The sequence below is a fragment of the Dendrobates tinctorius genome, unplaced genomic scaffold, assembly GCF_039654945.1.
Source record: "Dendrobates tinctorius isolate UK_male_01 unplaced genomic scaffold, ASM3965494v1 ptg000319l, whole genome shotgun sequence".
NCBI classification, from domain to species: domain Eukaryota; kingdom Metazoa; phylum Chordata; class Amphibia; order Anura; family Dendrobatidae; genus Dendrobates; species Dendrobates tinctorius.
The window spans coordinates 3,042,312-3,186,490 of record NW_027361986.1 but is presented as its reverse complement, the minus strand read 5'-3'; the positions used below and the strand labels follow the sequence as shown (position 1 = coordinate 3,186,490).

The window sequence follows — 144,179 nt, the reverse complement described above, 5'->3', positions numbered from 1 at the left end:
AGTCGACTTCTCTACACAGTCATTTGCCTAATCAAGACTCATCCACCACTGGAACTGGGAAGGGAAGGTCAATCCTAGCGGTGTGTACAGTTAGGGCTTGTGCAGATGATTGTATTTTCGGTCCAAGTGCAAGCCGAGAAAAATATTGGATCGCACTCGGACCAATATTATTCTATGGGGCTGTGCACAAGTCCAATCTTTTCCCCTAGTAAGAACGTCCTGGAGCACACCCTTTTACTTTTTCGTCTGGAGTGCATCCTTAGTATTAATGTCCCCACTTAGAATTGGGTTCACATCATTTTTAGCTTTTGGTCAGTGGCTCTATTGCGGCTTACATCTGTAGCCCTATAATACGGGATTCAGTCCTATTCCCTGAGAAGGACATTGAAATCTTTTTAAGCCATTAAATTGCCTATTTTAGGTGGGTTGCAAGATGCAATTGACTACATCTTGGAGAACACCTCAAACTGGTGTGTGGCCAAAAATGATGTTCGACAGAGCACATACTGACTCCGTCTGCATCATTACATATGCCTGAATCCTGTTTTCCAGGCTAAAACATGTTGTGATTTCAGCCAAATGGTGCCCCCCTCAGGATTAATGACCACCCAGTATTAATGCCCACAGACTACGTACGTCAGTAATAATAGCCCTTCAGAATGCCGACCACTCTGCAAAAAATAAGTTTAAACTCGCTTAATTTGATAACTCAATGAACTGAATCCTCTTCTGCCTTGAACTTAAGAAGAGGCCAATTACACGTTTTGCTATACACATTTATTTCCTTTGTGTGTATTGGAAAAAGACAAAAAAAAAACAGAAAATAAGGCAAGATGGACAAAATTTCACACAAAACCCCAAAAAATGCGCTGGCACCTTTCCAAAATTGTGGGTAAATAACTTTGTTTCTAGCATGTAATGGCCGTTCAAACTCCCCTGTGGCAAGTAACAGGTGTGGGCAGTATGAAAATCACACCTGAAACCAGACAAAAATGGGAGAAGTTGACTTATTTGCATTCTGTGTCTGTCACACTAAGCATGAAGAACAAACAAAAAGAGGCGAAGATAACTGTCTGAGGACTTGAGAATGAAAATTGTTAAAAAAATACCAACAATCTCAAGGTTACAAGCCAATCTCCAGAGATGTTGATGCTCCTCTGTTCACGGTGCACAACATAATCAAGAAGTTCACAATCCTTGGCTCAGTAGCTAATCTCCCTGGATGTTGATGGTAGAGAAAAATTGTTGAAAAATTGCAATGCATGACAGCCCAAATGGTGGATAAGCAGCCCCAATCAAGTTCCAAAGAAATGTAAACTGTTCTGCAAGCTCAGGTGCATCAGTATCAGCAAGAACTATCTGTTGATAAATAAATGAAGTGAAACGCTATGGCAGGAGACCCACGAGGACCCCACTGCTGACACACAGACATATCAAAAAGCTAAACTGCAGTTTGCCAAAATGTACGTGAATAAACAAAATCATTCTATTGTTTATCAAAAACGGAATGAGGCATACAAAGAAAAGAACATCGTACCTAACATCAAATATGGTGGAGGTTCAAAGATGTTTTAGGATTGTTTTGCTCCTTCTGACACTGGGTTCCTTGACTGTGTGCAAAGCATCATGAAATTTGAAGATTACCAAAAGATTTTGGTTCGCAATGTAGTGCTCAGTGTAAGAAAGCTGGGTTTGTGTGCAAGGTCATGGGTTTTACAACAGGACAATGACCCCAAATATACTTCAAGAAGCACCCAGAAATGGATGGAAAAAAAGCACTGAAGAGTTCTGAAGTGGCCAACATTGAGTGCTGATCTAAATCCTATTGAACCCCTGTGGAGAGATCTTAAAATTGCTGTTGAATTAAGGCACCTTCAAACATTAGAAACCTGGAGCAGTTTTCAAAAGAGTGGTCCAAAATTCCAGTTGAGGTGTAAGAAGCTTGTTGATGGTTAAAGGAAGCTATTGATTGCAGTTATTTATTCCAAAGGGTGTGCAACCAAATATTAAGTTGAAGGTGGCAGCAATTTTATCTGGCCCATTTTGGAGGGTTTGTGTGAAATTACATCCAATTTGCCTTTTTTTCTCTGTTTTATTGTGTTGTTCCAATACACACAAAAGAAATAAACATTTTTTTTATAACAAAACATGCGTAATTGCAATAATTTTCTGGGAGAAATACTTCATTTTCTGGAACAATTTCAAGGGTGCCAACACTTTTGGTTATTACTGTACATCCCATAGAAGACTGAGATTGCTGTATATCGATCACAATAGAGACTGTTGTATACACATTCCATAGGATACACTATGACTGCTGTATTTACAATTTGCAGGAGACCGCATCTGCTGCATACATAGAGCCTTTTTTTTTTTATCTAGGGGCTCACCCAGATCCTAGAGATGGGGGAGATGTACCGATTCAATTTCAACACTGGGAACAGGAGGACAGAGCATGAACTTCCGAAAAAATGTAGTACTAGTACTGGCCAGCGTCCGAGTTAGAAACAGCCCTGTGTGCAGCATGGCTGCGTTGTGTGTGTGCATGCACACAGCGCTAGTATGCAGTAGATTTAAAATGGGAACGGTAACTGAAAAATGGGGCTGGTGACCCATTTTGTTGTTCAGTGTTGCTGCCCACCGGGTATCTGCCGGGTTCGGTATATGGCCATTTCAGGCCTGATACCAGTCATAGTTAATTGTGAAATATCTTCATTTTTAAATATCATACGAACTGCCTTCTTACAATGGTGACATCTAAATAGTGCTACACTAGTATCAACAAACTCTTTAGAATGAGTCAGTATTTCACAAATGTTTGTAGAAGCAGACTGCACAGCTAGGGGTTGGATTTTATACATCTGTGGCAGCAGGACTGAATGAAAAACCTCCTGAATTTAGTGATTACCAGGTGTATCCCAATGTTCCTGTCTAAACTGTATAAAGAGTTGGGAAGTCCCCCATATACAGTGTATTACATGGTGGTTGGTCCTTCCATAATCAGTTGATTTAGTAGACAAACCTCTAGGAGGACTCTCATGTATGGTCATCTCAAAGGTTATTATTCCCCTTTCCCAGCCATGGCACCTCTGCACCTCTGATGTCACATACTTATAGGTAGAGTTGAGCGACTTTTGGTTTTTTAGGGTCTCGTTTCGTTTCGTGAAACCCGACTTTTCCAAAAGTCGGGTCGCGCAAGATCGTCCGATTATAGGGAAAAGTCGGGGTCGTCACGAAACCCAATGTAAGTCAATGGGGAATAAAAGTCGGCAGTGAGAGGAGGACAGGAAACACACCTACAGTGCCCATTTGAATGCCAAAAGCATCAATTCTTCTTTCTTAAGCTTGTCAACCTTAATTAACTTCATAATACAAGTTACGCACTGAAAAATGGGGGTTATTTGGCTACAAACTGTGGGGGGGAGGGCTGGCTCCAGGTTTTCATGTGCCCTGGGCGAAAGAGCGCCCCTTTAACACATACCACAACTCATCATGCTCCGATACGGCAGAGAAATAGCGGTATAGTACAATGAAAAATACCTCACTTTTTACATCTCATGACGAGGCCCATCTATTTCTCCATACAGAATCATTGGTCCCATATAATGTTTGAAACAGTATATGATGAGCTCCACATAATGCTACAGTATATGTTGGTCCCCATGGATGAAGCTCCACTGTCTTATGGGCCCAAATAATGCTCCAAACATAATGGGCCCCATTTCTAATGCTCTAGTGTATAATGGGCCCTGTAAATGCTGCTCCAGTGTCTGATGTCCACCTTTGGAATGTTCCAGTGTATGGTGGGCCCCATCTATCATTCTCCAGAGTATAGTGCTCCCCAAAAATTGCTGTCCCAACATTGAAAACAATCAAATAAGTCTCCTCGCTAGGGAATCCCTGTACTTGTCTGGACAGGTGCTGTAGCTTGCTTAACAGCTCGCCAGCCGTTCTCACGCCCAGTATGGATTACACGTGATTGCACAAAGGTGAGAAAGGGTACCGTATCCCCAGATAACATGTATGGATAGCGTACACATTCAAAATATATGTCTCAGGAGGCAGGCTCAGACGGTGTTAGGCCCAGTATGGATTGAACGTGATTGCACAAAGGTTAGAAAGGGTACCGTATCCCTGGATAACATGTATGGATTGCGTACACATTCAAAATATATGTCTATACAGCATGAGGCAGGCTCAGACGGTGTTAGGCCCAGTATGGATTGCACGTGATTGCACAAAGGTTAGAAAGGGTACCGTATCCCCGGATAACATGTATGGATAGCGTACACATTCAAAATATATGTCTATACAGCATGAGGCAGGCTCAGACGGTGTTAGGCCCAGTATGGATTGCACGTGATTGCACAAAGGTTAGAAAGGGTACCGTATCCCTGGATAACATGTATGGATAGCGTACACATTCAAAATATATGTCTATACAGCATGAGGCAGGCTCAGACGGTGTTAGGCCCAGTATGGATTGCACGTGATTGCACAAAGGTTAGAAAGGGTACCGTATCCCTGGATAACGTGTATGGATAGCGTACACATTCAAAATATATGTCTATACAGCATGAGGCAGGCTCAGACGGTGTTAGGCCCAGTATGGATTGCACGTGATTGCACAAAGGTTAGAAAGGGTACCGTATCCCCGGATAACATGTATGGATAGCGTACACATTCAAAATATATGTCTATACATCAGGAGGCAGGCTCAGACGGTGTCAGGCACAGTATGGATTTGACGGCCCAGATTACACAGCGGAGGAGCAGGGAGAGGTAAAGATTGCAAATGCTGGGGCCCTGCCCAAGCAAGGGGGGCCCACTCGTGGGAGTCGGTACTGGCACTCGGCCCCTCATAGTACAGCGGTGTGTCTGACGGCGGGTGTGCACCACCACCGTCAGAGACACTTGATTGCACTATGAGGGACCCTGTGCCAGTGCCCGCGCCCAAGAGTCGGCCTACCCACCTGTCCAGGGCAACGGCACTCGCACGGTGTCTTGCGCTAGGTGGTGACCCGGCCATTGGGGGGGAGGCAGCACAGTTAGGGAGTTTTAGAAAGTGGCATATGTTGATGTTGGACATTCAGCTGATGCAAAAGGCGAAATAGGTGGAGTCCCAGGAAGAGGTGGACCAAAGCAAGCCATTTTTCTGTCACCCTATGTGTCATCAGGGGAAGGTGGGACAAAATCCTTGGAAACCCATGCATGGTTCATTTTAATGAAGGTTAGATCATCCACATTTTGGGTTGACAGACGGGTCCTTTTTTCTGTCAGGATTGATCCAGCTGCACTGAAGACTCTTTCCGATAGCACACTTGCAGCTGGGCAAGCGAGCTCCTGTAAGGCATATTGGGCCAATTCAGGCCAGGTGTCCAGTTTAGCGGCCCAATAGTCAAAGGGGAATGACCTGTGTGGGAGAACATCGATATGGGAGGAAAAGTAGTTTGTAACCATAGTTGACAACTGCTGTCTCCTGTCACTTTCCATCGTGTGAGATCCATCACCGCTGCTGTGTGCTGGGAATGCCTCAAGCAACCGATTTACCAGAGTTGCTTGTTTATTAGCCAATATTAGGTCAAGGTTCTCCTGTGGCATGATGTTTTGTAATTTGCCTTTATAGCGTGGATCCAGGATGCTGGCCAACCAGTAGTCATCATCGTTCATCATTTTGGCAATGCGGGGGTCCCTTTTTGGGATCCGCAAGGCATAATCTGACATGTGGGCCAATGTTCCCGGTGTCAATGATGTACTGCGAGTGCTGGTTGGTGGAGCACTTTCTGGCAAATCCACATCCCTCCAGTCACGCACAAACCCTGTACCAGACCTTGCCACGCCAACATTTTCACTTGCCCCACGAGATGCATCCTCCTCCCCTAAGTAATCATCCCCATCATCATCCTCCTCCTCCTCTTCTTCCTCCAACTCGTGCAGGAGAGGTCCCTGAGCAGACAATGGCTGAATGTCATCAAGGATTCCCTCCACCTCTTCCTCCTCATCAACATTGGCTGCATACGCCTGCTCCTTAAGGTGCGTCAAAGTTTGCATGAGCAGACGCATAAGTGGGATGCTCATGCTTAGGATGGCGTCGTCTGCGCTTACCAGCCGTGTGCATTCCTCAAAACACTGAAGGACTTTACAGAGGTCTTTCAGCTTCGACCACTGCACACCTGTCAACTCCATGTCTGCTCTCAAAGTGCCTGGCCGTGTATCCTCCCACAAATGCATTATGGCCTGCCTCTGCTCACACAGCCGCTCCACCATGTGCAGGGTGGAGTTCTACCTTGTTGCAATGTCGATAATGAGGCGGTGGTTGGGAAGGTGGAGCAATCGCTGCAGCTTCTGCATACGAACGGAGTGTACAGGCGACCGGCGGATGTGCGCGCACAGTCTTCGCACCTTCTGGAGCAGGGCTGTTAACTCTGGATAATTTTTGAGGAAGCACTGCACCACCAGGTTCAAGGTGTGAGCCAAGCAAGGTATGTGGCTGAGTTTTGAAAGGGCTATGGCTGCCACAAAATTACAGCCGTTATCACTAACTACCTTGCCTGCCTCAAGATGTACACTGCCCAGCCATGACTCAGTTTGTCGCTTCAAGTACTCGGCCAGCACCTCGGCGGTGTGTCTGTTGCCCAAACACATAATCTGCAACACAGCCTGCTGACGCTTTCCACTAGCTGCTCGATAGGGGGACACATCGTGTGCAACAGTGGCAGCTGCAGATGGAGTGCTCGTATGACTGCGCTCTGTGGACGAGCTTTCGCTTCTGGAGGAGGAGGGTCGAACGCCTACAGCCAACTGTTTACTATACCGTGGGCTAGGCAGCACTGTCCCACCACCGCTGTCCCCTGTGGACCCTGCATCCACCACATTAACCCAGTGCGCAGTGATGGACACGTAACGGCCCTGGCCATGCCGACTGGACCATGCATCAGTTGTGAGGTGCACCTTTCCGCTCACTGACTGCTTGAGTGCATGGACAATGCGGTCTTTCACATGATGGTGGAGGGCTGGGATGGCTTTGTGAGAGAAGAAGTGGCGACTGGGTAGGTCATAGCGTGGTACTGCATAGACCATGAGTTCGCGGAAAGCTGTGCTTTCCACCAACCGAAAGGGCATCATCTCAAATGAGATTAGTTTGGCAATGTGGGCGTTCAAACCCAGTGTACGCGGATGAGAGACTGAGTACTTTCTTGACCTACTCATAGTGTCTGGGAGGGTGAGCTGGACTTGAGAGCTGCATATGGTGGAAGTAGCGGTGGACAGGGCGGACTGAGAGAGGGTTGATGATGGTGATGGAGTTGATGTTCTTTCTGATGGCCTAGAATCAGTCTTTCGTTGATATAACAGTGGGATTCCCTGACTGCTGTGGCCTTGCAACGACACCTCAACATTTGCTGCTGTGCTAACCGGTGGGCTTACAGTGGGGGAAACAATGTAGCGTTGCTGACTACCTTCTTTGTGATCAGTTGCACATGTGGCACTTGAGGTTTGGTGTTGTGTCCACGCTTGCAAGTGCATGCTGGTTAAATGTCTAAGCATGCAACTGGTATTCAAATTTTTCAGATTTTTCCCTCGGCTAAAGGTCTTTGCGCACTTCTTACAGATAACCTTGGCCTGATCATGAGGATTTTGTTCAAAAAAGTGCCACACTGCACTCTTCCTACTTTGGCAGACATTTTGCGGCCTAGCACGCTGTGATCTTTTGACCCTCTAGACAAGCTGTCCAGCAACTCTTTTGATGTTTGGAACCTGTCTTTGGAGTGCTCCGGGCCTGCCAGATAACAGCTGTTGTGATGTCGATGTCTGCTGTGGATGCTCCTCATCTGAGCTATTGGAAGCAGCACCCTCTGCCCCCAATGGATGCCAATCTGGGTCAACAACTGGGTCATCCATCACCTCCTCTTCTATGTCATGTGCACTTTCCTCTGTGTCACCGTGTATGGTGGTATAGTGTGCGGGAAGGGGCACCTGAGTCTCATCAGGGTCAGAATCTGGCTCTGTACACTGCGAGGACAATGTAGTGCTCTGAGTGAATGTACCAGCAGAATCATCCATCAGCGGCTGTGCATCAGTGCACTCCATGTCAGATTCATCTTGGCCTGGGTAATTCACCATTTGACTTGATAATCCAGGCATGGTATGTGAAAACAGCTCCATGGAGTAATCAGTAGTATGGCCTGCGTCATCCTTCAATCTTGGTTGGGGTGAAGGACACAAGGAAAGGTGTGGTTCATGAACATGAGCCTCCAATGACGACTCAGTGCTTTTACTTTTTAGAAACTGAAGAAGAGGAGGCGATAGAGCTGGAGGCTGAGTCAGCAATGTAAGACAAAACTTTTTCCTGATGCTCTGGCTTTAAAAGCGGTTTGCCAACTCCTAGAAAACTAAGCGTTCGAGGCCTTATGTAGCCAGACGATGACGCAGGCTCAACACCTCCTGCATTCGGTCCTATTTTGCTCTTGCCACTACCATCAGATCCACCACCAACACCATCATTACCAGCTGCCAACCCCCGCCCAATTCCACGGCCTCTTCCACCAGCCTTCCTCATTTTTGGTAGAAATGTAGACAAAATCCAACAAACTATATAGTAATGTAAAACAAGGTACAAGGTGTCTATAGGACAGGGGAGATTTTGAATTTCTGCACACACTTTTAGACACTGGACACTTTTGGATTGTGTGAGGCCCAATGAATATCTGAGCGCTATGTGACAGGCTCGATGGCACAGCTGTGACCAAAGTGACTAGAGGATAAGCGAGATTTTGAATCTCTGCACACACTTTTGGACACTGGACACTTTTGGATTGTGTGAGGCCCACTGATATCTGAGCGCTATGTGACAGGCTCGATGGCACAGCTGTGACCAAAGTGACTAGAGGATAAGGGAGATTTTGAATCTCTGCACACACTTTTGGACACTGGACACTTTTGGATTGTGTGAGGCCCAATGAATATCTGAGCGCTATGTGACAGGCTCGATGGCACAGCTGTGACCAAAGTGACTAGAGGATAAGGGAGATTTTGAATCTCTGCACACACTTTTGGACACTGGACACTTTTGGATTGTGTGAGGCCCACTGATATCTGAGCGCTATGTGACAGGCTCGATGGCACAGCTGTGACCAAAGTGACTAGAGGATAAGGGAGATTTTGAATCTCTGCACACACTTTTGGACACTGGACACTTTTGGATTGTGTGAGGCCCACTGATATCTGAGCGCTATGTGACAGGCTCGATGGCACAGCTGTGACCAAAGTGACTAGAGGATAAGGGAGATTTTGAATCTCTGCACACACTTTTGGACACTGGACACTTTTGGATTGTGTGAGGCCCAATGAATATCTGAGCGCTATGTGACAGGCTCGATGGCACAGCTGTGACCAAAGTGACTAGAGGATAAGGGAGATTTTGAATCTCTGCACACACTTTTGGACACTGGACACTTTTGGATTGTGTGAGGCCCACTGATATCTGAGCGCTATGTCACAGGCTCGATGGCACAGCTGTGACCAAAGTGACTAGAGGATAAGGGAGATTGGATTGCTTTTAAAAAAGCAGTTTGCGGAGCAGTGGGTAAACAGCAATGCAGGAATGTCAGGAAGCCTTAGAAGGCAGCCCAACAACCAACACCACTGATACACCACTATATACCCTCCCCTTGCACTGCACACACAGTGACTGGTGTGTTGTGCAGGCCAAATCGCTAGCAGCAGAAGCAGTTTTTTTGTCTTCTTCCCTGCCTAACGCTCTCCCTACAGAATCAGCAACCTCTCCCTATACTGAGATCGGCAGAAGTAAGATGGCAGTCGGCGTGCACGCCCTTTTATACCCCCTGTGACGCCCACCAAAGCAAGCCAATCACTTGCATGCCCTTCTGAAAGATGGTGGTGACCCCTGCCTATGTCATCACGTTGCCCACAGTGTCCGTGGATCCTGATTGGCTGAAAAAGAGCGCAAAACAAACTTTTGAAACGCGACTTTGGCGCGTAAGTCGCCGAAATCGTGGCCGACCTCATCCTAGGGTCGGGTTTCGTTTCATGAAACCTGACTTTGCCAAAAGTCGGCGACTTTTGAATTTTTTCGACCCGTTTCGCTCAACTCTAGAGGGGATGATCATTTGCCAAACGAAACTCAGTTCAGATTGTAGGTACACTTTCCTGTACAAGATGCCATCCTGTAACTGTAGTCGCTCCCACTGGCGCAACATTTATAACATCTCAGGGGACACGGCTGCCCTCTCACTCTGGCCGGGCACCTGTTCGGTTACAAGCCACCGTCTCAGCTGAGCTATCTCTCGATCTTCCTGTTGTATTCGAACCCACTCGTCTCGGGGTTGTTCCAACAAATTCTCGGGTGTACTTTCTTGAACCGTCTCCCACGTCGCTGCCACCGTCCTGGCAGTCCCTCCAAACTCTGGAACCTCTATAGCTTCCAACTCTTCATCCCGACTGGGCGCTGGCGGGCGGTAATCTACTCTGGAAAGGGCATCAGCATGAGTATTCTCCACTTCTCTCCTGTAGGAGATCCTGTACCGGAATTTTGCCATTCGTGCTACCCAGCGTTGTTCTAAGGCCCCCAGCTTAGCTGTTTCGAGGTGAGCCAGCGGATTGTTATCCGTACGCATGTGGACTTCCGAGCTGGCCAAATACTCTGCAAACTTCTGTCATTGCCCACACCAGTGCCAACAACTCCAGCTTGAATGAGCTGTAATTATCCGGAGTCATGTAAGGAGCGACTGGCGTATGCAATGACACCCTCCTTTCCATCCTGCATCTGTGAGAGTACTGCCCCGAGTCCTTGTAGACTTCGGTCAGTGTGCAAGATGAACGGCTGCGTGAAGTCAGCGTAGGCCAATACCGGGGCCTTCTTCAGGGCCTGGAATGCTTTCTCCTGTTGCTCTCCCCAGTGTATGTTCCTGTTCTTCACACATGAGGGTACTCCTTTCAGCAATTCCAGGTGAGGGTTTGCGATGCGGGTGAAATCCTTCACAAAGCGCCGGAAGTATCCTGTTAGTCCCAGGAATGCTCGTACATCCTTCACGGTTTTTTGGGTCGGCCATTCCTGCACCACAGCGATCTTCTCCAGCGAGGGCTTCACTCCCTCGGCAGAGACCACATGCCCCAGATAGTCAATTTGTGTTCGGAAGAGGTGGCACTTCTGGGGTTTCACCTTCAAGCCATATTTTTTTTATTTTTTTTAATTTTATTAAATTTTCAAAATTTTACAGGAAAGGAAGGGTTAATTAAGGAAAGAAAAGTAAAAATAGAGAACTCTGCTCTACAGTGTTGATTCACACATAAAGAAAAATACAGGTAAAGAAAATTAACATCATTCACTATTATACATTAGGTATTAAGGCAGTAATAAGTTTCAGTATTATCCTTGTAATATCCCTTTATGTTAAACACTATTTAGTTACCACTAAGTCTAACGGTAAAGACATAGCAATACAATACAGTCATTTTGATTGGAATTTTAAGTTCCATAAGTCCCACTTGGTATGGTAGGAAGCTAAGGTATTATTAATGAAGGCAAATCTTTTTTCCATAGAGCTATGTGCTCGGACTTTATCTAAGATGTCAGAGAAGGAAGGTAGGTCAGATTTTAACCACCAGAATGCAATTTGTATTTTTGGTAGTCGAGAAGATGTGTAACATAGCATACCTTATTGAAGGGTTAATTTCCTCGGAGTTCAAAGAAAGCAATGCTAATTGTGGTGTAACTTTAACTTTTTTATCGGATAGGATAACCAATGTGATCTGTGACCTCTTTCCAAAGGTTTCTTTAATTTCGGGCAACCCCAAAAGATGTGGTATAAATTACCTGGGAGGCCGCAGTTTCTCCAGCATAGGGAAGAATATTTAGTACTTATGTGAGACAATCTTATTGGGGTGTAATGCCACCTTATCAGTGTTTTATAGTCATAAATAAATATTATTATAAAATAATCCATATAAATAAAGATTATTATTATTATTATTATTATTATTATTATTATTATTATTATTATAGAAAGATTCCTGCAAAATCGTATCAAGCCATATTTTTGTAGCCGACTCAGAATTTGCTCCAGTCTCCAGAGATGTTTTCAAAGGTGGGAGCAAAGATGATTATGTCGTCAAGGTACATCAGGGTGGCTTCGAAGTTTAGGTCTCCCAGGCACAGCTCCATAAGCCGCTAAAATGTTCCCGGAGCGTTGGCTAGCCCGAAGGGCATGCGGTCGAACTTAAATAGTCCCATTGGAAGAATGAAGGCTGTCTTGGCTCGGTCTTGTTCAGACATGGGTACTTGCCAGTAGCCGCTGGCCAGATCCAGTGTGGAAAAATACCGGGCATTTCTCAGTGCTAACAGGGACTCTTCTATCTGTGGTAGTGGATACGAATCTCGCACTGTGGAAGCGTTGAGCCGGCGGTAATCCACACAAACGTAGAGTTCCATCTTTTTTCCACACCAAAACGATGGGAGCAGCCCACGGGCTCTGCCTCTCACGGATCACTCCCTTCTTCAGCATCTGTGACAGCATCCCCTTGACCTCCTGATACATTTGTGGGGGTATCTGGCGATATCTTACCCACTGGGGACGCGGCACTGATACGGGAATCTCATGGGTGATGGCCGTCGTGCGCCCAAAATCATCTTCATCCTTTGCGAACACCTCCTGGTACTTTCCCAGCAAGGTCTCCACCTGGGGAACCTGATGAGGGGGCATTTCTGAGAGTTCAGCCCGCATTTGCTCAAGTATCCGTCGGCCTTCTTGTAACAGCCTGGGATCCGGGGTGACCTTTGCTTTTACCGTCACCAACCATGGATCTTCTGCTTTGGCAGTCAGCTGCACTGTTCCAGAGGGCACCAGCTCATCCGGTACACCTAGAATGTGGGCCAATTCTGCTCTGGGAGCCAGGGTCACGTCAGTCTCTCCCAAGTTCACACAGCGCACAAGGATGGTGCAGTTTCGCACAGTGGCTAGGGTCCGTGCGACTAGTATCCCTGACGGCAAATGATCAGCTGGGCTAGGCTCCACCTGTATCTCTACTCCTTCTAGTGGGACTGCTGCTCGCACCGGCAGGGGAAGCACGGTCTGTCCATGGGGTAAAACTCGGTTCAAAGAAGCAGGGACGATGACTTTGCCTAGTTCTTTTCCATTGCTGCATATTTTCCGCACCCGTGCTGCCCGAATCAGTTGTTGAAAGACCTTCTTCTGTGGAGTCTGGTCACTCCACTGTCGTAAAAATTGATCTGGGGTCTCGTTGAGCAGCAGGCTTCTGAGGTCTTTAAGCACGTTCATGCCCAGGGTTACAGTATGATCCTGAGCAGCTTCTCCATCTATCAATACTACTCCTTTTCTCCCCACATCTTTTCCACAGACTTCTATGTTCAGCCACACCACCCCTGCGACCGGGATGGGTAGGTGATTGGCTGCCGTAAGTCTAATGACTGGACTCCACTCAGGCCGCAGCGCATCTGTCTATGAAAAAATTTTTCGGGCATGGTGGTCACTTGCGAACTGGTGTCTACCAGGCATCGCACAGCTCTCCTGTTGATTTCGGCCCTGACCAAGGGGCACATGGAAACAAGGCTGGTGAGACTGTTTTCACTCCTCATCTGCTCTTCATGCTCCGGGCAGTGTCCCTTGTGCTCGGAGCCACCTAGTTTAACAGGAGCCGCGGGGATGGTCAGTTCCGCTGGGGACACCACCGGGCGATATGACCTGGCTCTCCACAAGTGTAGCATGTGAGGGGACGTCTTCTCGGGGTAGCTGCAGCTTCTCTTTAGGGAACAGCTCCTCTACCCCGCACACGTGGCCCGGGCCCCTCTGCCTGGGTTCTCCTGGAAGTCGCCATTTCTTCTCGGAACCGACTGATTTTCATCCTCAGGTCTTCCACCCATCGGGGGGCTTTGTCTTCAGTGGTAGTTGCCTCCCCACTCCGCACCTTTCCCACCGAGCCTGTCACATCCTGCTCCTGCTTGCGCGCCTGCCACTCAATTGTTTGGTGGGGCCAGAGGGCTCTGGTGGTTGCCAATGCTGGCATGACACAGCTCTGCGCTTTTACTTTCCACTGTGCATGGTATTGTAGCTCATTCTCATTTATTTGAATGGGATGAAGCTGTAGTAAACTAGAGAACTGAGCACAGCCATTGCTAAAAGTACAGGACTGTGCCTGGTAAACCATATAGGAGACTCAATGCTTGCCCGAGTACAGTGTCTGCTTTAGGGCAGGTGTAAGCGACCGTAGATTCCCTCATCCAAGAGAATTATGCAAATGACATTCTGATCAGAGTGTCAGCATAGTGCGATCTGATTCTCTCAGATGAGTAGAAGATGGAGAAAAAAAAGTCTCTATCTTCTCCATCCTGTCCCCATAGCAAAACATTGGTACGGGAGCGATCCAATGATCTGGCAGATCAAATGCCAAATGGAAATATGTGTGTCTGCACCTGCCCTTAAAAAGCTGATTGGCAGGGAGAGTCAGACCTCTACTATCCTGAAGAAAGGTGATAAAAATTAAAAGAACTGGTTGTGCCCATTGACCTCTTAACAATGGCCACCATACATAAAGCTGAGCCCCCTTACTAAAGACCATAAAAATGAGACCGTAAATAAAAAAGGCCCATATCTCTAGAATAGTATAGAGCAGGGGTGGGCAATTAATTTTCCCTAGGGGCCACATGAGAGACCATGACTGTTGTGGAGGGCCGAACCAATAGCTTGAAATTCTACTCAATATTTATTAATGTTAATTGTATCACTTAGTATTGAGCAGAATTAAGTATGCTGACACCCCCTATAAATATTTAACCCCCCCCACAGCTCCTTATATACAGCATGAGCCTCATACAGCCTACTACATTTGCGGCATGAGCCCCACACAGCCTCCTCCATATGTGGCATGAGCCTCACACAACATCCCCCATATGCGGCATGAGCCCCACACAGCCTCCTATATACGGCATGAGCCCCACACAGCCTCCCCATGTACGGCATGAGCCCCACACAGCCTCCCCATGTACAGCATGAGCCCCACACAGCCTCCCCATGTACAGCATGAGCCCCACACAGCCTCCCCATGTACAGCATGAGCCCCACACAGCCTCCCCATGTACAGCATGAGCCCCACACAGCCTCCCCATGTACAGCATGAGCCCCACACAGCCTCCCCATGTACAGCATGAGCCCCACACAGCCTCCCCATGTACAGCATGAGCCCCACACAGCCTCCCCATGTACAGCATGAGCCCCACACAGCCTCCCCATGTACAGCATGAGCCCCACACAGCCTCCCCATGTACAGCATGAGCCCCACACAGCCTCCCCATGTACAGCATGAGCCCCACACAGCCTCCCCATGTACAGCATGAGCCCCACGCAGCCTCCCCATATACAGCATGAGCCCCACGCAGCCTCCCCATGTACAGCATGAGCCCCACGCAGCCTCTCCATGTACAGCATGAGCCCCACACAGCCTCCCCATGTACAGCATGAGCCCCACACAGCCTCCCCATGTACAGCATGAGCCCCACACAGCCTCCCCATGTACAGCATGAGCCCCACACAGCCTCCCCATGTACAGCATGAGCCCCACACAGCCTCCCCATGTACAGCATGAGCCCCACACAGCCTCCCCATGTACAGCATGAGCCCCACACAGCCTCCCCATGTACAGCATGAGCCCCACACAGCCTCCCCATGTACTGCATGAGCCCCACACAGCCTTCCCATGTACAGCATGAGCCCCACACAGCCTCCCCATGTACTGCATGAGCCCCAGTTTCCCCATATACTGAATGAGGCCCCACACAGCCTTCTTATATACAGCATGAGCCCTACAGTCTCTCCACATAATGCATGAGACCCCACACAGACTCCCATATACTGCATGAGGCCCCCCACAGCCTCCCCATATACTGATTGAGCCCCACAAAGCCTCCCTATATAATGCATGAGCCCCACACAGCCTTCCCATATACTCCAGACAGTATACAGCCTTCCCATAGCCTAACCATGAGCTGCATGTCACCCCCCATAGCCTCCCCATGAGCTGCATGTCACCCCCATAGCCTCCCCATGAGCTGTACGTCACCCAACATAGAATCCCCTTGTGCTGTACATCACCCCCATAGAATCCCCATGTGCTGTACGTCACCCCCATAGAATCCCCATGTGCTGTACGTCACCCCCATAGAATCCCCATGTGCTGTACGTCACCCCCATAGAATCCCCATGTGCTGTACGTCACCCCCATAGAATCCCCATGTGCTGTACGTCACCCCCATAGAATCCCCATGTCCGCCCCCACAGAATCCCCATGTTCACCCCCATAGAATCCCCATGTCCACCCCCATGAAAAAAAACACCACATACTTACCTCGGTCCCGTTCCCAGGCGCTCTGCTTCTGCTGGTGTCTCCAATGCCCTGACTCTCCAGTGGAACACAGCTGACGCGGTGAAATGACGTCTTCGCATCAGCTGTTTCACACGCTGATTGGTGGAGGAAGTGGCCAGAGGCCCCTCCACCATCAATGCTTTCTGCGCCTAGGGAGACAGCGAGCGGGCGGGCCCGGTGCGGCATGTGGACCTCAGTTTTCCGGCCCTCTGGCTGTCTCAGTCCGGCCCGCGGGCCGCACTTTGCCTAGGCCTGGTATAGAGGATTAAAAAAAACAAACAAACCCCAAAACAGAAAACTCAGAGGAGCAGCGGGAATAAAAGAAGAGAAAAGATGGTCACTTTTGACCTGGTGACAAGTCCTCCTTAAATTAAAAAAAACCTATGCGAATTTGGTATGGCTGTAATCATACTGACCTGGAAAATCCTACTGCTTTGCCATGCTATTTTTACAGCACACTGAACACTGTAAAAAAAATCCAGAAGATAATTGTGGAATTGCATTTTTTTAATTATTTGACAGCACTTGAAATCCCGTTCTTTGGTACATTACATAGTAAAATGTATGTTGTCATTAAAAACTGCAACTTATGCCAGAAAAAAAAATCTTTGCATGGCTTGAACCATCAAACCAAAAGAACACTTAAGTGGTTAAAATCTGATGGCCAGCCGTATGCTACATGTGTGGAAACTAGGTAGCTTTATAGACAAACTAGATGTAGAAAATAAGAGGTTAAAACAAAAGCGAAGAAATAAAAAAGGGATTATATAACTGAATTCAAATTCTCCAAAATGGCACCTGTGGCTCATGAAATTTGAGCAACATCACACAAATTTTAGCAAAAATGCTACTTTTTGAGGTAAAACGGCACATGTTCAGCTAAAACTTCACTGAATCTCGGACGTACATAAAATCCCTACAAGGAAGGACGGTGGTACGTTTTGACAAAAATTTTCACAATTGATGAATCGTCCGAAAATATCTGGAAATCAGAAACCTGCTCCCCAATGACGATCAAACAAAAACAAAACGGACTTTCGCCCCTTGGCGCACCCTGCCGTACTCATATGTCCCAGTCTAGGTGCATGTGGGTGGAGTGAGTCAGGAGCTGGGCCCTCTCCATACAGGGCAGAAGCTGGGTCTAATACTTGCCCAATGTAGTCCCATAACAGCTGTGATTGGCCCTGGCAACCCGGGACTAATGTTCTACAATGGCAACTGGAGGCCTGTGGAAAGGCCCGACTTGACACCATCCTGGCACTCCTGTAGGCTAAGCCGAAACCCCCTCACTATTTATGCTATATACTTCTATACTGAATTATTGTAAGTATATAGTAAAGCAGTAAAAAAAAATAAGGTAAACTAAAAAAAAAATTTATGGATAAAAATTCCGGAGGTGCTTCCGTTTGAAGGTTTAATCCCAGTGTTTGGTCCAATCTGGTCTCCGACTGAATAACCAAACTGGTGGGAACACTTTGCTATTCCTAAAGGTTTGATGTATACACAAAGGGTACAAGTAAGAACAAAAACCTACATGTCCGTTAAAAAGGATTGCTAAAAATCCTTTTTAATGTACACCCAATTAAGGCTTTTTGTGAGCAGAAACGCGTTGTGTACCCACACTACATGTTCCTACTTTCTATGGCACTTGCCATTTTTTAGCAATCTTTTTTTAATGGAAACATTTTAAAATCCCATTTTTTAAAGTAAAGAATTAAAAATAAAAAAATTTTCAATCACCACATCCATAAAAATCTGGCGGCTCAAAAAACTACTTTAAAATGCATGTTAAACAACGGGAAAAAATAATCAAAACGTCAGCTTTGCACTTTTTCAGTCACTTCAGTTTTTATTCCAAAAATTGCAATGTCATATGGATTACAAAATGGTATAAATGAAAAGCAAAAAAAAAAAAAACAAGGGTTAAAAACAACCCCATTATTGTAAAAATAAAAAGTTACAGGTATCGGAAAAAGTCAAACAAATGTATTTATTTATTTTTTTTTTTTACACATTTCAGAATTTTCTTTCATTAGTAAAAATATATATTAAAAAAACAACTATACAAATTTGGCACTGCCGCAGCTGTACTGACATGGAGAATTATGTTGCAAAGCCATTGATGAAAATGATGAAAAACAAAACCAGAACGAAAAAAACATGGTAGAATTGCATTTTTTTTTTTTTTTAACAATTACACCCCATTTGTAATTTTTTTTTCCTGTTTTCAGTACATGATACAGTAAAATAAATGGTGTCATAAATAAATAAATTTTGTCCGGTAAAAGCAAGCACCCTATACAGCACTATTGCCAGAAAAATAAGAAAGAAAGAAGCAAAAACAGAAAATGGGATGGTCGCGAATGGATAAAGGTGCAAATGAAAAGAATAAGGTTCAAATGAAAAACTAATACAAAACACCTAAAACTAGACCAAGAAAAGGTGCAATGTATTGTGCCCCAAATGTCTTATTCTTATAAGCAATGCATCAGGACAACGGTAAAATTGGGCACATTTATGCTACAGTCACACATTCGTGTGAAATGTCCGTGTGCTGTCCCATTTTATTTATCAAATGGCACAGGCGCGGAATCTTGGATCCAAGTGCGAGACTGAGATTCAGAGCATGTTGCGTTCTGATCCAATTTTGAGGATGAGGATATGGAATACTCAATGGGTCTGTGTGCTGTCCGAGGGGACAAAAAAAATTTCGCCACACGGATCCTTCACACAGATGTGGGAATGAAGCATTACTGTCAGCAACCTTTGTCAATGAATATTTACTTGCTGTGTGTAATGCTGCCCTCTACAGGCCATCTACAATATAAGATAAGAGAACTACAAGTGAAATCCTGCAGTGTAAGATAATTGGCATCATTCGCAGAAAATGTAAGATCGTGTCTAAGAGACCATCGAGCGGTGGCGTGCAGCCTGCATTTCCCAGCTGTAGGCCCCAGCATGCCCTCATAGCCGTAGCTGTAGTTTTATAACAGTAGCAGGTTTCATAAATCGGACAGAGGACCTAAATGAAAGCCAAATGTAACGGTATGGCCATGTTCACACATAGCGTAAACGCAGCATTTTTCCACATTGTTTTTTTAGTGAGCATGAAATCTGCTGCATATAACATTTCAAACAAAGTGGATGCAATTTCATCAAAACTCATGACCTCTTCACCACCTTGCGACTTGACGTTTTTGGTCCCCTTCTTCTCGGAGCCATAACTTTTTTTTTTTTTTTTTTGGCAATATGGCCATGTGAGGCCTAGTTTATTGTAGGAAGAATAGTACTTTTGTAAGAAACCACAATTTCACCATATAGTGCACTGGAAAATGGGGAAAAAATACAAGTGCGGTAAAATTGCAAACAAAAAAAGTGCAGTTCCACAATAACTTTTTGGATATTTAATTTACTATGTCTACTAAATGCTAAAACTGACCTGACATTATAATTCTCCAAGGCAGTACGAGTATGCAGATACCAAATGTGTATAGGTTCTTTTTTTATTTAAGTGGTGAAATTTTTTTCATCATTTTCTGAGACCCATAGTGTCTCCATTTTTCGGGATCTGAGGCTGGGTGAGGGCTTATTTTTAGCCTTCCGAGCTGAATTTTTTATTGATTCCATTTTGGGTTAGATTTGCTTTCATCGCCTGTTTTTGCACTTTATTGCAATGTTCCAGCTTTGATTTTTTTCGTTACGCCGTTTACCGATCAGATTAATTTATTTTATATTTTGATCGGGCATTTCTGAACACAGCGAGACCAGATTTGTGTATGTTTTATTTTGTTTATTTTGAATGGGACAAAAGGGGGGCGACTTTTATCATTGCTTTTTATTTTTTTAAATATTAAAACTTTTTTTACTTTTCACTTGCTTTAATAGTCTGCTTAGGAGACTTGAAGTAGCGATCTTCAGCCCTGCTATGTGTAGCATAAATCAAGATCTCCTATGAACGCCGGCCTGGGGCTGGTGTTCATAGTTTTACAATGACATGCACTGGGATCTTCTGCAGACTCCCGGTTTCTGAAGATCCCGGTATACCCCTGGTTGTCATGACAACCCATCGCTGCCCCTGTCATGCAATCGTGGGGTACCGATGGATTGTCTTGACAGTCGAAGGTCTTCAGAAGTCCCCATTGCATGTCATTGTAAATCTATGTACGCCGGATCGAGGCTGGTGTTCATAGGAGATCATGATTTATGCCACACATAGCAGTACTGAAGCCCTGCTATGTGTAGCACAAACGATCAGAAGATCACAGCTTCAAGTCTCCTGAGGAGACTATTGAAGCAAGTAAACAGTTAAAAAAAAAGTTTTAAAAATTACCCTATTTTGCCCCATTCAGAATAAAAAAATACAAATATTTGATATCGAGTTCAGAAACGTCCGATCTATCAAAATATAAAGTAAATTAATCTGATCAGTAAATGGCTTAATGAGGAAAAAAATCACTCCGGAATTAAGTTTTATTTTTGTTGGTCGCTCCAACATTGCAATAAAGTGAAATAAAAGGTGATTAAAACATCGTATCTACCCCAAAATGGTAACAATAAAAATGTCAGCTCTGTGCGCAAAAAAATAAGCCCTCACCTAGCCCCAAATCACATGTATAGGTTCACGTGGCAGGAGCGCTGATGGGAGTGTCTTGTGACATGCTTCTACTCGAAGAGCGTTAAATGCTGCAGTCTGAGATTAACAGCGGCATTTAACATGTTAACAGCCGTGGGTGGATTGTGGATCCACCCACGGCTGTTAGAGGCACATGACTGCTGTCATGTGCAAGGAAAGATATGGGTTCAACGCTGGAGCCCGCATCAAAGGCAGGAAGACGACCTTGGATGCACATGTGCCAGCATGATGACGTCATCAGGTGGTGCCGGCCATAACGCTAGCATGTATGTGCTAGCCAGTAAAAGTGGAGCCTCATGGACTGCATCAGAGCGCCAGGGGAATGGGAATGAGGTGAATGTGTCTGTATGTGTATGTCTTTTTTTTTTTTTGTTATTAATGTGTATTAGACGTGAGAACTCGTACTGCTATATAGGGGATCACACTGTATATAGAAGGCTATATGGGGACTCGCACTGTATATAGGAGGCTATATGGGGACTCGCATTGTATATAGGAGGCTACATGGGGACTCACACTGTATGTAGGAGGCTATATAGGGGCTCATGCTCTATACAAGAGGCTATATAGGGGCTCACACTGTATATAGGAGGCTATACGGGGACTCACACTGTATATAGGAGGCTATATAGGGGCTCATGCTCTATACAAAAGGCTATATAGGGGCTCACACTGTATATAGGAGGCTATATGGGGACTCACACTGTATATAGGAGGCTATATAGGGGCTCATGCTCTATACAAGAGGCTATATAGGGGCTCACATTGTATATAGGAGGCTACATGGGGACTCACACTGTATGTAGGAGGCTATATAGGGGCTCATGCTCTATACAAGAGGCTATATAGGGGCTCACACTGTATATAGGAGGCTATATGGGGACTCACACTGTATATAGGAGGCTATATGGGGACTCACATTGTGTATAGGAGGCTATATGGGGACTCACACTGTATATAGGAGGCTATATAGGGGCTCACACTGTATATAGGAGGCTATATAGGGTGCACACTGTATATAGGAGGCTATATAGGGTGCACACTGTATATAGGAGGCTATATAGGGGCTCATGCTCTATACAAGAGGCTATATAGCGGCTCACACTGTATACAGCTCTGGAAAAAATTAAAAAAACACTTTCAAATTTTGTTTGATTTTTCTCTTTATGGGTATATTTTTGAGTAAAATGTAAATAGTTATTTTAGTCTACAAACGTCTGACAACATGTCTCTGAATTTCCAAGCAATAAATTGTTTTTTTTCTAAAAATGAGAAATGGTCAAAATTAAATTAAAGAACCAGTGCTTTTAGTCCTCTAATAATGCTAAGAAAACAAGTTCATAATCATTTAGAAACAACAATACTAATGTTTTACCTCAGGAAGAGTTCAGAAATCAATATTTGTGGAATAACCATGATTTTTAATCACAGCTTTCATGCGTCTTGGCATGCTTGCCACCAGTCTTTCACACTGCTTCTGGCGCAAAAATGTAAGCAGTTCTTCTTTGTTTGATGGCTTGTGACTATCCATCATCCTCTTGATTACATTCCTGAGGTTTTCAGTGGAGTTCAGGTCTGGAGAATGGGCTGCCCATGACAGGGTTTTGATGTGGTGGTCTCTTAATTTTTGCCAGAGCTGTATAGGAGGCTATAGTATATAGGAGCTTATACTGTATATAGGAGCCTATATAGGGACTCACAATATATATAGTAGGCTATATGGGGTTCTCACACTGTATACAGGAAGTTATATTGGGACTCACTGTATATAGGAGGCTATGTGGGGGCACTTACTGTACGTAGGAGGCTATGTAGGGGTTCATACTGTATACAGGATGCTATATATGGGCTCACACTGTATGTACGCGGAGGCTTTGTGGAGGGTCATACTGTATATAGGGAGCTATGTAGGGCTTATACTGTATTTAGATAGTTATGTAAGTGCTCATGCTGTATCTAAATAGTTATATCGTGTCTCATACTATATAGGAAGCTATGCGGGGCTTATAATGTACAGTGGGGAAAAAAGTATTTAGTCAGCCACCAATTGTGTAAGTTCTCGCCATTAAAAAGATGAGAGGCCTGTAATTCACATCATAGGTAGACCACAACTATGAGAGTCATAATGAGAAAACAAATCCAGAAAATCACCTTGTCTGATTTGGCAAGATTTACAGTATTTTGCAAATTATGCTGCAAAATAAATATTTGGTCACCTAAACCATGCAAGATTTCTGGCTCTCACAGACCTGTAACTTCTTCTTTAAGAGGCTCCTCTGTCTTCCACTCATTACCTGTAGTAATGGCACCTGTTTGAACTTGTCATCAGTATAAAAGACACCTGTCCACAACCTCAGTCACACTCCAAACTCCACTATGGTGAAGACCAAAGAGCTGTCAAAGGACACGAGAAACAAAATTGTAGCCCTGCACCAGATTGGGAAGACTGAATCTGCAATAGGCAAGCAGCTTGGTGTGATGAAATAAACTGTGGGAGCAATAATAAGAAAATGGAAGACATACAAGAACACTGATAATCTCCCTCGATCTGGGGCTCCACGCAAGATCTCACCCCATGGGGTCAAAATGATCACAAGAACGGTGAACAAAAATTCCAGAACCACATGGGGGGACCTAGTGAATGACCTGCATAGAGATGGGACCACCGTAACAAAGGCTACCATCAGTAAGACACTACATTGCCAGGGGCTCAGATCCTGCAGTGCCAGATGTGTCCCCCTGCTTAAGCCAGTACATGTCCGGGCCCATCTGAAGTTGGATAGAGAACATTTGGATTATCCAGAAGAGTATTGGGAGAATGTCATATGATCTGATGAAACCAAGGTAGAACTGTTTGGTAGAAACAAAACTTGTCATGTTTGGAGAAGACAGAATGCTGAGTTGCATCCAAAGAGCACCATACCTACTGTGAAACATGGGGGTGGCAACATCATGCTTTGGGGCTGTTTCTCTGCAAAGGGACCAGGACAACTTATCCGTGTCTGTGGCGCCCCAGAGGGTCCAGGGTGTTAGAAGGTGGGTGGAGTTGGGGTTCAGAGCGAGAGTTAGAAAGGAATTTAGGACACAGTCTTCACGTACGGGAAGAAGGGGAAAGACGTGCATATGCAGCCTTCCCATAGGGGGAAGGTGGGAAGAGATATGATTGTGCAGCAGACCCCTGGTCTGAGAGGCTGCTGGAATGGACTGAAGGAAGCTCCCTGAATGGGAAAGGGATTTCCCAGAGGCACAGGTGGGGCTCGTTCCATGCTGACTGACATCAGGTGGGGGAAAATCCAGGTCGCAGAAGGGTCTCGGCCCCTAGTCTAGCGGAGTGGACAACAGGACTTAACTAGCAAGATGATAGCTGTGGCAACTTTAGGGGCCATAGCAGCCAACAACCATAGTTATCTTCTCTGGAAAGGCAGCCAGAAAGGATCAAGGAAAGGTAGTGGGTGAAGTTATCCAACAGGATTCACGGCAACTGGCCTGTGACACTGACTATGAGGTGCTGGAAGGGAAGAAAATTGGAAATCAACACTGTGGAGATGGCCAGGGAAGGCACATACTGACAGGGCGTTCTGGAAAATGTGTTCCCTATCTGCCTGGATCCCTCACCTGGAGGATGTGGCACTAAGTGGGCATTTGTACTGCAGACAGAACTGTGAGTAAAGCCTTGGAACCGCACCTCATTGTGTTCTTTGAATTCTTCCTGCGTCACCTTCTCAGCACTGCTACATCCCTTGCCTCCACACTCACTCAGCACTGCTGCATCTGCCATCAGCAAACATTGCATCTTTAACCAAACACCACTGCCCTGGGACTCGGCTCTGCCTGTGGAGAGCTATTCCACCACTGCTGCATCACACCATCAGTCCCAGAGGATCTGCACTGCATTGCTGGTCACTATTGATCAGATACCACAGGTGGCGTCATGAACACTTAACACAAAAACTCTTTATTTTTCATACCCTGTAAATATACCCCTTTTATTGGACGCCCAGGGCTACGGACAGGGTCACCACCGCTGTGACACGGCCCTTTTAAGAAAGCGGCCCGGTACCGAGTATTCCCCACTGCCCTGGCGGGCGCTCCATGTACATGAAAGAATGAATGGGGCCATGTATCCTGAGATTTTGAGTTCAAACATTCCATCAGCAAGGGCATTGAAGATGAAATGCGAATGGGTCTTTCAGCATGATGATGATTCCAAGCACACCGCCAGTGCAACAAAGGAGTGGCTTCGTAAGAAGCATATGAAGGTCCTGGAGTGGCCTAGCCAGTCTCCAGATCTCAACCCCATAGAAAACCTTTGGAGGGATTTGAAAGTCTGTGTTGTCCAGCGACAGGCCCAAAACATCACTGCTTTAGACGAGATCTGCATGGAAGAATGGGCCAACATACCACCAACAGTGAGTGCCAACATTGTGAATACTGACAGAAAACGTTTGACCTCTGTCATTGCCAACAAAGGATATATCACAAAGTATTGAGATGAACTTTTGTTAATGATCAAATCCTTATTTTTTACCATAATTTGCAAAATAAATCTTGCCAAATCAGACAAGGTGATTTTCTGGATTTGTTTTCTCATTCTGACTCTCACAGTAGTGGTCTACCTATAATGTCAATTACAGGCCTCTCTCATCTTTTTAAGTGGGAGAACTTGCACAATTGGTGGCTGACTAAATACCTTTCCCACCCCCCACTGTATATAGGGGGCTATGTGCGGGCTCATAGTGTATATAGGAGGCTTTTTATTGTTTATACTTATATAGGGCGTTATGTCGGTGCTCATACTGTATCTAGGTAGCTACAGTATATGGGGACCCATACTATGTATAGGGAGCTATGTGGGGCTTATACTGTATACTAGCTGCTGGCCCGATTCTAAAGCCTCGGGTACTCTAGAATATGGCCAGCGGCAGATTAAAATAAAAAATGTGATATACTTACCATCCAACGGCCCCCGGAATCTGTCCCTCCTCTCCACGCTGCCGGCATCTTCCGTTCCCAGTACTGCTTTGCGCCAAAGACCGCTGCTGACGTCCTCTCGCGAGAGGGCAACGTCATCAGCGGTATTTCGCGCAAAGCAGTACTGGGAACGGAAGATGCCGGCAGCGTGTAAAGGAGGGACAGATTCCGGAGGCCGTCGGAAGGTGAGTAGATCACTATTTTTTATTTTAATTCTATTTTTTTCACGCTTATGGTACCGAGGGTCCGAAGGAGTCTCTTCTCCTCCGGACCCTGGGTACCGGCTAGCGTCGGGGATCTCCGACTGCGTTGCTGCTGACGCCTGTGCGCCCGGAGATGACCCGCACCAACCGTTGGGAGATCAGCGGCTAGTGCCGCTGATCTCCCGACGGCACGGTAGCGGTGGCTTGCGTCCTGCTAATTGAGGACTGCGCCCACGCTCTGCGCCTATTGCTGATTGGTTGCGGCCTGGCGGGGGCCTGGAGGCCGCGACCAATCAGCGCAGCGGGATTTCGGTTACAGACATAAGGCATTTATATATAGATACATATAGATAGATAGAGATATATATGTATATGTAGCTATGTGGGTGCTCACACTGTGTGTAGGCAGCTGTGTGTGGATTTATACTGTGTAGGGGGCTGTGTGGGGGGCATACTGCATGGGTCAGTATGGCTTATGGTCTCCTTTTCTTGTCCTTAATGAAGAAAATCCCTGATAAAACCCTGAATGATCAAAAGAGGGGGAAGCGCATTGGAAAAAGATGCTGTGCCATGTTGCGGATGTGTTATTTATAGTGTTGTACATAACAGTAGTATTTCTGATGTTTTTTGTGCATGGATGTGCCCTAGAGCTCGTGTGTCACTGACATGACCTATCACATGATCTATTGGGGATCATATGACATGATACATCATGTACCTGGGGGGTTGGCCCACACCTTCCAAGCTTTCCGGAGCCATGGCTACTCTTAATCCACCCCTGCTCACATGATTATAGATTCTCTCATGCAAGAGATTTGGCTTGATTTTGCTAATAACACTTGGCTTAAACTCTGATCAGAGTTTATTCTGAGTGACATCTTGGTGTGACTCGATTCTCTCACATGCAAGAAACAGATGTGGAGAAGTTGGAGAACTTAATTTCTCCATTGTCTACAGATATCCGAATGCACTCCAATGACATTCGAGTGCAGTCCGATGTTTCACGCTCACCCATAGACTTTTAATGGATGTGCGTGATCCGAATTGCAGAGTCAGTTGCAGCACGCTGCAATTTTTGCTACAGGCCGAAAAAAATCGGAGATCTGAACTCGGACCCCGCCTCTGTACTACTTTACCTTTAAGTAGCACATAGTTTAAGGCCTCATTCACACATCAGTATGTTAGGCTAGTTTCACACTTGCTTTTTTTTGCAGCGCGTTTTTCCCGCAAAAAAACGCATTGAAAAAACGCATACAAAAGCATACAACTGCTGCGTTTTTTTCAAGCATTTTTATGAGCATGCATGAAAAAAACGCAGCGTTTTTATGCGTTTGTATGCGTTTTTAGTGCGTTTTTACCGCGTTTGCGTTTTTTTCCAACATTAGGTGGCCCCTCACACTAACCCAAACCATGACTTTACTAACCCTAACCCTAACCCTAACCCTAACCCTGACCCTAACCCTTAACCAAATCATACTTAACCCTAACCCAAACCCTAAACCCTAACTAACCCTAACCCTGACCCTAACCCTTAACCAAACCATACTTAACCCTAATCCTGACCCTAACCCTGACCCTAACCCTTAACAAAACCATCCCTAACCCTAACCCTGACCCTAACCCTGACCCTAACCCTTAACCAAACCATACTTAACCCTAATCCTGACCCTAAACCTGACCCTAACCCTTAACAAAACCATACTTGACCCTAACCCTAACCCTAACCCTGACCCTAACCCTAACCCTAACCCTGACCCTAACCCTTAACCAAACCATACTTAACCCTAATCCTGACCCTAACCCTGACCCTAACCCTTAACAAAACCATACTTAACCCTAACCCTGACCCAAACCCCAACCCTAACCCTGACCCTAACCCTAACCCTAAACCCCCTTAACTAACCCTAACTCTAACCCAAACCCCTAAATTCCATGGTTAAAAAAAAAAAACGCATATGCAAAAAAACGCATACATGAGCATGCCAGTGCGCACATATGCGCATCCATAGGCTATAATGGCCATTTTTAGCGCAAAACGTGCGCATATGTGCGCATGCGCTTTTTTGCAGGGCCAAAAAATGCAACATGCTGCGTCTGGAAAATACAAACGCACACCCCAAAAAAACGCAGCGCATGAAAATCGCATACATGCGCTTACAAGCGCGCAGGTATGCGCACCCATGTTAAATATAGGGGAAAAAACGCATGCGCACATATGCGTTTTTTTCCAGCGCTAAAAAACGCAAATGTGAAACCAGCCTTAGATCAGTATTTCTATGCCAAAACCAGGAGTGTCTCCAAACACAGAACAGCTGTTGATGTTTCAGTTATAGTTTTTCTCTGTCCGCTCCCCATAATTCAGAGAGATATTCCATTCCTGTGGTTGCCAGCTACCAACACTTTTGCTATTTTACTCACAGATGCCGATATGTTCCCCGATCATGGATATATCCACAGATGGTGTCAATCTCATATTACTGGAAGGATGACCTGAACCTATTGCTTCCCTTCTGCTGCGGCAGAGCCATCCTGGCTGGGACTGTTCAGGCTCTTCTCTCACCTTTGGTTTGGCACCTAGGTGTTCACAAGGGAGCAGGAGAGACACATCCAATGTTTGGTTATCTAGAATGATCGGCTGCTCGCTAATTACTCTATATACACATGTAACACCTGCACAGGGAACTGTCAGAGCATCTACCGGCATGCTGGAGCTTACACACTCTAAGAGTTTTGCAGTGGTTGTTAAACAGGACCTACAGACACTAATCGTTTTTCTCCTGAGTGGCAGAAGACTATAACTCCCAGGAATCATTGTTCCAGTTGTCATGATCTCAGTGCGGGTTTGACTCGCACACGTGGGGTTAATGTCTGGAACCAGTGCTGATGACTGGCATTTCTGGGGTTAAAGGTTGTGATCCCGATGCAGGCTTACCTGCACACCTGGGGCTATGATTGTGGCCTCTCCCTGGTTCTGGGGGAGGCTTCTTATAGCCTCAGAACACTCCCATCCCTGTCAGTTATACTCTTGCCCTTGGCATTGTGTGGTGACCCCTGAGTGTGTTTGTGCTGTGTTCTGGTTGCTTGATTCTCTGTGTATGACTCGGTCTGTTCCCTGGATATCGCTTTGGATTCTGCCTGGTACCTCCTATGTCTGTTTGGTTTTGATCTCTGCTTGGCCCTGATTATCCGCTCTGTCTCATCCCTGGTACTGTACTGTGATCCTGTGTATGACCTTTGGCTTTGTCTGACCTCTGTTTGTCCCTCCTGTGCCTCGTTTGCCCGTACTGTTGTGACCTCCGTTTTGCCTGACTCTGAGTTGTTGTATGGTGTCCTGTCATATCTGAAAGCAGGACGCTAAGCCACGCCCCCTTGCAGTCACATGACCATAGGTCCCGTGCAAGCGTGCTCATTTTCAGTGTCCGCAGGTCCCGTGCCTCTTTACTTTCCAGCGCTGACTGGACCCTGACACTAATAGTTGGAGCATGCATTGTCACCTCTGCTGCCCTGCTCCCCAGGTAACTCTTAGCACTGCTTCTGTACTCAGGACACGCGCACTGGCTCTAAGGCTAAGTGCACACGTTGCAGAAAATTTCTGCACAAAAACCTGAATCCCTTCCCAGAAACCGCACCTATTTTTCCGCAGCGGTTTTTGCGCGTTTTTTGCGCGGTTTTGATGCGTTTTTTACCGAAGCGGTTTCTAAAAGCATGGGAGAAGCCTAAACCGCGGAAAAAAACGCAAAATTAATGTGCATGCTGCGGTTTTTACCGCGATGCGTTTTTTTCGCGGTAAAAAACGCATCAATGTGCACAAAAAGTGCAAAATGCATAGAAATGACTGTGCACCTTATTTTTAGCGGTTTTATAGCGGTTTTATAGTGAAAACCGCGGTAAAAACCGTAAAAAAAACGCTGTGTGTGAACACAGCCTATGAGCAAGTGTAGTGCGGTGTCTCTGACATTATAACTGACCGTTTCAGTTTTGTTTTTTTTTTCTCTGAAGGAAAAAAAAAAAAAAAAGTGTGTGTTATCCTCATGGATCCCATACAAGCCTTGGCTGATCAGGTCAAGCACCTGACCCAAATGTTCCATAAGCTCAATGTGGAACAACGCACGATGGCCCAGACCCAGCAACAGTTGGTGGTTACTGTGCAGGGGGCTGTCGATGCAGGGGCTTCTGGTTCTGGGGGTAGGGATGTGTCATTAGCGTCCCCCGAATCTCCGGTCAAATTACCAGACCTTTTCTCAGGGGATAAAAAGGAGTTCAGGTCTTTCAGAGAAGGATGCAAGCTTTTTTTTTCTCTAAGGCCCCGCTCCTCCGGGGATGAGTTCCAGAGGGTGGGGGTCATTATTTCCCTACTTCGGGGGGCTCCGCAAGCATGGGCTTTCTCTCTGTCTTCCTCTGCTCCTGAACGTATGTCAGTGAATGCATTTTTTGAGGCCCTCGGGCACATTTATGATGAACCATCCTGAGAGCAATGGCAGACGGAGCACACTAACCAGTCCCTGGAACAGATCCGCAGGTGTCTAACCTCTGCTAGACAGAATGACTGGTGCGATGCACTGCCGTTGGCTGAATTTGCCTTCAATAGTCGGGTGAGTCAATCCACTGGTAGGTCCCCTTTCTTGATTAACTATGGGTTCAGTCCTCATTTTGGTGAGTTTTCTCGTCTGGATTCGGGGTGCCCCGGGGCTGAGGACTCTGTTCAGCGGTTAAAAGATACATGGGCAGAAGTCCAGCGGCGTATATCCAGGTCTCAAGGCAGGTATAAGTTTTTTGCGGACAGGAAACGAACACCTGGTCCCACGTTTCAGGTTGGAGAGAAAGTTTGGCTCTCCACGCGAAACATTAAGTTGAAGATTCCGTCAGCCAAGTTAGGACCCAAATTCATTGGCCCGTACAAGATTGTGGAAAAAATCAATCCAGTAGCGTATAGGCTGTGCCTTCCACCCTCTTTCAAGATCCCTAACGTCTTCCACAAATCTCTACTGAAACCTTTTGAAGCAGTCCGGGGAGACTCAGAGTCTGCTGCTTCTCCTGTTTTGGTCGAGGGGCAGGTGGAGTACGAGGTTGGTCATATCGTAGATTCCAGGTTGGTACGGCGGTCGGTACAGTACCTGGTTCATTGGATGGGGTATGGACCGGAGGACAGGTCCTGGGTACCGGCCCGGTTGATGCATGCTGATCGCCTGGTATGGGCTTTCCATGCTAAGTACCCGGGCAAGCCTGGGGCTCCAGAGGCCCCCCGTTGAGAGGGGGGTACTGTCATGATCTCAGTGCGGGTTTGACTCGCACACGTGGGGTTAATGTCTGGAACCAGTGCTGATGACTGGCTTTTCTGGGGTTAAAGGTTGTGATCCCGATGCAGGCTTACCTGCACACCTGGGGCTATGATTGTGGCCTCTCCCTGGTTCTGGGGGAGGCTTCTTATAGCCTCAGAACGCTCCCATCCCTGTCAGTTATACTCTTGCCCTTGGCATTGTGTGGTGACCCCTGAGTGTGTTTGTGCTGTGTTCTGGTTACTTGATTCTCTGTGTATGACTCGGTCTGTTCTCTGGATATCGCTTTGGATTCTGCCTGGTACCTTATATGTCTGTTTGGTTTTGATTTCTGCTTGGCCCTGATTATCCGCTCTGTCTCATCCCTGGTACTGTACTGTGATCCTGTGTATGACCTTTGGCTTTGTCTGACCTCCCGTCTGTTTATCCCTCCTGTGCCTCGTTTGCCCGTACTGTTGTGACCTCCATTTTGCCTGACTCTGAGTTGTTGTATGGTGTCCTGTCATATCTGAAAGCAGGACGCTAAGCCACGCCCCCTTGCAGTCACATGACCATAGGTCCCGTGCAAGCGTGCTCATTTTCAGTGTCCGCAGGTCCCGTGCCTCTTTACTTTCCAGCGCTGACTGGACCCTGACACTAATAGTTGGAGCATGCATTGTCACCTCTGCTGCCCTGCTCCCCAGGTAACTCTTAGCACTGCTTCTGTGCTCTGGACACGCGCACTGGCTCTATGAGCAAGTGTAGTGCGGTGTCTCTGACACCAGTGAGATGATAGAAGAAGGGAGGAGGAGGGACTTGGGGGAGGATGCTGTGGAGAAAGTGAAAGGAAATGTGCAGAGGAGAGATAACGTGGCTGCTGCTGGTCATGAGAGACAGAGCTGTGTGGATCTTGATTCCCCTAAGTTGCAGAGTGTGGGGGACCCCGCAGAGATACCTGTGTTGCTGGAGAGAGCAAAGATCCAGAGAGTCCGGCCGGCACTCCCATCGGATAAAGGTCTAAATTCTGCAGCCCCGAGCTAGAGTCCAAAGAATCCTCCGGTCATTAGAGGCACAGTGAGTGCCCTTATGAGACTTGTGGTTCTATCAGCACTATTTACAGTGAGTACACGGCAACATAAACTATTGACATCAATGTTCATCTAAGTGCACCCACGATTGTTACTTTGCGCGCCAACATCCGTGGCAACTGGGCCCCAACGTTTGGACTGAGTAAATACAGAAGAGGGGGATTTTGCCACGTTATATTTGTAGGGTTGTAGTTTAATTAGACGGTGATGTGTATATGACTTTTATAGAGCACAGTTAATTGCATTGTATGTTTATTCCTTTAAACCCACCTCAATTCTGCTTTATAGCAATAAATCTGTTAAACTGTTTTACTCCTGCTTCCTGAGTGTGTACCAAGCTGTGGCAGGGGTTTCCCGAATCAGCCCCTGGCAGAAGATAACTGTCCTCCTGCAACCCAGAGACAGAGCTCCAGTCAAGATTCGGGTGGAGGCACTGCGTGCAAAAGAGGTGAGACCCTCCATAACACCCAGGGTACAGTGGTAGCCCTAAAGGGGTGTTACAGTGGAGGCACCGCTGAGATTTCAGAACTAACACAGGAGTATTTACTATGGAGACTTTAACAGAGCAAGAAGCATATTTGTGGTGCGAAGAGATGGAGGTTGCAGCTGAACAAAGCTTTGCAGTGAGTGGTGAGCTCCGTGATGCGTCTGATGAGGAGATACTGAAAATAGTTAGCCGACTCACTGAACTTGCACACCCTAAAGTGGTCGACCGCAGGAAGGAAAAAGGGGGACAATTACCCACAGCCCTGATCTCAACAGGGCAGATTTTAAGGAAAGAATATTTCCCATCCATGATAACTGTGTCCCCAGAGCATAGTAGACAATGGAAGATCACTTGGCCTATTGAGTTCGAAGTGGAGACCCGGCAACAGGGATCAACCACTCAGCCTAGAAAGACTAGTGTAAGTCCGCCCTCTACCCCATTTAGGGCCAGTCAGGAAGAGACAGCTGCCCCTGCTGATGCGCTTATGACAGCGATGGAAAAGTTAGTCAGTCAGTTCGTAAAGATGCAGTCAGAGGGGAACTACCGTTGCCTAAGAACTTTTTCGGGTGCCCTCCCCACCCCTGCTGAAGAAGAAGGCTATGATGCTTGGAGGGATGTCACTTTGCTGTGCTTAGAAGAGTGGCAGTGCACCGATGCTGTGAAGAAGCAGAGAATAGTAGAAAGTTTAAAGGGTACTGCTATGGAAGTGGTGCAGGCTGCTTGGCGGAGCAAGCCACAAGCAACTTATCAAGATTATGAGTGCTTTAGAAGATGCTTTTGGATCCCCTGAAGATGCTACTGATCTTCTCTATAAACTCTGTACCACCTACCAACTGCCAGATGAGAAGATGTCAGACTATCTCTTCCGGCTAGACAAGCTGGTTCATAGAATAGAATCTAAAGGTGGAGTCAGCCCTAAAGAAGTTGATCAGTATCGTCTGGAACAAGTACTCAGAGGAGCTCTCACGCATGATCCAATTGCCCAGCGGAGGAGGTCTTATGATAGAGAGAAGATTCCTGGTTCTTTTCATGAGCTGCTTAAGAAAGTTTGCAAGGAGGAGGCTATTTTGGCAGAAAGAGAGAAGACATCCCCTCGGGTGACTACTGTTGCCCTGAAGCCAGCAGCCGAGAGATGGAACTGCTGACAGTCATTGAGAAACAGGGGGAGCAGATTACACAATTGTTAAGTGCCCAGGCCAAGACAATACAGCGGCTACAAAATGCTGCGGAGGTAGCCGAGAAGAAAACCCTAGTTTCAGGAAGCGAGAATGATGACCTCTCTAGAGTAAAGAGTAGGAAACCAGAAGGGTGCTTTGTTTGTGGGAGTCCAGACCTTATGGCTCGTCAGTGTCCGAAGAAGTGGAAGCTCTAAGAACTCTTCACGTCTTCCCCATCACACTCAGAGGCAGCCGGGAAACGAGAAAGGGGGTCAGTAGAACCCCATACTGCACCCCCATCATCAGCTAAGACCTACTCTATCGCCCCATCCAATAGTGCCTCATCAAACACACTGCCTGAAGGTTTAGTGGGACCAGCCCCACATGTCTCCGCATATATCAATGGTCAACCCTGTACAGTGTTGCTGGATACTGGATCTCAAGTGTCCATCTTCGAAGGATGGTGTAAGAGATATTTGTCCAACGTACCTCTGAAACCGTTGTCTGGACTCGCGGTGTGGGGACTGAGTGAGCACAGCTATCCCTACAGAGGGTACGTGTCCGTGACACTACGATTCCCAAAGACTGTTGGAGTGGACAAAGAGATACCCATCATAGCGTTAATCTGCCCAGAGGCAGATGAGAGACCAACACCTGTCATAGTGGGAGAAAATGCTAACATTTCCGTACATTAGCTCAGTGGTGTCGGGAAGTTGGGGGAGAAAATTACTCGCAGACCCTATCCATCCACCCAGTCTGTTTGGAAGCCTATGTGAAAAAGGAGGAAGAGAAGACTACAGCCTGAAAGCTTTGACCCCTGTTTTGAAGGAAGTGAGCTGGAAAGTGAAGACAGGAGGCTGGTCATCGATGGCATGATGATGCGGGGGGCAGTGTTCTCTCTGGACGAATGGGACGTGGGCCTTGCTCAAGGAGTAGAGCATCGCATTCGGTTGAAGGATCAAAAGCCTTTCCGAGAGAGATCCCGAAGATTGGCTCCGGCGGATATCGAAGATGTCAGGCGGCATTTACGTGGTATGCTGGACACAGGAGTCATCATAGAGTCTAGTAGCCCCTATGCTTCCCCTATCGTGATAGCGCGGAAAAAAAATGGAGATATTCGGATGTGTGTGGATTATCGCACCTTGAATAAACGTACGGTCCCTGACCAGTACACTGTGCCCCGAATCGATGAAGCTTTGGATTGTCTGCAAGGAAGCCAATGGTTTTCTGTGTTAGATCTTCGGAGTGGTTACTATCAGATACCCATGTCAAAAGAAGATCAAGAGAAGACCGCTTTTATCTGCCCCATTCCCTATTGGGTTCTTCAAGTTCAAGAGACTGCCTCAAGGACTGACAGGTGATCCGGCCACTTTTCAGAGATATATGGACAAAGTGGTGGGGGACATGCACTTACGTGAGGTCCTGGTTTATCTGGATGATCTTATTGTTTTTGGGAAGACTCTGGAAGAACACAACCAGCGGTTGTTCAAGGTGCTGGATCGGTTGAAAGAGGCTGGGTTGAAGTTGTCCCTTGACAAGTGCCGAATTTGCCAGACGACTGTGAAGTATGTGGGGCACATAGTCGGCCGAGAAGGAATTTCCACCGATCCCGCCAAAGTGGAGGCTGTTGTAAACTGGCCTAAGCCCACCAAACTGAAGGAGCTTAGGTCCTTTTTAGGATTTTGTGGCTATTACCGAAGATTTGTACCCCAGTACTCTCGGATTGCGAAGCCATTAGCTGCCCTTACCCAAGGGTATCCCCCTTCCGGGAGGACAGCCCACTCCTCAAAGTCGAGAAAAAGGGTCTACTTCAGAGGTTAATGAACTCTTTGGGGAAAGATGGGCACCTGTATGCAATGAGGCATTTGAGAAACTGAACTCATGTTTGACCCAAACTCCAGTGTTGGCCTATGCTGACCCCAGTAAACCATATGTGTTACATGTGGATGCTTCTCTTTATGGACTAGGAGGAGTTCTCTACCAGGACCATGTTGGCTATCTGCGTCCCGTTTAATACATTAGTCGAGGATTGACTCCTAGTGAACGCAACTACCCAGCTCACAAACTGGAGTTTCTGGCTCTGAAATGGGCTGTAGTGGACACGCTGCATGACTACCTCTATGGGGTACATTTTGTGGTTATACTGACAACAATCTATTAACCTACGTGAGAACCACAGCAAAATTGGATGCCACGGGGCACCGATGGCTTGCCGCACTCTTTATACGATTTCAGCTTAAAATATCGATAAGGGATCAGTAACATTGATGCAGACACCCTTTCTCGCCTGCCTAGGGAACCCTTAATTGAGAAAGTAGAGGGAGGATGGATAGAGGTCCCTGCCTTGGAGGTGAAGACTCTGTGCCATAGACATCAAACTAATGCCCACCCTATGCAGTGCTGTGCTGAATTCTTGGGAGCATCCAGTGAAGCGCTCCCGTTGTTGTACTGCAAAGTGACAAATGTGACCCCAGATTCTCTTCCTCAACTGACTCGTAATCAAGGTAGAACGGCGCAGCAGGAGGATCGGTCGGTGGGGGTAGTCCGATGGTGGGTTAAGAGGGGCTTGAGGCCTGAGAAGAATGCATTGAGAACAGAGGAGTCTGTCCTGCTGACTCGGCAGCTAGAGTCGCTAGTAGTAAGAAATGGGCTACTATACCGGGAGGCAAAGTGCCAGAAGGGAGGAGTTCGTAGACAGCTGGTGTTACCCACCCGATTTCGGAGGATGGTCATGAAGTCCCAGCATGATGATCATGGACATCTTGGCATCGAGAAGACCACGGGTCTTGTGGCCGACCGATTTTATTGGCCTCGGATGGAAGCGGATATAGAAGAATACTGCAAATCATGCTCCAGGTGTGTGTTGAGAAAAACTTTGCCTTTGAGAACCGCCCCCCCGTTGTGAACATTACCAGTGATGGCCCACTTGAGCTAGTGTGCATTGATTTCCTCTCCATTGAGCCTGATGAAAGTAATGTCAGTAATGCGTTAGTGGCCACTGATCATTTCACCCGATATGCCCAAGCTTACCCCACTAAAGATCAAAGGGCAACTACTGTGGCAAAATCTCTATGGGAGAAGTTCTTTGTGCATTATGGGCTGCCAGCCCGCATCCATACCGATCAAGGAAGAGATTTTGAAAGTAGATTAATCAAGGAGCAATGCGCCATCTGTGCGATCAAGAAATCCAGAACCACCCCCTATCACCCCCTAGGGGACCCTCAACCTGAGAGGTTCAATTGTACCCTTTTGATCATGTTGGGCACATTAGATCCCACGAAGAAAGGACACTGGAGCAGGCATGTGAGTCAGTTGGTTCATGCCTGCAATTGCACCACAAATGAGTCAACTGGATACTCGCCTTACTTCCTCATGTTTGGAAGACAAGCTCGGCTACCAGTGTGTTATGATTGAGTCACCGTAGGAGGCAAAAACAGAAATGCTAGCTAAGTCCAGAAAACCAGAGAAGTTGGCAACTATCAGATTGCAGACCCCTGAACCTATCAACACAACTAGCAGTAGCCGTGGGGGGTTCCTACGATGACCTAGACCCCTCGTTCACAGCCGGAGAGATACATAGGCCTAAAGAAGGAAAGGGGAAATCTAACTGCCCCAGAGCAGACCCCAAAGCAATAGGCAGCCCCCCACATATAATGACGGTGAAGCAAGATGAAAACACTTACACAGACAGAAAGACAGGCTGAGCAAAGACGGGGCCCAAAAACTACCTAGATAGGAACGGATAGGAAAGCTGCTGTCTGCAATCTGCCAAAACCCTATCAGAGACAAAAGCCAACAAGCTGATAAAAAAATGGCCCTGAAGCAACTAAGCTTCAAAAACTAAATCAGCACTCAGGTACTTTCAGAAGACAGAACTAACGGAACACTGCACACTCCAGCAGGGAGTGGCAGAATCCAAAAAGCAAGAAAAACAAATCTTAAATGCAAAAAGGCAAAACAGAAAACTTAGCTTTAGGAGAGCAGGAATCAGACTGGTGTCCAAGAGTCCACAGAGAAATCACCCGCAGGGCAGAAAGGGCGTAGGCTGCCTTAAATCCAGTCAGTGACTCCACTCAGCCAATCGTCTTCATTAGTACCAGGTGCCTGATAATCAGGCTCACTACCTTCCTTCACTAGAATAGGGAGTTCACCAGGCCTCAGTGACGGAGGGGAGAATGAACTCACAACACCAGTGGATATCAGTTTTGGGACATCCTTTGACAACTTCAATGGGACTACCTACTTAAAATGTGTCCCAGCTACAAGAAGATTTGAAAAAATCTTACAGATTGGCAGAACAGGCCTCTGGGTCTTCAGTGAGGCGCAATAAGATGCGCTATGACTGTAGAGTTCGAGAACAAGTTTTACTGCCTGGAGATAGTCCTTATCCAACTTTTTGGCCTTCCTGGGAAGCACAAGCTTGCTTATTGGTGGTGTCCTGATCCTTATGTGGTGATGGAGAAGCTGCCTGGTGTCCCAGCCTACAGAGTAAAGCCTGAGAGAGGTTTTGACAGCTCTGCCCCCTATCATCGACACCATCTGTTGCCTGTGGGAAAGAACATCCCTTTACCACCATTACCAATTCAAGGAGGTCGTTCCACCCCTTTGTGCAATAGGAGAAGTCGTAGGGGTGAACAACCACCCCAGCTTGGGGTTTCCTCAGGAGGAAGTGACAGCGAATCTGGGGATGAATGGGAAACTGACGGTCAATGGAGCCACAGATGGACCGAGGACCCATGCCCCACAGGCTCGGGCTTTGAAAATCAGACTCCTCAAGTGGAAACACCAACAAAGGACATTTGTCAGGAGGCTAATGCGCTCTGTCCACAATTGGGGGGAGAGTCCAGAAGAAGGACATTTGTTGAATGAAGATGTCCATCTGGAGGAGCCCGTTTTGGAGAGACAAGAGTTGGGGGTTGAGGAGGGGGCCCCCTCGGTACACACTCGTCCCAAACGGGACGTTAGGCCCCCCATGATGTTGACCTATGATAGAATGGTACTTATCACTGAGGCCCCTAGGCTGATACCCTCCTAATTCCAATTCTGTTTGGCCTTATTTCCCGGTATCTCCCATGTGCTCAGGAAATTCAAATTCTGTTTGGCCCTATTTTTCGGTATCTCCCATGTGTCTAGGTGGTGGTTTGTGTGCATGGAAATTTGATGTTAGTCAGGATGCTCTAACCCCCCTTCATGTTTCAGGTGGTGAGTCCTCATATCGTGATGGGACACTTTCAATGACTCACCATGGGGAGAATGTAACACCTGCACAGGGAACTGTCAGAGCATCTACCGGCATGCTGGAGCTTACACACTCTAAGAAGAGTTTTGCAGTGGCTGTTAAACAGGACCTACAGACACTAATCGTTTTTCTCCTGAGTGGCAGAAGACTATAACTCCCAGGAATCCTTGTTCCAGTGAGATGATAGAAGAAAGGAGGAGGAGGGACTTGGAGGAGGACGCTGTGGAGAAAGTGAAAGGAAATGTGCAGAAGAGAGAGAACGTGGCTGCTGCTGGTCATGAGAGACAGAGCGATGTGGATCTTGATTCCCCTAAGTTGCAGAGTGTGGGGGACCCCGCAGAGATACCTGTGTTGCTGGAGAGAGCAAAAATCCAGAGAGTCCGGCCGGCACTCCCATCAGATAAAGGTCTAAATCCTGCAGCCCCCAGCTGGAGTCCAAAGAATCCTCTGGTCATTAGAGACAGTGAGTGCTCTTATGAGACTTGTGGTTCTATCAGCACTATTTATAGTGAGTACAAGGCAATATAAACTATTGACATCAATGTTCATCTAATTGCACCCACGATTGTTACTTTGCGCGCCAAAATCCGCGGCAACTGGGCCCCAACGTTTGGACTGAGTAAATACAGAAGAGGGGGACTTTGCCACGTTATGTTTGCAGGGTTGTAGTTTAATTAGACGGTGATGTGTATATGACTTTTATAGAGCACAGTTAATTGCATTGTATGTTTATTCCTTTAAACCCACCTCAATTCTGCTTTATAGCAATAAATCTGTTAAACTGTTTTAAACCTGCTTCCTGAGTGTGTACCGAGCTGAGCTGTGGCAGGGGTTTCCCGAGATAACTGTCCTTCTGCAGCCCAGAGACAGAGCTCCAGTCAAGATTCGGGTGGAGGCACTGCGTACAAAAGAGGTGAGACCCTCCATAACACCCAGGGTACAGTGGTAGCCCTAAAGGGGTGTTACACACACAATGGTGGATCTATCTGGGGTGGCTAGTTTGCTACCTGCCCAGATTGGGGGCGCTGCCAGCGCTCCGATGACCTAAGCCTTAGATTGGCGTCACCCATCACTCCATTCCTAACACCTTCCCTTTTTAAAGATGGCATGGGAGACCAATTTGTATTTTAGCTTTAGTCCTAAGACTTGGGGTGTACTCATTTTTGCAACACTCCAGTGAATGACGTTGTTAGGAAATTAGCTTTTTTGGGTGCGCAAAATAACAAACCTTGTTTGCCATCAGTGACCACATTTGTGGGAGTATTTTGTGGCGCCCCTGAGGGTTCAGTCGCCACAGAGGTACTGCACCTCCTCCTGAGGTGTGGTACCCCACCATTCAGGTAAGGTGGAGACACCTGACCACGCTCCAACACCTGCATCCCACACAACATAGTAGTGTAGCAAAGCACCCTTTGGTGGCTCCCTGCTTGAAACACGAAGCGTGCTGGGAGGCGGGTGGAGTTAGTCTGCACCAAAAGAGCGGGAAGAGTTTAGGATTTAGGCCGGGGTCACACTAACCGACGCAAAATACGGTCAGTATTTTACAGGCGTAATACGGATGAATGACCTCTAAATAGTGCTCCGTATGTCATCCGTAATCAAGGTGTGGTCGCGTATTTTGCGCATGTAAGCATCCGTATGTAATCCGTATGGCATCCGTATGGCGAGATTTTCTCGCAGGCTTGCAAAATGGACATATAATGGAGCCCTATGACAGGGTTTCTAACAGAAACCAAAGATTAGATATAGACACATAGAATGCATATATATATATATATATGTATTCTATGTGTCTATATCTATTCTTTCGTTTCTTTATTAAACCTGTCAGTGTGAGTTTACTGTATAGGCACTGAATTGCCGGCTTTGCTAAAAGACACCGGGTGCGTATTTCTCGCACGTCACATGTGTGGTCCATGTGTAATCTGGATTTTTTGCGCACCTATTGACTTGCATTGGCGTACTTCGGGCGTAGTACGCTGACAATCGCAGCATGCTGCGATTGGCACGGACCGTAGAATATGGATGAGAAATATACGGCTGGTGCGAGGGACCCCATAGAGAATCATTGGTCCGTGTCTAATGCGTGCTTTTAGCGCCTCTCACTCGGCCGTATTCCTCGCCAGTGTGACCCTGGCCTCAGTCAGTCTGACAGAGTCAGAGGAAGCGTGACGATCCCCTGAGTGGGATGGATGAAGGAAGTGCTGCAGCCGACCTCAGTGATCTGGGTCTTCTGGCACAGGAAAGAGACAGAGATGGAAAGCCTGACTCTCTCCATAAGAAGGAAGGATTAGTATGGAACGTGAGGAGAGGAGGACTAAGGATTAGGGTGAGAGCAGAACCCTTCCCAAGTTCACAGCGCAAGGCTGGGGTCCGGTCCCCGAGGTTGTATGGATACTAATAGTCCTGCAGCAGACACCGAAGGAATAGAAGTTGTCACTTTATTCCCACACAAGACTTGGGGGCACAACAGCAACGATAGTGAGCCGGGACTAGGTAGGAGTCCCCGAAGTAGGCTACAGCTGTCTGCCATACAAGTAGAGTTCATAGGAACATCTGACAGGAGGAACTCCAGTGTAACTCAGTACTGAGAGTACTTCATTATAGGCAGAAAAGGCACATATGTTGGCGGAGTGTTGGAAGGGAGTACTTCATCTTGCCTGGAGGTTGACTGAGCTTCTGACCTGGAGGACACGACACGGATGCGGGCACCTGTATGCACAACAGACTGTGAGTAAAGCTTTGGAACTACATGCCCTGGTGTCCTCTGCTTATTCCTGCGCCAACACACTCATCACCACTACATCTGGGTGCCGGACACTACACTCTCTCCCTTAATACCTACCTTCTTCATCTACTCTGCCCTGGGACTACAGCCCTGCCTGTGGAGGGCTACACCATCATTGCTGCACCACACCATCTGTCCCAGAGGATCTGTCTGCAGCGTCGGCTTAACATCTTCATTGCCGAGCTCCACAGGTGGCGTCACGAATCATTCACTCATAAACTTTATTCCATCACTTATCCCTTTTACATGGGCAGCCAGGGCCACGGACCGGGTCACCGCTACTGTGACAATCCCCTCTGAGAGACCGGCCCGGTACCGAGTACCCCACAGCCCTGGGAGGGCGACCCAATTTCTTAGTTTATCCCAAGGAAATGTTGATTCTGAAAGGTTTTCTGACAAATCTTTAGGGGTGTACTCATTTATGCATCACACTGTACATGACCGTTTAAGGACACATTGTATACTCTTAAAGGGGCTGTCCACTATCGGCTCAGCTTCATGAGGGGACGTCATATGAGAGAGCTGCAGCCGATCACTGACAGGCCAGGAAGTATCAGTCTCTATTCCTTTCACCTCCCTGGAGTCATTATTAGAGGGGTCTCCAACTGTGGACAATCCGTTTAGGGAGTTACAGTGCCTTTTGCATTTCATGGCTCCAGTTTCACATACACAGGTGAATGGTGAGCCTTCTGGCTTTTGCACGTCTCCATTTTGTTCCGAAACCCCGCTGTGCCCGTATCTCCATGCTAACGTGAGCAGCACTCAGCACCCCGGCGCGTCACCGATGATGTAAGCCGGAGCACTGCGTGACGTCACTAGCGCGGCTCCCCATCACACCAGCTTAGTACAATTGTAATACCGGCCAAGTACAAATTCTGCCTAGTAACAGCAGATCAGAGCGCTCATCCTATTGGCTAACAGGCTTGCTTTTATTCATTGGTCCTGGCTTTGTAATTTCTCCCATTTTCCGCGCAGCAATTGGTTCCCAGCTGTTTCGCTCACAGCTGCGCGAGCCAATCCGTGCTGAGACTGAAAGGGGCGCTCTTGTTTGCGCACCCGTGCTCCGGAGCGAGGCTTCTGCCCGTGTTGTCGGAGCGCAGCCCCTGTCTTCATGGCGGTCACCAAGCAGCTCTGGATCCGGATCGTTTACGCCACCATGGGCACCCTCATTGGTGTGTCGGCTTTCCTGGCTTGGAATGTGGCCTTTGGGCAACCCTGGACTGCGGCCATGGGGGGCCTGTCAGGTAGGGGCAATCCTGTGCTGAGCCGCAGGTGCTGGGTGTCATCTGGAGCTTTCCCAGGTTGGGAGAAGAGACGAATGTGATGTCATTTGTTGTGTGCAGAGGGTGGGATGCGGGGCGTCATGGGCGCTGTGCGGAGGGGCGCTTGTGGGTCATGGGCGCTGTGCGGAGGGGCGCTTGTGGGTCATGGGCGCTGTGCGGAGGGGCGCTTGTGGGTCATGGGCGCTGTGCGGAGGGGCGCTTGTGGGTCATGGGCGCTGTGCGGAGGGGCGCTTGTGGGTCATGGGCGCTGTGCGGAGGGGCGCTTGTGGGTCATGGGCGCTGTGCGCGTGCGGAGGGGCGCTTGTGGGTCATGGGCGCTGTGCGGAGGGGCGCTTGTGGGTCATGGGCGCTGTGCGGAGGGGCGCTTGTGGGTCATGGGCGCTGTGCGCGTGCGGAGGGGCGCTTGTGGGTCATGGGCGCTGTGCGGAGGGGCGCTTGTGCGTCATGGGCGCTGTGCGGAGGGTCGCTTGTGGGTCATGGGCGCTGTGCGGAGGGTCGCTTGTGGGTCATGGGCGCTGTGCGGAGGGGCGCTTGGTCATGGGCGCTGTGCGCGTGCGGAGGGGCGCTTGTGGGTCATGGGCGCTGTGCGCGTGCGGAGGGGCGCTTGTGGGTCTTGGGCGCTGTGCGCGTGCGGAGGGGCGCTTGTGGGTCTTGGGCGCTGTGCGCGTGCGGAGGGGCGCTGTGTGTGTAGAGGGGCGCTGTGCGTTGTGGGCATTGCATGTGAGTTGGGGGCGCTGTGTGTCTGCGGAGGGGAGCTGTGCGCGTATATGAACGTAGAATAAAAACTAATGGTCCTCTATGGGTGCCCTATTAAAGCCGTGTCTCCCCAGTGGACCCTGTAATGGCAGCTCGCTTGTCATCTAGTTTCATGTAGAAGATCAAGAATAATTATGTATTAGCATACTTTGCTTCACTCTGGGACTAATCAGGTGCCGTATTTATTGTGGGGGAGGGGGTGTGTGATTTAATCTGGACATCATTGTAAGACAATGCCTTGAAGTGCAACTGTCTTGTGACAAGGGAACCTTTAAAGGGAATCTGGAGCAGGATTTGACCCCTAAGTCTATCTATATGCGCATAGAGCACTATCAAAGACAAGTCCAGCAGCATCTTTACATGACCACTCAGTTCCTCCATTACTGAGAAATCAGCATTTTAATTGATGTGCAAATCACACTGAAGATGTATTGTACAGGTGCATCTCACAAGAATAGAATATCATCAAAAAGTTAATTTATTTCAGTTCTTTAATGCAAAAACGTGAATCTCATATAATAAACTGTGTTCCAAATTATTATGCAAAAAGAGTTTAGGAGTGATAAGGTTAGAATTTTTTTGTTTGTCATTTAAACTCATTGATGGTGATGTGTGTCAGGGCTCTTTATATCACTGAAAGCAATTGCAGATACCTGTGCAAATTAGTTTGGCAGGTGTGTCCAAATAAAGGCAAGACTACTTAAGAAGGCTGTTCCACATTATTAAGCAGCCTACATTTTTTGCCAAAATGGGAAAGAAAAAGGATGTGTCGGCTGCTGAGAAGCAACAAATTGTGGAGTATTTAGGTGAAGGCATGACTACAAGCAACATTGCTAAGACACTTCATCGTGATTATCACACAATCAAGAAGTATGTAGCTGATTCCCAGCACACACGTGTGCGTGCTGATAAGGAAAAATTGAGGACTCTTTCCAACAGGCAATTGCGTCAGGTTAAAAGAGCAGCTGCAAAAATGCCTTGTCATAGCAGCAGACAAGTTTTTGAAGCTGCTTATGCCTCCAACGTCCCCCGAACAACAAGATGCAGGGTCCTTCAGAGGTTTGCAGCTGTGCGTAAGCCATCCTGTCGACCACCTCTATCCACTGCACACAAGCAGACCGGCTCCAGTGGGCCAAACGGTACATGAAGACTGACTTCCAAACTGTTTTGTTCACCGACGAGTGCCGTGCAACGCTCGATGGTCCAGATGGATGGAGTGGAGGATGGCTGGTTGATGGACACCTCATGAAAACACAGCTAAGGCGCCAACAAGGAGGAGGTGGAGTAATGTTTTGGGCTGGAATCATGGGGAGAGAGATTGTCGGCCCCTTTAGGATCCCTGAAGGGGTAAAGATGAACGCCATAATCTATGTGGAGTTTCTAAAACAGCACTTCCTGCCGTGGTTCAAGAGGAAGAACCATGCTTTCCGCAGCAAGATCATTTTCATGCATAATGCACCGTCTCATGCTGCAAATAACACATCTGCATCTCTGGCTGCTATGGGAGGACAAACTTATGGTGTGGCCACCATCTTCCCCTGACCTCAACCCCATTGAGAACCTCTGGAGCATCATCAAAAGGAGTGTCTATGATGGCGGGAGGCAGTTCACATCTAAGCAACAGCTCTGGGAGGGTATTCTGTCCACATGCAAAACAATTGAAGCACAAACCATCCAAAAACTGACAAATTCAATGGACGAGAGAGTTCAGAAGCTTCTTTCCAACAAGTGGTCCTATGTGCAAATGTAACATCACCTAGAATAAAGTTTTGACTTGAAAACTGTTTGATTTCATTTTGTAATAAGCTGATAATGCTTATAATTTCACAATTGACCATTTTTTTGTTCAAAATAAAAAGGCTGAATACTCTGCTGTGCATAATAATTTGGAACATGCATTTTGAGTGTTTATTATTTTTAAAAATATACTGTTTTTCATAGGCAATTTGTTCAAAAACATTGCAATTATACTAGAATATTAGATGACTGGAAAATAACAATGACTCCAATTCATATAGGTAATTTAGAGAAAATATGAGGAAATATTTTTTGCATAATAATTTGGAACACAGTGTAGAGTCATTACACACAGAGTGATCTATTTCACGTGTTTATTTCTGCTAATGTTGCTGATTATGGCTTACAGCCAATGAAAACCCAAAAGTCATTATCTCAATAAATTAGAATACTTTATAACACCAGCTTGAAAAATTATTTTAAAACCCGAAATGTTGGCCTACTGAAAAGTATGTTCAGTAAATGCACTCAATACTTGGTCGGGGCTCCTTTGGGATCAATTACTGCATCAATGCGGCGTGGCATGGAGGCGATCAGCCTGTGGCACTGCTGTGGTGTAAGGCTATGTGCACACGTATATTTTGCTCCTGCGGATTTTTCCGCACAGATTTGGAAAAATCCGCAGGTAAAATCTCAGGTCAAAAGACCTGCGGATTAGCCTGCGGTTTAGCCCTGCGGTTTCACACCTCTACAATGGAGAAGGTGTGAAACCGCAGCGGAATCCGCACAAAGAATTGGCATGCTGCAGATTTGAACCCGCAGCAAATCCGCAGCATGTGCACAGCGTTTTTCAGTTTACCATTGAAAACAATGGTACTGTACAACGCACCTAAATCTGCTGCAGAGCCTGAAACGCTGCGAATCCGCAGCGGAATCCGCACCGTGTGCACGTAGGCTTATGGAAGCCCTGGTTGCTTTGATAGCAGCCTTCAGCTCGTCTGCATTGTTGGGTCTGGTGTCTCTCATCTTCCTCTTGACAATACCACATAGATTCTCTATGGCAGTGGTCCCCAACCTTTTTTGCACCAGGAACAGGTTTCAAGCAAGACCATTCTTCCATGGCCCGGCAGGGCGGGGATGGAGGTGTGGCAGGGGCGGGGCTTTGGTCATAAGGGGGCGTGGCTATGGACGCGGTTGTATTTTAGCAGTGCAGTACTTATCATTTAATTATAACATTTATAATGTGACTCAACTCACCATAGGTTTTGAATGAGTGGGAGCACCTGGCTTGTTTCTCTGTTTCAGTGGGAGCACTTGGCTACTTCTACTGATGACCGTCACTGCTAAAGATGATTGGAACCTACAAGGAAATGGAGCATTGTGCACTTAGAAAAAATTGTGCTGGAGTCAGGGCTGTGGAGTCGGAGTTAGTTTTGGTTGGAGTCGGTAGAAATGTACCGACTCCAGCTTTAAAAAAAAATGTATTAATATTTCATAATTGAACTTTCATATGAATTTTATAAATGTTACTCAAATATACACTCACTGGCCACTTTATTAGGTACACCTGTCCAACTGTGTGTTAAGACTTAATTTCTAATCAGCCAATCACATGGCGGCAACTCAGTGCATTTAGGCATGTACACATGGTCAAGACAATCTCCTGCAGTTCAAACCGAGCATCAGTATGGGGAAGAAAGGTGATTTGAGTGCCTTTGAACGTGGCATGATTGTTGGTGCCAGAAGGGCTGGTCTGAGAATTTCAGAAACTGCTGATCTACTGGGATTTTCACGCACAACCATCTCTAGGGTTTACAGAGAATGGTCCGAAAAAGAAAAAAAATCCAGTGAGCGGCAGTTCTGTGGCCGGAAATGCCATGTTGATGCCAGAGGTCAGAGGAGAATGGGCAGACTGGTTCGAGCTGATAGAAAGGCAACAGTGACTCAAATTGCCACCCGTTACAACCAAGGTAGGCAGAAGAGCATCTCTGAACGCACAGTGCGTCGAACTTTGAGGCAGATGGGCTACAGCAGCAGAAGACCACACTGGGTACCACTCCTCTCAGCTAAGAACAGGAAACTGAGGCTACAATTTGCACAAGCTCATCGAAATTGGACAGTAGAAGATTGGAAAAACGTTGCCTGGTCTGATGAGTCTCGATTTCTGCTGCGACATTCGGATGGTAGGGTCAGAATTTGGCGTAAACAACATGAAAGCATGGATCCATCCTGCCTTGTATCAACGGTTCAGGCTGGTGGTGGTGGTGTCATGGTGTGGGGAATTTTTTCTGGGCACTCTTTGGGCCCCTTGGTACCAATTGAGCATCGTTGCAACGCCATAGCCTACCTGAGTATTGTTGCTGACCATGTCCATCCCTTTATGACCACAATGTACCCAACATCTGATGGCTACTTTCAGCAGGATAATGCGCCATGTCATAAAGCTCGAATCATCTCAGATTGGTTTCTTGAACATGACAATGAGTTTACTGTACTCAAATGGCCTCCTCAGTCACCAGATCTCAATCCAATAGAGCATCTTTGGGATGTGGTGGAACGGGAGATTCGCATCAGGGATGTGCAGCCAACTGTGTGATGCCATCATGTCAATATGGTCCAAAATCTCTGAGGAATGCTTCCAGCACCTTGTTGAATCTCTGCCACAAAGAATTGAGGCAGTTCTGAAGGCAAAAGGGGGTCCAACCCCTTACTAGCATGGTGTACCTAATAAAGTGGCCAGTGAGTGTATATGTTCTATCAAACTATGAACAACAGTGATAAGCAGTTCTGCTGGAGATAGAGACAATTCTTGTGTGTCACTGTTCTCCACTGCCCTTATCTAATCTTATACTTGGTTAACCTCATGCTGCCCCAACCCCCCTACTTACAATGTATGAAACTGAAAGTGAAAATGTGTTGCAAATTCTTAGTAGTAAAGCTCATCCTCTAGACTAGATCATACTAGGTGTGCGTCTTCCAAGCATCTCACAGCTGCCTGCTACTCAGAAGAGGAAGACTGTAAGAAGTATTATCCTTTCAACAAACTTTGCATCAGTTAACTGTGAGTACATGAGGAATAATAACAGTATTACTGACCACTATATCAGTTGTACGACCTGGCAATAATTTTGTACAATTGTTTTTAGGAAAAACAATTGTCATTTGGATTGTGAATGCAGAATTAAAAACCTGAGAATGTCAAAGAAGCATCACATTAAATCAGCTGTATTTGAACATTTCACCATCACTCAAGATAGAAAACATTATGTCTGTCAGTGTATGACAAATGATCCAGACGAAAACAAATGCTGTGAAGCCAAGATGAGTGCATATTCAGGCAAAGATAAAAATGCTCCTACCAGAGCTTCTAATCTAAAGAGACATTTACAGCGCTTTCATCCAGAAGTACTGAAAGCAGTGGATGAGAAAGACTGCATCCAAACCAATGAACCAGTGCCCAGCTCTTCCAGCCAAACAAAGGAGCAGAGAACTTTGCAGCCATCAGTTGCAAGATATTTTGTCAGTGACAAAATTACTGTGACAATGACAGTAGATACATTTAAAAAACAGATCATAGAGCTTGTTGTAAAGGATAGTGTGCCTATTTCATTATTTTCACGACCAGCTTTTATGTGTCTGAATGGGGAAATGGCCCGCAAGCTTGGTGTTTCTCTGGAGAGAGAAAGTATTAGAAAATTAGTAATCGAAGAAGCTTTTAAACAAAAGGAAGAACTTAAAAAAACTCAAGGGACGCTTTCTGTTTCTTAAAATGGATGCCTGCACACGTCACAGAGTGAACTATTTTGCCATCAATGTCCGATTTGTTTGTGACAAAAATGAAATAGTTACCAAGACATTGGCAGTAAAAGACACCAAAGCTCATCACACCAGTGAGTTTCTCCAGGTCTTGGTGGAAAAGGTTCTGCAAGACTATGAACTTAAAAAAGAGCAAGTTCTTTCTGTCGTAACTGACAATCCTTCAAATATGATAAGTACTATTAAGCTAATGAATGAGAGTAATGATGGTGACCAGCAGCTAGAAGAACATTCTGGGTCCACAGACACAGAAATGTTTGAAATAGAGGAACACAGTATTGTAACTGAGGAGCAAACTGAAGTTGCTTCAGATGAACAGCAACATGATAGTTTAGATGATCTTGTTGAAACTGTGTCAATATGTTCTTTCATTCATCACATGCGCTGTGTTGTGCATACGCTACAGCTGGCTATAAGAGACAGTCTGCAAGAAGGACATGCTGCTGCACTGATTGGCAAGGTGAGAAAATTGGCTACTGTTGCCAGAACCCCCTAAAGTTGACTCAATTTTGAAGAGACGTGCTGGAAAAGGGGCAATTCACTGGTCAACAGCATTTTTGGTGCCAAAGATATTTCATCGAATTTAGGGTATTTTTGGGGTGCTGATTCTGAATATGTCATCAGTTTTGCCAGATTGGCTCAAGTTTTTGAGATTTTTGGTATCTTATTTATAGCACTTGTTGGTAAATGCGACGCATCATCTCATTAATTTCTTTGGATTAGTACTTGAACTGAGCAGTTCTCAATATAGTTTTGTGTTAATTAGTGTTCTAAAAGTTTGTTCATAGCTTGATTTTTGCACTAACTTTATGTTGTTGTCTGTTTTCCAGTGAAAAGCATGAACTCATCAAGAAGAAGTTGTCTTAACGATCCAGACTCATTCTGTTACATTTGTGGTGAATACACACTGCCAAAACATAGAAGAAACATAACAGACTTCGTAAAAAAAGTGTATTTTGCCTATTTTGGGGTTATGCTTGGGGACCAAGACAAGTTTTGGGCACCACACATAGTGTGCAAAGCATGTATCGAATTATTACGAAAATGGAGCAAAGGACAAAGAAAAAGCTTCAAATTTGGTGTTCCAATGGTGTGGAGAGAGCCAAAAAATCATCATGATGACTGTTATTTATGGTAAACACAGGTACAGGCACATCTTCACAATGAGGGACAGGCCTTCTTGCAGATTCCATGTTACTCCCATTTTCGTTTCTTATGCTTATTGAATCCTTGCACTTGCACTGCACAGAAATAACAGTCATCATGATGATTTTTTGGCTCTCTCCACACCATTGGAACACCAAATTTGAAGCTTTTTCTTTGTCCTTTGCTCCATTTTCGTAATAATTCGATACATGCTTTGCACACTATGTGTGGTGCCCAAAACTTGTCTTGGTCCCCAAGCATAACCCCAAAATAGGCAAAATACACTTTTTTTACGAAGTGTGTTATGTTTCTTCTATGTTTTGGCAGTGTATATTCACCACAAATGTAACAGAATGAGTCTGGATCGTTAAGACAACTTCTTCATGATGAGTTCATGCTTTTCACTGGAAAACAGACAACAACATAAAGTTAGTGCAAAAATCAAGCTATGAACAAACTTTTAGAACACTAATTAACACAAAACTATATTGAGAACTGCTCAGTTCAAGTACTAATCCAAAGAAATTAATGAGATGATGCGTCGCATTTACCAACAAGTGCTATAAATAAGATACCAAAAATCTCAAAAACTTGAGCCAATCTGGCAAAACTGATGACATATTCAGAATCAGCACCCCAAAAATACCCCAAATTCATTAAAATATTTTGGACACCAGAAAAAAAATTTTTTTTCGTTGACCTGATCAAGCCACACGATGGGGCAGTACTTACTTAATGATTCAGCGCTTGTTTGAACTGAAAACCTTTCTTGTAGACATGGCTAACCCTCAACTGACGCTAAATGAAAGTCAGTGGAATCAGGTGACTGAGCTGGAAAAATTGCTAGAGCACCCATTTACAGTGACTAAAAAATTACAAGCAGAGGACTTAACTCCAGGTATTTTCTTAAAGGAGTGGAAGAACCTGATGTTTCGCCTGTCCCAAAGAGGAGGGTTAATTCCAAGTGGCATTGCTACATCAATGAAACGGAGAGAGGAGCTACTATTACAAAATAACATTCTTTTGGCAGCTGTTTATGTAGACCCAATGCATCGGATTCTTCTAGATGATCAACAGCTAAGTAAAGGAAAAGAAGCTCTGTTTGAAATAGCAGTAAGGATGAAAGGGTTGCAGAACAGTCAGGAGGAACAAGAAGAATTTGGTCGTCCTGCCACATCTTCACCCTCATCATCAACTGATGAAGAATTTAATTTCGAAAAATATTTGGATCACAAGGACCGTGCAAAGCGTTCCCGCATAGAAGAGTCATCCCCATCAAGGAACACAGCCAGTACATTTCAGCAGAATTTTTCATGTGCACTAAAAGAAATTGAGAAATTTGACCGTTCATCAAAAATAACAGTGCAACAAGCGATTCCTCTGTATCCTGACATTGTCAGAGATGTTGCCCGAGTGGTTACTGCTTTGCCACCAACACAAGTTAGTGTAGAGAGGTTGTTCTCTGCTCTCAAAATAATTAGATCAGATTTGAGGGCATCCATGAAGGGGGATCTGACAGAGGCAATACTTTTTCTGAGGACAAATTTATAGATTTCTTCTTATTAACTGCATAAAAGTGTTTATTGCATATTTACTTACAGTTTAGAAAAGTTTATAAAAGTTATTTGCTATATTCTAATTGTATTCTAATAAATGTAGTTTTTGCTCTAAGTGGTCTGATTACTTATATGATGGTGAGAAACTGAATAAGCACGATGTTTAATATTTTATAACAGTAAATTTGTTGTTATGAATTGGCCATTTATGAAGGAGTCGGAGCCGGAGTCGGAGCCTGATAAAATCCAGGAGTCGGAATCGCAACTGTGGCTTACCGACTCCACAGCCCTGGCTGGAGTACTGTACATGCTGATTATTTTCTAATCATCAGAAAATGTATGTGTGGTTCCCCCCCCCCCATCCTGTCCAGCTCTGTGTGGCTCCCCCTGTTGTATGCATGGCTCCCCTGTCCCATCCTTGTATTCATGGCTCTGCTCACATGCTCCCATCCTTGTATACATGGCTCCGCTCCCACCTTCCCATCCTGTATACATGACTCCGCTCCCACTCTCCATCCCATGTATTTATGGCTCTGCTCCCACTCTCCCTCCCTTATTTATGACTCCGCTCCCACTCTCCATCCCATGTATTTATGGCTCTGCTCCCACTCTCCATCCCATGTATTTATGGCTCTGCTCCCACTCTCCATCCCATGTATTTATGGCTCTGCTCCCACTCTCCATCCCATGTATTTATGGCTCTGCTCCCACTCTCCATCCCATGTATTTATGGCTCTGCTCCCACTCTCCATCCCATGTATTTATGGCTCTGCTCCCACTCTCCATCCCATGTATTTATGGCTCTGCTCCCACTCTCCATCCTATGTATTTATGGCTCCGTTCCCACTCTCCCTCCTTTATTTATGGCTCCACTCCCACTCGCCATCCCATGTTTTTATGGCCGCTCCCACTCTCCATCCCATGTATATATGGCTCCGCTCGGCTCCCCCATCCTCCCCCATCATACTTACCCCTCACGTCACTGTCGCTGAACTTCCTTCCCGTCGCTGCACGTCCCTGCATCTCGCGGCGCTTCAGCTTTCTGTGCGGAGCGGTCACGTGCTACCGCTCATTAAGGTCCATGAATATGGACACCACGCCTATGGGAGATGAGTGGCGTCAATATTCATGACCTTAAATGAACGGTAGCACGTGACAGCTCAGCGCTGGATGAAGCCACCACCGACGACGACAGGGACCGCGGCCAGTGGCGTAGCAACTGTTTGTCGCGCCCGGGGCGGTTGAAAAATTTGCTGCCCCTTTGGTCGTTGATAATCCGGAAGCATCCGAAGAGTACCCATCATTGCCTGCTCCGTCACCCCATCACTCCCATCACTGCCTTCTCCATCACCCCATCACTGCCTTCTCCTCATCACTTCCATCATTGCCTGCTCCATCACCTCATCATTGCCTGCTCCATCACCCCATCATTGCCTTCACCCCATCACTCCCTTCTCCCCATCATTGCCTTCTCCATCACTCCCATCACTGCCATCTCTCCATCACTGCCTTCTCCCCATCACTGCCTGCTCCATCACCCCATCACTGCCTTCTCCCCATCACTCCCATCATTGCCTGCTCCATCACCCCATCACTCCCATCATTGCCTTCTCCCCATCACTCCCATCACTGCCTGCTCCATCACCCCCATCCTTGCCTGCTCCATCACCCCATCATTGCCTTCACCCCATCACTCCCTTCTCCCCATCATTGCCTTCTCCATCACTCCCATCACTGCCGTCTCTCCATCACTCCCATCATTGCCTTCTCCCCATCATGGTCTTCTCCTCGTCCCCATCTCCTCCAGGGCCAGGCTAACCTACACAGACATTCATACACATACACACACACACACACACACACACACACACACACACACACAGACATAAAATATATATATATATATATATATATATATATATATATATACACACACCACCTGTCTGCAGCATTGCCCGCGCTTCCTCGCTCTGACACAGCAGCGGCCGCTGAATGATGACGTCATTCAGCGGCGCGCTCCTCTGTGTCAGTCAGAGACAGGAAGCGCGGGCGGCGTGCAGGAAGCTGGACGGGTCCTTGCAGCTCCGCTCCTGCTATTCCCTCTTGCAGGCAGCGGAGCTGCTTGGATCGCTCCCTGGCCGCCGCTACACAATGAGCGCAATCTAGGAATTGCTGCGCGCCGTCCCAACACGTGCCGCCTGGGGCGGACCACCCCCCCACGCTACGCCACTGACCGCGGCTAGGAGAATCAGCTGCTGCACCGCCCCTGGCTCCCCTTGTGTCTGCGGACCGGCAAGGGCACTGCAGCGGCCCGGTGCTGGGCCGTGGACCGGTGGTTGGGGACCCCTGCTCTATGGGGTTAAGGTCAGGCGAGTTTGCTGGCCAATCAAGTACAGTGATACTGTTATTTGTAAACCAGGTATTGGTACTTTTGGCAGTGTGAACAGGTGCCAAGTCCTGCTAGAGAATGAAATTTCCATCTCCAAAAAAAAGCTTGTCGGCAGAGGGAAGCATGAAGTGCTCTAAAATTTCCTCACAGACGGCTGCGCTGACTTTGGTCTTCATAAAACACAGAGGACCTACACCAGCAGATGACATGGCTCCCCAAACCATCACTGATTGTGGAAACTTCACAATGGACCTCAAGCAGCTTGGATTGTGGTCTTTCCACTCTTCCTCCAGACTCTGGGATGTTGATTTGCAAGGCCTAGTGTGAAGTTTCCACAATCAGTGATGGTTTGGGGAGCCATGTCATCTGCTGGTGTAGGTCCACTGTGTTTTATCAATACCAAAGTCAGCGCAGCCGTCCACCAGGAAATTTTAGAGCACTTCATGCTTCCCTCTGCCGACAAATTTATTGGAGATGGAAATGTCATTCTCCAGCAGGACTTGGCACCTGTCCACACTGCCAAAAGTACCAATACCTGGTTTACAAACAACAGTATCACTGTGCTTGACTGGCCAGCAAACTCGCCTGACCTTAACCCAATAGAGAATCTATAGGGTATTGTCAAGAAGAAGATGAGACACCAGACCCAACAATGCAGACGAGCTGAAGGCTGCTATCAAAGCAACCTGGGCTTCCACAACACCTCAGCAGTGCCACAGGCTGATCGCCTCCATGCCATGTTGCATTGATGCAGTAATTGATGCAAAAGGAGCCCCGACCAAGTAATGAGTGCATTTACTGAACATACTTTTCAGTAGGCCAACATTTCGGATTTTAAAATCATTTTTCAAGCTGGTGTTATAAAGTAATCTAATTTATTGAGATAATGACTTTTGGGTTTTCATTGGCTGTAAGCCATAATCATCAACATTAGCAGAAATAAACACGTGAAATAGATCACTCTGTTTGTAATGACTCTATATAATATGAGTTTCACTTTTTGTATTGAAGAACTGAAATAAATTAACTTTTTGATGATATTCTAATTTTGTGAGATGCACCTGTAGATATGAAACCCCTGTCACTCCAGCTCTATTTCCTCTCTCAGTGCTGCTGCTGCCGCCGCCTTCTGCTTGACTGATGGCTCATTGGCCTGGAGTCACAAAGCATAGAGGCTGTCAGTCAAGTGGGAGGAAGTGGCACTTGGTGGGAAATAGAGCTGGAGAGACAGAGGCTTCAGGTCTACAATAGATCTTCAGCATGCTCGCTCATCACTACTACTGATGCCTGCCAAACTGTCACTCTCATTGGTTGTGCTTCTTTCTCTCCCAAGTGTTAGCCCTTAAAATTGCATGTTCACATTTCTTTTTTTAATATGGATTTTAAGGCTATGTGCACACGTTGCGGAATTGCCACGGAAATTTCCGGGCAAACATACTGTTCGATAAGTGTGACCAACTTTTTACTATTGAGGCTGCCTATATAGCATCAGTAGTAAAAAGATATAATGTTAAAAATAATAAAAAATTATTGTGATATTCTCACCTTCCGGCGTCCCCCGCAGCGTTTCTGATCCTTGCGATGCTCCCGGCAAGTCCCGTTCCCAGCGATGCCTTGCGACATTGACCTTTGATGTAGCGGTCTCATCAAAGGTCATTGCTGCAAGGCTTCACTGGGACCGGAAGATTCCGGGAGCATGGCTGACAGGAGGGAACGCTGCGGGGGACGCTGGAAGGTGAGAATATCACAATTTTTTTTTTTATTTTAATTCTTTATTTTTTTTATTTATTTATTTATTTTTTTACAGGGATATGGTACCCAGGGCCTGGAGGACAGTCTCCTCTCCTCCAGACCCTGGGTACCATCCGCACATTTTCCGCTTACTTTGCGCATGGTGGGCATTGAATTTAATAGGTTGCTTATTTTATACGTTTTTGCCGCGTTTTCGCGGTGAAAAAATGCGGCAAAAACGCATTATATCCGTGGGAATTCCGGACGTGTGCACACAGCCGAAAGCAGATTCTTCTACAAGATCCACTTCAAAATCTGCTCCCAGTATCGTTCACTTTTGATCGATTTCAATGTAAAAGTTATTGAATGTTCTTTAAAAAGCGTAAATGTTTGTCGCCCTTTTTCCAAATTCTAGAATAAAGATATCATGAAAAAAATAAAACTAACTCAAACAGTAATCCACATAAAGAAAAGATAAACATGGAAATGCCGGAATTTATATTTTTGTTAGTCCCTGCCCCTCTATCAAAAAATGTAATAAAAAGTGCTCAAAATCATATAAGTAAACCAAAATGATATCAATAAAAACTGCAGCTCGCTGTGCAGAAAACAAGATCTCACACCGCTCCATTACAGGGGAAAACAATAAGTTATGGGCCAAAGAGAATGGCGACATGAGCCAAGATAGGTTTTTACAAATCTCTAAATTCTTGCTAAACTAATGAAAGGAAAATAAGTTTGGTAATGTAACTAACCTAAAGAAATAATTTAGTCAGGCCATTTTTACCATAAGATAAATGCCGTAAAAATTACACAATATAGCAGAACCGCGTTATTACCGGCATGAATTTTTCACATTTTGCTGTACGTTATACGGTGGGGAAAATAAGTATGTGATACTCTGCCGATTTTGCAAGTTTTCTCCTCTACAAAGAATGGCGAGGTCTGTAAAGTTTATCGAAAGTTTATCGAATGTACACTTCAACTGTGGGAGACAAAATCTTAACATTGAAAAACAGAAAATCACATTGTATGATTTTTAAATAATGTTCATTTTATTACATGAAATAAGTATTTTATCACTCTTACCTAAAAAAAAAAAAAAAAAAAAAAGAGGAAGTATACCCCAAGTTCAAATAAATCTCAATCCATCTTATAAAGATTATTATTAAAATAATGAAGATACAGATGCAAATTAAGGACTGCAAACCACAGGTAGCTTATTTACACATCTTTAAAGTCATAAAAACTTGTATACTTGTATTATTAGGCATCCTCTGGTAGAGACAGTGTGTGTGTGTGTGTGTGTGTGTGTGTGTGTGTGTGTGTGTGTATGTGTATATATATATATATATATATATATATATATATATATATATATATATATAACCAATCAATGGGCTAAAAGACCTAAAATAGTTTCCACAAGTATAAAATTACATAGGTGTTACAAAAAATATATTAAAAAAATACATATATATCAGCAGAGCTACCATTAATAAGGTCGGGGCACAAGGACTACTCCCAGGTCAGGCATCATTTACCAGGTGTTACTTTCTTAATTTTATATGTTTAATGGGTTAATTCTTCATATCTACCAAGATTGCCATGCCCTATTTGCATTTTGCACTATCTGCACTTTGCGGATTAACTATTATTGTGATCTATTTATTGAAAGTCCATTGCTGTACTATATTAATGTACTTTATTAGCAGTGCTATACTTCTGGCATTTACACTAAGTATATATTTAATAGCCTAGTTCTGCACTAGTGCACTTTATTAAGGGAATTAGGGTACTATTATTAGTGGTAGTACTACTGATATATTTATATATTTACCAAGACTGCTGGCATTACCACTGGCACTTTGTATTATCTGCATTTTGCGGATTAACTGTTATTGTGATTTATTGAAAGTCTATTTTTGTACTACCCTAATATACCTTATAAGCAGTGCTATATATATTTTTTGGCATTTACACTAAGTATACTTTAGTTTTGCACTAGTGCACTTTATCAAGTGAATTAGAGTTCTATTATTAAAGGTAGCTCTGCTGATATATATGTATTTTTTTTTAATATATTTTTTTGTAACACCTATGTAATTTTATACTTGTGGAAACTATTTTAGGTCTTTTAGACCAGTGATTGGTCATACATATACTGTATATATTGTCTCTACCAGAGGATGCGTAATAATAGAGTATACAAGTTTTTATGACTTTAATGATGTGTAAATACGCTACCCGTGGTTTGTAGTCCTTAATTTGCATCTGTATCTTCATTATTTTATCTTAATATTGGTGTTTTGAATAAAGATGGATTGAGATTTATTTGAACTTGGTGTATACTTCCTTTTTTTGGTAAGATTATTTATATATGGGAAGTGCCTGCTTTAGGCCTTTTTGATTTTTTTCGGGTGTTTATAAGTATTTCATCATGTTGTGTCCCACGAATTGGAACAACTTGTAATATATATATATATTATTATTTTTTTTTTTTTCATTCTGTGTTGTTTTTTCTCCAATCAGCATATTCCCTGTTGTTGCTAGGTAGAATGAGACTTTGTGAAGATTGTCCCTCCCGTAGTTGAGCTCTGTATTAGGTTGCTCCTCCCTTCAGTTTAGCCTACAGCGGCCATTACTCAAGACTCATGTGTACTTCCCTGTACAGATTACTCCTTTTTACCTACTGTTCATTGTAAACTATTACAAGATTTTGGAAGAAAACAGCATAGTTTCTACTGGTCTTTCTACAGTTGCATTGCCGGTGGAGTTAAAACTATCTGCGGACGCCTGGTGGTGTGAGTATGAGTTATACAATTATCTAAGAAGCTGATAATTAGGATGCTTGGATTTGCAGTCATCAGGAAGAGGCAGAATAGATCTCCTACCAACCAGCAAGAATTCTGGCTCTCACAGACCTGTTGGTTTTCTTTAAGAAGCCATCCTACACTACACTCATTACTTGTATTAATTGTACCTGTTACCTGTATAAAATACACCTGTCCTCACATTCAATCCATCACACTCCAACCTCTTCACCATGGACATGACCAAAGAGCTGTCCAGGGACAAAATTGTAGACCAACACAAGGCTGGGATGGCCTAAAGGACAATAGGCAAGCAGCTTGGTGAGAAGGCAACAACTGTTGGCACAATTATTAGAAAATGGAAAAAAAACACAAGATGGCTGACAGTCTTCCTCGGTTTGAGGCTCCATGCAAAATCTCACCTCGTGGGGTAAGGATGATTCTGAGGAAGGTCAGGAATCTGCCTATAATTACACGGGAGGACCTGGTCAATTGCCTAAAGAGAGCTGAGGACCGCATTGTCAAACATTACCGTTAGTAAAACGCTTCTCCATCATGGATTAAAATTTTGCAGGGCACGCAATGTTCCCCTGCTCACGTCAGCACATGTCCAGGCCTGTTTGTAGTTTGTCAGTGACCATATGGATGATCCACAGGAGGCATGGAAAACTGTCATGAGATCAGATGAGACCAAATTAGAAATTTTAATATCAACTGCACTCGCCGTGTTTGGAAGAAGGAGTACACCCCCAATAACACCATCCTAACCGTGAATCATGGTGGGGGAAACATCACACTTTGGATGTGCTTTTCTGCAAAGAAGACAGGATGACTGCACTGTATTGAAGGGAGGATGGGGTCATGCCTCGTGAGATTTTGGCACACAGCCTCCTTCCCTCAGTAAGAACAATGAAGATGGGTCGTGCAGGGGTTGATCAAATAGCTTTGGATAAGTGCTTATCCAAATAGCTATAACGCTTCCCGAATAGCTGCCTTGGTTACCTGGAGCGCTCCCGATAATCAGCTGTTTGGCGCCGCAGCTGCATGTGTCGCAGCTGTGTGACAGTCACAACACATGCATGGAGAGCATGTGTGTTGTGACTGTCACACAGCCGTGACGCATGTAGCTGCGGTGACAAACAGCTGATTATCGGGAGCGCTCCAGGTATCCAGGCTACTGAGGCAGCTATTCAGGAAGTGCAATAGCTAAATAGCTATTCGGATAAGCACTTATCCGAAGCTATTCGATCAACCCTAGCCGTGTCTGAGTCTTCCAGCATGACAATTACCAGAAACACACAGCCAGAACAACTAGGGAGTGGCTCTGTAAGAAGCATTTCTAGGTCCTGGAGTGGCCTAGCCAGTCTCCAGACCTGAACCTCATAGAAAATCTTTGGAGGGAGCTGAAACTCAATGTTGCCCAGCGACAGCCCAGAAACCGAGAAGATCTGTAAGGAGGAGCGGGCCAAAATCCCTGCTGCAGTGTGTGCAAACTTGGTCAAGAACTACAGGAAATTTCTGACATCTGTAATGCCAAGCAAAGGTTTCCTTAACAAATATTAAGTTCCGATTTTCTGTTGTATCAAATGCTTATTTCATGCGATAAAATGCAAATTATGTAAAAAATCATACGATGGGATTTTCTGGATTTTTTTTTTTTCTTTTTAAGATTTTGTCTCCCACAGTTGAAGTGTACCCAAGATAAAAATTACAGACCTCTCCATTCTTTGTAGGTGGGAAAACTTGCAATATCGGCAGTGTATCAAATACTTATTTTTCCCCACTGTATGTGAAAAAGCATATCATTCAAAACAACAACTTGTTCCGCAAATAAAGAAGCCGCAAATGGAAGCGGTCATATGGCTCTGTCGCTGGGAAATAGATTACCGTATATACTTGAGTATAAGCCGACCCGAGTATAAGCCGACCCCCCATAATTTTGCCACAAAAAAATGGGAAAACTTATTGACTCGTGTATAAGCCGAGGGTGCACAGTGAGTGGCCTCAGTTATCTGCTGTGTGTGGCCCCAGTTATGATGCACAGTGAGTGGCCCCAGTTATGATGCACAGTGAGTGGCCCCAGTTATGATGCACAGTGAGTGGCCCCAGTTATGATGCACAGTGAGTGGCCCCAGTTATCTGCATAGTGAGTGGCCCCAGTTATGATGCACAGTGAGTGGCCCCAGTTATGATGCACAGTGAGTGGCCCCAGTTATGATGCACAGTGAGTGGCCCCAGTTATGATGCACAGTGAGTGGCCCCAGATATGATGCACAGTGAGTGGCCCCAGTTATGATGCACAGTGAGTGGCCCCAGTTATGATGCACAGTGAGTGGCCCCAGTTATGATGCACAGTGAGTGGCCCCAGTTATGATGCACAGTGAGTGGCCCCAGTTATGATGCACAGTGAGTGGCCCCAGTTATGATGCACAGTGAGTGGCCCCAGTTATGATGCACAGTGAGTGGCCCCAGTTATGATGCACAGTGAGTGGCCCCAGCTTTGCTGCACAGTGAGTGGCCCCAGTTATCTGCACAGTGTGTGGCCCCATCATGTTGCTGCTGCCGCTCCCTTACAAAAAAAACCAAAAACCTGTATGCTCACCTCAGTCGCTGCCCCCTGCTCTGCAGTGACTGTGCAGGCAGAGGACGCAAGACAGCAGAGCGCAGGGACAGGTGGATATGCCTCCCCCCCCCCCCCCCCCGTTCATACTCACCGGGTCCTGGCGCTTGTCTCTGCAGCTCCCCTGCTTGCTGTTCCATGTTGTCGGCGCTGCTCTCTTCCTGGTTCAGCGGTCACGTGGTACCCGCTCATTAAATATGCGCATATTTAATGAGCGGGTACCATTTGACAGCTGAAGCAGGAAGAGAACAGCGCCGACAACATGGAACAAGCAGGGGAGCTGCAGAGAAGGGTGAGTATGATCTGACACCCCCGCTCCCCCTCCCCTGCCGATCCCCCCACGGTATATGACTCGTGTATAAGCCGAGAGGGGGACTTTCAGCCCCAAAAAATGGGCTGAAAATCTCGGCTTGTACACGAGTATATACGGTAACGAAAACAAAAGCTCAAAAATGAAAAATGGCTCCGTCCTAAAGGGCGTAGAGCTTCAATACTATATCTAGTACATCTGTGGGCACTAGTAGTAACACTGCCGGGTTTCGAGCAGTAGTGCTCTTAGTCATGGCTGCCATATCTAAGAGCCCTGCTGTATACCATAGTTACTCAGCATATAATAAGCTTTTGAGCCCACATTTGCTAGAACCACATGGTACATAAGGAGCTTAGACATCCAGGACATCTTCTTTGGCTAAAGTGTATTTATTTATTTACAACCTCAATTCCAAAAAAAATAGTTGGAACACTAATAAAACAAGAATTCAATGATTTGGAAATCTCGTACAGCCATATTTTATTTACAGCAAAATATAGAACACACATCAGAAGGTGAAACTTAGATGTTTTCCATTTCCTTTGAAAAAATAAAATTCTAAAAATGGAAGGCAGCAGCACATTTCAGAAAAGTTGGTACAAGGTTATCAAATGGTTGGAAAAGTAAGTGGTACTAACGAAAAACAGCTGAAGAGTTAATGTACACATCGCATGACTGTTTTAAAAGAGCGTGTTAGAGAGGCAGAGTCTCCAAAGCAAAGATGGTCAGAGATTCGCCATGTTATTGTGGCAATGCAGTTGTGTGACTCCTTTTCCTTTTAGCGTTGTTGGAAGTTGCTGTGCTCTGTCTGGATAGAATATGTTCTGCTTGACTTCTCTATAAACAGCTGCTTTTTGCTAGATAAAAACAAATCTGCTGCCAATAAGCCCGGCGTGCACTTCAGGACTGGATATATTCATGCCTTCATTAAACTCATATGTAACATACCTGGCAGGCTGGAACTCGGTGACGTTTGGTGCCAGGAGTTAATATTTTCAATTAACTTTGTGTTTTGGTGGTCCCAAAATATGTCGGCTATGTACTAGTAGCAATACAGGCTCATTGCAAACATATGCAGCCTGGAACTCAAAAGTGGGAACCTGTTACATCTAGGAAATGATCAATCTGAGAACTTTATTTTCTTTGACCAAACTAATGGACAAGTAAGAATGACCAGTCCGGTCAGAAATGAATTGGCCACAGCCGTTCTGCAATAAACGAGGTTCAGTGTGAGGTTTCTTGGGAATGGTGGAAATAGAAAGCCGTATACTTCTGTGGTGGGTTTCAGTTCTTAAGTGTGCCAGGATGTCATTTTAGCCTTGCTACCTGCCACTATCTGAAGCTACGGTTCAGTTCCCGGCAGTGGTTACCAGCACCTGGGAAACAGCAAATTCCCTCTCTTTTTTTTCTTTTTCTTATGTGATGCATCGCAAAGCAAGAAAAAAAACCTCCCAATTGTGTTAAAATTGCAAAAAATTTAATTCCTACAATTGTTTTTTATTTACCATGTTCACTATATGGTAAAACTGACCTGGCAATATGATTCCCAGGGTCAGTACAAGTACCCAGATGCCAAGCATGTATACTGTAGTTTTTTTTTTTTTTTGGGGGGGGGGATTTTGTTTTTATTTAGGTAGTGAAAAAAATGGAAATACAAAAAAATAAAAATTGTCAATATTTTTTTTTTTTTTTTTTTTTTTTTAAATCGTCAACGTTACAAGTTCATGTTAATTTTTTTGGCATATGGAGATGTGTGAGGGTTTACTTTGTGCCCTGAGCTGATGTTTTTATTGATACCATTTATCATTCTATGTTTATTTTATTGCAATGTTGCGACGGCTCAAAAAACGTAATTCGGGCGCTTTGATTTTTTCCTTATTATTATGCCGTTTACCGATTTGGTTTCATTTTATATTTTGGGTAAGACTTTTCAGAAAGCAGTGACACTAAATGTGTTTTCATGGTTTTATTTTTAATGGGGCAAAAGTGGAGCGATTTTGAATTGTGTTGTTTTTTTTTTTTTTTTTTTTTTTTCCTGAATTTAACCCCTTGCCGATGTCGGACTCCCTCCCTCTGATGTGGGCTCTGGCGCTGAGCCCACATCTTTTCCGGCACATTTCAGTTGTTCGAAACAGCTGACATGTGCCTCTGACAGCCGTGGGTGGATTCGCAATGCACCCGCGGCTGTTAACTAGTTAAATGCCGCTGTCAAACTCGGCAAGCGCGCTGGAAATCCCACCTTTCGGAGCTCGTGTTACATGGCGGCAGGTTGCCGATGGCTTGGCATGACAACCAGACGTCTCCAGCAGACCGCTATGGTTATCACTGCTGGATTATTATGAGCTCTGTCCGGTGGTCGGCGCTCATAGCAGAATTGCTCATTTGCTACATACAGGTGATCTGATCATTGCCCGTATGTAGCAGAGCCGATGGGACAACTGCAGCTTCTAGTCTCCTATGGGGACTATTGAAGCATGCCAAAAGTGAAAAAAAAGTTTAAAAATATTAACCCCTTACCGACATCGGGCGTAATAGTACGCCGATGTCGGTATCCCTCCCTTTGATGTGGGCTCCAGCGGTGAGACCACATCTTTTCTTGGACATGTCAGCTATTTTGAAAATCTGACATGTGCCCGCAATAGCCGCGGGTGGAATCGGGATCCACCCGCAGCTTTTAACTAGTTAAATGATGCAGTCAGGCGCTGACAGCGGCATTCAATTGGCTCTTCCAGCAGTCGCTCTGGAAATCCGCACACCAGTGACCCACGTCACGTGATCGCGGGTCACTGGTGCATCAGCATGACAACCCGAGGTCTCCTGGAGACCTCTATGGTTATCAGTGCCGGCTTGCTGTGAGCGCCACCCAGTGGTTGGCGCTTATAGCAAGTTAGTAAATCTGCTACATAAAGGGGACCGGCTTATCGCCTTTATGCAGCAGAGATGATTGAGTTGTGCCAGCTTCTAGTCTCCTATAGAGGCTATTGAAGCATGGCAAAAGTAAAAAAAAAAAAAAAAAAGTGTTTAAAATATAAAAAAAAATATAAAAGTTTAAATCGCCCCCCTTTCACCCCATTCAAAATAAAGCAATAAAAAAAAAAAATCACACATACACATATTTGGTATCACCGTGTTCAGAATCACCCGATCTATCAATAAAAAAAGGATTAACCTGAGCGCTAAATGGTGTAGCGAGAAAAAAATGAAAAATTACTTTTTTTTGGTCGGCTCAACATAGTAACATAGTTTTGAAGGCTGAAGGAAGACCTTTTGTCCATCTAGTTCAGCCTATTTTTAGTGCAGCTGTTCTGCATTGTTGATCCTGGGGAAGGCAAAAAACCCACAGAGTAGAAGCCGATTTTTTCCATAGGGAAAAAAATTCCTTCCCCTAAGCTGGGTCAACCATCTACCTATAATATTATGTTATTCATAACCTTCTATACTGTTACTCACAAGAAAAGCATCCATTCCTTTCTTAAATTCATTCAGTGAGTTGGTCATCACCACTTCCTCAGGAAGAGAATTCCAGAGCCTTACTGCTCTTACCGTGAAGAACCCTCTTCTATGCTGGTGCAGAAATTGTCTTTCCTCCAAACGAAGAGAATGCCCCCTTGTTCTTGTCACAGTCCTTGGTACAAACAGTTCATTGGAGAGATCTCTGTATTGCCCTCTGATATACTTGTACATATATATTAAGTCTCCCCTAAGTCTTCTCTTTTCTAGAGTAAATAGACCTAATTTTGATAACCTTTCTGGGTATTGTAGTGAACCAACTCCATTTATCATTTTAGTAGCCCGCCTTTGAACCCTTTCAAGTTCAGTAATGTCTTTCTTGAGCACCGGCGTCCAAAATTGCACACAATACTCCAAGTGTGGTTTGACGAGTGATTTGTACAGAGGGAGAATTATGTATTCATCTCGTGTCCCCAGAACCTCTTCTAATGCATCCCATGACCCTATTTGCTTTGGTGGCAGCTGCCTGACACTGGGCACTCCAATTTAGCTTCTTATTGACTAAGATGCCTAAGTCTTTTTCCATGTCTGATTTCCCCAGCAGTTTCCCATTTAGTAAATAATTGTAGCATCTGTTTCTCCTTCCCATGTGCATAACCTTACACTTATCTGTGTTAAACCTCATTTGCCATTTTTCAGCCCAATTCTCCAATTTACTCAAATCTGTCTAGTTGCAAACTGTCCTCCTTTGTGTTAACTACCTTACATAGTTTTGTATCATCTGCAAATACTGATATTTTACTGTGTAAGCCATCCACAAGATCATTAATAAATATATTAAATAGTAGGAGGCCCAATACAGAACCCTGTGGTACCCCACTAGTAACCCTGGCCCAATCTGAGTATGCACCATTAATAACCACTCTTTGTTTTCTATCACTAAGCCAGCTACCTACCCATCTACACACATTTTCCCCTAGCCCAAGCTTTCTCATCTTACCAATCTTTTATGTGGGACAGTGTCAAATGCTTTAGAGAAGTCGAGATAAATGACATCCAATGATTCTCCTTGGCCCATTTGAGAGCTTACATCCTCATAGAAGCTGATCAGGTTAGTTTGACAGGAACGTTCCTTCATAAATCCATGTTGATATGGAATTAAACATTTATTAACATTGAGATATTCCATAATGGTATCCCTTAGAAACCCTTCAAAAATTTTACCCACAACAGATGTTAAGCTTACCGGCCTATAGTTTCCAGGTTCCCTATTACACCCCTATTTGAATATTGGTACCACATTTGCTTGCCGCCAATCAAAAGTAACAGACCCTGTTTCTATAGAGTCTTTAAATATAAGGAATAGAGGCCTGTCTATCACATTACTTAACTCCCTTAATACCCGAGGGTGAATGCCATCAGGGCCTGGTGATTTGTCAATTTTAATCTTAGTAAGGCGGTTCTGCACTTCTTCCTGGGTTAGGCAGGTAATACTTAACATTGCATTAAAATGAAATAACGGGCGATCAAAAGATCATATCTGTGCCAAAATGGTATCACTTAAATCGTTAGCTCAGCACAAAAAAATAAGCCCTCACCCGACCCAAGATCACGAAAAATTTGAGACGCTACTGGTATCGGAAAATGGCGCTAATTTTTTTTTTTTTTTAAAGCAAACTTTGGAATATATTTTCACCAATTAAAACAGAACCTCGACATGTTTGGTGTCTATGAACTCGTAATGACCTGAAGAATCATAATGGCAGGTCAGTTTTAGCATTTAGTGAACCTAGCAAAAAAGCCAAACAAAAAACAAGTGTGGGATTGCACTTTTTTGCAATTTCATCTCACTTGGAATTTTTTCTAGTACATGACATGGTAAAACCAATGGTGTCATTCAAAAGTACAACTCATCCCGTATGAAATAAGCCTTCACATGGTCATATTGATGGAAAAATAAAAAAGTTATGTCTCTGGGAAGGAGGGGAGCGAAAAACGAAAGTGCAAAACCGAAAAAAGCTCCGGGGGATAAGGGGTTAAAAAAAAATAAAAGTTCAAATCATCCCCCTTTGTGCCCCATTCAAAATAAAACGCTGAGTTCAGAATTGTCCGATCTATCAATGTAATAAAAGAATTAACCTGATCGCTAAACGGCGTATCGAGATAAAAAAGTAGAAGTGCCAGAATTACGTTTTTATGGTCGCCGCAACATTGCATTAAAATGCAGTAACGGGCGATCAAAAGATCGTATCTGCACCAAAATGGTATCATTACAAACGTCAGCTCGGCGCGCAAAAAATAATCCCTCACCCAACCCAAGATCAAGAAAAATTGAGACGCTACTGGTATCGGAAAATGACGCAATTTTTCTTTTTAACAGATTTAGGAATTTTTTTCACCACTTAGATAAAAAACAACCCAGACATGTTTGGGGTCTCTGAACTTGTAATGACCTGGAGAATCATAATGGCAGGTCAGTTTTAGCAAATGCACTTTTTTTTGCAATTTCACCGTACTTGGAATTTTTTTCCCGTTTTCCTCAACACTATATGTTAAAACCAATGGTGGCTTAATACTCCCCTTGAAGCTGTGATCGTCCGGTCGCCTGTACTGTACATAGCAGGCCTTGAGCCCTGGTATGTATAGCAGAAATCATAGGCCAGCGTTCACAGGAGGGTCATTATCACAGGCACGGTGGTCATCAACAGACCCCCGTCTGTCATGGCAACTCATTTCTGCCCTGCGATTGCGTGTCAAGGGCACCGATGGGCGGGATGTATGACGCGCTTCCGGTCGGGGCTTGAAAGGTTATTACACCATGGACCAGAGCAAAGCATCTGTCAGTCGGCCAGGTAAGGATAATGCTAGGGAGAAAATACAGCGTGAGGCTGAGAAGCTGTAAGTGCATCGTCACACTCCAGTGCATTTACAGACACCACTTCAAAATGCAATTTCTCGCTGCATGTGCAGTGCTTTAATTAATAGATTGAGGGGAGGGTGTGGTAAAAGTATTTGACAGGTTTTCTTTAGGCTATGTGCAGACTCCTTTTTCTTATCCGAGAAATGATGAGTTTGATCAGAGTGTGAGCGTAGTGTGATCTGATTCTCGGATGAGGAGAAAATGGAGAAAAAAAGTCTCCATTCTGTCAGTGCGCGGAAATCGCACTGCACTCAGATGCCATCCGAGCGCAGTCCAATGTTTTCTATGGAGCAGTGCGATCCAAATATCGGGTCACACTCTGCAGTGCAGCAATTTTGAATATTTTTTTTTTTTTTCCATGGAATGACTTGGTCCGATTAAAAAATTTGACAAGTGCATGATCCCTTATAACATTTGTCCGCGCTCAATCCAACATTTTGTCAGATCATCCTTGGATCGAAAATACAGCCATGTGCACAAGTGTTTAATTTTAGTGGCTATAATTACCTTTTCAGTAATTTTATCATAGACCTAAAATGTACTTTTCCTCTCCAGGAGTTAATTCACACTTAGCCACCACAATAGCATCCAGCACTACTTTATGGTTAACATGGCAGCCTCGGCATGACGTATGGCACACAGTCACGCGCAGCGGTGTTTTCTGTTCATATGTCGGGACATTTTCCTATCGTGTTCTCTGTATATGGAAACCTTTTAGTTGTGCACAGTTTCTCCGTTGGTCGTAACCCCTGATCCGTGAAATCCGCTGATGACTGCACATGGAGTAGAGAGAAGGGTCTTCACCGTGACTTGGCATTTTCAGATTTTCGAAAACTTTGGATTATTTGCTGAATCACGCTGCCTCGTTTTCACTGTTTTTAGAAAGAGTTTCAACTCTAGAAATAGTTCCCTTTTTATTTTATTTAGCAAGGTCCGAAAACTGATTGTGCAAAACGCCTTGATGAGTCACGTTCTCATCCTGGTGATACTTCCTGCAATAAAATGTTACATTTCTTCACTGAAAATGGTAACTGTTATTCCCTAATCGTTTTTATATACAGTTGGGTCCAGAAATATTTGGACAGTGACCAAATCTATGTGATTTCAGCTCTGCAGGCCACTATTTTTTTTTTTTTTTTATTTAAAGTGAAACAATGGATGCAATTGAAGTGTAGACTTTCAGGTTTAATTAAAGGGGAATCTGTCTCCTCATTTTTGGCCTATAAACTGCAGCCACCGCCATCACGGGCTTATGTACAGCATTCTGTAATGCTGTAGATAAGCCCCCGATGTAACCTGAAAGATAAGAAAAACGATTTAGATTATACTCACCCGGGGGTCCGGTCCGGTGGGTGTAGCGGTCTGGTGCCTCGCATCTTCTAGTGATGACGTCCTCTTCCTTGCTGCCTATCGCAGCTCCTGCGCAGGCGTACTTTACCCTGTTGAGGGCAGAGCAGAGTCGTGCAGTGTGCAGGCGCCAGACCTCTCTGACCTTTCCCGGTGCTTGCGCACTGCAGTACTCTGCTCTGCCCTCAATAGGGCAGATAAAGTACGCCTGCGCAGGAGCCACGGCAGAAGTAAGGAGGAGGACGTCATCGTTAGAAGAAGAGGCACCGGACCACGACACCCATCGGACTGGACCAGACCCCCAGGTGAGTATAATCTAACTCGTTTTTCTTATCTTTCAGGTTACATCGGGGGCTTATCTACAGCATTACATCGGGCTGGAGATAAGCCCCTGATGGCGGTGGCCGCAGCTTATAGTCCAAAAATGAGGTGACAGATTCCCTTTAAAGGGGTTGGTCCAAAATATCCCGTGAAACGTTATGAATCGCATCCATTCTTCTACGAAGCCTCCTCGTTTCAGGAGCTCAAAGTTATCGGACAGATTAACTTTATCATAAATGTTCATTTTTAACACTTTGTATATAATCCTTTGCTGGCATCGACTGCCTGAAGTCTGGAAGCCATGGACGTCACCAAACGCTGGGCTTGCTCCTTTGTGATGCATTGCCGTCCCTTACTGCAGCTGACTTCAGTTGTTGGTTGTTTGTACCATGAAGGGGGAATCTATCAGCACAGAATGACTGTTCAAATAAAGTACAGGCGCTCGGTGCCCCCATGGCGGGGCCAATCATTTATATACACCTCCCCACCTGCTTGGCCTCCATCTATCGCCTCCCTTCTCTGACCCTATGAAACCAGAACTGTCAGTCATATAAGAGTGGGGTCCAGATAGGGGGAAAGTGGGAAGGTGTACAAAAATGATTGGCCATGAAGTACCGAACTGTGGGACGTAGCTTGCAAATGTATTCCACCCACCACCACCATTGGCTTTTTACCTATTTTGTTACATTACAACCTGCGTTTAAAAATTTTTGTAATCCGATTTTATGTGAGATGCATCAGCCACAAATTGTTTTAAGTTGATGAAGTGAGAAAAATATAGGCAGAAATTAACCCCTTAGTGATGGAGCCAATTTTGACCTTAATGATTAGTCCAAATTTTACAATTCTGACGACCGTCACTTTGAGGTAATAACTCTGGAACACTTCAACGGATCTCGGTGATTCTGAGATTTTTTTTCAGGACATATTCATGATAGCGGTAAAATTTCTTCGGTATAACTTGTGTTTATTTATGAGGAAAGTTTTATGCCCTTCAATCACAGAGATGTCACACAAAATAATTAATAAATTATTCTGGCACTTAGCCCCTCTCTTCCCACTGCCGTGTAGCGGTGGCATATGGTGTAATAAAGGGGTTAATGTCACCTTGCTATTGGCTATTGTAAGCAGGGCTGTGGAGTCGGAGTCGTGGAGTCGGAGTCGGTGCTCATTTTGGTGGAGTCGGAGTTGGAGTCGGTATAAAATGGACCGACTCCTAAAATATATAATAAATTGGGTACAGTAATTCAATGCAGGATGTGCTGAATATTTTTTCATAGGAGTTTGGGAAAGTTATGAAATGCCCTATAAATGGCTGTTATATTCCTGATCTAAGGCTACATTCACACACAGCGTTTTTCCTGTGTTTTTTTGAGGATACGTTTTTCAGCTGCAAAAGCAGATCAGCTTTTTAAAAAACTGCATCACCTGAAAGGTTTTTGAGCTCATAGATAATGTTTTCAATAGCAAAAGCAGATTAGAAATCTGCTCTATCTATCCATTTATCCATATCTGTCTATCCATATCGTATCTGTACCAAAAAGAATGAAAACCGGGTAGTACACCAATATATATTCTGTTCTATCTAAATATCTTGATTATTGGATCATAAAAATTATTAAATGTCTGAGGTTCACATTGTACTACAATAAATTTTTCACTTAAATATAAGCAATATGTGTGGGAGTCGGAGTCGGAGTTGGAGTCGGAGTCGGTGTAAGGGAAATTGAGGAGTCGGAGTCGGAGTCACAGGTTTGGCTTACTGACTCCACAGCCCTGATTGTAAGGTGACATTAAGCCCAGTTAATAATGGAGAGGCGTCAATAAGACGCCTATCCATTATTAATCTTCTAGTAATAAAGGGTTAAAAAAACCACACTAAGAATAAAGTATTTTAATTAAATAAAACATGACAGTTTTTCATAATTTTTATTGTACGCCTAAATCCATTTGAAGCCATCGATCACCTGCAAAAAAATTAAAAAAACCAACAGTATACTCCCTGATCCGACGTAGTCCCTCTTTAATAACGATTGTCCCACAACAATCTCCCCTATGGAGCAGTCCAATCAGCAGATGGGCCTCCGATGACACACTGATCGGAGATAACCCTCCCACAGCGTGTCATCGGAGTTAAGCCTCTTGCTTTACGGCACTACAGCGTGAGAAAATTCTCATGCTGTAGTGCCGCAAAGTGACAGGTGAACTCAGGTGACCTATTGGCGGCGGAGTGATAACAATGACTAAGATAATCCTCCGCATCGTATCACCAGAGCCCCTGGAGAGCGGTCACATCTGCTTATGTGACAGCTCTCCACAGGAGATCGTCACTCGCGAATCCGTGCGTTTTTTCCGCAGCATGTGCACAGCAAAACTCCATTTCCCATAGATGAACATTGGCTGTGCACTACACTTCGCATTTGATGCAAATCCGCGTCCAAAAACGCTGCGGATCCGCATCTAAATCCACAACGTGTGCACATACTCTTATGATCCGAAAATATGGTAAATGTTTTGGAGTGGCCCAGTCAAAGTCCAGATCTGTGGTCAAACTTGAAGATTGCTTTTCACCAGAGTAAACTATTTATCTTGATGGAGGAGCTGGAGCAATTTTGCATTGAGGAATGGGCAAAAATCCCAGTGGAAAGCTTATAGAGACTTATCCAAAGCTACTTGCAGCTGTATTTGCTCTACAAAGTACTGACTTTAGGCGGCTGAATAGTTATGCTCACTGAAGTTTTCAGTTATGTTGTCCTATTTGTTTGCTTCGCAATAAAAACAAAGCCAAATATTCATAGTGTATGGGCTTGTTCTTTACATGAACTGTTGCAAACGCTCAAAAAAACAGTGAAATTTGAAGGTTGTGAGGTAGGAAAACACGGAAATAGCCTAGGAGGTAAATACTTTTGCAAGCCACTGTAGTTTGAACAGTCTTTCTGTGCTGACAGTCCCTTAAGTTTGTGAAAGCATGAGAAATTCATGCTCGATGGGGTATAGATCTGGTGATTGACTCGGCTATTGTATGTAGAGTATCCCACTTTTTTGCCTTAAAAAAAACTTCCTGGCATATCGTATGTTTCGGGTCACTGGCCATCTGTACTGTAAAGTGCCGTCTAATCAACCTTGCTGCATTTGACTGAATCTGATCCGAAGGTGTAGCTGTATTCAAAACACACAAGGAATGAAGCGCTGTACAAATTTCAGCACCGTTGAAAGCCATACATGCCCATGCCATCACACTGCCTCACACTGCTTTGGATCATGAACTGTCTCGATCCATTTTTGGATTTGTGGCAGCTCTGGTTTCACTCAAATTAAAACTTTTTTCCTTTCAGGCCAGCGGGGGTTAAACGCAGTTTTTCCCCGCTGGTGTTATTGCAGTGCTGTTGGGTCAGCTGATGTTGCTGGTGACCACTCTCACATTTAAAAGGTCACCTGATGCATCAGCTGACTGTTGGTGATACAGTTTCTCTTTGGAGACCAACCTTTGCAGAAGCAGCTCTCTGGTGTCAGCCAAGTCTAGTGTTTGGAGTCCTGTTGCTGTGTTATCTGTGGTGTGGAATTAAGCATCGGTGTGCACAAGCTAAGTGTTGTATTTTTGTTACCTTGTCCCTTTGGTGTCTGTCACTTCCCGCTGTGTGTTTTATCTGCAGAAGTGAGGCCAGAGCTCCTTGTCGGCCAGGGCAGATCTAGATGACAAATAGGGACGAGGTATCCTGATGTCGGCCAGGGGAAGGACCTGCATAGGGTGTTAGGTGAGCACAGGGACAGGCTCTGGGTGGATCTCGGGAGGTGACCGTCCCTGATTCCCAATTGTCAGGACCTTCCTCTACCTTATTCCATCGGCGTTGTGTTGTTGTGCTGTTTGGTGACCGACCAACCATTGAGTCGTGTCACACTGCTCAGTCACTCCGTGACATGAACCTTTTCAAGCCTTTTTTCTTTCTCCCATCATTCTGGTACAGGTTGATTTTAGTCCCAAAAAATGCTTTTCCAGAAAAGAGCTGGCTTCTTTAGATGTTTTTGGCAAAGTCTAATCTGGTCTTTCTAGCTTTAAGTCTGGTTAAGGCTATGTGCACATGTTGAGTATTTGTTTGCAGACATTTCTGCAAGGTTTTTGCATCTCTTGGCAGTAAAAAGCTGCGGGAAAAAAGGCAAGTTTTTGCCGCGTATAGCAATGAATGCTGTAGACCAGCAATTACTTCCTGTCATTGTATTGCTGGCAGCCGGGTGAGATCGCTGTGGGACACTCAGGATTACCTGGACTACGGCGAACAGGTGAGTATATGTTGGTTTATTATTTTACATTACTTATATGAGAAGATGGCATCGTGGATTGGGCATTAGGGGAGTATAATTTTTTATACTTTTTATTTCAATATGTACCGTGTATACTCGAGTATAAGCTGACCCGAGTATAAGCCGAGGCCCCTAATTTTGCCACAAAAACTGGGAAAACTCATTGACTCGAGTATAAGCTGAGGGTGGTGCTGCACAAGGGTTAATGCTGGTCCAAAAAGATGCTCCATAGATAAGTACCCCCCATAAAATGCTGCACAAGGGTTAATGGTGGCCCAAGAAGATGCTCCATAGATAAATATCCCCCATATATTGCTGCTGCAATTAAAAAAAAAAAAAAATAAAAGACATACTCACCTCTACGTTGCTGGGGGCCAGGTGCCCGTGTCCTGAGCAGGCGGGGACACTGGCGCGCAATGGGGGACAGGTGCCGGTGTTGCCGCTGGCTCAGGCCCCGGCACTGGCGATATTCACCTGTCTCCGTTCCATCGCCGTGTGCCCCTCTGTCTCCCGGGTCTCTGCAGTGACGTTCAGCAGAGGGCGCTCTGACTATGTCATCGCGCCTTCTGACCTGAACGTCACAGTCGGAGGACAGAGCGGCGCGCGGCGGCGGAACGTGGACAGGTGAATCTGGCTTCCCCCGTCATACTCACCCCCTCCTGGCGCGGTCTTTGCAGCCACTCTTCTTCCATGGTCTCAGTGCTGCAGCTCTTCCAGGTTTCAGCGGTCATGTGGTACCGCTAATTAAAGTCATGAATATGCACATATTCACAACTTTAATGAGCAGTACCACGTGACCGCTGAACGCAGGAAGAGCTGCAGTGCCGAGACCATGGAAGAAGAGAGGCTCCAGAGACCACGCCAGGAGGGTGTGAGTATTATCTCTGACACCCCTGCTCCCCTTCCCCCGCCGACCCCCTATATGACTCGAGTATAAGCCGAGAGGGGCACTTTCAGCCTTAAAAAAAAAAAAATGGGCTGAAATTCTCGGCTTATACTCGAGTATATACGGTATGTAATTTTACTTGAGTAGCCTCATCGACCCATGTCTGCGGGTTATAGTCACCGCTGCGGGGACACGCTGACATCTGACAGCATGAGTCCGCAGCGCTCTGACCGACAGTCTGCGGTAGCGTTACCGCGGGTTGCAGTCACACCTGCGGGGTCACGCTGACATCTGCCAGCAGATCCTGCAGCGCTGTGACAGACGGTCTTACCGGCAGTAGCGTTACCGCCAATAAGAACTACCGCGCCAGTGTTTCCCATGCTGTCATACAGAAGACAGTGTGGGAAACACCATAGGAAGCCGGTAAAACGCAAAACAACGGTGTCTATAAGGCTTTACTCCCTTTAAGTTTTGATTACAAATTTTGGATATTTAACAATCCACACTGCTATATTTGTATTAGCTTTTGGTATGTTTTTTTGTCGTGTGTCTTTTTTTTTTTTTTTTATAGTGTTCAGGAAGAAAATGTGAAATCCCTCTGCCAAATCATCAGTTTCAACTACTCTGTATTGTGAAAGTGCACAGTCACCAGAGTATTGTACAAGTGCGGACCGGTTTACAACGACTGAATAGTCTGTTTCCTATAAGTGAAAACTAATCGGAATCCAGACTACGGAGTGGGGAGAAATATACATCCCGTCCGTGTATCTGTTTTTGGGGGTTTTCTTTACGTCCATGTGCCTGCATTTATTTATTACATGAACAATTTTCCTAATTAAAGGTCACATACAATTTCTTATCCTAATGATTGTAATGCCTCCGTGAAAATCGCCTGAACGAGCCCTCACGGACTTGATCCAGATTTTCAGGGCGTATCTGCAGTATTTCTGCTGCTTTTCTGTTCTCATGTGTTGCATGCGGATTTTTAATGAGAATGGATTTGCTGAGGATTTTACATGTTTAATGTTCCACACCGAACATTTACGCAACATGTAGATGAGATTGTTCAAATCTTATTAACTCCCCTAATTGTTTTTGGAAAATCCGCGGTATAATACAGAAAGGCCGGGGTCACACTTGTGAGTGCAGTGCGAGAAACTAGCGCATCAATACCCGGCACTGCCGCTGGCACTCAGGACCGGAGTGTGTGGCTGCATGTCTTTCTATGTAGCTTTAAACGCTCCAGTCGAAACCGCCGGCGGCAGTGCCGGGTATTGAGTCACGAGACTCGCGTGAGTTTCTTGCACTGCACTCGCAAGTGTGACCACGGCCTAAGGTCACTCTCGTGAAGTTTTGAGGCTCAAATATTCAACATTTTCAAGAGAGAACCACATTCGAAATTCATGAGGTTCTCTGATGTGGATTTTGAAGAGGCTCTTATACCACTTAGCTCCACATTTTTTGCAAAATCCCAAAAGAATTCACATAAAAGAAGCCACTTTTTCTTTTTCCTCCTGAGTTTTTTTTTTTTTTTTTATTAATGTAAAAAAAAATACTGTTTGAACAGTAATGTGAATCTCCCACCATATCGATAAGAGGAGTATTGAAAGAGCATTGGAAACCTTTTTTATGCAGTTTGGTGTAGATTTTGAAGCAGATCTGTTTCAAAGACCTGTGGGTGAATTTATCCTCAAAGGGAACCAATCGACAGGTTTGACCGATATGAGATATGGCAGCCACTTTTCAGGCCTGATGTACAGCATTCTATAATTCTCTATCTGCCCCCAATCTGGCCTGCAAGATATGAATATACTCCCCTGCGGAGCAGTCCGGTCTGAGGGGTGTCGCTTTTCTTCGTCCGACGCCTCCATTCTTCTTGCGAAGCCGTCCTCCTTCTTGCTTTGTCTGGATGACTTGTCCCTACGTCATCCGCACAGTGTTCCCCGGCAGCTCGCACCTGTGCAGGCGTACGTCTCTGCCCTGACTAGGCCAAAGTAAAGTTCTGCAATGCTCAGGCGCAGGGAAAGGTGATAGCGGGCAGTACCTTACGCTATCCTAGTCAGGTTAGAGAAGTGTGCCTGCGCAGGAGTGCAATGCCGGGGAGATTGGGTGGATGACTCGGGGGGGGGGGGGGGGGGGAATGTCCTCTACATAAAGCAAGTAGAAGGACGGCATCACAAGAAAGGTGACCAAGACCAGTGACACCTCTCTAACCCGACTGCATAATAAAAGCTATTTTTCTTGTCTTGCAGGTTAGTTGGGGGCAGATATACAGCATTATAGAATGCTGTATGTGAGACCGTAATTGCCATATCTCATATCGGTCATACCCAGTGACAGGTTTGCTTTAATCTGAGTACATGGTTTGGGGCTTTACAATGTTAAGTGTTGGACTTGGATATCTATGGCCCACCAGTGAATTTGATTCTGGAGGCCGTCTCTCCAGTAACATGCAAATATTTCCTTTTTTTTTCTCCAGAGAGGTGTAGTCGAAATAAGCCCTGTACCTTCCATTTTACTCATGTGACCCCCCCAAACCACATGCCTTCAGTCTCATTGCACCTATGAGGAGCAACTCAATGCTTGACAGGACCCTCATGGCTGTTTTGCTGCGAGTGCCCACTTGTAGCTCAGGCACACATGAGTGGCATTCATGAGCTCCTTGGTGGGTCAGTCTAAGCCTGAATGTTAATATTTAAATGTTCTTTACTTGGCATAAACTGATACAATTTAATCCTAAATTTTGCACAAATCTGCTGGTTCCACCCCATGGATTACAGTCACACGTATTGTACTGAAACTTGTCACAGATTCTGCCACCTAATACCCATGATAAATCAGTGACCTGAGGACAAACCCTGATAAACATATGTACACCCTGATTATAGCAGGTCCTGAAGTATAAAGAAAAATAGGCCGGTGCCACCCAGATATTATGGTACTGTGCTATACACAAAAGAGGTATACATACAGAAGAAGGGAGGAATTGGTGTAAAAAAGCAGCGGTACCCTAATAATAGAGCAGACAACCTACATATGGTAAAATAGAAAACTTTATTAGATAATCATAACGAACAATAGACTTAAAACCAATAAAAAAAAATTAGTTTTGGCAAGAACTGCAGTAGGTTCTACATGTGGCCGTACCCTTCTCTTTTAGGCCTGTTTCACACATCCGTTTTACAGATCAGTCGTAATCCGCGAAAATGGCGGAAAATGGATCCGTCGGCGGATTGACAGCAACATGTGGCACCGGACCGTTGTTCAGACGGAGAATGAGAGAGAATGAGAATTTTGGCGGATCCGTCAGTCAAGATCCCCCAATAATGTAAGTCTATGGGAGAAAAAATCGGATACGCCCCTTTTTTGGCGGATCCGTTTTTTTCAAAAATTGACAGATTATGACTGGTGGGAAAAAACTGATGTGTGAAAGAGGCCTTAGGCGTTATTTTTAAAAAGTGGGATCCTCACTGATCCGACATTGGTGACAGGTTCTGTGGATGTATATTAATGAAGTACTGGCACTCCTACCAATGGTTGGTGCTCAGATACAGTCCCAGCTCTTAAATATATAGAGAAAAGAACCTGGCGCTCAAAGCGGCATGATTTCAAGAAGGTGCCAAGCGCTTGATCTCTGCACGGAATGGACGCACCTTCTCCTGCGCAGTCTCCTCATTCCTCTTGCTGTGGTTGCACACTCCAGTCTGTTTGATAAGGTCTACATGGCCGAAACGTCACTGACTCTTGACTTTGGACCACATTATTAAAAGGCTCTTCTTCACATCATGCCATTTTGAGCTCCGAATTCTTCTGTATATTTTCTGTTGATGTACCATAAATGTCTCATGTGGGAACACCTGTTACTCTATAAATGAACATAATATTTGCACAAGGAAACACTAGAAGCAATGGGATGAAACTGAATAGGAGGAGACACAGATTAGATATTAGAAAAAACTTTTTGACAGTGAGGGTGATCATTGAGTGGAACAGGCTGCCACGAGAGGTGGTGAGTTCTCCTTCAATGGAGGTTTTAAAACAGATGCTGGACAGATATCTGTCTGAGATGATTTGGTGAATCCTGCTTTGAGCAGGGGGTTGGACACGACGACCCTGGAGGTCTCTTTCAACGCTAACATTCTATGATTCTATAGAGTTGAATTCATATAGGAAAAATGCCATTCTCCTTCTACAATGTCTAAATCTTTTGTATTCGTTCCTGCAGGTGTTTTGGCCTTGTGGTCTCTCATCACACACATAATGTATGTTCAGGACTTCTGGAGAACATGGCTGAAGGGACTGCGCTTCTTTCTCTGTATTGGGATATCCTTCTTTATTCTGGCTGTCATAGCCTTCATCACGTTTCTTGCTGTAGCCATATCTAATCATCAGTGTAAGTATCTGCGGTTCCTCTCCGTGTGCGTGCTGAGCTCTAGTGATGACCACTGTGTGTCACTGTAATGATCACGTCTCATCGTTATCTGACAAGCAGAAAACCTTCTGAAATCGGTCCCAGAGATTGGAACAAACACAGAGCTATAGTTCTTCATTTTTGCAAAATAGATCTACTTGTAAAAAGCAACATACCGGAAATGATCGGGGCATGTGGCTGATAGAAGGGCTAAACTGGGCACAAGGTGTCGGCAAGGTCCGTAGTATTGAAGTGCTAAACGTAACGAGAAAGACAAACTAATGGCATACGAGAATAGTGACTGCTTGCTCAATCTCTACATTCAAAGGCATTCGCCGATTGTAGATTACCACACGTGCTGAAGGCAAGTAAAGGTTTCAGTGAAAAGGAGTTTCAGAATCGACAGGTATTCCGAGTCCGGTCTCGCTGACTGAGAGTAAATAGTCTTCAAAGGTTCATTACTGTTGGGCTAAGGTCAGGACTAAACTTAAAGCCTGATTCATCAAAGCTTTCATGCCAGAATTGTGGCTGAAAAGCTTTGAAAAGTCACAAAATTTAGGAGCAACTTGAAGTTGCACCTAACTTTTATGACTTTTGGTGTCTACTCACTAGTTTACCCAAGGTCCACTGAAATAAGCAGAACTGGGGCAAGACTGATGGCAATGGGGGGATGACGAGTTGTGGCATTTCCTACTTAAACTATGTTTTTCCCTGAAACACCACAGCATTTCCTAGTCAAACAAAAATGGCTGAAAGCTAAAGGGACATTTCCCAGTTAACAGGCCATGTAAGGTACAATTCAAATATTGGGAGTAACTGCACAGGAAGGCTGCACCTCTCTGAATAAGGAAATATAACATAAACTGCGTAGCCAAAGGTTCCCGATTCATCAGGATCAACGCTGCTCACACTGGTCTTGATGAGGGGTATGTTGGAGTCAGAGGGCTCCTGGTTCATTTAGAGACGTGCATCTGACAGGAGTGACTAACATGTGGAGTGAGCCTCGCCACAAATCCTACTCCGGTCAGGGACTGGAGTCAGATTTCCGACATAAGGAACACCACTGCTAATCATGAATTAGACGAGCTCATGTCAAACCTTCACCATTTCCCCTTTGGACCCAGCTATGCCATCTGGACGGAACTGTCCATAACCAGTTTTTGCAACTTGCCAACTTTTCTAACTTTTTAAAGCGATGTACACCAGAATTCTGGTATAAAAGCGTCCATGAATCGGGGCAATCCTTTTTTTTTTTTTTTTTTTTTAAATTTACTTTTTACTTGCAACTGTAATTATTAACTGTTCTTTTACAGTAACAATCAGAATATTTTTATAGTTTTAAGGTTGAAGGAAGACAAAAGTCCATCCAGTGCAACCTAAAACTTTACATATTAGAGGGAAATTCCTTCCAGGCTCCACTAACCGTAATCAGACTAGTTCCCTGGATTATTGTCCCATCTCCAGAATGTTTCACCCATAAGGCCGGTTTCACATTTGCGTTTCAGGGCGCAGCGACGGCCTGCGCACGGCCGCTGCTAAGCCCCGCCCCCTGCCACACCTCCGCTCGTAGCTCTGCCTCTGGGTGCATGACGCTGCATGCGTCCCCTATCGTTATCACTGAGGACGCAGGCCGTGCGCAGTATGCGTTTTGGCGGCGCCTGCGTCCTTTTGACGGTGCGCCGACCAGCGCCAAATGCAACCTGTTGCAATTTGGTTGCGCTCGGCGCACCGTCAAAAGGACGCAGGCGCCGCCAAACGCATACTGTGCACGGCCTGCGTCCTCAGTGATAAAGATAGGGGACGCATGCAGCATCATGCGCCCGTAGGCGGAGCTACAGGCGGAGGCGTGGCAGGGGGCAGGGCTTAGCGGCGGCCGTGCACAGGCCGTCGCTGCGCCCTGAAACGCAAATGTGAAACTGGCCTAACATAATATTTTTCAAGAAAGGCATCCATCCTAGAACAGGCTTGGTGAATTTACCATTATAACACCTAGTGGCGGAGAGATGCAAAGTCTTCATGTTTAATGGTTAATTTAATTTCAGCCTGTCACTTACTTTTTGCCCTTTTTGTTTTCCTCTCCTTTAGCTCTCACTGATCCAAAGAGTTTCTACTTGTCGTGTGTATGGAGTTTCATGTCCATGAAGTGGTCCTTCCTGCTGGGCCTCTACTCTTACCGTTACAGGAAAGAGTTTGCCGACATCAGCATCCTCAGTGACTTCTGACCCGCTAATTGCTAGTGACTGAAAGTGGATTTTTTTAATGGTCTTTTGAATCTATAAGGAGCTGCTGTCTGTCTTCTGCTCAGCTACTCTACAACCACTTCTGAAGGGAACTACAAAAAAAGGAAAGGAGAAGACAGACATCGCATCCACATTCTTATTTTGCTTCCTCCATAATGAGTATTTTATTTTTTTTAAATACTGATTTTATTTTTTCTCATTTTACCCCCTAATCCGAATTTGCAGTGATTTTAATAACAGTAACTGAGCGCTACTTCTCTCAGGCAGAGCTAATCAGCACAGTCACTTTATCGCGGCTCTGCCCAAGCGGAAATGGATTGATCAGGTCTGTCGATTCTGCGAAGTGGATCTTAACTTCACGGAGGTGTCTAATTACATGACACTGCAAGGACTTCACTTTCTTTTAATCATATGCTAACTCTCCTGTGTGTCTGTCTTTGTGTAACTAAAAATAATGGATATTTTTATTGTCCTCAAAGAAAATTGTTAAAACAGTTTTTAACAGAAATGGGTGGTAAACTACAGCTGCAGCCAGACTACAGCTCTGGCATTTCAATGTATGGCACTGGTAGAGGTGTACGATATCTAAGAATGTTGGCGGTCACCTGTATACCCATCACCTGTTTACCCCGGCAGGTCATATCTGGAATCACTTTTTCAATGTTTTATAAAAAAACAAACTGAATTTTCGTTTCATAAAACTGACTTTGAGTTTCCTTGTCCCCACTTCTTACTGGTGAATCTGTACTACGTAACCTGTCCCCAAAAAGTGTCGATGCTCCATTTATAATGGGAGCCATGATGCCATTTCTATGGTAATAGAGCCCCCAAATATTCCTGTATATACTTTGCTATCCTTTGGGACCGTATAGGGTACCTGTTTTCATGTGATTGGGGGGGGGGGCGATCAAACAGAGGGGGAATAAAACCTGCCACTAGATCGCAATGAACACGATCATCTGAAAACTTTAACTTTGGGTAATAAATCAAGGTGAATATACAATTAAAGAGTAACCAAACCGTTTATAAGTTTTTGTTTGGGTTGTCCTTTTAATTCTTTAATTGCTAGCAGATTAGTGGGAATCCGGATCCTGAGACCCCCACCACCAACTGCTCAAACTCTGTCATCCCCTTCCACCTGAGAGGCGCCCAACTCGTGAGGCAGCCGCACACAAAGAGAGCGGGGTACATATTCAGTAGACAGCATAGACTATGAACCCTGTGCCTTCAACTGAATCTGTTTTCCGCTGGGCACCTCTCGAGGGAGGAGTTGAGCAATTGGTGGGGGTCGGGGACCTACTTGCACTAAAGTATAAAAGTTACACACGTTTCGTTACTCTTTAAGTATCCACTTTCATGATCAGGTCTGAAGGGTGCATTCACACTGTTCGCAGTGTGTCTGTGTTGTGATTTCTGATGTATACCATGTTATAGGCACACAGTATATACATTTCCCTTGTGGTGAACCCGACATGACACGTTTGCTCGATCTGTGGGCAGCGTGTATCCGGCACTGATACGCTGTGACATTTCAGAGAGTGATACACTTTAAAAGCCGTTGAGGGCCGAGCCGCGATGGACGCGAATTAGAAGGTCTGGTCCAACAGTTTCTTCCTTCCGCTGCCTTGGAGTGACAGTTCTCTCCCTATACAAGCACAAAGGGAGACACCTGTCAATGCAGGCCAGGGGCGCAGAGAAGCTGCTGGAGACCAGCCTGTCGGACTGTTCTCCAGCACCGCTCAGTCCCAGTTGTCTTAAAGTATGTTTATGTTTTCTGAAATGCCATAGTGTATCAGAGTGAAATGTAACTAGCTGAGATCATACCTGCTGCCTACGGATTGAGCATCATGTATCAGCTGTCAAGTTCGCTATAAAAAAGTCTTCCCATCTCCAAAATCCAGAAAAGCTTACAGTATATATCTCAGATCATATTAGAGTGGAAAACTTTTTAACGTTTGAGCTTAAAGAGATATTCCCATTCCCAATATCCTATCCCAATAAGTAGTAGGTATGATAATATTAGCAAATACCTCCATTTAGAAATGTGGTATAGTTCTTCTGATTAGCTATGTCGCTTACCCTATGTGGAGTGCATTGCAGTAGCTTAGATATATCCATGGCTTTGACCACTAACTGCTTTCACTATGAGTGGTCATAACAATGGTTACCTAAGCTACTGCAATGCCCTGCACATGGGGTAAACGACATGGTGAATCAGAAGAACTATACTACATTTCTAATTGAAGGTATTTGCTATTATACCTGGGTATTGGTTTTGGGAATACCCCTTTAAGCTCAAATGTCGAAAAGTCTACCACTCTGCCATGATCAAAGATATATGCTGTAAGCTGTTCTAGTGCATACACTAAACTTACACTGCAGTGTGAATGCACCTGATATGCAGTGAGTGGATTTCCTTTGTTTTCCTCAGCCTAAAATGTATATATGTATGGGCTGTAAAATGTTAGTGGCTTCTAATGGTATATGTAAAGGTTATGTATTACTGCTTACTTCTGGTTGGGCTCTGAACACAGTATAACTGCTTAGCCAGCACAGGGGAAGCAGATAGGACATCAGCCGACAGCTACACCCAAACTATCAGCTGACAGCCGGACTGTCATTCTTCACTGACCTTCCTCCCTTATGTATAGGTGTCGTCTTAGGCCTGTTTCACATTTCTGTTATTTGACATCAGTCAAAATCCGCCAGGTTGTGAAAAAACAGATCCGTTTCCGTTGTGGCACAAACAGATGCCACCGGATCCGTTTTTTAACGGATCCGCTTTAGTAGTGAGTGACTGAAATTTAAAGGAGTATGAGTCAGAGAGAGAGAATTCTGCCGCCAGAACGGAATTTGGGGTTAAATTTATGGCAAGGAAATTGTTCCGGGCATGCTCAGTGTCAAAAAGCGGATCCGTTGCCAGATTCTGTCAAAAAACGGCTGGCAACGGATCCGCCGCCCATAGGCGACCATTATAACGAATGGCGAATAGCGGCGGATCCGTCACTATCTGCTATTTTGACGCAGACAAAAAACTTTTCATTGTCCGTCCACTGAAGTCAGTGGACGCCAAAATTTTGGCGGTTCCGTCAAAAAACGGATCCAGCGGATGACCATCCGTCAAAATCCGCCGCTAATGCAAGTCAATGGGAAAAAAAACGGATCTGCCAAAAAAAAAATGGCGGATCCGTATTTTTTTGAAAACGGCGTATTTTGACTGACGTCAAACAACTGAAGTGTGAAACAGGCCTTAGGGAGCGATCTGCTGATCGCAGCACCGCACCTCTGTATCCGCACTGCACAGCAGCAGGGTACAGGCTACAGAGCAAAAGTCTGTTATTCTATGTTTTTACTTAATTTAAAATGTTATTGGTCTCATGAAAGTTTGATTTCTGTAAAATTATATATATATTGCACCTTCCATTCATTCATTTACTAGATGATACATATTATAAAGTCGTTGATCAGGATGGTATTGCGCGATCAGATTGGGTCTGGCATATCTTCAAAGGATTTTGTCTGCAATTAGCACGTTTGTCACAAATCAAGGAGATTGCCAGTTTTTCCGTACCAAAAATAGCTTGTGTAAAGTATCCATAGGCTTCTATGGAGTAGATGAACACCAAAAACTTTTTATTTTTCTTTCATATCCTTTGAATTTAAACTGCATGAAAAATCGTCTGGTTATGTGGTTGTTAAAGAGGTACGTCCGGATCCAAGTTGTGTAATACTACAGACAAAGATGGGGTCAGCACAAGCGCCATTGCCCCTTTACTTTCCCGCTGTTTAAGGATTTATTCCTTGGTTTGATTTATATAAAATATGTGTAAAAACCTGCTCCATAATTGCACTATGGATGGTCTGGGAACAAATGGTCTGTGTACTAGTGCAGAACAATCCACTGTAGATTTGCGGCTTCACTACTGAGTCAGTAGGTATGTATGCGTTATACATACTCCTGGATTGAACCTGACTGGTGGGCGCAACCTCGCTCCATACAAGTGTACAGAGCAAGACTGCGCTCACTAGTCAGGTTGTGGCTGGGAGTATAAAGCATATGTACCTACCGATTCTTGCTCAGAAACTGGCAAATCCTCGAAGAGCACAGTGTTTGCCATGGGGGGATTCATAAGTCTGCAGTCACATGGAGTGACTGAAGAATAATCGTTTTGGTCCTGACAACCCATTTAAGGGTTGTCCAGAACTTACACAGTAATGAGCTATATGTAGGATGGGCCCATCAGTATCTGATAAGTGGTGTCTCGGACGCCCCGGCTGAGTGCTAGATATGGATTCCAGCAGTGACCAAACAGTGTGCGGCTCCACTCAGCATTTCATGGCCACTCCTGGGTACTGCACCTGATCTCTCTAGGGTAAAACTTAGTGTCCATTTACACTACAAGATTAACACGAACCACGTGTTTCATTTGTGCTGCACATAAGATCCTCTTTCTCAGCAGCACATCATCCGTGTGTCACAGGACTCGCGCTGCTGAGATGAATGGCAGACAGTGTGCGCTGAACGGATGAGCCTTTATTTACACTTCTCCAAGTGCTCTTCGAAGTTATTGATTTGCCATGGAATGGTTGATTTCAGCTCTGAAGCCTGCAGAATTACACGCACTTGTGGATGATAATACAGGCTATAAATTGGCATCAGTATAAGATAATGCAAAAAACTTAGGGTCCCATTTCACTTAGTGACGCACCAGCGATCCCGACAACGATTCGACCTGTAAGGATCGCTGGTGCGTTGCTAAATGATCGCTAGTAAGCTGTCAAACAGGCAGATGTCTTCAGCGACGCAGCAACGATCCAGCGATCAAACAGCGATGCATGCTGGCCAGCGGGACGCTGTCGACGAAAAAATGGCCCAGGACATTCCTGCACGATCAGCTATATCCAGCAGGGGGGCCGGTCGCTGCTGCATGTCACATGTAGCGAGGTCGCTGTAGTGTCACAATCTGTGACACATTAGCGATCTCGCTATGTGAGACGGGGCCTTTAGTCTTGTTGCCCATATCTTAAACATTGAACCTACTGTGCATTTGTATGTAATTCCCTAAGATTCCTTCTTAACATACAGTTGGGTCCATATATATTTGGACAGAGACAACATTTTTCTAATTTTGGATCTAGACATTACCACAATGAATTTTAAACAAAACAATTCAGATGCATTTGAAGTTCAGATTTTCAGCTTTCATTTGAGGGTATCCACATTAAAATTGGATGAAGGGTTTAGGAGTTTCAGCTCCTTAACATGTGCCACCCTGTTTTTAAAGGGACCAAAAATAATTGGACAGATTAAATAATTGTAAATAAAATGTTCATTTCTAGTACTTGGTTGAAACCCTTTGTTGGCAATGACTGCCTGAAGTCTTGAACTCATGGACATCACCAGACGCTGTGTTTCCTCCTTTTTGATGCTCTGCCAGGCCTTCACTGCGGTGGTTTTCAGTTGCTGTTTGTTTGTGGGCCTTTCTGTCTGAAGTTTAGTCTTTAACAAGTGAAATGCATGCTCAATTGGGTTGAGATCAGGTGACTGACTTGGCCATTCAAGAATATTCCACTTCTTTACTTTAATAAACTCCTGGGTTGCTTTGGCTTTATGTTTTGGGTCATTGTCCATCTGTAGTATGAAACAACGACCAATCAGTTTGGCTGCATTTGGCTGGATCTGAGCACACAGTATGGCTCTGAATACCTCAGAATTCATTCGGCTGCTTCTGTCCTGTGTCACATCATCAATAAACACTAGTGACCCAGTGCCACTGGCAGCCATGCATGCCCAAGCCATCACACTGCCTCCACCATGTTTTACAGATGTTGTGGTATGCTTTGGATCATGAGCTGTACCATGCCTTCGCCATACTTTTCTCTTTCCATCATTCTGGTAGAGGTTGATCTTGGCTTCATCTGTCCAAAGAATGTTCTTCCAGGACTGTGCTGGCTTTTTTAGATGTTTTTAGCAAAGCCCAGTCTAGCCTTTTTATTCTTGATGCTTATGAGTGGCTTGCACCGTGCAGTGAACCCTCTGTATTTACTTTCATGCAGTCTTCTCTTTATGGTAGATTTGGATATTGATACGGCTACCTCCTGGAGAGTGTGGTTCACTTGGTTGGCTGTTGTGAAGGGGTTTCTCTTCACCATGGAGATTATTCTGCAATCATCCACCACTGTTGTGTTCCATGGGCTCCCAGGTCTTTTTGCATTGATGAGTTCACCAGTGCTTTCTTTCTCAGGATGTACCAAACTGTAGATTTTGCCACTCCTAATGTTGTAGCAATTTCTCGGATGAGTTTTTTCTGTTTTTGCAGCTTAAGGATGGCTTGTTTCACCTGCATGGAGAGCTCCTTTGACCGCATGTGTCCTTCACAGCAAAACCTTCCAAATGCAAGAATGACACCTCAAATCAACCCCAGGCCTTTTATCTGCTTAATTGAGAATGACATAACGAAGGGATTGCCCACACCTGTCCATGAAATAGCCTGGAGTCAATTGTCCAATTACTTTTGGTCCCTTTAAAAACAGAGTGGCACATGTTAAGGAGCTGAAACTCCTAAACCCTTCATCCAATTTTAATGTGGATACCCTCAAATGAGAGCTGAAAGTCTGAACTTCAACTGCATCTGAATTGTTTTGTTTAAAATTGATTGTGGTAATGTCTAGAACCAAAATGAGAAAAATGTTGTGTCTGTCCAAATATATATGGACCTAACTGTAGAAGGCTGCGACCACTGTGAAACGCTAACGCCTATGTAATGACACTATTCATTCCAAGCCTGTGGGCGCGGACATTTCCGCACCACACAAATGCTAGGGGCTTTCTTCAGCATTGGGCAATAGGTATGCCTTGGATTACAGGGTCACTAACGAGAGCATACAAATGCTGTATTCTTGGAGAATAAGACACTGCACAGATACGATTTATTGCATCCATTGTTGATGCAGGGCGATCGCATAAGAGATTCTCTGCTTTTCGGGAGCGAAGTTTAACCATTGTGTAATGAAAGTTTGGCAACCTCTTAATCTGCTTTATTGTTGTGATTGGGAGAGCTTTTTGCTTGTTGTCTGATGACGCACAGGGGCCGAAAACCTCCTGATCTGCAGGGGGTGATGGGCTTTATAGCTTCAGGATTTAAGAGGGAATATTGCTATATACTGTGAGCAGCTAAGGCCTTTACATTGGTAAACCATTCCCAACAAGGGCAAGGAACTGTTCTAATGAATTGTTAGTGTCGCCTAAAGTGTTCAATCCAATAACTATTTCCAATCTGGATAGCTGCTAAAATATATACTGATTGTGTATAGTAGTTCACATTAGTTCCTTTCTGTTCCATTTATCTGAATATATCTGTATTGATTTCTGCAAGCCCCATTTAAAAGTGAATTTGTCAGCAAGTTGTTGCTATGTAATCAGAGAGCAGCATGGCGTAGGGGCTGAGACCCTGATTTCAGCGATAGATCACTTAATAGGCTGCTTCAATAAAGTCTAGTGTTTTATCAACAGGAGATTATCACTGCAGGACTCATACCTCCTAGTCAGCGGCTCTATATAACCCCGCCCTCGCCACTGATTAGCAGTGTTTTGTCAAGGTGCAGGGTGCACAGGAAGCTGGGGACTGGTGTTGTGGGCAGGGTTATACAAAGCTCTGTATTCCGAGTTCAGCAGAGAAAACTATGGTTTTATCCCAACTGCTGCACCCAGTAAACTAAGTGCTACATAACTGGTATCAGGGTCTCTGTCCGTATATTATGCTGCTTTCAAATTACATAAAAGCCTGCTGCCAGATTCCCTTTAAAACAGTTGTCTAAACTTCTGCTACAAATCTACCGTATGTGCATTTACCCTTGGGGAACAGCGACGGGTAAAAATTGGATATAGAATCCATCATGATTCCGGTATTTACTGTTATATTGACAGCTATATGAGAGGGGCAGGGTATGTTAAAGCTGTCCCTAATTTTTCATTTTGTCTTTCCATAAATCATAACTTTTTTTTAACCTTTGCATATTTTATTTCACTCCTATATCATGCCCAAACCGGCACCATAATATGGTAATGACTCAGTGCAACATGCAATGACTGTAAACTGCAAACCCAGCCATTCTAAAATAATCTAGAGAAAAACATGGACTGTGCCCTTTCTTCTGCTTATCGGCTTTGTAGTTTTTCCCCTTTTATGTAAATCAGCCGATTAGTGCAATTAACAAGACGAGACGTGCTGCTTTAGAAATTGTGCCCTCTAAAGGACAATCCTGGTACTGCAGCTCATGTGCACCCTTTTACAATTTAATGACAAGAGGATAGCACAAGTAGTGGATCTCATTTTCCTGGTGTCAGACTGGTGATGTTAAATGAGGCAGCAATGTAATTTGCACATTGTTTCATGTCGAGAAGCATTTTTTTTACGTTTTTCTCTGCAATAGTGCAGATTGTGCCAATCCTTTTTAATGAAACAAGTACGAGACCTGTATTTTCCATGTTAAGAATGCATATACTTGTAAGTTTGTGTGCAGGCCCATGTATAAAGAGCAGTACTTGTACAGCTTTGGCTTTTTGGGACTCGTATGTATCATTTCCATATACTCTGCTCATACGTGTACTATAGCGAGGAGCTGCAGGTTCAGGGCATTGTGCCACTCATCTGTAAGGGATATCTTTTTGTATCATTATCAATTTTACAATTCTACTAATCGCCCTGAAATCCTGGAACATGTACCTTTTTCATACATAATGTTTATCTTTTATTGTAATTATGTTCGTTTTATTGGTTCTTTTTAAAATAAATATGGGATTATCTGTACTTTTATTTCACACGCTGATGTCCTGATTTTTTATTTTAATGTATGTTATTATTTTATACCTTTTTAAATGGAATCTGTCACCATGTTTTTTTTGCTATCCCAACTGAGATCAGTATAATACAGAGGCAGAGACCATGATTCCAGTGATGTGTCACTTACTGAGCTACCTACTGTTATTTTGATTACATCACTGTTTTCTCTGCTACAGATCTAGCAGTTTTCTAAATTATGAGCTCTGTATAACCTCTCCCACACCATTAATATCCAGAGACAACAGTGCCTGAGATATTCAGAAGCCATCCTGGAAGGAGGGGGGGGGAGTATTGTTAGAATTCAAACCTAGAAGCTCTTGTGCACCAGGCTGAAGCTCTTCCCTCTGAGCTATTCAGCTCAGTGGACAGTTCCTTGCTAAGTCATATACTAGTACCTGTGTTGTTCCTGCTGTCTCTACTCCGAGTTCCTGATTCGCTCTTCCTGTGATCTCCTGATTGAACACCCTACTTAAACCTGGCACTGCACTTTTTTCATTCCGAGTCTATTGAGCTCCCAGCCTTTAGTCTAGCTTCTTCCCACCTGCTGCTTGTCCTCAAGATCCTACTGCTGCTCCGTGTACCATTCTCTGGCTATATCCTGACTATGATTCCTGCTTATACTTCCAACTACACTGCTGCTCCATGTAATGATCTCTTAATATATCCTGACAACGCTAGCTGCCGGTGATGCTTTTTTTCCTTAACACCCCCTCTTTCTCCACCTTATCACACAGTGCAGTCCTCAACAGTGGCACCCCAATCACCCTTGTTTCCCCCATGTCAAAAATTTCCAAATGCCCAACTGACTGTGGGGATCCACAGATGGGCCATTCTGAAGAGCTATTCACATGTTTATTCCAAGGGTATCTGAGGTCTGCTCCGCAGAATCACAGAATGCAAAGGAGGAAAGCATCTGCACCGATTTCCAAAAAATTTTCATGTATCCGGGGCCAGGCGAAGTAGGGTCCGCGCAAAATCCAGACCCTCGTCAACAGACATTAACCACCAAGGGTGGAGATGATCCTGATGAAACTCAGATACTAGAAGCGCATGTGGACTGTACTGTGGTGTCAGGGAAGGAAGAAGAGGAGGATAACTCAGGGTGAGGAGTGTGAAAACAGAGAGGATGACAATGAGGTTGTAGATCCCACTTGGTGTGAACCTAGAAGTACGCAGCCGAGTAGCTCAGCGGAGGAGGAAGATGGGAAGGCTACATTGTGGCTTCCCATACAGACACGAAGTGATGCAACTACGACAAGTACTGCATACTCAGCCCCAAAACTGGCTGTGGACAGCATCAGTCACGAGTGTGCAGTTGTAATAACCTGCAGGTACGGAGGATGTCGCCACGGATCTGAGACAGACCAAGAGTTAACGTTTATTTACAAGAACATTCACTCCACGCAGGGAGGAGCAAACAAGGGGGATTAATTGTAACAAGTAATGTTAATAGAGTGATTAAAGAGATAAATGTAAACAAGAATAAACTTATCAGTAGGTGGAAGGCTTGATTGAAGGGTCTACTCCAATGTTGGCACCGTCAGCAGCGGCGTATGCAGTCTCCCCAGTTGCTGTCCACGATGAGGAAATGGCCTCCGGGGAAAACATCAGGATGCTGGTCGGTGAGAGGGGGTCCTGCTCTCACCACTCTTAGTCATAAGTTCACACTCAGTACGTGTCACCGCAGGAATGTTGCCGCGCTCCCCAGTCAGTCCAGTTACTTCTCTCAGGGGCTCAGGTCTATCACTGCGCACTCGGCCTGCGCACACTAGCGATTGTCTCTGACTTGTCAGGGGAGTCTCCGGTCATGGAGGCTGGCAGGTCCACATTCACACAAAGGGGTCTCACCGCACACTGTCACTCTATCTCAGTCCTCAGCCGGATGGCTCTCTCCGGGAACGCGGTGCAGCTGTCCGCTCTCCTGCACGCTCTGCTTTCCCGCCCTGACTCTGCTCAGTTTCCTGTCCGCTGCCCCTTCTAACCGGTCACTGCCCCCCACAGTCACATGGAACGGTTGGTCCAGGTCTGCTAATCTTCCCCCAGGAAACGCTGCTGCCTGGCCAGGTAGATACGGGCATGGAGCGGGAGAGGTAACCACATTTAAGTTCCTCCTCTTCACCCCCTTACATTCCCCTCTCTTTTCGCTTGCCATTCTACGGGCAAGATCTTCCGCAGCTCCCATTAACAATCTTCTAGTCCCTGAACAATTTGTTGCCAAATGAATTGATCTTGATCATAGCGGACAGGGGGTACACCAGCAGTTGAACGCTTGGAGCGTTGTAAGCCAGAAGGAGCAATTGTCTCAGGCTGCACAAGAAGAATGGGAGATTGAGTTTCTCCCGCTGGGCCATCAGTCTCCGGCACCAGCCTCCCTTCGGTGTCCCTCGGTAGAGATTGGGAGCCTCCCTCATCTTCTGAATCAATGACAGCTGATGGAGTTGTCTGTGGGACATCAATTACTTCCTGTTCGAGATCAGGATCCTGGGACAGAAAAGGTCGTAACCTATTACGATGTAGCATGGGAGTGGGGGCACCTTCCTTCTCTTCTGGCTGGGTTTCATAAACAGGACCTTTTAGCATTGACTTGACGTTTCACTCTGTACGGGCTGTTCTCCCAATGGTACAATAATTTATCACAAGGGCACTTCTCTCTTACCAAAACTCAGTCTCTGGCCCGCAGAGCTGTCCCATGTAGAGGAGTATCCTGAGGATGTTCCAGCTCCTGCAGCCTAGTCCGCACCAGATGGTGGAGGGTCTGCAGCCAAAGACAATGTTCCCGAACCCAGGAGGACATCCCCATCCGTGGGTAGGCCTCCTCAGGCTCTAACTTCAACTCAGTCATCTCCTTTCCGGGCCGTCCGAAAAGAAGAGAGTAGGGTGTAAAGCCGGTGGTGCTGTGCCATCGTGCCTTTTCTCTTCCTCCAGGGTTCTTAGCATCTGGATCAGGGTACCGTTAAATCTCTCGCAAGCCCCATTCCCCTGTGGATGATAAGGCATTGTCCGAGACTTCCCGATCTTATACAACTGGTGCAGTTCCTCCATCACTCTGCCGAGAAAACAGGCACTCTGGTCGGAGTGGAAACGCTTAGGACATCCATACACCTGGATGAAGTATTTGCAGATGGCGTGAGCAGCGGATTCAGTGGTCTGATCTCTTGTAGAGGTTACAAAAAACTTTGTGAAGTGGTCCACCATCACCAAGCAGTGTTCATAGCCTTAATGCGCTGGCCTGATCATCAAATAGTCTATCATTAGCAATTCTAAAGGGTCGGATGACTTCGTCTGCGTGGGATCCCGCAGTTCGGGTGGCTTGGCCAGCTCACAGCTCCAGCACTGCTGACAGACTTGCTTCACCACACCTCTCAGACTTGAGTAATAAAACAGGCGCTGCAACCCTTGGAAAGTCTTCTCGGGGCCGAAGTGAGCTCCTTTTTCATGAGCCTCCGTAGCTATCTGAGATAACAAGTATGAGGGAACCACTGTCTGCCAAGTAACACTGAGTTCTGACTGAAGGAACATTTTCCAATACAAGATGCCGTCCCACAGCTGAAGTTTTTCCCACAGCCGTAACATCCGCAGCATTTCGGGCAACGCAGCACTCCTCTCCTGATGACTGGGCACTTGTTCAGCTGCGATCCACCTCCTCAGCTGGGCTATTTCCTGATCCTCTTGCTGTGCTCGAACCCACTCGTCACGGGGTTGGTCCATTAAGCTTACACGAGACATCTCTTGCCTTTGTTCCCATGTGGCTGCCACCGTCCTGGCAGTTCCTCCAAATTCTGGGACTTCACCAGCCTCCAGCTCTTAATCCCGATTAGGCGCCGGCCTATGATAGTTTATTTGGGAAAGGGCATCACCATGGGTATTCTCTGCTCCTCTTTTATAGGTGATCTTATACCGAAATTTCGACATTTGAGCTACTCAGCGTTGTTCTAGTTCCCCGAGTTTCGCTTTTTTCAGATGGGCTAACGATTGTTGTCCGTGTGCACGTGGACTTTGGAGCCGGCCAGGTACTCTGCAAATTTCTCAGTCATAGCCCACACCAACGCCAACAACTCCAGCTTGAAGGAACTGTAGTTATCTGGGTTCTTTTCAGAGTCGTGCAAAGACCGGCTCGCATACGCTGTGACGCGTTCTTTCCCATTCTATATCTAAGATAGTACTTCTCCAAGTCCATGCAGACTCCCATCGGTATGCAAGATGAACGGTAGAGTGAAGTCAGCGTAGGCTAGCATGGGGGCCTCCGTCAAAGCTTTCTTCAAGGCTAGGAACGCTTCTTCCTGGCTCTCAACGCACTGCACGTTCCTGTTTTCGGCACAGGGGGGCACCTCTTTCAGTAGCTCGAGAAGGGGACTTGCGATGCGTGTAAAGTTCTTTACGAAGCGTTGGAAGCATCCTGTGAGTCCCAGTAATGCGCGTACATCCTTCACGTTTTTTTTGAGTAGGCCACTCCTGCACCACTGCAATCTTCTCTTGAGAGGGCCTTACTCCTTCGGCCAAGACAATGTGCCACAAATACTCGATCTGAGCACAGAAGATATGACACTTTTGAGGCTTTACTTTCAGCCCATACTTCTGTAACCGACTCAGAACCTGTTTCAGTCTCCGTAGATGTTCCTCGAATGTGGGGGCAAAGACAATGATGTCATCCAGATAGATCAGGGTAGCTTCAAAGTTCAAGTCCCCTAAACATCTTTCCATGAGGCGTTGGAACGTTCCTTGGGCATTGGCAAGACCGAAACGCATGCAGTCGAACTCGAATAGTCCCAGCGGGAGAATGAAAGCTGTCTTGGCTCAGTCCTGTTTGGACATTGGGACCTGCCAATATCCGCTGGCCAGGTCTAGTGTAGAAAAGTACCTGGCATTTCCTAATGCGGACAGGGACTCCTCTATTCTTGGCAATTGATATTAATCCCGCACTGTACAGGCATTGAGCCAACGGTAGTCCACACAGAAGCGTAACGTCCCGTCCTTCTTCCGCACCAGAACATTGGAGACAGCCCACGGACTCTGGCTTTCTCGTATTACCCCCTTCTTCAACATTTGCGACAGCATCCCCTTCACCTCCTGGTACATTTGTGGGGGGTATTTGACGGTATCGTTCTCTGATAGGCGCCGCATCCCCGGTGGGTATCTTGTGTGTTATTGCGGTGGTGCGCCCAAAATCGTTGTCATGGTTTGCAAACTCATCCTGGTATTTTCCTATTAGGGACTCCACCTGGGTAACCTGTTGGGGGTTCAGTTCCGAGAGTTCCACCCATATGTGTTCCAGTATCCGTCGCCCCTCCTTCAGCAATCAGGGGTCGGGGGCCACCTCAGCATCTACAGTCACCATCCATGGATCTTCTGGCTTCACAGTCAGCTGCACTGCTTCTGACGGAACTAGTTCATCAGGCATGCCGAGGATATGGGCCACTTCACTTCTGGGGGGCAAGGTCACGTCATTCTCTCCCAAATTTACACATCTTACGAGGACCGTACCATTTCGCACCGTAGCCAGTGTTCGTGCAACTAATATTCCTGACTAGAGTTGAGCGATACCGTCCGATACTTCAAAGTATCGGATCGGAATGGATCGGCCGATCTTTAAAAAAAGTATCGGTATCGCCGATTCCGATACCGGAAGTCCCATTCAAGTCTATGGGACTTCCGGTATCGGAATAAGAAAAACCCTGTTTTTGCCTTGTACAGCCTCTCTGGGGTCTGTACGGGCCTTTCGGGGGGCTGTGCCGGCCTGCCAGGGGGTCTGTGCAGGCTCCGGTGGTCTGTGCCGGCCTGCCGGGGGGCTGTGCCGGCCTGCCGGTGGTCTGTGCAGGCTCCGGGGGGCTGTGCCGGCCTGCCGGTGGTCTGTGCAGGCTTCGGGGGTCTGTGCAGGCATCGTCCGATGGGACTACAAGTCCCATCGGGCGATGCCTGCTACCATGACAGTGATTGACACATTAGCCAATGATGGGACAGTAGTAGTCCCATCATCCGGCTAATGTGTTAAATGTTAAAAAAAAAAAAAAAAAAAATACATACTACATGCATGCTACATACATACTACATGCATGCTACATACATACTACATTCTACATACTACATATATACTACATGCATGCTACATACATACTACATGCTACATACATACTACATATATACTACATACATACTACATACATGCTACATACATGCTACATACATACATACTGCATGCTACATACATACTACATACATACTACATACATACTACATGCATGCTACATGCATGCATACCACATACATACTACATACATACTACATACATACTACATGCTACATACATACTACATATATACTACATGCATGCTACATACATACCACATACATACTACATACATGCTACATGCTACATACATACTACATATATACTACATGCATGCTACATACATACTACATATATACTACATGCATGCTACATACATACTGCATGCTACATGCATGCTACATACATACTACATACATACTACATGCTACATACATACCACATATATACTACATACATACAATACATTCATACAATACATACATAGACATACAGTACATATAACATAGAGTAACATACTTACCAATACTTGTCACATTGTTCCCCGAAGCCATTGTCTTTTCCGGAATAAATATTAACATAACAAACCACAAAAATACTCACCCACGATCCGAAGCAGTCCACGAGTGTGTCCCACGACGATCTTGGGTAGAGAACTGCAGCATCAGCTGTTGCTGCCGTTCTCTACGGGCTGCAGGAATCCAATGACGGAAGGTAGGTATCCTTCCGCACTGTATTCCTCCGCCACTTAAAAAAAAAAAAAGTCCCTAGTCTCACTTTATGCCATTGCTGTGTGGGAATTTCCCACGCTACTCTATGTTATATGTACTGTATGTATTGTATGAATGTATTGTATGTATGTAGTATATATGTGGTATGTATGTAGCATGTAGTATGTATGTAGTATGTATGTAGCATGCAGTATGTATGTAGCATGCATGTAGCATGCAGTATGTATGTAGCATGCATGTAGTATATATGTAGTATGTATGTAGCATGCATGTAGTATATATGTAGTATGTATGTAGCATGCATGTAGTATATATGTAGTATGTATGTAGCATGCATGTAGTATGTATGTAGCATGCATGTAGTATATATGTAGTATGTATGTAGTATGTATGTGGTATGTATGTAGCATGTAGTATGTATGTAGCATGCATGTAGCATGCATGTAGTATGTATGTAGTATGTATGTAGCATGCATGTAGTATGTATGTAGTATGTATGTAGCATGCATGTAGTATGTATGTATGTAGTATGTATGTAGCATGCAGTATGTATGTAGCATGTATGTAGTATGTATGTAGCATGCAGTATGTATGTAGCATATATGTAGTATGTATGTAGCATGTAGTATGTATGTAGCATGTAGTATGTATGTAGCATGCATGTAGTATATATGTAGTATGTATGTAGCATGCATGTAGTATGTATGTAGTATGTATGTAGCATGCATGTAGTATGTATGTATGTAGTATGTAGCATGCATGTAGTATGTATGTATGTAGTATGTATGTAGTATGTATGTAGCATGCAGTATGTATGTAGCATGTATGTAGCATGTATGTAGTATGTATGTAGTATATATGTAGCATGTAGTATGTATGTAGCAAGCATGTAGTATGTATGTAGCAAGCATGTAGTATGTATGTAGCATGCATGTAGTATGTATGTAGCATGCATGTAGTATATATGTAGTATGTATGTAGCATGCATGCAGTATGTATGTAGCATGCATGTAGTATGTATGTAGCATGCATGTAGCATGCATGTAGTATGTATGTAGCATGCATGTAGCATGCATGTAGTATGTATGTATGCATGTAGTATGCATGTAGCATGCATGTAGCATGTATGTAGCATGTAGTATGTATGTAGCATGTAGTATGTATGTAGCATGCATGTAGTATATATGTAGTATGTATGTAGCATGTAGTATGTATGTAGCATGCATGTAGTATGTATGTAGTATGTATGTAGTATATATGTAGTATGTATGTAGCATGCATGCAGTATGTATGTAGCATGCATGCAGTATGTATGTAGCATGCATGTAGTATGTATGTAGCATGCATGTAGTATGTATGTAGCATGCATGTAGCATGCATGTAGTATGTATGTAGCATGCATGTAGCATGCATGTAGTATGTATGTATGCATGTAGTATGCATGTAGCATGCATGTAGCATGTATGTAGCATGTAGTATGTATGTAGCATGTAGTATGTATGTAGCATGCATGTAGTATATATGTAGTATGTATGTAGCATGTAGTATGTATGTAGCATGCATGTAGTATGTATGTAGTATGTATGTAGTATTTTTTTTTTTTTTTTTTTAACATTTAACACATTAGCCGGATGATGGGACTACTACTGTCCCATCATTGGCTAATGTGTCAATCACTGTCATGGTAGCAGGCATCGCCCGATGGGACTTGTAGTCCCATCGGACGATGCTTGCACAGACCCCCGGACATCAGCACAGCCCCCCGGCAGGCCGGCACAGCCCCCCGGCAGGCCGGTACAGACCCCCACAGGGTGCACAGACCACCGGCAGGCCGGCACAGCCCCCCGGCAGGCCGGCAGAGACCCCCGGAAGGCCCGAAATGACGGCGCATCATGATGCGCACACACCGCGCATCATGATGACGTCAGGCTGTCAATCAACTTTGAACTTCCGATTCCGATGCCGAATTCCGATATTGAAAAAATATCGGAAGTCGGTATCGGAATTCCGATACAGCAAGTATCGGCCGATACCCGATACTTGCGGTATCTGAATGCTCAACACTATTCCTGACAGTAGCTGATCGGCCTTGCTAGGCTCAACTTGTACTTCGACCCCCTCTAGAGATATACCAGCCTGGACGGCAGAGGAAGCACGGTCTGTCCAGGGGGCAGCACTCGATTGACAGAAGTGGGCACAATTATTTTGCGGAGTGACTTCCCACCACTGAACGTTTCCTGGGCCTGTGCTGTCCGTATCAGTTGCTGGAAGACCCTCCTTTGAGGGGTATGGATGCTCCACTGTCGTAGGAACTGGTCGGGGGACTCATTGATGAGAAGGCTCCCGAAGTCTTTAAGCACATTCATGCCCAGGGTTACTGTATGATCTTTGGCCACTTCTCCATCTACCAGCACTATTCCTCTTCTCCCTACATCTTTACTGCAGACCACCATGTTCATCCATACCACCCCTGCGACCGGGAGGGGTAAGTGGTTAGCTGCCGTGAGCTTAATCACCGGCCCCCATTCTGGCAGCATTGCCTCCGTGAAGTGGCGGCGGAAATATCCCTCAGGCATGCTGGTAACCTGAGAGCCCGTGTCTACTAGGCAACGTACTGCTCGTCCGTCCATCTCGGCCCAGACCAAGGGACACGTGAAAATGAGGCTGATGGGACTTTCGATACTCCTCAAATTATCAGGCTCCGGTCGGTGCCCCCCCGAGCTCAGAGCCATCTAGCTTAACGGATGGCGCTTTGAAGGTTGGCTCCGCCAGGTGCACCACCTAGCTATATGGCCGGGTTCTCCACAGTTGTAGCACGTGGGGGGTCCTCTTCGCCGGGGGACACTAGTCTCACGCAGTGGAACGGTCTCTCGGTCTTGCACTGGTGGACTGGACTCTACGACAGAGGTTCTCTTGGATTCAGCCAATTCTTCACACATCTGTTTTATCTCCTTTCTCAAGTCTTCTACCCATTGGGGGGCAGCTACCTCCCTGCTCCGAACCTTTCACACCGGCAATATCACTCCCTGCTTCTGCTCGCTCGTGCCCGCCTCACTCCCGACCTCAGAGGATATCATGCTTGGCTTTACCCGCATGCGCTCTTGCTGGACCTGCTTCACCATCACGTCACGCAAACCTGTCACCAGCTGGTCTCGCAGCACAACGACCATCGGCCCTACGCCTATGCCATCCTTCCGGGTAATGGCAGTATGGAGTTCCTGCAAGGCATTCATAAACTGCGTCACCGTCTCCCCCTCTCTTCTGCGGCCCTCCAAAGAAATGCCACCCCACACCATTACTGACCCACTGCCAAACAGGTCATGCTGAAGGATGTTGCAGGCAGCAGATCACTCTCCACGGCATCTCCAGACTGTCACGTCTGTCACATGTGCTCAGTGTCAACCTGCTTTCATCTGTGAAGAGCACAGGGTGCCAGTGGCGAATTTGCCAATCCTGATGTTCTGTGGCAAATGCCAAGCGTCCTGCACAGTGTTGGACTCTGAGGACAACCCCCATCTGTGGACGTCGGGCCCTCAGACCACCCTCATGGAGTTGGTTACTAACCGATTGTACAGGCACATGCACAATTGTGGCCTGCTGGAGGTCATTTTCCAGGGCTCTGGCAGTGCTCCTCCTGTTCCTCCTTGCACAAAGGCGGAGGTAGCGGTCCTGCTGCTGGGTTGTTGCCCTCCTAAGGCTCCCTCCACGTCTCCTGGTGTACTGGCCTGTCTCTTGGTAGCGCCTCCAGCCTCTGGACACTATACTGACAGACACAGCAAACCTTCTTGCCACAGCTCACATTGATGTGCCATCCTGGACGAGCTACACTACCTGAGCCACTTGTTTGGGTTGTAGAGTCCGTCTCATGCTTCCACGAGTGTGAAAGCACAACCAACATTCAAAAGTGACCAAAACATCAGTCAGGGTGTCTTGACAATTGCCAACAACTTCCATCTGTTGTCTATTCCATCTGCAAAACAGCATGTGAAATTGATTGTCAATCAGTGTTGCTTCCGAAGTGGAGAGTTTGATTTCACAGACGTTTGATTTACTTGGCGTTATGTTCTGTTGTGAAAGTGTTCCCGTTATTTTTTGAGCAGTATATATACATATATATATATATATATATATATATATATACACACACACACATACAGTATGTATGTAGCTTTGTTGCCATAAAAGTAGCAGGGTCCAGATATATTTCTTGCACAGGGGCCCCAAGCTGTCAGTATCCACCCCTGAATCAAGGGAGAAGTATCATAGAAACACATGCACCACTTTTTTCCTCCACTCCTAGTTTTGGCTTACAAATACTGATGTAAAACTCTGACCAAATAATGAGCGTGTGCACATACCCTTTGTTTTCAAAAGCCAGGAGAGGAAGTTACAGATAGAAGTATAATTAAAAGATTGACATCTATTCTGTGTTTTGGGGATGCTCCTGGTTTTGGCATACAAATACTGATGCAAAAATACTTGCATGTGAACGAGGCCTTAATTTGACAAGTACTGACGGAGTTTTATTCACTTTGGACTTGTGATTACTGTTGTACTCAAAAATGATTGTAAAAATAGTAATATTCATACAAATGACCATTATTAGTAATTAACTGGCGGAAAAAATATTGCAAGAAAATAATACAGAAATTGCTGACAACACTGTATCATACATATATGACCACAAGGGGGCAGCAGTGCAGCATAGAACGCTGGTCCTGATGACTTGTAAATCCAATATATAAGTCCTAAGCTGTGCTAATTCTCGGCCTACACCATGTTTTATTAATATAGTTGACAGATACATCTTTTTCTTTTTTTTCTGACATACTTATTTTTTCATAAGCTAACCTTGATATTTGTTTAAAAAAAAGTCTACAATTAAGGATTTTTTTCCTTATCATTAAATATAATAACAATAAACCTTTTTATATGCAAACTAACTTAAAGGGGTTATCCCATGAACAAAGTACATTTTAATGAATAGATTGATATGATGATATACAATTTATAAGTTAATTCTATGTAAATAAATATGCAATAAGTATAAAGAAGGGATTCATATAGAAATGTGTGGTAAATGCGAACAATGTAATCCTGATACTTATTTATTTTATTTATTATGCTTTGCTTATATAGTGCTATCATAATCCGCAGCGCTTTATATATATATTATTATCGCTGTCCCCGATGGGGCTCACTATCTAGATTCCCTATCAGTATGTCTTTGGAGTGTGGGAGGAAACCGGAGAACCCGGAGGAAACCCACGCAAACACGGGGAGAACATACAAACTCCTTGCAGATGTCCTTGGTGGGATTTTAACCCAGGAACCCAGCGCTGCAAGGCTGCAGTGCTAACCACTGAGCCACCGTGCTGCCTGATTCAATTATTTATAAAAATAAATACTGTAATAAATATATTTCTTTAGCGCCAATGCACTTTACATTTTAGAGGGGACTTGTACAGACAATAAAAGACAATACATAATAACAATAATCACATAAATCAACAGATACCAAGAGGAGTGAGGGCCCTGCTGCTCGCAAGCTTACAATATATGGGGAAATAGGGGAGACATGAAAGGTGGATGGTAACAATTGCTTTCTTTGTACATTCCAGTCATCAATGTAATAAATCGAGCGTTCATGTAATGTTGCATGAACCATTTACCAACCACTATGTTTAAAAGTACAGACACAGAGGGCTATTAGATGCATAAAAGGTGTGAGAACAGATGATACAAGGGTCCTGGTTTTGAAGAAAATTTTGAATGGGCAACACAGGAATAGTTAGATAAATATGATGAGGCGGTAGGCCAGTCTGAACAAATGCATTTTTTGGGCACGCTTAAAACTGTTGGTATTGGGGATTAATCGAATTGACCTGCATAGTGCATTCCAAAGAATTGGTGCAGCACTTGAGAAGTCTTGGAGATGGGAGTGGGAGTGTCAGATTATTGAGGATGTTAATCTTTCGTCATTAGCAGAATGGAGGGCATGGGAAGGATGGTAGACGGAAACGAGGGAGGAGATGTAGGGCGGTGCTGAACCGTGGAGCGCTTTGTGGGTGAGTATTATAAGTTAATATTGAACTTTAGAGTGGATGGGTAATCAGTGCAATGACTGGCGCAAGGTAGAGGCATCGGTGTAACAGTTGGTGAGGAATAGGATTCTGGCTGCAGCTTTCAAGACAGATTGGAGAGGGAAGAGTTAATTAAGAGAGAGACCGATTAGTAGAGAGTTACAATATTTCAGACAAGAATGAATAAGAGCTACAGTAAGAGTTTTTGCAGTGGAAAGTAAGCAAAGGTCGAATTCTAGAAAAGTTTTTGAAGTGTAAGAGCGAGCCAGTGATTGGATGTAGGGGATGAATGAAAGATCTGAATCAAGTATGACCCCCCCCCCAAGACAGTGGGCATTTTGCTGGTGAGTAATTTTGGAACCACACACGAAACTGGCAAGGTTGGGCAAAGGTACAGTTGTGGCCAAAAGTATTGACACCCCTGCAATTCTGTCAGATAATACTCAGTTTCTTCCTGAAAATGATTGCAAACACAAATTCTTTGGTATTATCTTAATTTATTTTGTCTTAAATGAAAAAACACAAAAGAGAATGAAGCAAAAAGCAAAACATTGATCATTTCACACTAAACTCCAAAAATGGGCCACCTTAGAAGTCTCCAGTGCTTTCTCTCAAACCATTTTCTAGTGATTTTTGAAGTGTGTTTTGGGTCATTGTCCTGCTGGAAGACCCATGACCTCTGAGGGAGACCCAGCTTTCTCACACTGGGCCCTACATTATGCTGCAAAATTTGTTGCTAGTTTTCAGACTTCATAATGCCATGCACACGGTCAAGCAGTCCAGTGCCAGAGGCAGTAAAGCAACCCCAAAACATCAGGGAACCTCCGCCATATTTGACTGTAGGGACCGTGTTCTTTTCTTTGAATGCCTCTTTTTTTCTCCTGTAAACTCTATGTTGATGCCTTTGCCCAAAAAGCTCTACTTTTGTCTCATCTGACCAGAGAACATTCTTCCAAAATGTTTTAGGCTTTTTCAGGTAAGTTTTGGCAAACTCCAGCCTGGCTTTTTTATGTCTCGGGGTAAGAAGTGGGGTCTTTCTGGGTCTCCTACCATACAGTCCCTTTTCATTCAGACGCCGACTGATAGTATGGGTTGACACTGTTGTACCCTCGGACTGCAGGGCAGCTTGAACTTGTTTGGATGTTAGTAGAGGTTCTTTATCCAACATCCGCACAATCTTGCGTTGAAATCTCTTGTCAATTTTTATTTTCCGTCCACATCTAGGGAGGTTAGCCACAGTGCCATGGGCTTTAAACCTCTTGATGACACTGCGCACTAGGGTGACCGCAAAAAATCGATGTCGGAATTTTGTCCGTCTGGACCCCACAAAACGATTCCCCTTTCCAGATATTGAGATAGCCAAAATTTGAGCTCGATCAAACGACGTTAACCCGTGCCGCTCGTCGCTCAAAGTTTGAAAAAATCCAAATTGAGGTATTTTAAGATTTAGGTATTTTGCATAGTCTGTTAGACTATAAAGAATGTGACAACAACATTGCAGAAATAGCCCTGACCAAATTTTCGAACCATTTGTGGTATTTGAATGCAGAGTTGGTGGGATTATCGTTTTTTGATCCCACCATTACAGACAATGAAAAGTTGTTAATGGCTAATAAATTGCTCAGTAGCACAGATGAACCATCAGAGCACGCTAACCTACATGAGTTGATAATTTTACATAGTTATCTAATCTATTCTAGAGCTTTTGTTAAAGTAGTTTTTGAAACGTCAGAATATAATGCTTGGCATTTGCTTACAGCTTGCAGGACATATTGCTTTTGTTCTTCATCTTTTGTCAGAAGGTCGTTAAAGTCGGTTACTTCCTACCTCTTTTAATTTTTCTTTCCTAACTTTTGGATTTACAACCCTAGCGTGCTCTGATGGTTCATCTGTGCTACTGAGCAATTTATTAGCCATTAACAACTTTTCATTGTCTGTAATGGTGGGATCAAAAAACGATAATCCCACCAACTCTGCATTCAAATACCACAAATGGTTCGAAAATTTGGTCAGGGCTATTTCTGCAATGTTGTTGTCACATTCTTTATAGTCTAACAGACTATGCAAAATACCTAAATCTTAAAATACCTCAATTTAGTGATAGTGATCGGACCCAAAGAGTGGTCGTAAATGGCTGCACATCCAGTTGGAAGAATGTCTCAAGTGGGTTACCACAGGGCTCTGTCCTGGGCCCTGTATTGTTCAACATCTTTATCAATGATTTAGATGAAGGAATTGAGGGTAAACTGATTAAATTTGCTGATGACACAAAGCTAGGAGGGATAGCTAATACTAGAGAAGAGAGAGAGAGGATTCAAAAAGATTTAAATAAACTGGAGAAGTGGGCAGCAACTAACAGAATGGTTTTTAACAGGGAGAAATGCAAAGTACTACATCTGGGCAATAAAAATGAAAAAAGCATATATAGAATGGGAGGAATAGGGCTAAGTGACAGCACATGTGAAAAAGACTTGGGTATACTAATAGATCACAGACTGAATATGAGTCAACAGTGTGATGCAGCAGCAAAAAAGGCAAATGCAATTCTAGGATGTATTAACAGAAGCATACAGTCTAGATCACGTGAAGTCATTATTTCCCTCTACTCCTCTTTGGTCAGACCTCATCTGGAATATTGTGTCCAGTTTTGGGCACCACATTTTAAAAAAGACATCAACAAACTGGAGCAAGTTCAGAAAAGAGCGACCAGAATGGTGACCGGTCTGCAAACCCTGTCTTATGAGGAAAGGTTGCAGGATTTGGGAATGTTTAGTTTGCAAAAGAGAAGACTGAGAGGAGACTTAATAGCTGTCTACAAATATCTAAAGGGCTGTCACATTGTAGAAGGATCAACTTTATTCTCATTTGCACAAGGAAAGACTAGAAGCAATGGGATGAAACTGAATGGGAAGAGACACAGATTAGATATTAGAAAAAACTTTTTGACAGTTAGAGTGATCAATGAGTGGAACAGGCTGCCACGAGAAGTGGTGAGTTCTCCTTCAATGGAAGTCTTCAAACAGAGGCTGGACAGACATCTGACTGGGATGATTTAGCGAATCCTGCTTTGAGCAGGGGGTTGGACCAGATGGCCCAGGAGGTCCCTTCCAACTCTACGATTCTATGATTCTATGATTCTATGATTCAATTTGGATTTTTTCAAACTTTGAGCGACGAGCGGCACGGGTTAACGTCGTTTGATCGAGCTCAAATTTTGGCTATCTCAATATCTGGAAAGGGGAATCGTTTTGTGGGGTCCAGACGGACAAGATTCTGACATTTTTTCCCCCCCATATGAGATCCGGTCACCCTACTGCGCACGGTAGACACAGGAACATTCTGGTCTTTGGAGATGGACTTTTAGCCTTGAGATTGCTCATGCTTCCTCACAATTTGGTTTCTCAAGTCCTCAGACAGTTCTTTGGTCTTCTTTCTTTTCTCCATGCTCAATGTGGTACACACAAGGACACAGGACAGAGGTTGAGTCAACTTTTATCCATGTCAACTGGCTGCAAGTGTGATTTAGTTATTGCCAACACCTGTTAGGTAACCAGGAGGTTAGCGTGCACTCAAGTCCTTTTAATAGCGAGGTGCAGGTGTAACAGACCTGTAGGTCCTATTACCAATAATAATATAATTCACCGCACACTCAGAGGGGTTTCTTTATGCAAATAAGTGCTTATTTTTATTATATACAAAACATGTGGGAGCCAAACAAGTATATATAGCACGAAGTAGAAGCGATATAATTTAATACGACGTTTCGGCTCAATCCGAGCCTTTATCACTTTTATCGCTGAATTGAAATTCGGATCTTTGAATAAGGAAGAACAGAACTCCCAAGAGAATAGCCCAAGAAAGATGGCTGGTGCAGTGGTGCTAGATAGCGGCGCTCCCACGCCTAGCTGCAGTGGCGTCAAAGATCCGAATTTCAATATTTGCATAAAGAAACCCCTCTGAACACCTGTTAGGTGACACAGGTAAGTTACAGGTGCTGTTAATTACACAAATTAGAGAAGCATCACATGATTTTTCAAACCGTGCCAATACTTTGGTCCACCCTATTTTTTATGTTTGGTGTGGAATTATATCCAATTTGGCTTTAGGACAATTCTTTTTGTGTTTTTCCATTTAAGATAAATTAAATGAAGATAATAATACCAAAGAATTTGTGTTTGCAATCATTTTCAGGAAGAAACTGAGTATTATCTGACAGAATTGCAAGGGTGTCAATACTTTTGGCCACAACTGTAGGTTAATGAAGGGAGGAAACACAAAGAGTTCAGTTTTTTTACAGGTTCAGTTTGAGATAGAGGGAGGACATTATTTTGGAGACAGTGGTAAGACAATCACTGATGTTTTGTAATAATGCAGGTGCATAATAGGGTGTCAACAGCATAGAGATGGTAGTGGAAACCAAATCTATTGATTGTTTGTCCAATAGGGCAGGGGTGGGATTCAAATTTTCAACAACAGGTTCTGTGTTTGTGTGTAGGAAAACCACACCCATTATTAAGCCACACTCATTATTAAGCCACACCCACTTACACACACCTTTTCCTCAAACATATACAAGTAGGGGCGCAGTCAAGGAGCTGTTCCCTATAGGCAGCACAGGTCCCCAATAGGCAGCACAGGTCCTCAATAGACAGCACAGGTCCACAATAGGCATCATTGTTCCCTATAGGCAGCACAGGTCCCCAATAGGCAGTACAGGTCCCCAATAGGCAGCACAGGTCCACAATAGGCATCATTGTTCCCTATAGGCAGCACAGGTCACCAATAGGCAGCACAGGTCCCCAATAGACAGCACAGGTCCACAATAGGCATCATTGTTCCCTATAGGCAGCACAGGTCCACAATAGGCAACACAGGACCCCAATAAGCAGCATTGTTCCCTATAGGCAGCACAGGTTCCCAATAGACAGCACAGGTGCACAATAGGCAGCATTGTTCCCTATAGGCAGCACAGGTCCCTAGTAGGCAGGCACAGGTCCCTAATAGGCAGTACAGGTCCCCAATAGGCAGGGAAAGGTCCATAATAGGCAGTACAGGTCCCCAATAGGCAAGCACAGGTCCACAATAGGCAGCATTGTTCCCCAATAGGCAGGCACAGGTCCCCAATAGGCAGGCACAGGTCCCTAATAGGCAGTACAGGTCCCCAATAGGCAGGCACAGGTCCCCAATAGGCAGGCACAGGTCCCCAGTAGGAAGCACAGGTCCCTAGTAGGCAGGCACATGTCCCCAATAGGCAGGCACAGGTCCCTAGTAGGCAGCACAGGTCCCTAATAGGCAGCACTGCACAGGTCCCCAATACGCAGCACATACAGACAGTAACTGACCTGGCTCTGGACTGTGTACCAGATACACAGGCTGTGACGCGTCTGACTCTGAAGAAGACTGAAGCAATCCCACGGCCGCAGTTGAGGCCTCCTGGATGGCCAGGCCCCGCACCGCCCGTCCTGCTCCTCCGGCCTCCTGGTGTGCACAGAAAGCAAATCACACCTGGGCTCAGCTCACATTGACAAGTCTGGGCAGCGGCGCGCGGTGACTCCTCCAGTGAGCTCAGCTCCTCCAGTTACCCGCCAATAGCCGCACTGCGCCGCAGGAATCAGTGCGCGGGGGCCTCCAAGGTGTGCTGTGCTCTGTCCAGTAGTCAGAGTAAGACAGAGCAGAGCACCTATCAATGCATGGTATCCGGCGGGCGGGGCTAGGAAGCAGAGCAAGAGTCCTCCTCTGCTCCTGCTCCTTGCCTGCAGGAACATCAAAGTACCGGATCGTGGCTGTGAAACTCCCCAGTTCGGGGAACCGGCTGCTTTTTTAACAACCGGTTCCACCGAACCGTGGAGAACCGACTGAATCCCACCCCTGCAATAGGGGCAGTATACAAGGAGAAGAGGAGGGAGCCTAGGACTGTTCCTTGAGGAACCCCAACAGTAAGGGTAAGAAGAGAGGAGGAGCCAGCAAAAGATACAGTGAAGGAGCAGTTGGAGAGGCTGAGAACCAGGAGAGGAAGGTGTCCCAAGGCTGATGGAGCAGAGCATAGTGAGTAGGAGCTGGTGATCCACAGTGTCAACTGCTGCAGAGAGATCGAGGAGAATCAGCAAGGAGTAGAGGGCATTAGATTTAGCTGTTAGTAGATCATTAGAAACTTTAGTGAGGGCAGTTTAATTAGAGTGTAAAGAGTGGAAACTGAATAGTAGAGGGTCAAGAAGAGAGTGATATGAGAGATAGTGGATCAGACAGGAGTGGACCAAGCATTCCAAGAGTTTAGAAATGAAGGGAAGATTAGAGACAGGTCTAGAGTTAGCAGCACAGTTTTGGTCGAGGGATGGTTTTTTAAGTAATGGATGTGTACTGCCGTTTTTAAATGGGGAAAAGATACTGGAAGAGAGAGAAAGAACGGTTGAATATTTTTGTTAGGTGAGTGGTGACAGCTGGGAAAACGGACTTGAGGAGATGTGAGGGAATAGGGTCACTGGTGCAAGTAGTAGGACAAGAAGATGCAAGGAGCCTGCTTACTTCTTCTTCCATGACTGGTTCAAAGACAGAGAGTGAACTAGCTGAAGTGGTGGAGCGAGGACAGTGCATGGTATGAGGGGATTTGAAGAAAATTTACTGTCGGATATGATACATTTTTTTTTTAATAATTGGCCGGATCATCAGCGCTGAGATCCATGGTTGGGGCCTGCGTTCTCGGAAGGTGGAGGGAATGAAAAGTGTTAGAGATGTTTAAGATTGTTGAATAGTGAGGTGATGAGGGTGTTGAAGTATGTTATTTGGAGAGGTGAAGGACAGAGTTGTATATTTTAAGAATAAACTAGCAAGATTGTAACCATGTACAGAGAGATCAGTTGATTTCTAATCACAAGATCAGCCCCCAGGACAAAGACATCTGAGACACCCTAACCAAGAAGAAATAGACCCTTGTCTGCCCAGCTGCCATGTTTTCAGTGGCTGTTGATCACAATGCCCTTTGTTGTGCTGGCTAGGCATTGTAATAATTATGAAGGTACTATGGAATCTGATTGCGTGGGATAAAACGAATCTGAGACCAAAGTTGAGACAAATAAACTGTATTAACAAAGCAAAGAGTATAACACAAAGTAACAGAGAAATTCCGGAAATTACAGCGAAGTGCAAACAGCACAAATGGAAATGTCCAGCAACTATGCTAGTGGAGCGCGACCGCTAATATAAGCAAGTCCACAAATTATATGCGGCAAGAGTGCGACCTGCACTTATACGTGGTAGTCCAGAAATTTGCAAACAGTGAAGCCCACACTTTTCAAGAAAGTCCAGAAATTTGCAGATGTGAGCAAGGAGAAGGTTTTCCAGTGTACTTCTTTAAGGGCTGAAAAAGTCCTGCTAAAGTCCAGCACCACAGCTGCACAGATACAGTCCAGGAGTTCATACTCAGATTATAATAATGTCAAAAAGTCTTATGGACCACAGCAGTTACAGAGATGAGTAACTCTACTCTTTAGAAGTCTGGTCAGAAGGTAAGCACAGCCAGGATCAGGAAGCAGCACAGGGGACTGAAGGCAGCTGGAAGTGATGAGGTAGAGCACAGAGTAAACAAGCAGCAGTAGGAACTCCAGAAGTAAGCCAGGACGAAGCTCAGAAGCCACCAGCAACAAAATGCTCAGGCAAGGAATATTTCCCGACCCGGACTTAAACAACAGGACAGACAGGAAGTTCAAGGACAGTGCTAAGTACCAGACTCCATCTTCGGCGAGGGCAAAACAAGCTCCATGGAACATCCGGAAACCTTACAGGCATTTAATATCCTACCAATTCAAAAAGTAGGAATAGAAAAATGGGTGGGGTACTCGGTACCGGGCCGGTCTCTCAGAGGGTGGTGTCACGGCAGCGGTGACCCGGTCCGTGGCCCTGGGCGCCCATGTAAAAGGGGTAGAGTGGTGGAATAAAGTTTATGAGTGATTCGTGACGCCACCTGTGGTATTCGGCAATGAAGATGTTAAGCCGACGCTGCAGACAGATCCTCAGGGACAGATGGTGTGGTGCAGCAATGATGGTGTAGCCCTCCACAGGCAGGGCTGTAGTCCCAGGGCAGTGTAGATCGGTGTTGGGGAGGAGGGTGCAGCGTCTGGCACAGAGATATGGCAATGCTGAAGATGTTGCTGGAAGGAGGCAAGGACACAACAGGGTGCAGTTTCTTTACTTTGCTTGGTAAATGCAGTCCAGGGTCAAGATTACAGATAGTACAGGAGCTGGTTAGCCTGGAAGCAACTCGGGAATCTCTCTGTGCAGATGGGTTGTGTAGTCTCCTTCCTAGCGCTTACTTGAGGGACATGCAGTATTATGCTACACTGAAGTTCCTCCTTCTTCTTCCCTTTTGGATCTACCTCGTATGGCAGACAGCTTAGATGGGAATAGAGCATTCACGGCTTCCTATTCCTCTGGTTTCTGTTGCAGGACCTTCAGTATCCATACAACCGTGGAGACCAGGCTCCAGATCATGCGCTCCACCTGGGAACGAGCTCTCAACTCCGCTCAGTCTCCCAGCTTCTCTCTCCACGTCTACACACGTTGCCCTCCTCACACTAACTCCTAATTTCCCTTCCTGGCCCTCAGAGAGCACTCCTCCCCCAATTCTGGTTCAGAGCTCCATCTGCTGGCCCGGAGTGGGAACTGTGTTGCATGTTATGGTTAACTGCTAGAGAGACCCTTCATTGCTTCCAAGTCTGACATCACCCTCCCTGGAGGAAGGCAATGCCACTGTGGCGACCATACTCCTGGGGGCACCACATTCCCCCCTAGTGCAATTCAGTACTCCTGGACTGATAAAAAAACAACATATGAACATATAAACACATTAACACTTATAAATGTACAAGATTTAAGAAAAATGAAAAATTGCAAAAACCAAAAGCTCCAAAAATAGTCCTGTGACGATTAGTCCATGCGTCAATGTCCATGGTCCATTCCTGGGCAAATGGTGAACTATGTACAGAGGGGTTCTTACACAGTCTCTGTAGGCACAAAACTTAAACGTTACATATTTACATGTACAGGTTAACATTTACATTATTTATTTATACACGAAACCTGAGAGGTGGAATACCTTGGGTACTACGGGCAGACCTACGTAGCACTGGTGTTGTTGGGGATCTCACTGGTTGTCTGGTGCTAATCAGAGGGGTAGTGTATACTGTACTGGCTACAATACTGGTGGTTCTGCGTAGCACAGGGATACTAGATTTCCTAGGACCACTTCTACTCACTGTGGGTAAACTCTGTAGTAGCTGTCTGCAAACTCTTAGACTCACCATGGGCATGACAGATTCACCACTGGCAAGGCGAGGATTCTCTGGCTCCACTGCTGGTGTGGCATCTGCTACCTGAACTTCCTGATTTTCAGAGTTCTCTTGAGTCACACCTTCTTGTACTACCAGTTGGGGAAAGGTCAAACCTGGCACCACTATGGCATTATTTGCTCTAGTCCAATTTGCAGGGAATTCTCTGAGTATAGTGCTGACCTTTTTGTCTTCCTCTATGGGTTGGATGTTGTTTTGCTCTTCCATTCTTTCTTTTAACTGGTCAGGGCACAATTTCAAATGATCCCTTGATACTGCTGCTGAGGTTTCTCCCCCATCCTTACTGATAAGGCACACCTTGGTGTTATCGAAGTTTGATGGTAAAATGGTGTAGGGTTCAGCTTCCCATTGGTCATCTAATTTATGCATCCTCCTCTTCCTTCTTAGGACTTGTTCTCCTGGTGACAAGGGAACTGCAGGTGCATGGTGATTGTAATGCCTTTCTTGCTTTTGTCTTGCCTGAGCTAGACTCTTTTCTACACACTCTTGTACTCTTCGATACTGTTGCTGCCTCTCTGTGTCCCAGTCGGCATCTGGTGACGTCACCTCAGGTGTAAGGACTCCCATTTCCAAATCAATAGGCAGCTTACCAGGCCTCGCTCTCATTAGGTAGGCTGGAGTGCAGTTGGTGGAATTCACAGGAATGTGGTTGTAGAGGTCTACCAGATCTGGCAACTTTTCTGGCCACAGATTCCTCTCTTCCAAAGGCAAGGTCTTCAGTAGATCGATCACCATCTGGTTCATCTTTTCACACATGCCATTGGTCTGTGGAAGGTACGGTGTTGTCCTGATCTTCTTGCAACCGTACAAGTTACAGAATTCCTGGAACACTTCTGCCTCAAAAGCTGGACCTTGATCTGTAAGCACTCGCTCTGGATATCCGTGTGGTCTACAAAAGTGCTGTTGGAAGGCTCTGGCTGCTGTCCTGGCTGTTTGATCCTTGACAGGCACAACTACCAAGAATCTTGAGTAGTGGTCAACGATGGTAAGAGCATAAATGTAGCCTGAACGGCTTGGAACCAGCTTCACATGGTCCAGGGCGACCAACTCGAGTGGCTGTTTGGTTACTATTAGCTGCAAAGGAGCTTGATGGCTGTTACGGTCCTTTCTGCGCAGGTTACACTGTCCACACTCCCAGCACCAATTTTCAATGGCTTTTCTCATACCAGCCCAGTAGAATCTCTCTCGGAGCAAGGCCTCCAACTTCTTCCATCCGAAGTGTCCAGCTCCATTGTGGTATGCTTCCAAGTCCATTAATGCTTCCCTCTTTGGGACTACCACTTGCCAAACCAACTCATGAGTGCGGGCAATGATACTCCTCCGACACAGCTTTCCTTCATAGATGAACAGCCGGCCTCTTTCCTTCCACAACTACTGGGTTTCTTCAGGAGCATCCGACTCTGGGCATGAGTCAGCTTGTGACAGTAGCTCCTTCACCAGGCAGACTACGGGGTCGCTATCCTGCGTTTCTGCCCAGTCATGATGAGGCAATGGGTTTAGGGTGGCCTCTTTCAAGATAGACTGTCTGTTTCTCACTCCTTGAGCACGTTGGGCCGCAATTGGCCGGTGGAAGGCAAGTAACTCTATTTCTTCAAGTGCCTCAGAGTCTTCTCCTGTATCTGGCAGATTGGGCATTCTGGACAGCGCATCAGCATTGGCATTCTGGTGCCCTGCTCGGTACTTGATGGTGAATTCATAGTTAGACAGCCGAGCCATCCATCGTTGCTCCAGTGCACCTAGCTTGGCAGTTTCCAATTGAGTCAACGGGTTGTTGTCCGTGAAGATGATAAACTTGGCTGAAGCTAGGTAATGCTTGAATCGTTCAGTCACAGTCCAGACTATAGCAAGGAACTCCAGCTTGAAGGAACTGTAGTTGTCAGGGTTCCTTTCAGTGGGACGAAGCTTCCTGCTGGCGTGGGAGATCACTCTTTCTTTGCCATTCTGTACCTGTGACAGTACTGGTCCAAGTCCCACGTTGCTGGCATCTGTATACAACACAAAGGGTTGGTCATAATCGGGGTAGGCCAGAACTTCATCTCCTGTGAGAGCCTTCTTCAGTCGAGTGAAGGACCTCTCCAGCTCCTCATTCCATTCGAATGTAGGACCCTGCTTTCTGGCCTTCTTGGGCTGACCCACCAGAAGATTTTGCATAGGAGTGGCTATCTCAGTGAAGCCTTTGATGAACCTTCGGTAGTAGCCTACCAGCCCGAGGAATTGACGTACTTCATGGAGGTTGCTGGGCTTCTGCCAGTCCCGGATGACTGTGACTTTGTCAGGATCCGGTGCCACACCTTCTGCACTCACTACATGACCGAGGTACTGAACCTTGGGCTTCAGGAGGTGGCATTTGGAAGGCTTCACCTTTAGGCCAAAGTAGGGCAATGCTTCAAACACCTCAGCCAGGTGCTTCAGATGGTCTTCATAAGTCTTGGAGAAAGCAATGACATCATCAAGGTACAACAGGACTGTCTCGAAGTTCTTGTGCCCAAGACAGCATTCCATTAACCGTTGGAATGTCCCTGGAGCGGTGCAGAGCCCGAATGGCATGTAGTTGAACTCACAGAGACACATTGGTGTTGTAAACGCTGTTTTCTCCTTGTCTGCCTCTGCCACGGGAACCTGCCAATACCCACTAGTGAGATCTAAGGTGGAAAAATTGTTAGCAGTTTTAAGTGCAGCTAATGACTCCTCAATTCTGGGTAATGGGTAGGCATCTTTATGTGTAATGCTGTTAATTTTTCTGTAATCAAAACACATTCTCATTGTACCATCTTTCTTTTTCACAAATACTATTGGAGCTGCCCACGGGCTACAACTGTCTCTGATCACCCCAGCCTCCTTCATTTCCCACAACATACCTTTGGCACACTGGTATTGTGTTGGGGGTATAGGCCGGTGCCTTTCTTTTATGGGTGGATGATCTCCAGTGCGGATATGGTGTTGAACCCCTTTTGCCTTCCCAAAATCTCGAGGGTGTTTACTGAATACCTGCTCATACTCCTGAGTCACTCGGTAAACCCCACTCTTTTGGTATGAAGGGGTGGAGTCAGTTCCCACCTGCAGTTGCTGGCACCATTCCTCCAGCTGCTTTACAGAGCCATTGTCCTCCACCTGGTCGGATGAGACCAAAGGCTCTGCTGCCTACACTGCATTGTTACTGACAGTAAGCAGCTTAGCAACTGTGGCATACTGAGGTATTGTGGCCTCTTCATCCCCACAATTCAAGAGGCGTACAGGTACTCTCCCTTTTCGGACATCAACTACCCCTCTGGCTGTCAGGACAGTGCGCCTGCTATCAGAGTACACTGGTTCTACCATTGCCTGGTAATCTTTTCCTCTGAGGCCTATGGCTGCCCGACACCAAATCAACATTTCTCATCTGGGGGGTATTGCAATTGGGAAAGAATCACTCACTCTGACACTGCCAATTTCTCCGCCAGAGAGTTCTACCTGCTGTCTTTGCATCAGGGCCTTGATCTCCTTCTGCAGGACTCGTTGTTCACTGGAACCAGCAGTCTCAGCCAGCTGTTGCAACAAGACAATAACCTCGGAAAGACAATTTTCAATCACATTGGTACCAAGAGTCATCATTGGGTTACATTCTCGTTGATCAATATCCACAACTATCAGACCTTGAGATTTTAACTCTGCTCGACCCAGTTTAACAGTAATTTCTTTACATCCCACTTGCGGTAAAGACTGACCATTACTGGCAACTACTGTGAGTTCAACACTTGGACCGCGAGTAAGTTCAGAATCAGCCCAATACCGCTTGTAAAGAATATAGGGCATAGTTGTCACCTGGGAGCCAGTGTCCAGCAAAGTGTTCATAGGGATACCGTCAATCACCACTGGGAGGGCGGGTCTCCCTCCAACATACTTGGCTCGCCAATTCTTTGGGCCTTGTGGTCCTACTCCTGGGGGTTGGCCCTCTGCCCCATGGGTTGCTCGTTTAAATAACAGAATCTTGCGATATGGCCTGCCTTGTGGCAGTGACGACAGATGGGATGTCCGTCCTGGTCATAGCGATCGTTGTTCCCGGTATGTAAGGCATAGACAGTGGCATTATGGGGAATGCTGCGGTGGGTGCTATTGGAGCCGCAGCCGCGTTGGGCCCTGCATCTTGCGGAGCTGAGGGGTTGGCGGGGGCGTCCGCCGCGGCATCAGCGCGTGCCTGCGACATTCTCTTCCCCCCCTAGTTAACGTTAGCCAGGCCCTGGGGTTAAGCAGGCTTACCTACCGGCGGCAGCTTTTCAGGCTGGATGATCGGGGCTGCAGGCCTCTGCTCCTCCCACCTCTCTCGGCTGGCCTCTTCCCGCGTGGTACTTCACTCTTCGCGCTCTTCAGCTGGCTCCGCCCACGACGGCCCACCTCTTTGGGTTCCCGTGCGCACCAAGCAGCGGGATAATTGCGGCAATACAAATAGTCTAATGCACACAACACAGTCTCTGGCACACAGGACCCGGGGACACCGGGCTCCGTAAATCCTGTTCATGACCCCAAAATGGGTCGCCCTTCCAGGGCTGTGGGCTACTCGGTATCGGGCCGGTCTCTCAGAGGGAGGTGTCACAGCAGCGGTGACCCGGTCTGTGGCCCTGGGCGCCCATGAAAAAGGGGTAGAGTGGTGGAATAAAGTTTATGAGTGATTCGTGACGCCACCTGTGGTGTTCGGCAATGTAGATGTTAGGCCGACGCTGCAGACAGATCCTCTGGGACAGATGGTGTGGTGCAGCAGTGATGGTATAGCCCTCCACAGGCAGGGCTGTTGTCCCAGGGCAGAGTAGATATGGTGACACTTAGGTGGTGTAGTGTCAGGCACAGGGGATGTAGCAGTGCCGGGCAGGTTTACGCTGGAATAAGTGGAGGACAGCAGGGCATGCAGTTCCAAAGCTTTACTCACAGTCTGCTGTACAAACAGGTGCCCGCTTCCGTGCCATGTCCTCCGGGTCTGGGACTCAGTCAACCCCCAGGCCAGATGAAATACTCCTCTCCAACACTCCGCCAACTTGTGCCTTTCTGAACATCTCCTCTTATAGCGCCTTTAGATGAAGTACTCCTAGTACTGAGCTACACTGGAGTTCCTCCTGTCTGATGTTCCTATGAACTCTACTTGTACGGCAGACAGCTATAGCCTGCTTCGGGGACTCCTTGCTACTAAGTCCCGGCTCACTATCCAGTTGCTGTTGTGCCCCCAAGTCTTGTGTGGGAATAAAGTGGTCACTACTTCTATTCCTCCAGTGTCTGCTGCAGGACCATTAGTATCCATACAACCTCGGGGACCAGGCCCCGGCCTTGCGCTTAGAACTTCTAGGAAGGGTTCTCGTCTCACCCATGTCCTCTGTTCTCTTTTACTCCTCACGTTCCATACTAATCCTTTCTTTCTATGGAGAGTCAGGCTTTCAGTCTATGTTGCTCTCTTTATCCCTTTCCCATGCCAGCAGACACAGATCACTGGGATCTGCTGCAGCACTTCCATCCATCTATCCCTCTCTCTAGGGATCTTCTTCTCTCTCCAACCAACTACTGACTGACTGACTTAAACTCTTCCCGCTCCTTGAAATGTAATCTAACTCCACCCACCTCCCAGCACGTTTCGTGTTCCAAGCAGGGATTCACCAATGGGTGCTTTGCTACACTCCAAGCAGGGAGCCGCCGAAGGTGCTTTGCTACACTACTTTGTGGTGTGGGGTGCAGGTGTTGGAGCGTGGTCAGGAGTTTCCACCTTGCCTGGATGGTGGGGCATCACACCTCAGGAGGAGGTGCAGTACCTCTGTGGTGACTGAGCCTCAGGGGCGCCACATCCTCTGCTAAATAAAAGTTCTATTCATGAAACCTGATGCACATTATAGAATAATAACAGAATAATCAGCACTCAGACATTGTGGGAGAATGAATTGTTTTACTTGGAACATAAAGCAACCATTATCTGCAGCATCACAACATGGAAAATTATAGTTAAGCATGAACACAAACAACTCTTGAGAGGTCACATAGTGCAGCATTGATAAACGCCATCAGTTCACTCAGCGCCACTGGTTGCCCCTCCAGCATAGCTGCAGCTGCTGCTATAACTCCAACAAGGCAGACACTTCTATGTCTTATCTTCACTTTCAGGTTAGAATTTACAGTGTGGCTTGCATAAGACATAAGTCACACTGATAAGTGTGATGCATAGTGTCTGAGCAGCCTATCAATGACGCCAAAATAGGCGGGCCGCTCAGCACTGTATACATGCATCACACCAAATACCAAGCCAACATGAAGGGCTAAGCTGCATCCTGTAGAAATGATAAAAAGTGCAAAAAGATAAATGATAAAAAATATGGGGTATTGGTTACTATTTTGGCCAAAGCAGATAAGCTCACAACCCATCGTCAAGGGTCCCCAGATATTGTGAGTCCCTAACACTGAAGCTAAATGGCGAAAACAAGAAAAAATAAATTTTCCAAAAATTTACAAAAAACGAACAAATTGTTAGGCAACTCACCAAACCCTGACTAATGCACTGGCAGGATACAGCAAAGCCCCAGTGATAAAGGCTGGGGCAGCACAGGTGCATTCCACTGATAAAGACAGCCAGTTAACCCATCAGGGTCTGGCTGCCTAGTGGGAAATGCACACTAATAAGGCTTGCATAAGACATAAGTCACACTGATAAGTGTGATGCATAGTGTCTGAGCAGCCTATCAATGACGCCAAAATAGGCGGGCCGCTCAGCACTGTATACATGCATCACACCAAATACCAAGTCAACATGAAGGGCTAAGCTGCATCCTGTAGAAATGATAAAAAGTGCAAAAAGATAAATGATAAAAAATATGGGGTATTGGTTACTATTTTGGCCAAAGCAGATAAGCTCACAAACCATCGTCAAGGGTCCCCAGATATTGTGAGTCCCTAACACTGAAGCTAAATGGCGAAAACAAGAAAAAATAAATTTCTACAGGATGCAGCTTAGCCCTTCATGTTGGCTTGGTATTTGGTGTGATGCATGTATACAGTGCTGAGCGGCCCGCCTATTTTGGCGTCATTGATAGGCTGCTCAGACACTATGCATCACACTTATCAGTGTGACTTATGTCTTATGCAAGCCTTATTAGTGTGCATTTCCCACTAGGCAGCCAGACCCTGATGGGTTAACTGGCTGTCTTTATCAGTGGAATGCACCTGTGCTGCCCCAGCCTTTATCACTGGGGCTTTGCTGTATCCTGCCAGTGCATTAGTCAGGGTTTGGTGAGTTGCCTAACAATTTGTTCGTTTTTTGTAAATTTTTGGAAATTTATTTTTTCTTGTTTTCGCCACATAGAATTTACAGTGTGTGCATGATGGAAATACAAAGTCTGGAGGCTTTACAGTTCCATAACCATAAAGCCAATGTTTGTTATATGACTGTTCTGTGTTCTTTTATCAACCGCCATGGAAAGTGTGAGTCAATTTAGATTTCTTCCTTTATATGTACCACTAATAGTCTATATTAGTCTATATTTTCTTCAGCAAGAACTGATATGAGTTCATTTACCGGAAGGAAATTGATATTCTATGTTGTGGTTGTGGCAGGTGGGCTTGAGTTGTTTGGTGCGCTTACACCATGAATTCTACATAGCACATCTTAAAAATTCCCCCCAACCTGCATTGACTTTTTTACACATTTAGAATACGTTCCCACGGTGACCTTTTAGTTAGTTTTTGATATTTCAGATTTTCTGCACTATTTCTGGACCTATTAAGTAAATTAAAGGAATATTCCCATCTCCAAGATTCTATCCCAATATGTAGTAGGTGTGATAATAATATTAGCAAAAACCTCCAATTAGAAATGTAGAATAGTTATTCAGATTCGCTATGTCGCTTACCTCATGTAGGGGCTGGCAGTAGCTTAGGTATCCATGGTTACTACCGCTAAGAACTAGCCAACTAAATGTCACTATATGAGTGGGCATAACTACAGATAAGTGAACCCTGTGGGAGTACTCTTCCTTTAAGCCGCTGTGTGTCTTCTAGTATTCAGAGAAGTAAATAATTGGCATCAGCCAACTCATTGTCATAAGTAGGCCATTACCGCTATGTCTTTTCTAGTAGTGTGGCAAATGACTATTTGGCATCAGAAATCACGTTGCCATTTGTAGGACAAAGGAATAATTTTTCTGTACCACTGTGTCCTAAACACTGTGTCCTGCTAATACAGACCATATCAGATGGTGGTGCTGAATGTTTCGATGTGGTGAATAGGGATTTTGTCATTTCTGCCCTGCTAACCCTCACTTCCGAGGTGGTGCCAATGACCCAGCAGCGTTGGGACTTCCTAATCCTCTGCCTTGTCCTTCCATTGAGCCCCCGCTGTCAGGTGAGAATGCCTTCAGTAGTGCGTCTATCAGCGTGCACTTGTATTCCCGCATTTTTCGATCAAACTTTAATGACGGAAGTAAGGATGGCACATTGTGCTTGGAGTGGAGATCAAGCAGGGTGGGCACACAGTAATCAGCACAATCTGGGCAACTCGGCGGTCTTTGTGCAGGCACAGTAGCATGTATTGTATAATGTGTGCCAGGCTACAGAGGCAACGACAAGCTGTCCTCGGTGAAAGGTGTATCGTCTGTGTCCTCTGTATCTGTCACGGGAAGCTTAGGTAACTCTAGGCTGAACCCCGGGGCCCCTGTGGTGTCCATCAGACTAGAGGAAACCCTGACTTTCCCTTAACCCAGGGTTTACACTGAAGGTGTGCCTGCCTGGGCCTCTACCCTGTCCTTGTCTCCTGTCCAGCCCTAAGCTGAACCCACCACCCTCCACCCAGTGAAGAGACCCAACACCAGACCTCACAAATAAGTATGGACAAGGGTAAGGGAAACACACCATACCGCATACACATACGATAAAACAATAAGGTGCAAGGGCAACCAAATAATACCACGCAGGGAGGAAATAATGGCAACAACGGAATATACTACACCAGATATTGTATGCTCCTTAGACGCCCCCTTCAGATCGGTACGCTAGCACAAGGCAAGAGCTATAGTCGGCGACGCCCATAGTCACGCAGGACAATTTAAAGGCAGGGGGTGTGGCTAGCCCTCACCCAGACTAACAACCTGGTAACCCAATCCAAGCCGGATCAGAAGACCAATCGGTGCCGCTGAGAACATAGTGGTAGGATGGGGTATTACCGCTGTCTACCGGACAACCTGATGTAAACCGTGTCCGACATGACAGTACCCCTCCTTCTATGAGGGACCCCAGGAACCTCACAATGATGAGGGCCTGGCTTGTCCGGATGACGGCGATGAAACATCGTAACCAGTCGGTCTGCATGTATGTCTGAAGCCGGCACCCAAGTTCTCTCCTCTGGACCATAGCCACGCCAGTGAACCAGGTACTGTAAAGTGCGACGCACTACCCGAGAGTCAACCACCTTGGACACCTCAAACTCCAACGTGCCCTCCACCAAGACGGCAGGCGGTGGCACGGGAGAAACATCCACAGAACCCACGACCTTTTTAAGTAACGCCTTGTGAAACACATTATGTATCTTGTATATGGCAGGTAACTCCAAACGAAAAGCCACAGGGTTGACAATTGCGGAGATCCTAAACGGACCAATGAACCTGGGACCCAACTTAAGCGATGGTATTTTGAGTTTGATGTTCCTTGTAGACAACCATACCCAATCACCCACACACAGGTCCGGACCTGGCACACGTTTACGGTTAGCCACACGTCTATATGGGTCGCCCTCGCACACCCAGGGCAGCGGGGTACTCGGTACCGGGCCGGTGTCAAGGTGGGAATGTGTCACAGCAGCGGTGACCCGGTCCGTGGCCCTGGACGCCCAATATCAATGGCGGTGATGTTAATGGTGTTAAAGTTTATTAGAATAGTTTGTGACGCCACCCGTGGTGTTTGGCAAGTAAGATGTTGAGCCAACGCTGCATGCAGATCCGCTGGGACTGATGGTGTGGTGCAGCAAAGATGGTGTAGCTCCCCACAGGTGGAGCTGTAGTCCCAGGGCAGTGTAGGTGCAATGGATGAGGAGAGGCGCAGAATGGTATAGATGCTGGTACCCAGGTGTAGTGGAGCGGGAATAACTGGAGGACACCCGAGTATGCGGTTCCAAAGCTTTACTCACTGTTTGCAGTTCACTCAACTGCCTGCCTCCGCACTGTATTATTCAGGTCAGGGCTCCAGCCAACCTCCAGGCAGGATAGGATTCTCCCTTCCACACTCCACCAACATGTACCTTACTGAACGACTCCTCCAATGCGCCTTTAGGTGCGAAGCACTCCAGTACTTAGTTACCCTGGAATGCGTCTCTCTAGGTGTTCCTAGTTTTTACTTGTATGACAGACAGCTGTAGCCTGCTTCAGGGACTCCTCACTGTGTCCCGGCTCTCTATTCAGTTGCTGTTGTGTCCCAAGTCTATGATGGGAGCAAGGCGTTTGCGGCTCACTACTCCTCTGGTGTCTGTTGCCAGACATAAAGATCCAATCAACCTCGGGGACCGGGCCCCAGCCTTTGCGCTCTCTGGACTGGAAGGGTTCTCTATCTTTCTTCAACCAGCTTCCCACCATCCTTCTATTCTCCTTCGTTCCGATCTGTTCTCTCTCTCTTATGGAAGGTTAGGTTATCGATCTTATCAGTCTCTTTCTCTGGTCTTTCTCGTGCCAGCAGCCCAGATCACTGGGACCTGCTGCAGCACGTCCTTCAGACACCCATCTTCTCTCTTCTCTCTCCAACTAACCAACTACTCTCTAACTCTCACTCTTCCCACTCTTTTATATCATCTCACTCCACCCGCCTCCCAGCACATCTCGTGTTACGAAGCAGGGTTCCACGAGGGGTGCTCTGCTAACCCCCAGCCTGAAGCTGTTAGGTGGCCCCACTGAACTATCCTGTGTGTGGAATGCAGGTGTGGAGCGTGGTCAGGAGTTCCCACCCTACCTGGATGGTGGGGCACTACACCTTAGGTGAAGGTGCAGTACCTCTGTGGTGACTGAAGCCTCAGGGGCGCCATATATACCTAGACCCTACACTCAGCAAGTGCTGCTTTACTCTCCTCCAAACGGATGACAATTGTGCTCCCAACTGGTTCTCCTCAGGGACGCCAACCGAGCACCCCTGGAGCAAGGTACAGAATTGGGGATGTTGACCATAAATACAAAAAAAGGAGATTCCCCAGACGATTCCTGACAATGATTGTTTATTGCGAATTCAGCCAGAGGTAGAAACGCCGACCACTCTTCCTGATTGTCAGACACAAAACTGCGTAAGTATTGTTCCAGGTTTTGGTTCATACGCTCAGTCTGCCCATTCGACTGAGTATGGAAAGCCGAAGAATGAGACAATTTGATCCCTAGACGTGAACAAAATGCTCTCCAAAATTTTGCCACAAATTGTGTACCTCTATCAGATACAATGTCAGATGGGACACCATGAAGTCTGACCACCTCGCGAATAAATACCTGAGCAAGGGTCTTCGCATTGGGCAAAGATGGCAAAGCAACGAAATGCGACATTTTGGAGAACCGATCAACTATTACCAGAATGACCGTGTTCCCAGCCGAGGAGGGCAAATCCGTAATGAAATCCATGGAAATCTCAGTCCATGGCTTACTGGGCACACAGAGAGGATGCAACATACCAGTAGGATGGGAACGTGGTGTCTTGGCCCGTGCGTACGTGGTACAGGCAGACACATATGAGGCCACGTCCTGCCGGATTTTGGGCCATCAAAAACGACGTGATGCAAGTTCCAGAGTGCCCTTAACCCCTGGGTGGCCTGCCAGGACAGTATCGTGATATTCCCATAACACTTTTAGCATAGGTGTAATGGCACAAACGATTTCTTAGGAGGCAGACCCGGCGGTACCTCCTCCTGAACCTCAGCAATCTCTGCCTCCACTTCTGTCGTGATAGCCGAGACTACAACACCCTTTTGGAGGATAGGCACCGGCTCCTCACATGGCTCTCCCCCTCAAAAAACATCTGGACAGGGCGTCCGCCTTAGTATTCTTAGGACCTGTTCAGTAGGTCACAAAAAAATTGAACCGGGTGAAGAATAACGCCCAGCGAGCTTGTCTGGGGGACAGGCGTTTAGCAGACTCTAAATAAAGCAGATTTTTATGGTCTGTAATAACAGTAATCTGATGGACAGCCCCCTTCAAGAAGTGTCGCCATTCCTCAAATGCCAACTTGATGGCCAACAATTCCCTGTTACCAATATCATAATTGCACTCAGCAGGCGACAGCTTTTTGGAGAAGTAGGCACACGGATGCAATTTGCCCAAGGATGGGCCCTGAGACAGTACCGCCCCCACTCCCACCTCAGATGCATCCACCTCCACGGTAAATGATAGGGAGACATCAGGCTGAACCAGGATGGGATCTGAAGCAAAACTGTTTTTGAGAAATTCAAACACGCGCACCGCCGCCTCAGACCAGTCAGAAAAATTAGTACCTCTTTTAGTCATGTCGGTGAGCGGTTTAGGAATTATAGAAAAATTCTTAATAAATTTCCTATAATAGTTGAAAAGCCTAGAAACCGCTGAAGCGCCTTGAGATTATCAGGCCTATCCCAATGCAGCACCGCTTGCACCTTAGCTGTGTCCATTTTAAACCCTGAGGCGGAAATAACATAACCCAAAAAAGGTAATTCTTGGACGACAAATACACATTTCTCAAGCTTGGCATAGAGCTTGTTCTCTCTGAGAAACTGTAGTACCTGCCTAACATGCTCTATGTGTGTATCACGGTCGCGTGAGTAAACAAGAATGTCATCAAGGTATATGATAACAAATTTCCCCAAAAGATGAGAAAAGACATCATCTATGAAATGCTGATGCGCTAGTCAACCCAAATGGCATCACCAAATTCTCAAAATGACCCTCAGGGGTATTAAATGCCGTCTTCCATTCATCCCCTTGACGGACTCTTATGAGATTGTACGCCCCCTGAGGTCAAGTTTGGAAAACCATTTGGCACCAGACACCTGGTTGAACAAATCGGGTATGAGTGGCATCGGGTATGGGTCACGAACCGTAATCTGGTTGAGTTCCCTAAAATCCAGACACGGGCGTAATCCGCCATCTTTCTTCTTGACAAAGAAGAACCCCGCCGCCAATGGAGATGATGAAGGCCTAATGTGCCCTTTGCTTAGACTTTCTGCAATGTATTCTTTGAGAGCTTGCCTCTCCGGACCTGGTAACCTCCGGGCTTTTGGTAACTTGGCTCCCGGTTTTAACCTAATAGCACAGTCATAGGGTCGGTGCGGTGGCAGCTCTGAACAACCCTTTTCAGAAAATACAGCAGCAAAGTCCAGCAGTGGCTCCGGGATGCTGGGAGTCACCGCGGAAATACAAGTGGCCAGACAACTCTCCTGGCAATCTCTGCTCCACTGAATTATGTCCTGGGTTTTCCAATCAATCACCGGATTGTGCATAGACAACCATGGAAACCCCAGAACTACCTGAGCAGGTAAATTACTGAGCACCTTACATGGTACCCGCTCAGAGTGTAAGACCCCAATGTGGAGTTGTACATCAGCCACAAACTCTTTAATCTCCCCTTGTGAGAGTGGGGAGGCATTGATGGTAACCACCCGGATAGGATTAGGCAGCTTCTCCACCTTCAATCCCGCTGTCCGCGCGAATCTCTCATCAATGAGATTTGCAGCTGAACCACTATCAACAAATGCAGTAATCGACAGCTCTTGGCCCCCGACTACTACCTTGGCAGGGAGCATACACTGGGAGACCAGCATGGAGGATATGCAAAGGCTCAGATTAGACTCCTCCAAACCCTCTGAGCCTAGCAGTTTTCCGCCGGCGCGTCCTTCTTAGACTACAGCCGGCAGGCATTAATAAAATGTCCCTTCATGCCACAAAAAAACCAAACCCCTTGCTTTCTGGGCAAGGGACATTTATGCTTGTTACTTTGTGAATGTGATATACCAGCGATCTGCATAGGCTCAACGGATTCACCCGAAGTAGCCTCACCAAAAACTGCCCCCCCACAGGAAAAGTCTCCTGCGAACTCTGACGAAAGCGGCGATCAATGCGTACTACAAGCACCATAGCAGCCTCCAGAGAGGCGGAAGTCTCATACATTAACAGAGCCTGTTTAACCCTTCCAGAAACCCCATGCAAAAATTGACTTCTTAGTGCAGGGTCATTCCACTGAGTGTCCACAGCCCAGCGACGAAATTCAGTACAGTAATCCTCCGCCAGTCGCTCACCCTGGTGCAAAGAGTGTATTTTAGATTCTGCTAACGCCAGTCTGTCAGGATCGTCCTAGATTAAACCAAGAGCAGAAAAAAAAAGTCTACAGACTCAAATGCAGGTGAATCAGAAGGTAGTGAAAAAGCCCATGCTTGTGGATCACCACTCAGCAAGGAAATTACCAAGCCCACACGCTGAGCCTCACTTCCTGAGGAGAGTGGACGCATACGAAAATACAATTTGCAGGATTCACGAAATACAACGAACTTACAGCGATCACCAGAAAATCGTTCAGGGAGAGGTAACTTGGGTTCAGCTGCCCTGACTGCTGCCTCAGGAACTGACAGGCCTTGTTGCTGGACCACCCCCCTCAGTTCAGTGACCTGTAAGGACAGAGCCTCCAGCTATTTGGTTAAGGAGAGTATAGGATCCATGGTAACTAATTCTTGGGCCGACTATAATGTCACTGGAGTCCCTCAGACTAGAGGAAACCCTGGCTTTCCCTCAACCCAGGGTTTACACTGAAGGTGTGCCTGCCTGGGCCTCCACCCTGTCCTTGTCTCCTGTCCAGCCCTAAGCTGAACCCACCACCCTCCACCCAGTGAAGAGACCCAACGCCAGACCCCACAAATAAGTATGGACAAGGGTAAGGGAAACGCACCACACCGCGTACACACAAGAGAAAACAATAAGGTGCAAGGGCAACCAAATAATACCACGCAGGGAGGAAATAATGGCAACAATGGAATATACTACACCAAATATTGTATGCTCCTAAGAAGCCCCCTTCAGATCCGTACGCTAGCACAAGGCAAGAGCTATAGTCGGCGACGCCCATAGTCACGCAGGGCAATTTAAAGGCAGGGGGCGTGGCTAAGCCCTCACCCAGACTAACAACCTGGTAACCCAATCCAAGCCGGATCAGAAGACCAACCGGCGCCACTGAGAACAAAGTGGTAGGATGGGGTATTACCGCTGTCTACCGGACAACCTGGTGCGAACCGTGTCCAACATGACAGTATCCCCCAGCTACACTCCAGTGATGCCCATGAGCTGGTTTGAGCACCACCCTACTGTGAACACAGTTGTTCCTCATCCTCCTCCTCCAAAATTGTCCCTGGCTAGACATTTGTGTACCTGTTGTGAATAGTCCCTGTTCCTCCTCCTCTTCCTCTTGTTCCACCACCTCATCCTTCATCACCTGAAGCTTTATTTTCTAGAAAGCATAGAAGTGATATAGTAACGCTGATGATGGCGAATGTCAAAGCAGCGCAACATGGCACACATGTCCCGCACAGTCTCTCCAGCATGTGCAAGGTAAAGTTCCACCTTGTGGGTACATCACATATCGTATGAGAGGATGAGCGGGAAGGCAAAAGTGAAGCTGCAGCGCAGACAGGCGAAGCAGCATTAGAATGAAAATGCAGAAAGCACGCACAGACAACCTGCAGTTGTTTCAGCAGCAGCTCTGATACTGTATATCTGTGTGATTGTTAAGGAAGCTCTGCACTACCAAATTCAGCACTTGCACCAAGGAAGGGATATGCATCAAACTGCCCCAGAGCTGCTACGAGATTTTGCCTATTATTGCACCTTGCTCTCTGCTGCCTGTTGTAAGGTGTAATCCTTCTTTATCACCAGGAGCACAGAGATGGATTATAGCTTGTGGGAGGGAAGATCTTTGTCTCCCTGCTTCTGCCCTCTTGTCTGTCAAACAGGGAGCTGGATATTTAGGGCAGGCAAGCAACTTGAAAAATGGAAGATGTAATGTATCCTAGAAGCTGAGACAAATATACCATAGTTTTAGTTCCTATAGTGGTGGTAGAATGCATGAGATCTGGGACATATTAAACTGTTATGTGCACCAAAAGCTTGATGTGGGTATGGTGTAAGGGCAACAAGACCATGCATTCACTTTGATTTTGGGCAAAATGAAAATTACGCTCTAATGATAATATTCTAGAGGACTACAGACACCACTAGGAGAAGCTTTTTGAATCTTTTATTATTGTATATGTATAGAAATTTAGAAAGGGTAAGCTTATAGTATTTGTCACTGCAGCACACAAAGAAAGAGGTCAGGGGAACTAGCAAATGAAGCAATATACTATCAATATAATAAGATTAAATTACAAATGTTATTGTTGCTAGCTAAATGGACATTATAAATAATCAGGACAGTCGTAAATTTTATCAAAAACAACACACAAAAAACCACATGATGACCATAAGTCCCAGATTAAAATACAGTATTGATTATTACAATCAGATAAAAATCAAAATATTAAAATAGGTATGGAATGAGACAAGTTTTTATGCATATGTTGAAGAAATATACATTTTTTTTTTAAATATAATTTTTATATGGGCAGTACCACCCCAATAGAACATGCAGTTCACATAATAGTGCAAAAATAATTATGTGAAAAAATTGCGCATACAATTAATATATAAATTATAATTCTGTATATAAACTTGTAAAGTGCATCATAAATGTAAATAAAGTGCTGTGCAAATTTACAATAAAACAGTAAGGCTGTGTGCACACGATGCGTTTTTTTAAGCGTTTCCGCAGCGTTTGAGCCGGCTCAGACGCTGCAGAAACGCTTAAAAGATGCATCCAATTAATTAGCATGCGTTTTTGTCTTTCTGTGCCAATGCATGCGTTTTTAACCGCTCAGGAATCGCTTAGCGGCTAAAAACGCAGCATGCTTATTAATTTCCGCATTGCTGAGCGTTTTTAGCCATCTCCAATGATCCCAGAAATCGCGTGTCAAAAAACGCGTCAAAATCGCGTCAAAAATCGCGGAAAAAGACGCGCGATTTCTGGAAAGGGGATCCTTTTCCTGAGCGTTTAAAAACGCTAGCGTGTGCACATAGCCTAAATGTCAATATGTCCTTATAAACCAAATAAAGTACAGTGCAATTTTGCAGTTGAACAATAGGTGTCAGTATGCCTATGCAGACCATACAAGTGGTACTAAAAGACACCAAAGGTGTCATAGAGTGATCATGTGTCTGCTGACCAGGAAAGCAGTGTGACCTAAACAAAGTTAAGAAGATAAATAGTTGATAACTTAGAGTGTGTGCTGTATATATTGTTCCTGGTCTCCTGGGATAGACGCCCAGCCCCAACGCGTGTTTCGGCGCTAAGCTTTCGTCAGGGGGCTCCTTTGTCACTGCAGTCATCCCTCCACACAATATGAGTAGTATAGATAATACATATAAAAAGTAAGTGGATATCTTGAACTGAATATATATATACAGTATAAACCTACAAAAAGAGTTAATAACCAATCAAATAATAATAAATCATTTTATTAATACTAAATTTTGAAGTGACATAAAAAATGTGGGGGCAATACACATAAGAAAGTTCGTAACAGTTCATAACTGTCTCGCTCTTGTTATCTGCACCTCAAAAACATTTCTAGAAATCAACCCTTTCTTTCGACTCTGCAAAAACACTCCCTCTTACCAAACTCTCCCCTCTCCAATCCGTCCTGAATGCTGCAGCTAGGATCATATTCCTCACCAATAGTGTTGAGCATTCCGATACCGCAAGTATCGGGTATCGGCCGATACTTGCTGTATCGGAATTCCGATACCGACTTCCGATATTTTTTCAATATCGGAATTCGGCATCGGAATCGGAAGTTCAGTTGATTGACGGCCTGACGTCATCATGATGCGCGGTGTGTGCGCATCATGATGCGCCGTCATTTCGGGCCTTCCGGGGGTCTCTGCCGGCCTGCCGGGGGGCTGTGCCGGCCTGCCGGGGGGCTGTGCCGGCCTGCCGGGGGGCTGTGTGGACTGCCCGGGGTCTCTGCCGGCCTGCCGGGGGGCTGTGCCGGCCTGCCGGTGGTCTGTGCACCCTGTGGGGGTCTGTACCGGCCTGCCGGGGGGCTGTGCCGGCCTGCCGGTGGTCTGTGCACCCTGTGGGGGTCTGTACCGGCCTGCCGGGGGGCTGTGCTGATGTCCGGGGGTCTGTGCAAGCATCGTCCGATGGGACTACAAGTCCCATCGGGCGATGCCTGCTACCATGACAGTGATTGACACATTAGCCAATGATGGGACAGTAGTAGTCCCATCATCCGGCTAATGTGTTAAATGTTAAAAAAAAAAAAAAAAAAAAAAAAAAATACTACATACATACTACATGCATGCTACATACATACTACATGCTACATACATACTACATATATACTACATACATGCTACATACATACTACATGCATGCTACATACATACTACATGCTACATACATACTACATGCATGCTACATACATACTACATATATACTACATACATACTACATACATGCTACATACATACTGCATGCTACATACATACTACATACATACTACATACATACTACATACATACTACATATATACTACATGCATGCTACATACATACTACATGCTACATACATACTACATATATACTACATACATACTACATACATGCTACATACATACTGCATGCTACATACATACCACATATATACTACATACATACAATACATTCATACAATACATACATAGACATACAGTACATATAACATAGAGTAACATACTTACCAATACTTGTCACATTGTTCCCCGAAGCCATTGTCTTTCCGGAATAAATATTAACATAACAAACCACAAAAATACTCACCCACGATCCGAAGCAGTCCACGAGTGTGTCCCACGACGATCTTGGGTAGAGAACGGCAGCATCAGATGATGCTGCCGTTCTCTACGGGCTGCAGGAATCCAATGACGGAAGGTAGGTATCCTTCCGCACTGTATTCCTCCGCCACTTAAAAAAAAAAAAAGTCCCTAGTCTCACTTTATGCCATTGCTGTGTGGGAAATTCCCACGCAGCAATGGCATAAAGTGAGACTAGGGACTTTTTTTTTTTAAGTGGCGGAGGAATACAGTGCGGAAGGATACCTACCTTCCGTCATTGGATTCCTGCAGCCCGTAGAGAACGGCAGCATCATCTGATGCTGCCGTTCTCTACCCAAGATCGTCGTGGGACACACTCGTGGACTGCTTCGGATCGTGGGTGAGTATTTTTGTGGTTTGTTATGTTAATATTTATTCCGGAAAGACAATGGCTTCGGGGAACAATGTGACAAGTATTGGTAAGTATGTTACTCTATGTTATATGTACTGTATGTCTATGTATGTATTGTATGAATGTATTGTATGTATGTAGTATATATGTGGTATGTATGTAGCATGTAGTATGTATGTAGTATGTATGTAGCATGCATGTAGCATGCAGTATGTATGTAGCATGCATGTAGTATATATGTAGTATGTATGTAGCATGTAGTATGTATGTAGCATGCATGTAGTATATATGTAGTATGTATGTAGCATGTAGTATGTATGTAGCATGCATGTAGTATATATGTAGTATGTATGTAGCATGTAGTATGTATGTAGCATACATGTAGTATGTATGTAGCATGCATGTAGTATGTATATGGTATGTATGTAGCATGTAGTATGTATGTAGCATGCATGTAGTATATATGTGTTATGTATGTAGCATGCATGTAGCATGCATGTAGTATGTATGTAGTATGTATGTAGCATGTAGTATGTATGTAGTATGTATGTAGCATGTAGTATGTATGTAGTATGTATGTAGCATGCATGTAGCATGCAGTATGTATGTAGCATGCATGTAGTATATATGTAGTATGTATGTAGCATGTAGTATGTAGCATGCATGTAGTATATATGTAGTATGTAGCATGTAGTATGTATGTAGCATGCATGTAGTATATATGTGTTATGTATGTAGCATGTAGCATGCATGTAGCATGCATGTAGTATGTATGTAGTATATATGTGGTATGTATGTAGCATGCAGTATGTATGTAGCATGCATGTAGTATATATGTAGTATGTATGTTGCATGTAGTATGAATGTAGCATGTATGTAGTATGTAGTATGAATGTAGCATGTATGTAGTATGCATGTTGTATGTATGTAGCATGTAATTTTTTTTTTTTTTTTTACATTTAACACATTAGCCGGATGATGGGACTACTACTGTCCCATCATTGGCTAATGTGTCAATCACTGTCATGGTAGCAGGCATCGCCCGATGGGACTTGTAGTCCCATCGGACGATGCCTGCACAGACCCCCGAGGCCGGCACAGCCCCCCGGCAGGCCGGCACAGCCCCCCGGCAGGCCGGCACAGCCCCCCGGAGCCTGCACAGACCACCGGCAGGCCGGCACAGACCACCGGAGCCTGCACAGACCCCCTGGCAGGCCGGCACAACCCCCCGAAAGGCCCGTACAGACCCCAGAGAGGCTGTACAAGGGCAGGAAAGGGTTTTTCTTATTCCGATACCGGAAGTCCCATAGACTTGAATGGGACTTCCGGTATCGGAATCGGCGATACCGATACTTTTTTTAAAGATCGGCCGATACCATCCGATACGATACTTTGAAGTATCGGACGGTATCGCTCAACTCTACTCACCAATCATTACTCCGATGCCTCTACCTTGTGCCAGTCCTTCCACTGGTTACTCATCCACTCCAGAATTCAGTATAAACTTATTACCCTCACCCACAAAGCACTCCATGGCTCAGGACCACCCTACATCTCCTCCCTCGTCTCAGCCTACCACCCTACCCCTGCCCTCCTGTCTTGTCGGACGCTATTCACACCACAGCGTCCGGCAGGCAGAGGTAGTTTCACCTCCGTCCACTATAGCCTCAGTGGCGCCGGCTTGAGTTTCTCAGGCTATCGGGGGTTAATCTAGCTGAAGATCAGGTTGGATGTTTGGTCACGCCCACGGTCTTTAAATAGTCGTGCTGGCCTATGGGCGTCGCCGATTATAGCTTGTGTTTCATACCAAGTGGTTCCGGTCTGGAGTGGAGGTGTTGGAGAGAGAGAGAGATTCATATCTGGTGTAGTATGATCCATTGTTACCTTCTCGCCTTCCCATATTTGTGTTTTGTTGTGCCCTGTTCACATTACTGTATAGTCCTGTGTGTATGCGGCGCGGTGCAGTTTAAGTTCTCCCTGTCTGTCTTTATTGTTTGGGGCTTTGGTGGTTTGTCTCCTCACTGGGTGGAGGGTGGAGGGTTAAGCTTAGGGCTGAGCAGGAGATAAGGAAAGGGTGGAGGCTCAGGCATTTGCACCTTCAGCAAAAACCCTGGGTTGAGGGTCAGACAGGGTTTCCCCTAGTTAAAGGGACATCACAGGGGCCCCGGGTATTTCTGCCTTAGTTGACCTAAGCCCCGCGTGACACCTCCATTCTGCTAATGACCTGAGGTTAACATCCTCAATAATCAGAACCTCCCACTCCCGTTTACAAGACTTTTCATGTGGTGCGCCAATTCTTTGGAATGCACTACCCAGGATAATATGATTAATCCCCAATCCCCACAGTTTTAAGCATGCCCTAAAAACACATTTGTTCAGACTGGCCTATCGTCTCAACGCATTAACCTAAATATCGCTGTGTGGCTCATTCAAAATTTTTTGCCATAACCAGGTTCCTTGCATCATGTTCTCACATGCTTTTTGCATTTAATAGCCCTCTGTGTCTGTACTGTTACATATTTAGACTGTTAACTGGTTCGTGCAGCAACAGGAACACCTTCTTACACTAGGGATAGTCCAAACAAAAACAATAAAAGCAATTGTTACCATCCACCTTTTGTGTCTCCCCTTTTTCCTTATAGATTGTAAGCTTGCGAGCAGGGCCCTTTCCTCTTTGTATCTGTTTTGATCTTTTTTAAAGATGAACCGTAAAGGATAAAGGATATAGCATTTTTATATAGTAATAGAAAGTTTATTTGACAAAAGTGAGTACAGCCCTCACATTTTTGAAAACATTTTATTATATCCGAAATGCACGACGGGCACGTACCATCTACCATTCAGGTAATATAAGCCCTTCTTTTCTCTTTTTTCTGCAGGCGTACTGTGTATCCCTTGTACTTCTATCATGCTTGTAACATATAATACTTGTGATACCTTTCATGTTCATACATATATTTTTCAGTGTGTCCTGCTTCACATTTGTGTTCGCTGATTTTCCATATACTGTATTACCTGCACACCTACTGTTGTCTCTCAGCATATAAATTACCCCACACTGCTGTTACACACTTCTGTGCCTTTCAATCTTTGCTTATGCATTGTGCTTTTGCACACTATATTACCGTATATACTCGAGTATAAGCCGAGATTTTCAGCCCATTTTTAAAGGCTGAAAGTGCCCCTCTCGGCTTATACTCGGCTTATACTCGAGTCATATATCAGGGGTCGATGGGGGAGGGGGAGCGGGGGTGTCAGAGATCATACTCACCCCCTCCTGGCATGTCTCTGCAGCCCCCCTGCTTTTCCCATGGTCTCCGACGCCTGTGTTCAGGGTCATGTGGTACCGCTCATTAAAGTAATGAATATGTGCATATTCATGACTTTAATGAGCAGTATCACGTGACTGCTGAAGGAAGAGCTGAGGCACCGGAGACCATGGGAGAAGCAGGGGGTGCAGAGACGCACCAGGAGGGGTAAGTATATGCGATATTCACCTGTCCCCGTTCCACCGCCACGCGCTGCTCTGTCCTCTGTGTCTTCTGTCTGTGACGTTCAGGTCAGAGGGCACAATGATGTAGTTAGTGCACGCCGCGCCGTCTGCCTGAACAGTCAGTGACAGAGGACCAGGAAGACAGAGCGACGCTGGAACGCGGACAGGTAAATATAGCATAGACAGGTGAATATGCCGGGGCCCTGAGCCAGCGGCGACACCGGCATCTGTCCCCCATAGCGCGCCGGTGTCCCTGCCTGCTAAGGACACCGGCACCTGGCCCCCAGCGATGAGAGGTGAGTATGTCTTTTTTTTATTCGCAGCAGCATATGGGGCATAATATATGGAGTCTCATATGGGGCAGCATATGGGGCATAATATATGGAGCATCATATGGGGCATAATATATGGAGCATCATATGGGGCATAATCTATGGAGCTTCTTATGGGGCAGCATATGGGGCATATTATTTTATGAAGCATCTTATGAGGCCAATATTAACCTTTGTGCAGCATTATATTGGGCGTATTTTGTATGGAGCATCTTATGGGACCCATCATGAACTGTATGGAGCATTATATGGGGCTCCTGATTCAATATGGATATTCAAAAACATTTAACCTACTGATGTCTCAATTAATTTTACTTTTACTGGTATCTATTTTTATTTTTGAAATTTACCAGTAGCTGCTGCATTTTCCACCCTAGGCTTATACTCAAGTCAATAAATTTTCCCATTTTTTTGTGGCAAAATTAGGGAGGTCGGCTTATACTCAGGTCGGCTTATACTCGAGTATATGCGGAATATTGATTCTACCATTATTCTGATATATCCAGACGAAATGGTATCTGCCATGACCTTCATGAATACTCCTATACTCATTTAGTTGTTTGTCTTTCGAGCATTTGGCCTATTATTGGTGTGTATTTTGAGTACATTGCAATTAATTTGTCTATCATTTTAATGCATTTTATTCATCTTTTATTGTTTGTACATGACGACACTTTTTCCTGTTATTAGTGCCACCCTCTCACAAATTTGTCCCAATAAAGGTGTTTTACCTTTTCATCTATGCCTTGGTCTTATTGTTTTTTGACCACTTATTTGGATATTCCTCTCTTGGTTCTAGTGCAATGGGTTGTAAGCTTCTTGATTATGTTGCGCACCGTGGACAAAATAACATCAAGATCTCTGGAGATGGACTTGCAACCTTGAGATTGTTGATATTTTTCAACAATTTTGTTTCTCAAGTCCTCAGACAGTTCTATTCTCCTCTTTCTATTCTCTATGCTTAGTGTGGCACACAGACACACAATGTAAAGATTGAGTCAACATCTCCCTTTTTTATCTAGTTTCAGGTGTGATTTTTATATTGCCCACACCTGTTACTTGCCACAAGTAAGTTTGAACGAGCATCTTGCTCCCCATTTTTGGGGTTTAGTGTGAGATTATGTCCAATTTCCCCTTCTATCTCAGTTTCTTTTGTGTTGCTCCGATACACACAAAGGAAATTAACATGAGTATAACAAAACATGTAATTACAATAATTTTCTGGAACAATTTCAAGAGTGTCAACACATTCGGTCATGAATATATATATATATATATATATATATATATATATATACTAGCTGAAGAGCCCAGCGCTGCCCGGGCATAGTAACTAACTGTGGTTATAGAAAATTATAATTATCCTCCATCCCATAGTCCCGTACCCATATACCCATCATACATATCCACGATCCCATAGGCCCGTGCCCATGTAACCATCATACATATCCTCCATCCCATAGTCGAGTGCCCATATACCCATCACACATCCTCCATCCCATAGTCCCATGTCCATATACCTGTCATACATATCCTCCATCCCATAGTCCAGTGCCCATATACCCATCACACATCCTCCATCCCATAGTCCCGTGCCCATATACCCATCACACATCCTCCATCTCATAGTCCCGTGCCCATATACATATCCGCCATCCCATAGTCCAGTGCCCATATACCCATCACACATCCCCCATCCCATAGTCCCGTTCCCATATACCCATCATACATATCCTCCATCCCATAGTCCAGTGCCCATATACCCATCACACATCCTCCATTCCATAGTCAACCATTATGACATCATAATGAGCGGTGGCAGGGCTTACAACCTATGATGACATCAGCGTTGCCATGGCAACCATTGTGACATCATAATGAGGGGCGGGGCTTGATACGCACACACTGCTTCCCCAGTATGCAAATAGGGGCATTATGACATCAAAATGAGGGGCGGGGCTTGACGCGCACACACTTTTTCCCCCAGTATGTAGATAGGGGCAAAATTGTTTGGTGACTTGGAACGTGCGGGGTTAAAATTTCGCCTCACAACATAGCTTAGGACGCTCTCGGGGTCCAGACGTGTGACTGTGCCAAATTTTGTGGCTGTAGCTGCAACGGTGCGGATGCCTATCCCGGACACACACATATACATACATACATACATACATACATACTTTGAGCTCTATATATTAGATATATGTACACACACTAAACTTTCTATTACTATATAACCGTGCTATATCCTTTATGTACTTGTTTTTTGTTACATATACCATTTTCACATGTAAAGCGCAATGGAATATATGGCGCAATAATAATAATAATAATATACTGGCGTATAGCAAATGTGTTGCCAATATTCAAAAAGGGGACAAAAACTGAACTCGGAAATTATAGGCCAGTAAGTTTAACCTCAACTGTGGGTAAAATCCTGGAGGGTTTTCTAAGAGATACTATACTGGAGTATCTGGAGAAGAACAACCTCATGACCCATTATTAACATGGGTTTACAAGGGACCGCTCCTGTCAGACTAATCTGATAAGCTTTTATGAAGAGGTAGGTTCGGGACTGGACCAAGGGAATGCAGTGGATGTGGTGTACATGGACTTTTCAAAAGCTTTTGATACGGTGCCACACAAAAGGTTGATACATAAAATGAGAACAATGGGGATAGGGGAAAATATGTGCAGGTGGGTTAAGAGCTGGCTCAGGGATAGGAAACAAAGGGTGGTTTTTAATGGAGCACACTCGGACTGGGTCACGGTTAGCAGTGGGGTACCACAGGGGTAAGTTTTGGGCCCACTTCTTTTTAACATATTTATTATTGACCTCATAGGGGGCATAGAGAGTAGAATTTCAATATTTGCAGATGACACTAAACTCTGCAGGGTAATCAATATAGAGGAGGACAATTTTATATTACAGGAGGATTTATGTAAACTAGAAGCTTGGGCTAATGGCAAATGAGCTTTAATGGGGATAAATGTAAGGTCATGCACTTGGGTAGAATGAATAAGATGTATAATTATGTGCTTAATGGTAAAACACTAGGCAAAACTGTCACTGAAAAAGACCTGGGTGTATGGGTGGATGACAAAACTCACATTTAGTGGCCAGTGTCAGGCAGCTGCTGCAAAGGCAAATAAAATAATGGGATGCATTAAAAGAGGCATAGATGCTCATGAGGAGAACATAATTTTACCTCTATATAAGTCACTAGTGCGACCACTTAGAATACTGTGTACAGTTCTGGTCTCCGGTGTATAAGAAAGACATAGTTGAACTGGAGCCGGTGCAGAGAAGAGCGACCAAGGTTATTAGGGAACTGGGGGATCTGCAATACCAAGACAGGTTATTACACTTGGGGTTATTTAGTTTGGAGAATCGATCTTATTACAATGTATAAATATATGCGGGGACAGTACAAAGACCTTTCTAATGATCTTTTTACTCTTAGACCTGTGACGGGGACAAGGGGGCATCCTCTACGTCTGGAGGAAAGAAGGTTTAAGCATACTCACAGACGAGGATTCTTTACTGTAAGAACAGTGAGACTATGGAACTCTCTGCCATATGATGTTGCAATGACTGATTCCCTACTAAAATTTAAGAAGGGACTGGATGCCTTTCTTGAAAAGTATAATATTGCAGAGTATATACACTAGTTTCCTTAATATTGCGTTGATCCAGGGAGCTAGTCTGATTGCCGTATGTGGAGTCGGGAAGGAATTTTTTTCCCCAATGTGAAGCTTACTGTTGCCACATGGGTTTTTTTTGCCTTCTTCTGGATCAACATGTTAGAGCAAGTTAGGATAGGATATGGGTTGAACTAGATGGACGTAAAGTCTTCCTTCAACCTTAATAACTATGTTACTATGTTACTGTATATAGGTACCATCGAATATAACAGTGACTACCAATGATACCCAGATCTAATACATTTGTCATGAATTTTCTTTTGTCTATTGCCCCCTACATTTTTTGTGTAAATTTTGTATGTGTTAATAAAATTACATTATAGATATTTTCCTCAATGGTTACTCACTCTTTTTGTAGATTTATATAGCATATATCTGCTGAGAGGGGAGTAAGATGCTACTGGTTCGCCAACATTAATCGTTTATGAGCACCGTATGAGAAAAATAACACTGACTGTTCTAAAAATATTTTTTTATATCCGCAATTAATTGTGGATGAAATGGTATTGCCAACAATGAAGACATCTATAGTAAGAAATCACATTTTTTGTGCCATTCTGTCAGTCCAAAGAAATGACAGTCAACTGATGCAACAATCCAGGCAAATATTATCCAATAGCAATGACGCCGAAATATTCTGACCCTTTCTAGGTTCAGTCATACCTGCAGATTTTGGCTCTATAGTCTGTCTGTAGCATATGTGCAGAGTATGTAGCCAGTAGTCCTCTATAGAGCGGTCACATTTGTGATTATATGACCATTTCCAGCATATTTTATACAGAGATCCATGCGATGCCAGATAGCATTTTCCCAGTAAAGTAGGGCTTTCAATGTTTTTAGGGTGGAATACAATGCATTACATAGGCCTTGTATAGAAGAATGCTGAATGTAATAGCTGCACAATACTGTTCAGTATAATGCACCTAAACTCACATGCTACAACAATTTACCGGTATATCGTTATTAAGCAATTTAAAGTGATTGTCCAAAAATATCCTGGTCATTAAAGTCTGTCGGTGACACCTGCTTGTTATTATGTTGCAGGGCATGGCTGCCACCGTGTATAACTAGCAGGTGTGGTCCTTGCCTTTATTACCTATACAGTACTTTGCTCACTATGCTCTGTCACAATTCTACTCCTGCAAAGATGTGATTTAAATATCAAAATGTTATATAACGTAAGGTAGAAGCAGAGGTGTGACAATGTTTACAGCTATTGAGGTGCACCATAATTATGGTGGTTATTGGGGAACCTCAGAAGCTCCTTAACGAAATAAAAATGACTATACAAAGACCAAAACCGATATTACCACCATACCGTGACCATATAAATACCTGTTCTGCAGACAATGTAAGAGATTACAGTGCAGTTACAGAAAGTGACTTACAGGTACCGTTTTTTCTTATGGGGTCGATCACTTTTCCCATTCTTTCAATCTGGCCCAGACCACCAAGACTTCTTCAAGCCACAACTTGTCTGCAAAGTTTATGACAAAGACAAGTTTGACTTTTCCCATTTCCAGAACCATTCCCATCTATTTTCAACCTGCACAAACTCTTCATCCTGCTGATACCCCAATGCAAAGCCTGTTACAATTTTAGGTGCCTCCATTATTGCTCTCGCTGTTTTGTGTGACAGCAGATTACTTTAGTGTCCCATCTAGTAAATACCCTCCACTCAGTTACTTACATCGAGTACTCACCTCAACCCAAAAGCAAAATGCCCTCTGTGTGTTTCTATCAAGTTATAACGTCCCTTAAGTGCCAACTGACAAATTAATATTGATCCCTAAGTGTCCCAAAATGTAATAATGTCCTCTGAGTATCCACTTAAAGGGAATCTGTCACCCCTTTTTTGAGATATCATATAATGATATCATTCAATTGTGTGTCCTCTTAGTACTTTTACTTCCCCCTGACCCCGCACCTTTCATGCATAAATACCTTTTTTATATCGATTCAGATGTACAGTATGTAAACTGCCGCTGTCCGGTCCGATGTGCAGGGCTTATTCAACAAGAAGAAATGCGTAGAGCAAGACAGGGAGGGGGGGAGCAGGTGAATAAGCCCCGCCCAGCGGACCGGACTGCGGCAGTTTACATACATCTGAACCGATATAAACAAGGTATTTATGCATGAAAGGTGCGGGGTCAGGGGGAAGCAAAAGTACTAAGAGAATCCTTATGTGACACACAATTGAATGATATCATTATATGATATCTCAAAAAAGGGGTGACAGATTCCCTTTAACAATAATTTCCCTAGTGCCCCAAAGTGTAATAATGCCCCCTTGAGTTCCCTCTTTGCAATTAATAATGCCCCTAGTGTCCCACCAAAAAGTAATAATGACCCCTAACTTCCCTACAAATATAATCTTTATACAATGCTCTATGCCGCAGTACATCAGTCCTCTAAGGTTACCTGCATACATGTGCACTGCTGGACTACTCCTCCATCCTATAAACCATGAGTAGTCAGCATCCCGACGGAGCACTTGGGTGTCATCGTGATAAAGTTAATTAACAATAACATTAATGTCATATTTATACCTCTGCCAGTCTATAGGCCGTAAGCTTTAGTCAAATTGTGGCCTACAAAGCGGAGAGTAGTTGGACGGGGATACCATGTTTCCCAGGTCTACCACAAGATTTAACTGTATCTGCATAATATGTACAACAATGCAGTTAAGAGTGCTGGTCACACAAAGATCAGGGTGGGCCCCGGAAGACCTCCTGTCTCTTGGTAGCTATGATACTGGATATAAGTGTACATTATGATAATGTCACTGTTACAGAGAATAGGAGACACTTGGGAGAAGTCTTGGAGGCGATTTGGTGAGGAACGTATGACTGTGGTGGAAGAGAGAAGGAGGTCTTGGGAAGTGAGTGTTTATAAATGTGGAAGCTACATACTGTCACGGGTGTGTCAGATGCTACAGTCGTTATGCATCTGACTGCAGGTGTCTGCGTTTGGCATTGCAGATGCCTTCTTAATCCTTCTGACTTGTGGACCCAGTGGCAACCTCCCTCTGGCTCTAATTGATACACCTGGACCTGGGTGTTTATAGATTCTCAGTCTGCTTCAGGGAGTCGCCGGTGATAAACACATTTTCCCTTGTGAGGGCTTGGAGCTATAGCGGTCAGCTTACTTCCTCTGTGATGTTGTTGGAGGACGTTTGGTGTTCCCTCTATAAGTCTGCTCAACCTAAGTTGCTTCCCCCTTGTTTGTCTCCCTTCTTCTCTTTAATGTACAGTAGGGACTGACCAGTGGTCATCCCCCTTCCCTATTCAGGGCCTAACTCTAGGGATATACACGGCTTAGGCTCCTGCTCGGCGATTGTTGTGGAACCAATGTAGGGATTGTAGTGAGGCAGGGTGCAATTAGATCTGCCTAGGGGTCTCCATTCCCCCTTTCCCTAGCGTTTGGGCTTCCTTCCCCTCATGTTGCACTTAGTCTTCCCACACTGTATGTGACACATACACACCATATGTGACACACATTACATGTTATGCACACATATGTATACACAAACATAGCACACATGTATTTATACACGCATAGCACACATGCATGTATACACAGAGCACATACACACATATACACTACCATTCAAAAGTTTAGGGTCACTTAGAAATTTCCTTATTTTTGAAAGAAAAGCACAGTTTTTTCCAATGAAGCTAACATTAAATGATTCAGAAATACACTTCATTGTTGTGAACTCTCTTAATCTGACTTTTGAGGTAAGGCTCCCTCTGGTGGATACTGCTGGTAGTGGAGCTGGTCAACATGATGTTAACCCAACAGCTGCAGAAGATAATTGGAGGAGTGGGGGTAGTGACTGGGACTACATAAGCGAGCAGACTTCTCTCAGTGGCTGCCGGTGATACTCCTTTCTTTGCTTATTAAGGATTTCTGTCTCCTGCCTGATCCTGCATTTTTCAGCTAAGTGTCATTTGCTAAACCCTTTGCATCTGATTTTGCCTTGCTGTCAGGGGTCAGCTTGCTCCCCCAGGGGCTGCTGGCTCCTGCCCTGTATTTTTGTATCTTGCATTTGTTTGCTCAGTCCCCTGCT

General features: G+C 45.3%; 1 protein-coding gene across 1 annotated transcript; it reads left to right on the top strand.

The window, feature by feature from the left end:
* Positions 1–43,202: 43,202 nt before the first annotated feature.
* SLC48A1 (solute carrier family 48 member 1) lies at positions 43,203–82,987 on the top strand. The gene is made up of 3 exons (XM_073561436.1): positions 43,203–43,457; positions 79,819–79,986; positions 82,090–82,987. The coding sequence occupies exons 1-3, from the start codon at positions 43,325–43,327 to the stop codon at positions 82,224–82,226; spliced, it is 438 nt and encodes a 145-aa protein (XP_073417537.1). The 5' UTR covers positions 43,203–43,324; the 3' UTR covers positions 82,227–82,987.
* Positions 82,988–144,179: the final 61,192 nt, after the last annotated feature.

Excerpts from the sequence above, each read along its gene's own strand:
- SLC48A1 (XM_073561436.1), top strand. The coding sequence starts at position 43,325 with ATGGCGGTCACCAAGCAGCTCTGGATCCGGATCGTTTACGCCACCATG. Across the intron at positions 43,458-79,818 it reads GGCCATGGGGGGCCTGTCAG|GTGTTTTGGCCTTGTGGTCT; the intron begins GTAGGGGCAATC and ends TCGTTCCTGCAG. Across the intron at positions 79,987-82,089 it reads AGCCATATCTAATCATCAGT|CTCTCACTGATCCAAAGAGT; the intron begins GTAAGTATCTGC and ends CCTCTCCTTTAG.